We start from the raw sequence: 144179 nt of genomic DNA on the forward strand, positions 1-144179 counted from the left end.
CGACCCAGGTCGTGAAAGCCGCGCCCGGGTGCGTGGGGAGAGCCTCTGGGGCTGGCGGAACATGCGTGGGGGAACGCGCGCAACACCTCACCATACTAAGGGTCTTTGCCCCTCAGCCACAATGAGAAGCTCCTCCCCTCTGAGTTTGGTGACGGCTGGGGGAGGGGAGGGGAGGGGAGGGGGAAGTGGGCGTGCGCCTGCGCATGCGTCTTTCCACTTTCCTTTCTGCCCAGTGGTGGAGGAGCGGCGCGGGTGGTTAACGTCTGTCGCGGGAGAATTCGAACTGTGGAGAGAGAGCGTCGAGCGGCCTCGCTCTGATGTGAGTCAGATGTCGCTGCTTGCCAGACGGCGCTGGGAGCCCGGCGAGGAGCGAGGATGCTGCCTGTCAGGGCTGGGTCGAGGCGCGTGTGCTGGGGGCGGCTGGCGGGCGGGAATGGCGGGACTCTTCAGGCTCAGGGCGTGTGGGGTGGCGGGTAGGGGAGCTGTGCCGGGCTGGCTTCCTGCTGTGGAGTAGCCTGCTCACAGCGGCTGTGCGAGCCCAGTGGGGTGCCCGTATTCTCAGGCTTCCCCCGCCCCGCCGCTGGGGTAGCGCTTCCTTAGTCCTTTGGCGCAGGCCAGGTTGGGGGCAGCGACGTTGTGTGGGTCCGGTGTGTTGCTCTGTCCCGCTAGAAATGGCTTGGCTCCTTCCCGAAGGGACCTGCTTGCTGCCTCTCAACTTCCGGGCACAATGGCTGTCAAATCTCACTGGGGTGGCAGTTGTGGGAGAAAGGGTCGTTAACAAAGCAGTCGAGATGACTCATAGTGTTGAAATATACCAAACTATGAAATAGTCACTGACAGGACTTTAACGTGATCCAAACCCTTATATGTACTGCAAGTACCAATGGTACAGTAGAACCCAGAGACACGCACTCGAGTGGCATATATCTCAGGTTAACGTGGCTCTTGAACGGTGAGGAGGTGGTGCCTGATTCTGTAAAGCACACACACAAGCAGTTGAGTATATGCGCACATGAAAGAAATGCAAACTGTGATGGCTGTATAGTAACAGAGAATAAGCCATGCTAGTCTATACACTATCAAAACAAAAAGCAGTCAAGTAGCACTTTAAAGACTAGCGAAATAGTTTATTAGGTGAGCTTTCGTGGGACAGACCCACTTCTTCAGACCATATCCAGTCCAGAACAGACTCAATATTTAAGACACAGAGAACCAAAAACAGTAAGCAAGGAGGACAAATCAGAGAAAGATAATCAAGGTGAGCAAATCAGAGAGTGGAGGGGTGGGAGGGAAGATCAAGAATTAGATTGAGTTAAGTATGCAGATGAGCCCCTATAGTGACTCAGAAAGTTCACATCCCGATTTAAACCATGTGTTAATGTTCTGAATTTGAATATAAATGTCAATTCGTCCGCTTCTCTTTCTAGAAAGGAGTGATAGTTTCTTTTCAGTAACACACATACCTTGAGGTCATTGACAGAATGGCCCATTCCATTAAAATGTTGACTAACTGGTTTGTGGATCTGGAGTGTTTTAATGTCTGTTTTGTGCCCTTTGACCCTTTGTCTAAGGGAGTTAGAAGTCTGTCCAATATACAAAGCATCTGGGCATTGTTGACACATGATGGCATATATGATGTTAGTAGAGGAGCATGAGAAAGTGCCCGTGATTCTGTGAGTAACCTGGTGATAGCTGTATGTCCACATAGCTTGTGTCAACCAACATTTATAGTAAAGACATGTTCCTAGAATTTCATGAATTCTGTCTTTGGAATGAATACTATAATACTTCCACAGTCTAGCTAATTCAGTTTGCAATTTAAAATATATGTGAAGAATTTTGTCAATATTCTCAGGTATCTGTTCTCTTACCCAGTTTGCTCTCACATTTTTGTGGAGATCTGCATTTTTCTCCCTTGCAGGATCAAATGCTTTAGCTTATATAAGTGAACTGTTTCACTGCTGGAGTAGGTGTTATAGAAAATCTCCCAAACTTCTAAGATATATTCCTCGAGAAGATATGTTTGAATTGGTGACATTAGACATATCAGTGGTAAACTTCTACCTTGTTCTGAAGGTTGGAAGCAAATGTCCAAATTCAACAGATGGAAGGTTTATTTTCAATTCCTGAAAAATTTGAGACTTCAATAGCTTGAAGAGTAATCAGATGTAGATCTGAAAGATGAATGGGGAGCATCAGCAAGGAGGTCCTGGGGTAACACCCTAGTGAGAAGTGTAGTCAAGAATGCGGCTTAATATATTTGTAGAAAACACTTATGTAATCATAATAATCACAAATAATAGAAAATGGGCTTTCCAACCAAAGGCGGTCAGCTAGACTAGTGATATTTCTTGTAGTATAAACTGTAGGTTAATTGGATGCTGTTTAGCTCTTGCTGCTCTAGGTCTTGCTGCTTAGGTCAAGGTTGAAACAATTTGGAAAGGTACCATCAAGAAAAGCTTTAAATGCCACTGTTTGTGGTTTTGTGTAAGTAAATACTGACTGAGATGTCAGGTATTAGATGAAAGGAGGAGTTTGGAAAAAATTAGGGCTGTCAAGCAATTAAAAATCTTGATTAATCTCACAATTAAAAATTAGTCGTACTGTCAAACAGTAATAAGAATACAGTCTGCAACAATAACACACAGAACAGTGTGTAGCAACACAAACAGGCGGACGCACAGTGTATAGAAGCACAAACACAAAATACACGCACACAGTGTGTAACCAATGCAGATACTCATACACCCCTAGACTATGTCTACACAACAGCGATTCTTCAAAAGAAGTTCTTCTGGAAGATCTCTTCTGAAAAAACTTCTTTCAAAAGAGTGCATCCACACAAAAAAGCAGGTCAAAAAATTGATCCCAAAAATCTATCTGCTCTTTCAACAAAGAGCTTCCATGTAGTCCCTGCTCTTTTGAAAGAATGGGACAGGGATCAAAAAATCTGGCACCATGAGGACTGCTCTTTCAAAGAAAACACTTTTATATAGTCATAATAATCATGCTCTACGCTCATTTTTTTTCTGAAAGAATCTTTTGGAAAAAGGCACTCTTCCTGGTGTGGGAGAGTAAGAGAGTCGATAGAAAATTTCAGATCAAAAGAGTACATTTTGTGTGTAGATGCTTTGTGGGTTCTTTCGAAAAAGGCCCGGTTTTTTTCAAAAGAACATGATAGTGTAGGTGTAACCATAGTGTATCGTAACACAAACTCACGCAGGCACAAACACACAATGATAGCAGCGTGCACACACACACACACACACACGAACAAAAGAGCTGGGGCAGGAGGGCCATCAGCTGGCAGCCCCACAGAGGGGTGGCCAGGCCAGGCTGGAAGTGGCACCCTCTGAAGCCCCCTGCAGGTCACCTGTAATTCTAAACCAGAAAACTGGCTAGTGAAGCCAGGCTTTTTGAAGTAAGAATGTCATTGACTGCTTCTTATAGAGAATGATTTGGATGAGAAATATATTAATCTTACTTGTGTTCCCATAATGCCTTTTTATTTACAAAATTGCCCTATATACTGACTGAAAAAATGTTTTATTTTTACTTGACATATTTGTTGATAATTTTAACCTTTTTTTTTTCCCCTCCTAGTTTCAAAATTAAGCACTTTAGGAAAAAGAAATCATGACACGACGTGAAGCATTTCTACAAGTTGTATCTATAGATACTGTTGAGGAGTTTGTGAATTATATGCAGACTCATGTAAGTAAATCAGGATCAATATGGATAATAGTAGTGATATCCTTCCGAGTCTATCAATACTTAGATTTTTTTAAATCTTCTTTGAATCCTGTTAGGGTTGAAGGCTATGAAGAGGCAAGGGTTTTTGTCAACAGATTGCTCAGTTCGTATTTGTTAGAATGTCATAATGAGACGTTGTCCTCAAACATTGATACAGATTTCAAATGGGTTCTGCTATTTATTAAGGTTTACTTTTTATATAATTCCAGCATTGAGGAAAGGAACTTACCATTGAGTTACACGTAACATTTATATACACTTTCACCTTTAGCTTTAGATAAAAACTGTTATGAATTTCTTATTTTCCTATGCAGTGGTGTTATCGCCATGACAGTCCCAGAATAAAGTCTGGACTCAGTGTAGAATCAAGCAGGGGGGTTTATTATGCATTTTGCTGGCAGAGTACCACTTTGCCTGTCAGGGTAGGCTCAGTGACGCGTTGTGAAGCAATAGGTTACAAGTGATTATATAGGATATTAAGTGAGTGAAAAGCGACAGTGAGAGGTCCCAAGCCCCTGGATAGGTGCTAGCAGCAAGACATGATGAGCACAAAAAGTCAATAGTCTAAGAGGTTACACAATGACTCTGCCCGTAATTTTCATGCAACATTTTATACAGTACACAGGTGGTTTTCTTCAATCATCTGTTTAAACAACATATACATTGATTCTAGTCCTGCTTATGTATCCATGGGAGTAATGATGCCTTTGTTCGATTGGGCATGATCCACAGGTTCATATCAGAAGGAGTTAATAAAATAATGAGAGTACGTAACAAACATCACTTATTTGTAACACATTGTTCTTGTATTCAGGGCTCTGGGCTAGTGAACTGGGGAAATATAGAGCATACTGAAAGGGAGGAGAATATCTCAAGCCTGAGCTGCCAGGGATGTCTCAAAGCCTCTGGACTTGGCCTTCAAGCACAGTTGCTGTGGTTATTATCTTTCTCCACACTATGAGAAAGCTATGGCCTTGCTTGTAAGTTCCGTCTCACACTAGCTGTATTTGTGAACCATGGTAGATGTTATGAGATAGTTAGGTCTTATACCAGACTATGAAATTTGGGCATAAAATTCAGGGGGTCGTAACAGCAACCATAATATGCGTTAGGAATTTGGGATTTTAACCCTACAGTCACCTTAGGTGAGATAATGTCATGTTTCTCTGACCTACAGAAGTTGGTCCAATGAAAGATGTTATCTTTTTACTTTGTCTATTTTTCTAAGATTCTTAAACCTGTTGGAAGGGAGTCTTTGTTCTATAAAGCCTAACAGCTCCTTAAGAAGGACACTGGAAACAGAAAGAATGTTGTTGTACTTGGTCTGGTGGCCACTGAGTCCACTGCTAACTGGAGTTCCAATCAGCTCTCTTGCGGAGGGGATCATTGATCCTTCAAACTCCTCAAAGTCCTTAGAGCTTAGGAAATTTAGTATGGGTGGACTTCTATAGCTTTCAAGTCGCTCTGGAGCTGGTGGAGTTTGGGTAGCAGTACTTAGAAGTAGTGCGCTGTACCATGGAACATTCTTTCTGTACTTCCTGCAGGCTCACCTCTCCTAAGTTCTTCAGGAGTGAGAGATCCTATTTCTGTAGACCTTCACACTTTTTTCATCTTCTTTCTTCCAAACTTGTTGCAGACCTTTATCTAAAAATAACATCAGTGCAGGATTCTTACATCTGGGTTCTAATTCTGTAAGGTGGGAATGGTAACATTTGCTCTGCCTGTAAGTCAAGAAGGACCTGAAAGGAACATTTGGAGCATCTATACTCAGTAGGTGGCAATGTTTAATCATCAGTGGGGAGCCTGGTTCATGAGTGATCCCGCATACTATTGCGCTCAAAGATTAAGATTTCGAGAAGAAAATTGTCTTTTTTTTTGTTTTAAATAAGGAGTGAAAACTAAGAAGCAGTAATCCTTCAAGATGCTACTGTCATATAAGCAGAATTTCAAGCAAATAATTTTCCTTTTATAACTAGGTGTATAATATGAAGAGTTCACAGGAGTCTGACTGTATTAGTGTAAATCATTATACTTACACAGAAAAAAATAGTTAGTTTGTGTGATTTAATGTTTTCTAAACACTTTACAGAAGGATTTGAATGAACTGATTCAGGAATTACCAAGAAAACAGAAGGAAGCATTGTGGGAGAGGCTGGCACACCTATTAACACAAATTTTGGTGGAGAATCCAGTGGAGGGATGGCAGAGGATTGAAGATGAAAGTGATGATGATATGGAAGTAGAGGAAAGTCCAAAAATGGTAAAATAAAATATTGAGTTAGGATCTTTTACAAGTAGATTTATCTACTTAGAGATGACACAGAATTGGTGTGCTGTGTGTATAAGTTTCAAAATCAACTTGATGTTTTTCAGAGTAAATGCTCTATAGTCCTTTTGTGCTGTCTTTATAACAGGGTGGAGAACCTTTCTTGAGTTGGAGGCCTTTGACCCACACAAAAATCAATTTGGGCCACTAAAGTGAGAAACAAAAAAACAAAACAAAACAAAAACCAAGCCCCTCGCTGATATGGCCCCTGACTGAGACAACTCACTCCCCTCATGCTCCAGAACCATGGACAGGGCTGTTGGAGAAAGTGGAACTGAGGTTCAGCGCTTTCCACAGACCAGATTAACACTTCTGGCAGCCCAGGGTGGGACCAAAAAGTGGGGTATGTGGTGCAGGTGTAGAGTCACTTCCCACCCCCACTAGCAGAGCACATATACCACATCTGGCCCTGGGTTGCCTGATTCTGGCCGGCAAGGCTCATGGCTCTATGGCCTCATAGCCAGCATGGGCCAGATGCCTGGAGGAGAGCCTCACGGCCAGATCCAGGAAAGCCACTGTCCAGGGCCAGACGAGGGGCCAGGGATTCCCCACTAGTAGTACTTAGAAATAGTGCACTGTACCAAGGAACATTCTTTCTGTCAATAGTTTTGAAAGTTTCTGTAATATACTTAAATGATGATGGCCTTGTATTAATTGATCAAACGTTATTACAATTTCAGTCTTCTACAAATTCATGGTTCACAGCAGGAAGCCTACCAGCCTTTTTTGCCAATTTCATGGTTCCATTAGGTTGAACCTCTCTTGCCTGCCATTCTCGGGACCTAACCAGTGCTGAACGAGAGAGTTTCCTGGACCAAGTGGAGGGGTCATATTTTCCAGCACATTACCAACACTTTCACTGCTTACTATGTTCTTAGAAGACGTTTAAGGGTAAATTGTAGCTAGATAGCACAGAATTTGAGAACCAGGACTGATAGCTGTAAACAAATGGTATAGGACCTTGGGAAACTTGGCCACGCCTACGATAAGTGATCATCTGGCTAACTAAAATCATGCTGATTATAGGTGTTGCTGGATGAAAGTGTTCTGGATTAGAGAAGTTCAACCTGTAGTAATTAAATTAGTAATTAGGAATTAAATAGAAAAAGCTTTTCAATTTCAATTTTGTAAAAACTTCTTTTTCATATGTGAATTTTGTCACAATTGACTTGATAGTTTCTATTTACTATTGAACAAAGTAAGTGGATGTGTGTTCAGAACATTGTATTTGAGCCATGAGTACTCTCTTTTTTGTGGCTAATGCTCATTTGCTGAGGCAGTTTCTATCAGAATTATAGCATTTTTTGAAGACTCCCGAGTTATAAAGACCATTTTTTCGGTTTACATAACACAAATTGCTTTTAACTTTCAGAAACAAATAACAGCTGTAGTTCAAGGGGTGACAACTATAGTTACTGCTTCTATACCTACAGTGGAAGAAAATATAAACTACAAAGCTCTTCTAGAATGTGCTCTAATATTAAATGGTAAGCATTCCTCTCAATATGGTCTGTTATGCCCTTGGCTGATATTAGGCACTTTGGTCTGTGGCTAATGGTTGGGTAGTCTTGGTTTTGTCATATAGTGAATTCTTTCATATCCAGCATTCTATCATCTGAAACTCTGAAATAGATGGTATTTTAACCATAAGTAAATTTTAGTTACATTTTCCATAAGTGCAGTATAGTAAAAATAAATGCAAATATAATATTAGTTTACAGTACACAATACTACTGTTGTTGGTAAATAAAGTACTCTGCATGCATTTTTGTTTGTTTTTAATAGCTAATCTTGCTTTTCTTTAGTGTTATGCATTCCTAGGTATATCTCTCTATTATCATGAATATCTGAATATCTGCAACCTGCCAGTCCCCAGGCTGCCAGATATGAAAGAGTTTACTGTAGTTTGAATAATGGGGTGAACTTTGGTACGGCTGACACTAATATTTTAGCCTGCAAGCCTTATTTACTATGAAAGCATGTTATGAACGATAGATGGTGTGGGTTGCATATCCTAATTAGGATTCTTTATTTCCTTCAAGCAATAAGTTTACAATCCATCCCACAAAAAAACCCACTGTATTATGTAATATTTTTACATCTTGATGGAAGATTGACCTGTCCATTCCTTTTTTTTTTTTTTTTTTTTTAAAAAAAGGGGGGGGGGGGGACTATGGGTTTAAATACATTGTTTCCAGTCCTTGGCTGTATCTATGCTAGCCCCCTCCTTTTGGAGGGGGCATGTTAATGAGGCAGTTTGGAAAATTCTAATGAGGCACTGACATGAATATGCAGTGCCTCATTAGCATAAGGGCAGCTGCACACTATTCAAAAGTTCCATTTTTGGAACGCACACCGCCCATGTAGATGGGGACCTTTCAAAAGGACACCCTTGACTTCGAAAGCCCCTTCTTCCCATTTGGTTTTGGGAAGAAGGGGCTTTTGAAATCAGGGGGTCCTTTAGAAAGGCCCCCATCTACACAGGCGGCGTAGATTCCGAAGATGGCACTTTTGAATCACACATGGCTGCCATTATGCTAATGAGGTGCTGCCTCATTAACATGCTACTTATGAGAAACAACAATGTTGGGGGAAATGGAACCACCGCAGGAGGACAGCATTCATGCTAAGTGCTTCACTTTTGTGTGAAGGTGATTATTGGCTGAAGTTTTTAACTTGTCATATTGTCAGTATAGTACCATAACAGTTTTTGCTCCTATAGAGTTAAGGAAAGTCTACCTAAGAGTCAGTAACATTATATGGCCAACATAGTCTTATGCAAAGTGGAACTTGTTAGAATTATTCAGTTCAATTTTTTCCTTGAAGCCCTCCCCTTAGCAATCTGAGCATCAAAGTGAAATTAAAAAGAATTAGTTTACACTGTGTTCATTTATGGATCTCACCACCAATGGAGGAAAGCAAGTTTCAGTATGTCATAATCTGACATTGTCTCTCTTAATCTGAGTTTTAATCATCAACATCAGAATTTTTTTAAAATGTAATCTGTTCTTCACATAATATAACGCTTCTGGAATTATATTTATCACCAGCTTTTAATTACATGTTTGTCTGCTGATGATTTGTGGCTTTCTAATGCATTTGTGTAAGCTAAGATAGTTCTAAGCATTCTGAGTGAATTTTAAATTGTCTATTAGGCCATTTCTACAAATGCCACTTTCTTCGAAGTGAACTGAAAAGTTTTGGGAAGAAGGGGCCTCCAGAAGAAGGAATTCTTTCTGGAAGACCCTCCCTGGGGGGTTGTGCTTCTAAACGGTGTTTTGGAGTCTGGAAGAACGTACTCGTGACTCTAAATCACGTGACCTTATGCTAATGAGGTGCGGGGAATTTGCATCCTCACCTCATTAGCATATTTCGGGCTGTTCATTATAGAAATGGCCTTAGATTGGTAATTTTTAAAGTATAGAACATCTGATATTCTAGCCATGTGCTGAAAAAGGGAAGGGATGGAGGTTATAATTAGAGATATGACCAAAGCTAAACTGTGCATTTTTACACCTACAATCCTTACAAATATTAACTAATTAACTGTGCCACGTAAGGTAGGTAAGTATCTTTTATCTTTCTGTCACTAATAAAAGGAGTGAATTTTATAAAATTGTTGCTGAGCCAGTATATGCTGGCAAATAACTTGGAGTTTAATAGACCATTTAGGTAGCCTAAACAATTTATTTTTCTGTTTGGCTGCATCTACGCTGCCCTTCCCTTTTGGAAGGGGCTATAAATGCAGCAGATCGAAAATGGTAATGAGGCGCTGGTGTGAAGAAATGTAAACTAGCTGTGTAAACAGGGTTCCTTTGAAAGGAAGCCCCACTTTTTAAAGAACCCTTCTTCCTAATTTTTGTCAGGAAGAAAGGTGCTTTTGAAAGCAAGGCTTCCTTTCAAAGGAACACTGTCTACACAACTAGTTTGCATTTCAAGAGCTGTGCTTTCCACTCAGTGAGTGGCTGCCTTTATGCAAATGCGGCTCTGAATAGTCATAGCATTTTCAATCCACTTTATTTACATTGCCCCTCTGAAGGGGAGGGGCAGTGTAGACAGTTTTTGTGATTAATATTGTGGTCCTCAGTGTAGAACTTTGAGGTAGGCATCATGAGATGAGATTCAACTTGCTATAATAGGCTGTTGTGCCACAGAAGTTTGATTAGACTTACAGCAAATAATTGTTTTTCACTTGTTGTAGGTATTCTTTATGCATTATCTGAATCTGAAAAAGTCCTACAGGGTGGTATCCAGCGCTTATGTGCAATGTGGTGGGAGAAAGGACTGGAAGGAAGAGAGCAACTGGGGAAAACAGCTTTTACTATGCTTCTAAGAAAAAGTCTGAAGAGCAAAACTGTTACGGTATATTGAAGATATGTGGATGTCATAATTATTGAATATCTAGAGTTTGTACATCTCTAAACTATCCTTCATTTTGTTTGAGCTATTTGGTCTTTTATATCAAAAGGCTTCCTAGTACAATTGATCCAACATACATTTCAAGCTTTATTGGGTCTAAGTGGTCTCCAGTGGACAACTGTCATGCAATTTGTGTTTTTTAAATTGTTATAGTCTTGTGTAGAATGATCTTAAAACTTGAATCCTTTTGAAAATGAAATCATGTTATTAAGTTAGCCAATTTTTCTGTGACTTTGTCACTTGCCTCCCCTTTCCTCTAAAAGTTAATGGTCAATATATGTAGAATATTATTTCAGTTTGGGGTTGTCATTCCTGAAAAACTTCTAAGGGTCTTTATTTTTCAGAATACATGTGCTCAGTACTTTCCAAAAATTATCCTTTTTTAATTCATTCTCATGCTAGATTAGCCTTTATTGTGATGTCACAGGGACTGGCCCTTTGAGGGGTTTGCAACTCAGGCTGTGCTAAGCAGTTTGAGGCAATGTAGAGCCACCTCTGAATAGATAATGGCATAAGTAGTTGACAGTTAATTAGTGAAGGAGCACCTGGGCCTTATGATGGCTCAGACGAGTCAGAATACAGTGCTTCTGGGAAGAGAGTTCTTCATGGAACTAGCTAGCAAGCTACTTCCAGTGGTGTCTCCTTGGAGAGCAGAGACTCATGAAGAGAGGAACTGCCCCATCATACAGCTGTCCAGAGGAGAGATTAGAAAGCTTTCTGAACAGGAAAGCTTGGGAGATGTCCAGAATTAGCAGAAAAGAGACTACAATGTTCTCTGGACAGGAAGGCCTAGGGGAGAGAGAAGGCAGTGCAGAAGCCTGGGAAGACAGAACTGAGGAACAAGGCTTGTTTATATGCCACATTTGGCAGTTGATTAAATAAGTTAGATCCCTAACATGGCATTATTCACTGTGTACAGGTCACACTGAAGTTATTGAGAGGCCACTGGGGTAAAGATAAGGTAATGATGTAACTGCAGTTTCACACCCAGCGTGTCCAAGGAACACGTCCACTCCCTTTGCTTAATTTTCCATTGGTGGTGAACTATAATTTTTAAATGCAGCCTCACATCTCATTTTTAATTACTTGTTTCATTTCAGTTTGATTTTGATTAATTTTCTCAAGTATGAGAAAATTTTCTTAACTGTTTTTTTAAAGAACTATGCATATCCGTGGCAGTACCCCAGAAATCCTTTTCTCTATAGTCATCCTAATTTTTGTCATCTCTTCATCATTCTGATTTTTTCTGTAATGAATCATCCCACTTCTGCACATTTTTTTTTTTTCTTCCTTTCTTCCTACTGATCTTTGTTTTTTCCTCTTGGCTTCAGCTTGGACACTTGGATTCCCTGCAAGTCTTTTTCTGTGATTTTATGTTTTAATTATGCCATTTCCACTATTTTGTATGTAGTTCATTGTGTCCAGTGATGGCGTCAATTTTTCATTTTCTTCTTAAAAAAAAAAAAAAACAACCTTCTAGCTGTGGTATGCTGGCCATTTTGGTTGGGACAAGCAATTTTTGGGACACCTTTTCTAGTTCCCTCCCTCATTTTGAGGGTCAGCAGTGCTGTTCCTAAAAAGGCCTGCTCAGTTGCCTGGGATGCTGCCGAACTCCTCTGTCGTCCCGGGATCAGAGTCGAGTGACCAAAGTCCACAGCCCGCCTACGTGCAGGTTTGGAGCTATGACTCCCAGTGGTCACCTCCACCTGTCGCTTTGCCCCTCTGCCATTGCTGTAGGACTTTCCACTATATAAAGGAAGTTAATGTTTATGTAGTCTGAAGAAGTACTGCTTACTTTATGGGACAGGACTGGTTCAGGTCCTGAAACTAAAATATGGTTGGCAGGAGAGTTCTTAGAGAGTAATGTCTAAAAGTGTTATCAGGTTAACTTTAAGTATATCATAGCCATTTTTCTTTCTTTCTTTCTTTCTTTTTTAGGGGGCAGATATAGTTCGTCTATGGCATCTACATGAGACATTACTATGTTTTGATTATGACCTGGAGGAGAGTAATGAAGTAAAAGATTTGTTGCTTCAGTGCTTTATGAGTGTTAACCATATAAGGAAAGAAGAGGTAACCAGACATTTTTCCCAGTATGCTCTTTTATATATTTTCAAATATTTTAATTGTTGACTACTTTTAGATTTGTCTTTTTGTAACATAGTATTTGTAGAAGTTCCTGTTCTTAACCAGTTATTTAATGAGCTTTAGGCAGACAGTTCACTACATATATCATGTTTTGCAGCTAAGAACCACGGTGTAAGGTTTTTTTCCCAAGTGAATTTGGCCCTGTGTGTTACTGCAAGTGCTCCTAAGCTGGCATGATTTTACTTTGTGGAGCACAAGGGATAAATTCAAGGAGCTTTGGCCACACGAGTTCAGGGGCAAGTTCTTGGCCATAGTCGAAGATGGGAAATTGGTGACAGGGGCTTTTCTTTAAGCAGCTTTGGACTATGGTTTAGGTTTTGTTATAAGAAAGTGCACATGACTTCAGTACTCAGATTTGTCCAATGAAGTTCAGCTGCCTATGCAAGATATTCTGTTTGAAAGCAAGTTGCTCTTTTTGGAGTAGACTCCAAACTTCATAGACTGAAGGCTTCTAGAGCTGCCCTAAAATACTTAGGTTTGCATATACTGGCTTTTGCCAGGAAGAACTACAAATCCCAACCAATGGCACACATATTCCTGCCACAACAGAGGCAGGAGAACAGCAGGAGAAAGGGAGTATACACTATAAGAGGAGGTCTCCATCCCAGATCACATCTGCTGCAGCACTGAGTCCCCATAAGACAATCAGCAGGTTCTAAGTAGGCCTTTTGAAGGGATGGTTGGGGATAACTTAACAGGACAATTTGTGGATCCAAATTCCCTATATTTGTGGACTGGTTTTTGAACCTCAACCAGGTGTGGGTCTGCATTACCTCAGATTGCTGGGTACTACACACACTAGAACGGGGATACGCTCTTCAGTTCATTTGTTCCCATTCTTTCCATGCTCCCTCCCCATTCATCTGCAGGGACCCTTCTCATAAGCAAATTCTGGCTTAGGGAGATGCAGTCATTCCTAAGTGTGGGAGCAGTAGAACAGGTTCCACCAGATTTAGAGCCCCCAGCTGCTTTTCTCTCTACTTCCTAATCCCAAAAGCCGAGTGACAGTCTCAGACTGATCTTGGACCTGTGAAATCTCAACAGATTCTTGAAGAAACTGAAGTTCCTCATGGTCTTCTTGGCCACCATTAGTCCTTCAACCGATCAAGGGGACTGGTATGTCACTCTGAACTTGAAGGACACATATATTCATTTTGCAGTCTTTCTGGGACACAAAAGTTTCACTACCAACCAACTGCATGCATTACCAACTTAAAGTGTTCAGCCTTTTCAACCTGTCAGTGACTCATAGGCTACGTCTACACGTGCACCCAACTTCGAAATAGCTTATTTCGATGTTGTGACATCGAAATAGGCTATTTCGATGAATAACGTCTACACGTCCTCCAGGGCTGGCAACGTCGATGTTCAACTTCGACGTTGCTCAGCCCAACATCGAAATAGGCACAGCGAGGGAACGTCTACACGCCAAAGTAGCACACATCGAAATAAGGGAGCCAGGCACAGCTGCAGACAGGGTCACGGGGCGGACTCAACAGCAAGTCGCTCCCTTAAAGGGCCCCTCCCAGACACACTTTCATTAAACAGTGCAAGATACACAGAGCCAACAACTAGTTGCAGACCCTGTATATGCAGCACGGACCCCCAGCTGCAGCAGCAGCAGCCAGAAGCCCTGGGCTAAGGGCTGCTGCCCACGGTGACCACAGAGCCCCGCAAGGGCTGGAGAGAGAGTATCTCTCAACCCCCCAGCTGATGGCCGCCATGGAGGACCCCGCTATTTCGATGTTGCGGGACGCGGATCGTCTACACGTCCCTACTTCGATGTTGAACGTCGAAGTAGGGCACTATTCCCATCCCCTCATGGGGTTAGCGACTTCGACGTCTCGCCGCCTAACGTCGATTTCAACTTCGAAATAGCGCCCAACACGTGTAGACGTGACGGGCGCTATTTCGAAGTTACTGCCGCTACTTCGAAGTAGCGTGCACGTGTAGACGCAGCTATAGGGTGCTCATGAAGCACATGGCAATTGTTGTAGTCTTCCTGAGGAGACAAGGTATTCAGGTCTATCATATCTCAATGACTGACTTGATTACAGGTCAGTCCAAGGGCCAGGTGGAGTCTGACATTGGGTCTGTTCACCTGAATGTTTGTGAGTACCATTTTCCAGAGGTAGGCAGTGTTATATAAAGCCTCCATTCAGTCCAGTACAATGCAGTTGTAAGTTCTGTAAGTTTCAGTCATTGCTGGTTTTAAGTCCTGTAACTTTCTGTAAACTTTGTAGATGTAGCTTTGTTCTATAGGGTTGTGTTTTGTTTTATGAGCTTTGTTTTGTGGCAGCTTCTGGGTGTATATTGAGTGTTATAAGTTGGTAAGAAATTATTTATAGATGCCATGAATCTGCGGGAAATCCTGGCTGTTCCTTTGTAGGAGAGGTTTCTTTCGCTGAAGTGAGCTTTCCTTTGTGTGAGTGATGAAAGCATGAATGTGTGTGCGTGTGCAATGGAATCAGTCCTTGAAGCCAGCCTGTCTGGATGATCAGCTGCCAGCAGCACCTGGATGGCCAGAAGATAAAAGGAGATGAGCACTGCAAAAGAATCCACCTGAGAAAGAGGCACCATCAAGAGAAAATCAAAGTCTTGACTGCTGTTAGCTGATGGCTTATAGTCCTGGGACACTGATGAGCCTCATGGTCATACAGCATCCTGGGGTAGTGGGACTGGACAAGAGGGCTGAAACATATAAAAGATGAGTGCAAAGCTATAGGAGTTCTTGCCATTACCTTTCTGCAGGAGTTAGTCTGGGGAGGCAGGAGGAGGGCCCGAGGTGTCTCCCCTCTCTCCAGGATGGATGATACTGACTACTCCTGAATACTACACTGACAGAAGAACAAGCTGTCTAGGAGTTCATGCAGTCAGCTTGCCACCCTCAATTCATAATCGCAGCCGGACACCCTTGACCTGCTATGTGTTGGCTTCCTCCACTGTCTCCGTGCAACTCCTCACTTGTGTGAGTTCACCTGTGTAAATGTGTTAGTGCAGAAGGGTATGAGTGTGTGTGCTTGAAAGATAGTTCCCTTTTCCTTTTAAGCCAATAGGGGCATTTAGTAAGATACATATGAGTGTAATGCTGGGGTGGTCTCTAGTGTAAATTAAGGTAATAGAGAACATCCAGGTAGGTCTGTTCATGCTAAAGCACAGGAGGAAGTGCCTTCAGTTCTTCTCCTTCCTAGGCTACATCATGAGTTCACTCACATGTTTTACTCCTCCCTTGGCTAGACCATCTTTTCTACATGTTCGCTCCCATTGCTTTCACACATAGGTCTAATGAATGTCAGAAAGGACAGGACATGTCTTATCCTCATGTTTCCAGCTTGGATGTGTGAACACTGCTTCTCTGCTCTCTTGGATCTCTCAGGGGACATACCAATCAGCTTGCCCCCATTTCTGGGGCCGATTCTCAAGTCCACAGCAAACTGTCATCCAAGTTCAAGTCTCTTCATGTCATGGCATGAAAGGTGCATGCCTCGACCTTACAGAAGTGGCATACTCTGAGCCTTTTGGAGAGATCCATTCAGTGTAAGAAGGCATCTTGCCTACTGCCCTTTATGCTGGATTACCTTCTCCGCTTGTAACAGCAAGGTCCAATAGTATCATCTATTAGGATCCATCTAGTTGTAGCCTTGGCCTCTCCCCAGTGGGTGAATATCCAGGTGGTCTTCTCAAACTTGATATGTGGTTATTTTCTGCTCTGAAAGATGGCTTTTGTGGTCACTATTACTTCTGCCAGAAGGGTCCCAGAGGTAAGAGGTGTTACAGTAGAACCACCATACACAGTCAATATCAAGGACAAGGATCAGCTACTGCCACACCAACCTTCATGTCAAAGATAGTCTTTCAATTCCTTAGCAAGCAAGATATCTTCCTTCCAGTCTTCTGTCCAAACAACATAACAGTGAGGAACAAAGACTCCGGTCACTGGATGTTAAGTATGCACTAACATTTTACATATAAAGGGCTGAATCATTTTGGCAATCTATAAGAGCCCTGCACAAATACCAGTTTTATATTTGAGGATATGAAGTGGATTTTCAGTTTGTATCTATCTGAACTAATGTAATCTGGGACTGCTGCGGAGCCTGGTACTTGCCCCAGTGGATGGAGGTGGGGCCAATACAGCCATTCCAGAGGGACTGCTTGCATGATGTACTGACTGCTATGAGCAGTGGCTAGGTGTGTGGCTGCTTTCACTGTTGCCATTCCCAGTAGAGTCCCAGATATGTGCTTTATTAACTATGGATATCCCCATCCACAAATGATTTTTGTAGGAGTTACAGACAGAATGAAAGACCTTCCAGCAATGTTCCCTCTAATCTTTTCCATCCATGTGCAAGTTTTTTCCATCCCTTTGAGGATTAAATTTTTACGTGTGCACTGCCAATAAAAACACTACATAGTGTGGTTTTCTGCTAATCAGCTGGCTGGCATTTGGATTTCTCTTGAGTGGCTGCACAAATGCACAGCTTCCAGGGAACACTGCCATCTGGTCTTGATCCAGAGAATTTCATCATGGGTCGCTTCATGTGTCTAGACATGCTGTGACCTAGTGAAGGTTCCAGTTCTTCTACCTATACTCCATTTTTCCAAGAGCTCAGTATCAATGGTGGCATTCATTATAGAAATTCTGATTCAGAATGTCTGTAAAGTGGAAAGGTGGTTCTCAGTTCACACATTGCATCCCATTACACCATCAACCAGCAAGCTTGAGATGATGCACGTTTTGGCCAAGCAATGTTAAGTCAGCGTGCCAGTGAACTCTATGCTCTCCACGTGTGCTGGCGCTTGGGACTCATTTACATTGGAATGAACACAAGCATGCATTTGAAGAAGAAACAGTTATTAACTTTCTGTTAACTGTTTTTTTGGTATGTGTTGCTCATGTCCCTTTCAAACCTCCCATCTGCTCCTCCTTTGGAGTTAGCCCTACGTATACCAGAGCACAACTCCAGGGGGCACGAGAGCTGACTTGATAGATGCCACTAAGAGAAACTTTCTGATGGGAGTGCTTGGGGTGAACACATACCTACATTGGAAGGGGCATGAAGAACACATCTTCAGAAATAACAGTTATTGAAGGCTGGTAACCATTTTTACAGTTAACAACTTATTGTGAATCTTAAATTGATTGCTGGTTTGAGCTTACTTCTATTTTTATCTTAACAGGGAAGAAGATTCCTGAGCTTTCTGTTGAGCTGGAATGTAAACTTCATTAAAATGATCCATGGGACTATTAAAAACCAGTTGCAATGTTTTTCAAAGTATGTTTCACTGTTACAGTGATTGCCATTATAAATGCTGGCTAAACTTTGCTTTCAGTTTTCAGAGATCTATCTAACTTATGGATGAAATACACATGAATGAAAAGATCAGTTTCTACAAGTATACTGAATAATTTCTGTGCTGCTTCAACAACTCTATCTTTATCTTGGCTATATAATAGATGCTGCTTAATAACAATTCTGATATTTTGGCTAATAACGTTTTGCCAGGAACCTACCCTATTCCACTGACTTTAGTGTTAATGGGATTCCGGTATTGGGAACAGTCTTGTTATATATTGACAACTTTTTGACATATCTTGCATGACTCTAGCCCTGCCACCTTGCCTGCAGCTGAGAGGGGAAGCTGTGGGCTTGGCAGTGATTACTGCAGCCCAGCTATCAGAACTTTACATGGTGAGCAGGGATACAAGGAATGGAGCCAGACAGCCTGATCTGTGGATGAAGCATGCATTTTTTTCAGTAGTGATATTTTTTTCTTTTGTGGCTCTCTAAAAGTACAAGGAGACTCATACATTTTACAAACTATTCAACTCTACCTCTTCCCCCCGCCTCCAAGCAAGATGAACTGTTCTGGGGGCCGGGGGCTAGTAAATTTTGTGGGAACCCTACCCAGCTTCTAGTGTGGAGCCAAAAATGAGGGTCTCAGGGAGCAGTGGAGAGGTCAGGTGTGGGCTCTGGTGTCTGGATAGGAGATAGGGTGCAGGAGCAGGGAGGGCGTCTGGAATCTGGCAGGAGGCAATATACAGGAGGGGATAGGAGATTGGGGCACTTAGTTGGGGCAGCTGCTGTTTGGCAGGGGGGTACTTGTGGCTCCGTGCTGCCCTGCACTTGCAAGCACTGCCTTTTGCCACTCCCATTGGGTGTGATTCCTGGCCAATGGGAGTGATGGGGGCGGAGTCTGCAGGTGAGCACAAGGGCAGAGCTGCACTGTTGTTCCCACAGCCAGCAGAAGAGGGGGAATGGCAGCTCACAAAGCCTGTTCCTCCACCCCATGCACCTCCCTCCTCTTCTCCTTGCGCCCCTCTCCTTCCCCCCCAAAGTAGAGCCGGCACTTGTACTCCAGCTGCAGAAGTTTGAATACTTGTTGTTGACCTGGAGTGCCATTGCTGGATTGCCTCCACTCCAGGGGAGAAGCCCCAAGCTTTGCTACAGGCTGGATCAAGGCAAGCCGGGGGCCAGATCTGGCCTGCAATTCGTAGGTTTCCCATCCCTTTTTTAAATTTTGGAACCTAACAATATGAATTAGTAGCAACAGGTGTTTTAACTATGTACAGTTTTCAAAGTGAATGGGAGGTGAATGGCCAAAAAGTCAAAGAATCTCAAATTATATAGATGCTTACATCAGCCAAACAGCTAAATATTTTGAACCAGATAATTTCATGTTGTATCTTCATATTTTTACACAAATTTCAAAGCCACACAGGCCTATCTACCTGTTTTGGTTTTAAATTTTAGCTTTTCATTCATAAATAACTTTAGTTTACATCCATAGAAAGGTTGACTGTGGCTTGTAGTTATGTCTAGCTGGTGCATGGCAAGCAGTAGCGAGAATGTACAGAAGTGCATTTTTGGTGCAGGGTAGTAATTTCCATAGCCAATTTAGTGTACTGCAGGCTAACCAGCTGTACAGTTACACTGTTTTGCTGCATCAACTAGGTGTGAAAACAAACGCATGAGGTGTTAGTCCGAACAACAATTAACTATATTGCAAAATATCAAAAATGAGCAAAAGTCTTCTAGATAGGGACAGAATTGCATTTGCCTATGTGAAAGAGTTCATCTGTTTTGATGATAAGTTATCGATTACATAGCATTTTACTGTTATGCTATCAGTTTAAAGACATTTCCAGAGTCTAATTGTCACTTGATTCAGTAAAAAATACCAAGTTATTCTTCCTATGTTAAAAGTAAAAATCTTTTTCAGATTTACTTTTTTTTTTTTAAATAAAGCATTTAAAATTTAGTTCAATTGTTTTATTCTATATGAATGTCACTTGTCTCACTGTCTGAAATGTGCTAGGACTGTTCTTTTGGTTGTAGCACAATACTGTGTAACATCACTAGAATATAAACATTAAAAACTGCATTGCTTTGAAAACAAACCCTTAATCTTTTGAAGATAAGGTAATATATAATCGCTGTAGTAATATTCAGTGGGTGTTTGTTTTTTTTTCTTTAAATATATGTAAAATTCTAACAGAGGTTTCCTTTGAAATCTCTGAGTAAACTTCATATTCTTATGTTGGTGTACTTACGTTAGTTACTAAAATAGCTTTCAGGTTGTTGCTGGTTTTTAAAAACAATTTTGAAGGAAAGAATATGTAAAACATTCAATACCCCTTGCCACTCAACACCAAGAAACATTAACTTTTTTATACAATATTTAGTGTGAAGATGGCATAAAAGTTTGATATTTGTTTTCTCTCACTCCATTAATACAGATCTCTGATGGAATATGTTGCAGAAATTTATTTCAGGGCTTGGAGAAAGGCTTCAGGAGAGATCTTAGAGGTACTTTCTGTGGTTTGAATTTGTTATTAAGATTGGTTCACCTAAGGATTCTTTGAAATTGATTGCTCATATGCATCTTTATCCAAAGTCACTCCCTTTAGCTTTGGACTCTAGATCTGATGCCTTATTTGAGAGAACTGTCAGTTTTCAAAAAATACTTCTCTGACTCATCGCCTTGGCATAACTGCTGCTTAATTTCCTATCTTTAGACGTTATACTGGAAGGAGAAAGGGTGATGAATTCAGTCGCAGTAGTTCTTTGCCCATTTAGATTCATATTGCATGTCTGTCTTCATTTTTTCAATCTTTTGCGTGAAATTCCTAATTTAGTGGAAAGAATTGAAGGCCATGCCCCCTTTTATGCTGGAGAGTTATAGCTGCAAGTAGTGGCTGAGTATGCACGTTTGCCCTCAAGGATACGTCTTACTAGAAGCTTTAGAGTTTACATGCCTTGGGCACGTTTCTTATATGCAATCTTTTCTTTTCCCCCCCTTTGGGACATTATGGTAGAACCAAATTTAAGATATTTTAATATTAAAACCTTTCTGAAATAAAGCTTAACTTTCAATGTAGATAATTCTGACAAGCTTTGTAATATTTTTTTACAACATTTGGGTCGAGTCTGCACTAGCCCAAAACTTTGAAATGGCCGTGCAAATGGCCATTTTGAAGTTTACAAATGAAGTGCTGAAATACATATTCAGCACCTCATTAGAATACCGGCAGCCGTGGCACTTCAAAATTGACATTGCTCTCTGCCGTGCGGTTTGTCCAGACAGGGCTCCTTTTCGAAAGGACCTCGGCAACTTCGAAATCCCCTTATTCCTGTCTGCTGTTAGGAATAAGGGGATTTCGAAGTTACCAGGGTCCTTTCAAAAAGGAGCCCCATCTGGACGAACCGCGTAGCAGCAAGCCATGTCAATTTCAAAGTGCCGCGGCTGCCGGCATTCTAATGAGGCGCTGAATATCTATTTCAGCGTTTCATTAGTATATTTTCAAAATGGCCGTTTGCATGGCCATTTCAAAATTTTGGGCTAGTGTGGATGTAGCCTTGGAGTTTTTCTACTTTCTATAAGTAAATGTAACATAAATAACAGATGTCAGGGAATTAGTAATTTTAAACTAAACATGGTTTTGATAAGAAGTTTATCAAATAAGGAAATAATTTAGGGTGGCGTGAATAATCTTAATTTCAGAAGAACAAAAAAGCAGTCCATTAGCAATTTAAAGACTAATAGAATATGTTATCAGGTGATTAGCTTTCGTGGGACAGACCCACTTCTTCAGACCATAGCCATACCAGAACAGACTCAATATGTAAGGCACAGAGAACCAAAAATAGTAATCAAGGTTGACAAATCAGAAAAACATTATCAAGGTGAGCAAATCAGAGAGTAGAGGGGCAGAAGGTGGGGGGCAGGGGGTGGAGTCAAGAATCAGATTAAGCCAAGTATGCAACAGAGCCCCTATAATGACCTAAAAATTCCCATCCTGGTTCAAACCACATGTTAATATGTCAAATATGAATATAAAAGAGAGTTCAGCAGCCTCTCTTTCCAAAGTAGTGAGGAATTTTCACACTACTTTCGAAAAAGAGGCTGCTGAACTCTTTTATATTCAAATTCAACACATTTACACGTGGTTTGAACCGGGATGGGAATTTTTTAGGTCATTATAGGGGCTCTTTTGTATACTTGGCTTAATCTCATTCTTGACTCCCCCCATCCCCCGCCCCTGTGCTCTCCGGTTTGCTCACCTTGATAATATTTTTCTGATTTGTCAACCTTGATTACCATTTTTGGTTCTCTGTGCCTTAAATATTGAGTCTGTTCTGGTATGGCTATGATCTGAGGAAGTGGGTCTGTCCCACGAAAACTCATCACCTAATAAATTATTCTGTTAGTCTTTAAAGTGCTACTGGAGTGCTTTTCTGTTTTGATAGTATATAGACTAGTACAGCTTTCTCTCTGTTACTTAATTTCAGCATTAGCCTAATTTTTGTGTGCTGTACTTTGCAAACTTAGCATTCCCTTGATTGCAGTTTTGTGGGTTTTTGTTTTTTTTTTTTTAAAGCAGACAAATTTCATCAAGGGCAACCATCTTGCCGTTCGCTTAGTTCTTAAACAAGGGTAGGATACACAGCATAAACCTCTGCCACTTGAGCTAATAGCTAATATAATACTAGATATGATTAGATTTTTGTTTTCTTTTCATTTTAGCATCAGATCTTTCAACTGGTAACTGCTAACAGCTTGAAATAGATTTCGGGTTCATCAATATGTTCAGATGCTCATGCACGTCAGAGCTTGCATGTGTGTCAGTGTGTGTCTTCTAGTCTAATACATACATACTGTTCCATCAACAAGCGGCTTTTCATATGCATACAGATTAATGTATTATTGTAATACACATATCTCAGGCAATGAATTGTATTTGCCTAATAAAGCAAGTATTTTAATCTATATGAATTATGCAAAAGGAAGATGAAAATTGAAGAAAAAATCAAAATACTTTTGTGAAATCTGGAATTTTTTCAGTAAAAATCTATTTAAACTGAAAATGAAGGGGCTTAACTATAAGCAACTGAAAACAGAGTATTAAAATGTACAGTATCAAACAACATTAAGTAAATCACTTTCTATACTGCCTATAATCTTGTATGTAAACTGAAGCTGGTAATGTTTTTTTTTTTTAGGTTCTTGAGATTAATTGCATTCAGGATTTCATGCATCATGGAATTCATCTTCCTAGGAGTTCTCCCGTACATCCTAAAGTGAGAGAGGTATGTTACTGTAAAACACAACATAAAGTATTAATGCAATGTATTTTGTAAATTCCTTTTCAAAATGAGATTATTTTAGTATGAGAATGCTCCATCTTGAGTGTATCTATATTAAGAATAGTGTTAATCTAAACAAGTTATAGGGTGCTCAAATAGTTTAGGTACAAATTTCAATTTGGGTTCAGGGTCAAAAAAGAGAAGGCCTTTGCATAAGTTAATATAAATTTGGTTCAATATCATAATAAAATAAAATCTGTTTTACAAGTATTTGTTTGTACTTACATACTTCCCTGCACTATTTTGCAACACGTGTTGCATCTTATGTAAAAGCACAGTGAACTTCACTAGAAATTGTTGCACTGCTATTTTATTTTAAAATTAATTAAATGAGAAGTTCAATAATAAAGGCAGTGAAAATTAGATTTTGACATGCATTCTCCAGTGTTTAATGTTGCATTAGTATCATAGATAAGAGTTCCCCTCCCCTCCACCATGACTTTAGTGTCCTGTTTTTAAAATTATATTGCCAGGTGTGTCCATTGCATCTAAACTGTTTTCAAGGTAATCTTTAATAACAATTTAGTTCCCAACTGAATGCTAATATAATTTCTTAAATGCTTTTTTCCACCATTAGTTTAGAAGTACAGCTGTGTGCTATTGGTCTTATGGGAATTTTCTATCCGCTGGTCTTTAGAGGCAGATTATTTTATTGCTTAGGTTCCAATAGTATCTGGTAGCCCATGTGTCTTATTTCTGTTTTGTAATGCTAGTAGAAGCTGCTTCTTGAAAAGGGTTCATGTTTTCTAAATTAATTCTTGCTTCTTATCCATATCTGAGTTTATCTTGTGGGATAGTGTTGTGGTCAAGAAAACAGCTCCTTCTTTGAATTAGGCAATGAGACCATTCCCTTCTTTTAGCAGCTGCTGATTTGAAGTTGAATGGGATGTGGAATTCTGTAGGGCAATACTTTGGAAAATCATGAATGCCAGACTATTTTTAACCACCTTCCTCTAATACCGGATTGTAAACTCTGCATATACCTCAATGGATAGATTATAAACCCCACCAGTAACATGGATCCATTTCACTGAGTAATTCTTAATACAAGACTTAAAAAAGACATTCAAGCAAGACATTAAAAAAGACTGTCAGGCACAATTTTAATATTGAGGAAAATATATACATATCTCATAGAACTGCAAGCGACCTTGAGAGGTCATTGAGTCCAGTCCCCTGCCAAATACCATCCACAACAGATTTAAAAAAAAACAAAACTCTATTTGCCCCGACCCCTAAATCCTTCTCAAGGATTGAACTCATAATCTTGGGTTTACAAGGCCAGTGCTCAAACCACTGAGCTCCAAAGTAAGAGAGCTAAAATCAAAATATTAGGACATGAAATCAAGCTTAATTCTAAATTGAGGTTCGTTTTCAGAGACATTTATGGTTTCAAATTATGTAAATTCATGTTTAAGGTATTTTTAAGAATAACTTTAGATGGATAAACTGTCATACAAAGAATAAATTTAGTCAAAGTACAAAGGTTAATCGGATATAGTTATGGACCATGTTGGCTGACATATGATCTGGCACATAAATATTGTTGAAATCAAGTGGTAATGAAGGAACCCACTCCAAAATAAGGTCCCATTTTCAGAAGTGCTGTGCTTATGTATCTTAGTTGGATGTCAGTGGGAGTGTTAGACTATCTGAAAATAATGCCAAAACCTTATTTTCAGGAAGTGACTCTTCTGGAATAATACCAGTGATGTATGTAGGGTTCTCTGCCATACTTTGGCTATTGTTTTCAACATTTTTAATGTTAAATATGTTAGAAGAACTCAGTTCCTAATGTCTTAATTCTTTTACTGTTGTATGTTTTAGAACTTGATTTTCAGAATAGGTTTTAAATCTTGAAATACCAAGATAAGGAGTTTGAATTTACAGTCTGTTAGAATCTGTGCTTTAATTCTTTGGATCTGTCTCATGGCAGAGTCTTTGAAGAATCATTTAATGCCTTAATATGCAATCTGAATTATTTAGCCTACAATAAAATTTAAGTGGGCATTTCATAATCAACTCTGTTATCTGGGAAGTAGAGTTTTGTTCCTTAAGTTGTCTGCGCATTTTAAAAAATAACAATAATTACAGGCACTTCCTCTCATATTTTGTAGACAGTTTGTCTACAGCAGGAATTTCTAAAACACACATTTAAGTTGGAGTCACGCTTTCCAAAATTGCAATTTTAGCTTGCAGAATTTGTAGTGAACTAAATTATAAATATCAAAACAAAAAAGCAGTCAAGTAGCACTTTAAAGATGAACAAAATAATTTATTAGGTGAGCTTTCGTGGGACAGACCCACTTCTTCAGACGGGTCTGTCCCATGAAAGCTCACCTAAAAAATTATTTTGTTCGTCTTTAAAGTGCTACTTGACTGCTTTTTTGTTTTGATAGTTTATAGACTAGCATGGCTCCCTCTGTTACTAAATTATAAATGCTGTATTTAAAGTACTATTTGTTGAAATGTCCTATCAATATTACAAAATCACCACAGCAAAAACCAAAATATTTACAATTACGGAACTCACATGAGTATTGAGCATGTGCATAAATGTCTGTGGCACAAGTCTAAAATTGTTTTTATTAAAATATATTCCTTTTAATGACAAATGACAACAAAAAGGGTAGACTTTCAATATATTTAACAAAGTTATTGTATTCTTATGTACACACACACTCAAGTTTTCAACAGCTTTTATTTATAACCGAGGAGCAAAAGATCCATCAGAATATAAGGCTGATGAAGTAAGTAGTCTGGTCAACGCATTTCAGCATTGAGGATTTGAGACAGTTATAAGTGAATAGCACATGCTTTACTGTCTGGCCACGTCCAAAGAAAAACAAGACACATGATGGGCTTAATCAGGCCACAACTTTAATGTTAGATATCTGGGACTTCCCAACAGATAAGCACATACAGTGCTGGTAACCACATGTTTATTTCATAATTACTCATGAGGCTTTTAATAGCTCCCCTTCTTCTCTGTCCCTTTCTTGTCAGCGACTTCATTACCAGGGCCTTATTGTCCACCCCCATCTTGTGGGCAGGGTTATCTCCGTGCTGTACGAATTGAATTGCCCCTCTCCCCATTGGTTCCTTTACTAAGAACCCTTTTTGGGGTCATTCTTAAAGCCATTTATTTGGTCACTGTTTACCTTTTCTGTGGAATACCTGCACTAGACATCTACCTGACACTTAAATAATGAGCTGTGACATATGCTATCTGCTATAGACTGCCAGATCAGGGAGATGAGATAGATGAGGCTTTCTTCAGGCAGCCAAGTCAAGCTTCCAGATCACAGGCTCTGGTTCTCATGAGAGACTTTAATCATCCGGGCATTTGTTGGAAGACAAATACATCAGCACACACACAATTCAGAAAGTTTTTGGAGAATGTTGGGGATAACTTCTTGGTACAAGTGCTGAAGGAACTGATCAGAGGGTGTGCACAACTTGACCTGCGGCTCACAAACAGGGAAGAACTAGTAGGAGAGAGAGAAGTGGGAGGAAACCTGGGCTGCAGTGACCATGAGATGATAGATTTCAGGATATGGACAAAAGGAAGAAAGGTGAGCAGTAACATACAGACCCTTGATTTCAGAAGAGCAGACTTTGACTCCTTGAGAGAACAGATGAGCAGGATCCCTTGAGAAACGAAGATGAAGAGGAAAAGAGTTCAAGAGAACTGGCAGTATTTTAAAGAAGTCTTACTGAAGGCCCAGGAACAAACAATCCCGCTGCACAGTAAGAAATGCAAACATGGTAGGCAACCAGCTTGGCTTAACAGGGAAATCCTTAGTCAGCATAAACTCAAAAAGGAGGCATACAAGAAATGGAAACGTGGACAGTTGACTAAGGAGGCGTATAAACATACGGCTGGAGAATGCCGGGCAGTAGTCAGGAAAGCAAATCACAATTGGAACTGCAGCTGGCAAGGGATGTAAAGAGTAACAAGAAGGGTTTCTACTGGCATGTTAACAATAAATGGGATATCAGAGAGGGTGTGGGGCCCCTACTGGATGAGGGAAATAACCTAGTGACAGGTGATGTAGGAAAAGCTGAAGTACTCAATGCTTTTTTGCCTCAGTCTTCACGGACAAAGTCAACTTCCACATGAAGGTCTGAGACAATGCAGTATGGGAAGCTAGAGGGCAGCCATCTGTGGTGGAGGAACAAGTTCTGAGCTCTCTAGAAAAACTAGTGCACAAGTCTATTGGTCTGGATTTAAAGCACCCGAGGATACTGAGAGAATTGGCCGAGGTCATTGCTGAACCATTGTGCATTATCCTTGAAGACTCTTGGAGATCAGGGGAGATACCAGATGACTGGAAGAAGGCAAACGTAATGCCCATCTTTAAAAAAGGAAACAACAATCCAGAGAACTATAGACTGGTCAGCCTAACCTCAATCAATGGGAAAATAATGGAGGGAATCTTCAAGGAATCCATTTTGGAGCACTTGGAAGAGGGGAAAGTGATCAAAAGTAGCCAACAGGGATTTACCAGGGGCAAGTCCTGCCTGACTAATCTGATTAGCTTCTATGACAGGCGTGTCCAACTGGCGGCCCGTGGGCCGCATGCGGCCCTGGACAGCTAGTAATGCGGCCCCACAAGATTGTAAACTTTTAACATTATTATGTGATTTATATACATTAATTATATATATTTTATATGCGGCCCAAGACAATTCCTCTTCACTCAACGCAGCCCAGGCAAGCCAAAAGGTTGGACACCCATGTTCTATGACGAGGTAACAGGCTCTGTGGACATGGGGAAATCAGTGGATGTGATATACCTTGACTTCAGCAAGGCTTTTGATACGGTCTCCCACAACATTCTTGTCCATAAGTTAAGGAAATATGGATTGGATCCTTGGACTATAAGATGGATAGAAATCTGACTTGATGGTCGGGCCCAACAGGTAGTGGTCAACGGCTCAATATCTGGATGGTGGTCGGTTTTAAGAGGAGTACCGCAAGGCTTAGTTCTGGGGCCAGTGTTATTCAACATCTTTATTAATGACATGGATGAGGGACTGGATTGCACCCTCAGCAAGTTTGTGGATGACACAAAACTAGGGGGAGAGGTAGATGTGTTGGCGGGTAGAGAGAGAATCCAGAGTGACCTGGATAAATTGGAGGACTGGGCCAAAAGAAATCTGATGCGGCTCAGCAAGGAGAAGTGTACAGTCCTGCACCGGGGCGGAAGAATCCCAAGCATTGTTCTAGGCTGGGGACCAACTGGCTCAGCAGCAGTACGATGGAAAGGGACCTAGAGGTTATGGTGGGTGAAAGGCTGGATATGAGTAAACAGTGTGCCCTGGTAGCCAAGAAGGCTAACATCATATTAGGGTGCATTAGGAGGAGCATTTTGGGCAGATCTAGAGAAGTAGTTATTCCTCTCAATTTGGCACTGGTGAGGCCACATCTGGAATATTGTGTTTAGTTTTGAACCCCCCAGTATAAAATGGATGTGAATTTGCTGGACAATGTTCAGTGGAGGGCAACAAAAATGATTAAGGGGCTGAAGCAGAAGACCTGTGAGGATAGGCTGAGAGATTTTGGGCTTGTTTAGTTTACAAAAGAGAAGACTTGGGGGTGATTTAATAGCAGCCTTCAACTTCCTGAAGGGGAGTTCTAAAGAGGAGGGTGAGAAACTGTTCTCAGTGGTGTCAGATGGCAGAGCAAGGACTAATGGTCTGAAGTTGAAGAGGGAGAGGTGTAGGTTGGATATTAGGAAAAACTACTTCACCAGAAGGGTGCTGGAGCATTGGAATGCGTTCCCTAGAGAGGTGGTGGATTCTCCATCCCTTGAGGTTTTTAAGTCCCAGCTTGACAAGGTTCTGGCTGGGATGACTTAGTTGGGGTTGATCCTGCTTGAAGCAGGGGTCTGGGCTAGATGACCTCCTGATGACCTCCAGCCCTATGATTCTGTGATATGGCCTACCGTTCATCATGCCATGCCTGTCCAAAGCCCTTCCTGAAACCAGCTATTGGGAAGGCAATAAACTTCAACTGCACCCAAACTAATATGGTAGTAAGGAAAAAAAATTCCATCCCAGCCTCCTAACAATGGACAGCTAGCAGAGTGCCCACAGCAAGTGTTGACCCAGACTGGCATTTCACCACCTAAAATGGGGAAGAAAGGTAGGTCCTGCCTCAGCCTTGATATGTTTAAAATGGAAGCTCCCCTGCTCTGAGCTGTTCTTTTTAAACCCTGCATTCCCAGGTATGATTTAGAGACTCAGTGCCCCTTTTCGAGCAGTTTTCATCTTCACCAGCCTCCTCAGCCATAAAACACTGCTTTCTTGGTCTCCATTCCTCTAACAATAATAATAATCTTCAGTGATAATATACTTGGAGGTCACCAGTTACTTAGTAACCTTCCTTTTTTAAAAAAAATTGAAGTTCTGTTTGTGCTTCTCATTTGTGCATTCTTATCACTAAGTTGCTGTCTTTCTTTCTCTCTTGAAAAATTGTTGATAATAAATATCTAAGGATGAAAGGGTGATGAGAAAAAGGCACTTTTGCTAAAATTTTGTCCTTTCTAATTGCAAATTTGTATAGATTTGAGCTGGTGAGAGACCATACCTTTTCTGCTCTTGTTTTGAAATGAGAATACTTTCATACATAAACTAGCTTGATTTAAAGTAATTTTGTGCTGTGTCTGTGTAATCTTATTCCATTTATACAGGTTAAAAAACAATGTTCTAAAGTAAAAGACATAGTAGAATAAAACAAACTACTTTTGTCAGGTGTATTGAACCTAGGATATGAAATGCATTTCATGCGTTAACTTTGGTTGTGCTTTGACAGTTGCTGAGTTATTTTCACAAACAAAGTAAAGTTCGTCAGGGAGTTGAGGAAATGCTGTACAGATTGTATCAACCTATCCTTTGGAGAGCATTAAAGGTAATTCTCCTTTAAAGAATATTCTCCAATTGCAGTTGATGTAACATTTACACTGACTTTTTTCTTTCAAGAGTTACGGTTTTTATCAGTTTATCTTAAAACAAAATATCTATAAAAATAGGTTCCGTATAAGTAGGATCTTAATTGTATCCAAAGTGGCTTTAAAGCAGTGTTCCTTAAACTTTTTGAAATCACAGAACATCAAACAATATTTTTTATGCCGAACGCCTATGAAAATTTTCTTAAAAAAATTGTTGTCAGACCAAAAAAACCAATGCAGCAAAAAATAAAATAAAGTAATTCAATCCGGTATCATAGCAGTGAAGGCGTAACATTATATCCAGATTTAATAACAAAACAATACCATCAGTGTAGGATATCAATGTGTCAGAAACGCATGGCACACCAGCGAGTTGTTAGCAGAACACCAGTATTTCGGAGAACATAGCTAAAGAAACACTGCTTTGAAGGATGGAGACCTAAGAGGGATGGGACCTCACGTAATTGTGTTGTGTATAGATCTTTTACTGTGCTCATCGCTGGCAATTGCTGTACCTCATACTAGTGTATTAAACAATGTGACTAAAATCTTTCATGTTTGTTCTTTCATCCTCTTCCAAGAGTGTGGATTGTGTTATTTTTAGAATTTTTAAACTCTGTGTGTGTGTGTGTGTGTGTGTGTGTGTGTGTGTTTCACAGATTGATGAAGAAGGGGAATTTACTTAATGTTTGAAATAGAGCATAACTCTTAAGGTACAAATACAGTAAATTCTTTTATATCCGGGATTCTATTATCTGGAACTCTCTCAGGTAACTAGCATTTTAACCATAAGTAAATTTTACTTACATTTCCTGTAAGTACAATATAGTGAAAGTAAATACAAATAAACACAGTAGATACAGTAAGTTTACAGTGTACAGTACAACCATTGGTAAATAAGGTACTCTGCATACATTTTTGTTTGTTTCTTAATATCTAATCTTGTTTTTCTTTAGTGTTATGCATTGCTAGGAATATCTCTCTAGTATCCAGAATATTTGAATATCTAGCAACCTTCAGTCCTGGGGCTGTCATATTTGAAAGTGTTTAGTGTATACTACTGTATACTTATGGAGCACAAAGAATAACTGTCCTAAGAGGTGTATAAATGCTAGTGTATATAGTGGAGGATCATGTGCTAGTCACAGTACCATGTTACCTCCTGTGGCAGACGAACCACCCATTCTGCAGAAGAGTTCCCATTCAGCTCTTTTCTCGTCAAAAACTGTCATTACCAGTGTGTCCCTGCTTGGCCAGAAAGCTCACATGGACCACTGCATAATACAAGGAACATGGCCTTCTTGGGAATCCACAATGAACTTTGAGCAAAAAGGAAAGTGCACTAGTGTTTCTTCCATTCATTTGTTCTCATGGGCCGTGTCTACACTAGCCCCAAACTTCAAAATGGCCACGCCAATGGCCATTTCGAAGTTTACTAATGAAGCGCTGAAATGCATATTCAGCACTTCATTAGCATGCGGGCAGCCGCGGCACTTCGAAATTGACGCGGCTTGCCGCCGCGCGGCTCGTCCCAACGGGGCTCCTTTTTGAAAGGACCCCGCCTACTTCGAAGTCCCCTTATTCCCATGAGCAGATGGGAATAAGGGGACTTTGAAGTAGGCGGGGTCCTTTCGAAAAGGAGCCCCGTCGGGGCGAGCCGCATCAATTTCGAAGTGCCGCGGCCGCCCGCATGCTAATGAAGCGCTGAATATGCATTTCAGCGCTTCATTAGTAAACTTCGAAATGGCCATTGGCGTGGCCATTTCGAAGTATGGGGCTAGTATAGACACGGCCCATGAGAACAAATGAATGGAAGAAACACTAGTGCACTTTCCTTTTTTCCATTTCGAAGTTTGGGGCTAGTGTAGACGTAGCCATTTTGTCCCAATCACCACCACTGTTTTCTACATTAATAAAGAAGGGGGAAAGAAATCTTCCAATCTATGCACAGAAGTGGCCCATCTCTGAAACTGTGATGTCATCAATCAGATCACATTATTTTCTTGAGGCGCAAAATGTGCTCATGGACTCACTTGGCATACACTTTGAGATCTACCATGAATGGGAACTCCCTGAAAAAAGGGTCTTTCAGGATGGAGATTTTCTTCTGAAGGACCCCCGTTTCCTTCTGAAGGAGCCCCATCTTCACAGCACCTTTTGCTTCCAGAAGAGGATCTTCTGGAAGCGAGATCTCATGGGAATATGCTAATGAGGTGCAAGATATTTTAATCTGCACCTCATCTGCATCTTCCACTTCTCTCATTACCATACCACTTCTGGAAGGAGCTGGGAACAAGTGTAGATGCTGCCTAGGATTTTATTCCTGCATCTGCCACTGATTTTTAGTGTGATCTTTATGGAGGTGACTTAATTGCTTCTTCTGTTTCATTAACTAATATATTTGCCTAATAGATTCTTAGGCGTTTCTTTGAGGATCTGTTTGATATGTGTTAAGTGCTTTAAGATATTTGGGATCTCAAGCAGCACCACCTACAAATCCTTCCAGTGTATTTGCTTGAATTCAGTTACTGTATTCTGGGCACTAATGTAAAGGTGGAGGCTAAAGTACAGTATCAACTTTTACAGCTGCAGCATCTTTACCAGAGAGCCTATTGCAGTGTGAGGGCCTACTGCAGTACTAACTGACTTTATTTACTATAGAGCTATACAAAATGGCACTCCTCCAAGTTTGACTTCAGTGTCTTTGAATCCATGATGTGCTGAGGATTCAGTTTACAGCTAATCTAGAATTTATTGGTTAGGCAGAGCATCGAAATGAGATGTAGACGTTATTAATTGCTACGTGTAATAAATAAGTCTTAATAAAAAATACCAATTTTATTAACAGTTCCTTTCCTTCTCCATTGTAACAGGCCAGAAACTCAGAAGTTCGATCAAATGCAGCATTATTATTTGTTGAAGCATTTCCTATTCGTGATCCCCATTTTAACAATGAGGATATGGATAATGAAATTCAGAAACAGTTTGAAGAACTTTTTGTAAGTTTTCATGAAGACAAAATGTGCAAACCAAATGTTAAGTTAAACATTTGGCAATATTTCCATGGAATTAAGGCCATGTGACATGCATATATTGGAATTAATGGAGTACGGGGTCCTTATTATAAGTCGCTTAGCTGTAAGCCGTTTTGCATATAAGTCTTTAAGTAATTCTGGAAAGCAAAATCACTGATCCGCACTTACATTTTTTAGGGGCTGTGGGATCAAAAGCCAGGAACATAGCAGAAATTTGTGGTGGCCGGGCAGCAGGCGCTCTAGTGCAGGGGCCCTGGCAGTGAGCCCTGAAGTCACAGGGGACTGGTGGGGAGCCAGTGGGAAGCCAGTGGGGACTGGCGAAGAGGTGGTGAGGAGCCGGTGGGGAATGGTGGGGAGCTGGCTTATCTTTTTCTATTTATTTATCTATCTTACTGTTAGTTATTATTTATCTATTTATTTATATTTTTATGGGTTATAGGTACATTATATCTAACATAACAGTGTGCCCTGTATGCGTTGGGTACAATCTCAAGATAATTACATTATTCCTCATGGATATTAATTCCCCTTTACAAGTTGTTTCACTATAAGTTGCATTATTTAGGAAAGTAACCTAGACTTATATCAGGGACCTCCTGTAAGGGGATTGAGAATGTTACCCACAGGGAAGAGTGCATAAATATTCTATTAGAGTTCATTCATCTTTTGTATGCTATGATAGCTAGCAGTGTTTTGGAAAAGGACCGAAGTACTAATGAAGTGGGGATCTGGGTTGACATTAATTGAGCTATAAGTGTGATGTAAAAATCTGAGCGAGAACTTAGAAAAGCTTGTTGACACTGCTTGCAGACATTTGTGGCATATTTTCTCAGGATACAATGTGTGAGGAGGACTCTACACATGATTCGTGGTGCAGTGGCTGAAAATGTGCAATGAATGCCTAATCTTAAATTTCTGCAGCTCTTGTGATGGGGTATCTAAACTGAAGAGTAATGGAGATAAGAATTAATATGATGAATTAGAAAAGTGAGGATTGTCAAGTTAATTCCTAAAGCAGAGTTTTATTCTGCTAGGATAAAATGTTTTCTTGAATGCACAAGATGAAATAGTTGATCCCTGAAGATTCCTGGGGAAATTCTAGATTTTAAGGTACTTAAGGTACTTAATTCACAAACAGTGGACAGGGAAACTTGACAATTGTGTGCATAGAGATGAACCTTAGGGGAGAGATGCATAAATTGTGTGCATAAAGATGAACCTTAGGGGAGAGATTTTTTTCAAGCATCTAAGGCTGCATCTACACTACAAAATAACTTCAGAGTAAGGGGCTACTTTGAAGAGTGTCTACACACACTTTTCCTTACTTTGAAGTTAACTTTGAGGTAAGGGAGGCTAACTTTGACGTCACCACTCCAGTCTCAGGAATGGAGTAGTTCCTTACTTTGAAGTTGAATGTCGAAGTAAAGTGTGTGTAGGCGTTCTGCGCTCCCTACTTCAAAGTAAGGGGTCCGTCAAGGAGGCTGCCCCCTCCCGGAGTACAGAGACATTCTGGCCAGCCCAGGCAGGGCTCTATGGTCCCTGCTGGCCGTCTTAAAGGAAGCAGCTCCCCAGCAACCCCAGGCAGGAACTTGACACTGTGCCACAAGTAGGGGCAGCACGAGCTCTCCCTTGGACTGCCCCTGCTTGAAGCACTAGCCAGTCTCCGCACCCCCTGGCCACCATGACAGCACACCAGGACCTGGGCCCCGGACGCGGAGTCTGAGGGCTCATGGCGCCTGGGCAAGGACCATGCCAGGAGGGGACCCTCATGGTCTGAGGCCAAGCTAAAGGACCTTCTCACTCTGGGGGGAGGAGGAGGAGGTCCTTCATCAAACTGGCGCCCGGCAGCACAATGCTGAGGCCTTCAACCAGCTGGCCAGTGGGCTCGCTCCCAAAGCCACCGCAACTGCACTGGCAGCAGCATCAGGATAAAAGTGAAAACTGAGGCAGGCCTATGTCAAAGCCCGTGATACTGCCAGCCAGTTGGGGATACAGGCCATGCACTGCCCCCATATAGGGAGCTGCATGATGTTGGCCATGGTGCCGGGGGGGGGAGCATTTTGATGCCCCCGAGTGGGAGCTCCCATGGGGGGACATTTGTGCCCTCCTGCATCTGGCGTCACATCCACTAATTCCAGAACACACAGGCATCGTGGGCACTGCCTGGCCACCCCACGCACACATCCAGGAAACAGCCCCTCGGGTCCAGCAGGGCCTGGAGTAACACCAACTGGTACCCCTTCCTGTTAATGTAGGTGCCCCTGCTGTGGTCTGGAGCCCAGATTGCCATGTGCTTCCCATCCAGGGCTCCGAAACAATTGGGGAAGCCCAGGTCCACAAACTCAGTGAGGGCAGTGTCCAGGTTCCCCAGGGTCACAACGCATCACAGGATCACTGTGTTGATAGCTCAGATGACCTGTGGAGGGGGAGTAGGAAGACACATCCATGCATGCCTGGCCTTGTCGATGCTGAATTGGTGTCCAACAGACCAGTGGCTGTCGGGGTGGCCAGTCTCCACAGTGTGATGGCCACTCCCTTCCACAGCAGGAGTGGTGGCCACATCTGGGTGTCCCAGTGCTGGACACGTGGAGTGAGCCAGTGGCAGAGGTCCTCAAATGTCTGGCAGGTCATCCGAAGTTCCTCAGACACTGCTCATTGTCCCAGTCCTCCAGCACCAGCCAGTCCTACCAGTTGGTGCAGGTGTTGAAGGCCCACTGGTGCTGGGTTGGGGGGGGTCTGGGGGAGGGGCAGCAGTGCCGTGGCCAGGGCCTGCAGGCTGGGTCCCATGTGGGCAACCCTGTTGAGCCGCTGGAACAGCAGGGTGACCAGCATGGCCAGCAGCTGGCCAGGGTGGAGTGGATATCATCCTTGGGGAGAGTGGGCATGGTGTGCAGCTCTTCTTCCCAGCAGGTGCTCTCCTGCTGTCCGCAGCGTGGCAGCCTTGGGTACATGCAGGGCGTGGGTGTTGGGAGGGGCTGTTTAAGGGGTCTGCTGGCTGTGAGCCTGGAAGGACTTGTCGGCCATGCAACCCCATGCCTGCATCGTTTTCTGGCCCCTTATTTCAAAGTAGGGGTAATTGTGTGTAGATGTTTTACTTCAAAGTAGGGGGGAGCCCACTTTGAAGTAAGGAAGGGTGCTTTTTTGTGTGTCAACACTCTGCTTTGAATTTGCTTACTTTGAAGTTATACTTGAAGCTATAATTTATAAGTGAGTCGAAGCTTACTTGAAGTTATAAACAACTTTGACGTTATTCTGTAGTGTAGACGCAGCCTAAGTGACTTTCATACACAAGTCTTATTAACGTTCAATAACTCTGAATTTTGAAAATCCTACTCTAAGGAGACTAAGTTTAAGGTCTGTGTTTTGAAACTCATTGCCAATATTTTTATTTTAGTTTTGTTTTCTAACTAAAAAGTTGTTTGTTGATAACAATAAAAGAATATTCCAAATATGGCCATACTTCATACTGTCCCATCTTGTACGGTTTAGTTGAATACTAACAACAATGATTTTTGTTTCTTATTTAAAATATCAAAAGAAAGCATATCCCTGTATACATTACATTAAATTTGTTTCCTTGTCTTATTTGTTTATAGAATCTTTTAGAAGATCCTCAACCATTGGTCCGATCTACAGGGATACTTGGGGTTAGTAAAATAACATCCAAATACTGGGAGATGATTCCAGCAACCATCCTTGCTGAACTTTTGAAAAAACTGATTGGCGATCTGGCTGTTGACGTAACCTCAGCTGATGTTCGCTGTTCTGTTTTTAAGGTAAGTTTTAATATGCAGACTTTAAAAACTTGTATTCATAACAAATTGTTAGGTTTTTCTTGAAGAGTATATGAAGGGTTTAATAGGGACCAACTTCAGTCTGCTTTTTGTAAAACCTTCTGATTCTTCCAGTTGACCTTTGCATATTTTTCTTCAAAATGTGATTCCTGGTATTTGTTTTGCAGGCCAGAAAACCTAGCTTATAAGAGTGAATGAGCACACCCTTTGGTACCAGCCATTCAGAGCTGAGAGTCAGTAGTTATGCAATCCCTGACCATCTCAATTCCTCTTTGGCTAGATGAAGGTGGAAAGACCTCCTTTCCATGGTCTGGTTTAATATTTTGACCAGACTTACTTCTTTGAATAACATTCGATAACTAAGTATTTATACTTAATCATACAACTGTGTGGGAAATGTTTCCAGCTTGGTTCTAAAGAATAATGTCAGACCCAGAGAGAGTAAGAGACGCTCATCTGTGGGGGAAAAAATGCGGTGTTTTAGTGTTGTGTTCTGTACCCCGTTGTCAGTCTCCCGTGGCAGGGTGCCTATGTTCCTTTCTGTATTTTGAGCAAGGCTGTTCCCCAAATGATAGTTTGGTATACCAGTATTGGTCAAATGCATATAACAAGTGTCAGAAATACTGACTACCTGGGCATAAACATGTATTCCTCATGTACCAGAAACGAATAAAAACACTGCCTCAGATCAGAAGATCTTACAACCTAAAACTACTTCATCTGAAATGAAAGGCATCAATATAAAATTGAATTGCTCTTTAATACCTTCTTTGAAAAGATAAAGAAAAAAATATGTAAATGAAACATCTGTCACTGCATGTAGCCTTAACTTTAGTAACTGAAATAATTTTAGTAGTTTTTATACGTCTGCTGCCTTGTTTTTTTATTCAGTGTGATATTTCTGTTGCAGTGTCTGCCTATAATTTTGGACAACAAACTAAGCCATCCATTACTGGAACAGCTCCTGCCAACAGTAAAATACAGTCTCCATGACAATTCTGAAAAAGTGCGAGTGGCTTTTGTTGATATGCTGCTGAAAATTAAAGCGCTCAGGGCTGCCAAGGTAGGATAAATAGGACTTGCTAGGTAGCACACAGGAGATGTAAACAGAAAAAGGCAATTTATTCTCAAAGGTTTATCATTACCTCAGTCAATCCATTGGTTAAGTATTGCTGCAATAATGTGCAGAGATTTACAAGAAATTGGTTTATTGGTTGTGTATGTCCCTTTAAAGATTTGAGATATAAAATCTTGGGTAATGATATTTAAGAATTTCTGCAATATATTTGAAAATTATGGTAATGTTTTGGCTGTCTACATTCTTGTTAAGTACTATGAGACTAAATACAATGTCCTGTGATCTTTCTGCCTTTCTATGATTGTCAATAGAAATGTATCAAGAGAAAATACTGCCACACCAGGGAGTTACTGCAAGAGAACTTTTCTTGCATCAAGTGAGAATCAGACTTTCCATATGACAAGTTAATCTTTTCGTCTCTGAATCCTTATTTTTCATTGGTATCTCTGATTTCAGCTGGTGGACTATCATAGCAGATAATTTTCAAGTCGTCATGAATGGTTTCTAATCTCAACTGCAGTCAGACAGTTTTCCCAGTTTTTCGTATAGACCTATTTGCAAACAAGGCCAGTAGGAAATTCAGAGTTTGCTCCCCACCAGGCCACAGTCCTGGTTCCATCACACATGGTTTCCTGCTAGCACAGACAAACTCACTCTGCTATGATTTCCCCCAGTCTCAAGCAGGACCCACCCCAACTTATATTAATAGCCCCAGCACAGTATCAGTTTGGGGTCCAGTTTTAATCAATATCTTCCGTGATTTAGATAATGGCATAGAAAATACACTTATAAAATTTTCAGGTGATACCAAAATGGGGTATTACATATGCTTTGGAGGATATGATTATAATTCAAAATGATTTGGACAAACTGGAGAAATGGTCTGAGCTAAACAGGAAGACATTTTATAAGGAGAAATGCAGAGTAGTCCACTTAGGAAGGAACAATCAGTTGCACACATACAAAATGAGAAGTGAACAGCCCAGGTAGGAGTAATGCAAAAGGAGATCTAGGGGTTGTGATGGACCACAAGGTAAATATGAGTCAAGAGAGTGACATTTGCAAAAAAAAAAAAAAAAAAAAAAGTAAACATAATTAAATTGCAGCAAAGGAAGTTTAGTTTGGACATAGGGAAAAACTTAACTGTCAGGATGGTTGAACACTGGAATAATTTGTGTAGGGAAGTTATGGAATCTCCATCACTTGAGATTTTTAAAAGCAGCTTAGACACCTGTCAGGGATGGTCTAGACAGTGCTTGGTCCTGCCATGAGTACAGCAGACTGAAGTTGATGACCTCTCAAGGTTCTTTCCAGTACTGTGATTCTATGGCCTTGGCATACTGTTTATCAACTTTACTGGATCTGTCATTTGCAGCTCCAATTTCACTTCTGTTGCACCCCACCCATAGTTGCAGCCCTGCTTTTAACAGCATTCGGGCTCTTCGACTAAATCCAGGGGTGGGGTACAGGAGGGATGTTGCTTGCAGGAAGTTCACCATGTCTTGTTGGACACAGGTAGTACCCAGAGCTTCTTATGTTTCAAAATGGAGGCTTTTTTCTATCTGGTCTTGTCAGTTTGGTGTTTCATCGATGCAGTCTTCTCTCTAGCATATTCTTAGCTATCTGTTGCACCTAAACCAGCAGGGGTTAATGATTCTTCCATTAAGTCCTCCCAGCAGGTGCAGTATATAGATATACACATATGCATTCATGTTTGTTATGATCTGGCAATTGTATATATCAGATATGTGGAGGGACTGGAAAAGTTATACCCTCAAATAAGGGAACCTACTCCCACCAGCACTTGAACTTTAGATTTTTTCAAGCTCATAGGATCACTGTTTGAGCCTCTGACAATGTACTACTTACAACACCTACCTCTAAGTGGAGCTTTCGTGCATGGGATAACTGCATGCTCTGACTTCCAATCCATCTTATAGGATAAGGTGTATTTTTTTAATGGATAAATTTTACTTGTGCTGTCATCTAAAATTTCTCTCAGAAGTGGCATCTGATTTTCATATTAACCAATTTCTTTCTTTCTTATATTTAACTGAAACCACTTGCCAATAAAGAGGGGCAACTGCATTCATTTAATCAAAACAAAAAAACAGTCATATAGCCCTTTAAAGACTAACAAAATAATTTATTAGGTGATGAGCTTTCATGGGACAGACCCACTTCTTCAGATCATAGCCCTACCAGAACAGACTCGATACGTAAAGCACAGCGGTCACGGCTATCTCTGTCACTGCATTCATTTAAGTATCAGAGTGTTGGCATCCTACATAGTCAGGACTAACGTGTGTTGCTTGCAAGCCTAGCTATTAGCAGCAGATGGATCTGGCAGTCTGGTGCTGTGGATTTTAATATTTCATTTTAAGGAATGTATTTTAGTTTTGTTCAGAATCAATATTTTGTGTAGAAAGTACTGTTAAAAACATTCTCTTTCCCTTCTTCTGCTGTTCTCTCTCACTCTTTAAAAAAATGAAAAAGTTCTGGAAAATTTGTCCCATGGAGCATCTTCTGACTCGCCTTGAAGTTGATTCACGTCCCGTGTCACGACGCTTAGTAAATCTCCTATTCAACTCTTTCTTGCCTGTTAATCAACCTGAGGAGGTATGGTGTGAACGCTGTGTTACACTAATCCAGATGAATCCAGCAGCAGCCAGAAAGTTCTATCGGTATGCTTATGAGTACACTGCTCCCACCAACATAGGTAAAGTACACTACAGAAGTCCTGGAAATGTCAATTTCGTATTACTTGTCTAGCATTAAGTTGTTACAAATTGTTTTAACAGTAATAGGTCACTTGTATCTTTGCTTCTAACATAAAATTACTAGAGAACTCTTAAAGGTTTGGACTCTAGTAAACGCACATTCTAGCACCAGTTATAAAACTCTAGTGCAATTAACAATTTCTTTGTACTAATGGTGATGAAGATCTGAAACATTATATGTTACCACCTATCAACTTGTCTGCTCAGTATCATTTTGTGTGTGGGTAAAGAGGTAGCAGTAACTTATATATCAAAGTCTATGTCTACACTAGAGGGTTTTGTTGACAAAACCCAGGGACTGTCCAGATTCCTAAGGCATTCTGTCAACGATAAATTGACAGAACACAGCACTTTTGTCGATAGTCTTATCCTGCTGCCCGTGAGGCATAACGTCTCTGACAACACAACTGTCCACAGTTAGCGGGTTTGGACATTCCTGGGGGCCCTCTGTTGACAGATGGGGCTTCCGGGACACCAGGTAGCCCTGTCTGCTGTGCTTCCAGTTGGCTATTTTGTAGAGAGAGCAGCCGGGCAGTCCAGCCGCTTTCTGTAGACAGAGTGGATCAAAAGAGCAATCAACTTTGCAGTGTAGACGCGATCTGTTGACAGAAGTTTTGTTGGAGTACATCTTCCAACAGAAACTTCTGTTGACAAATCGCTGTAATCTGGACACAAGCATAGGCTTACAGGAGATGTATGCATAGTTTGATACGGTAAGTGCCTTAGCCATGAGGTGGGCAAATTACGGGAGACACTTTGCCTCCATGTCACAGAGAGCCATCATGTTTGGAGAATAGTCCATTCAAGTTATAGCTATTCAAAATTAATTCGTTAGCTTCCTGTGATCTTTCCTCTGAAGAGAAATAACACACAAGGAGTGTGTGGTTTTTTTTGTGGGGGGGGAGGCACATGGTTTCAGTGATTGGCTCATAAAGGGTAATGATTATTTAAACCACCAGTGTTTCATATTTCAATTTTAAATTTGCTTTAAATGAAATTAGTATCATATATAGTAGCTATGTCTGCTACTTCTCTCCCAAATAATTTTTATAGTTACTTGAAATATCTTTGCTGATAAAGGGTTTTTAAATAGAATGTTGTCTAAATTATCTATTTTTAAAATTTAGCTAAATTGATGCTCACTGTTCGGCGCTGCTTGAATGCGTGCATCCAGAGAGAAATAAAAGAAACTCAAGATGGTGAAGAAAGTGAAAAGGAGAATATAAGTGTAAGAGAGTAAAATAAGGTTTTCACTTTATTCTGGGTACTAATTGTTTAAAATAGTACTTGTGGTGTGACAGACAGGAGAGTGAATATGGAAGAGGGGAGACCAGGGAGACAATAAAAAGTGGCTATCAGGCCACTTCTGTGATGTGAGAGATTGAGTAGCAGGAATAAGCTGTGAAGACTTCGAAGCATAGTTAAAATGGGTGCTTGTCTCTTGCTGATAGCTGTTCTAACTATACAGGAGTAGAACTGATTTTGCAATTTTGTTTAAATATGTATCAAAATGATTCTTTATACAGCTTAAGTCTGACTTTTGTCATTCACATTTCCCTTCAGTAAACATAACTCGTTTGTTAAAGGAAGAGTTCAGAAAAGGGTTTTCAGTTTTTGAAACACTATGGCTGCGTCTACACGTGCACGCTACTTCGAAGTAGCGGCAGTAACTTCGAAATAGCGCCCGTCACGTCTACACGTGTTGGGCGCTATTTCGAAGTTGAAATCGACGTTAGGCGGCGAGACGTCGAAGTCGCTAACCCCATGAGCGGATGGGAATAGTGCCCTACTTCGACGTTCAACATCGAAGTAGGGACGTGTAGACGATCCGCGTCCCGCAACATCGAAATAGCGGGGTCCTCCATGGCGGCCATCAGCTGGGGGGTTGAGAGATACTCTCTCTCCAGCCCTTGCAGGGCTCTGTGGTCACCGTGGGCAGCAGCCCTTAGCCCAGGGCTTCTGGCTGCTGCTGCTGCAGCTGGGGGTCCGTGCTGCATATACAGGGTCTGCAACTAGTTGTTGGCTCTGTGTATCTTGCACTGTTTAATGAAAGTGTGTCTGGGAGGGGCCCTTTAAGGGAGCGGCTTGCTGTTGAGTCCGCCCCGTGACCCTGTCTGCAGCTGTGCCTGGCTCCCTTATTTCGATGTGTGCTACTTTGCCGTGTAGACGTTCCCTCGTTGTGCCTATTTCGATGTTGGGCTGAGCAACGTCGAAGTTGAACATCGACGTTGCCAGCCCTGGAGGACGTGTAGACGTTATTCATCGAAATAGCCTATTTCGATGTCGCAACATCGAAATAAGCTATTTCGAAGTTGGGTGCACGTGTAGACGTAGCCTATGTGAACCTTTATTTGTATTTACACAGTGGTAGCTATTTTCAGCCCCAAATGTTTGCATTTCAGATCTTGAATAATGTGTTGTCAATAAATGATGTGGCTTCCATGGCAAGTTTACTGGAGATTACTGTAATTCTCTGGAGAAGTATTCACAAAGCACTGGATCACAATAAAGAAGCCAAAGATTACACAGTCAGAAAGTTTGCCTCCGTACTTCCAGACTATTTTAAAATATTTAAGGTAAATTTCAATATCCTAGCTTAAAACTGTAACAAATTTAAAATACAGGTGAATGACTGTCTAGAAAGCTGTGGGGTTTTTATTTTAAATTATTTTTAACTCTTTTGCTTTTATGACATATGTGCTTATGTCCCTTGTCTGTCTTTGTGCAGTTGTGTTTTCATTTGGTATTTGGATGATGCCATGAACTACAAGTGGCAGGAATGAGTTCCTCAGAATTTCCCAAACAAGAGAGAGTGCCCTATAACTTTGTCTGGCAGATTAGCCCTTATTTTAAGTATTGAACAGAAACAAATATTTAACTATTTGTTTTCCTTTGATCATCGTCCTAGATCATTCTTGCTGGCAGTGTGTGTGCTCTTGATCCCTTGGCACCAATGTGGGAAATCCTTGAAAGACAGTGGCACATGATGCTTCACTGTAGCCCAAAATGTTCAGTGTGAAGTCACATGAGGAGTCTCTCTCCTTCCTCCCTCTTATTCATTATAATCACTACCCCAGTTCTGGTTTCACTAGTTGAGCAGAAAACTTAGAAACACCAGACTCTCTCCACTTTCTTGCACTTGTTTTTGCTATGTTAATTCTGCCTTCTGATGAGCATTTTCTTGATGCACTTGTTCATTGTTGTCAAGTATCGGAGGGGTAGCTGTGTTAGTCTGGATCTGTAACAGCAGCAAAGGGTCCTGTGGCACCTTATAGACGAATGGACAAGTTTTGAGCATGAGCTTTCGTGAACACAGACTCACTTCATCAGATGCTGGTCTTGGAAATCCTGATGAAGTGAGTCTGTGCTCACGAAAGCTCATGCTCAAAACTTGTCTGTTAGTCTATAAGGTGCCACAGGACCCTTTGTTGCTTGTTCATTGTTGGGTTTTAGCTTGTTTGGCTCAGTTGGTTCCATTAAACTTCATAGTGTTTAGTCGATCTGTTCACCTAGTCCCATGGTGTTCATCACAATAGATGCCAACCTCTGTTACTAATAGTATGTATGCTTCCAGGGATGCCTTTGGAAGCATCATCCAAAGAAGAGTCCTAGTTTCTTTGGGTTTTTTTCTGAGCGCACTCAAGGACTGCAAAAGCCATCTGAAAGCTGTCTTAGTGGAAGAATCATCCTTTTTTCTTCAAATAGTGTCCATAAGGGTTCTCCCTTCTGGAAATATTTTTGCTCCCTGCAACTTCGATCAGAGATTTTAAGTAGCAGTGTCTGTTTGACCTTCACTAGCGCTCTTCTCATCTTGTGCCTTGCATCAGTGCTATATGGTTTCATGCAGATGAACTTGCTCTCTGTTTTCTTGTCAGCTGGGCTGGCCCAAGATAGAGCCTGGGCAGCATCTGAATTAAGAATACCTCCCTTATATTTTTTTTCTCTTGTTCAAGATAATTTATAGAGTTTGTTAGTTCTTATGGTCCTTTTTTAATTCTAAATAGAATGGTAAACAGTTACTTTTTTCTTGTTTCTTTCCTCTGAGAAAGTAAAATCTGGAAAGCATATGCTCAGCTACCCCGAGCATTGTCAGAACATTACTTTTTCTGACAAGAGGCTATCCCAGTCAGTGACAGATATTCCTGAGTCACATATCCCTCAGAAGTATAATTTCTCTCTGAAATTAATGTCATGGGACAGAAAACTCTGAACTAAAACTGAGTATGATGGAGAGTCACTTCAACCAGTTTCTGACCCCTGTCTAGGGGGCCCTACTGTCCAGTGGTCCCTGACATGGCTTTCTCCATCTGATTCCTTGGCACAGCACTCCCTCACAGCTTGAGAGAGGAAATTCCTGGATTCCTCCCAAAAGACCTCCCATAAGCAGGCTTCAAGTCCCTTAGGTAGAGAATCTACCTTAAAGAAACCATCCCCAACCACATCAACCACCTCAGTATCCATTGATATCTGGCACAGTACTCACAAGACGGAAGGCTCCTGAAATACCACTATTGCCGGCAAGCCTAGAGAGTCTAAGGCTACATCTACACTACTGCAGGGATAATCGTGCTGAGATTGATCAACCACTGGTTGATTTAGTGGTTCAATTGAAGACCTGACAAATTAACTGCAGATCGCTCTCAAGTTGATCCTGTTAATCTACCCCCAACAAAAAGAGTTGACTGGAGAGTTTCTCCCTTGATTCCCCCTCTGTGCAGACCCGGTGATAACAGGACTTAATGTAGGTTGACTCCAGCTATGTTGTTCTCGTACCTGGGGTTGCATATCTTAAATTACCTATCTGTGGTGTTGTAGATGTAGCCTAAGAATTCTGTCTCCAGAAGATTGGTACCATTAGGTGAACAGAGCGGTAGAAGGAAAACAAGCTCCTTTAAATCAATATTGACTGAGTCTTTTAAGGCCTCCGTACTTGTACATAGTTTACCCGGAAGACCAGACAGACATATAAGCCAGGTCTACACTAGACCTTAAAGTCAGTTGTAAATACACAATTGCAGCTGCAGCAATTGCATAGCTGGAATAGATTTATTTACAGTCAAGTTACCTGGCCATCCTCACTGAGAGAGTTTGATGAGAGAAACTCTCCAGTCGATCTCCCTTACTCCTTGTGAGATTGAGGAGTTCGGAGGTCAACTGTCAACCCTGATAGATTGATTTTTGAACGTCCCTGCTAGGCATGTGAAATCAAACCTTAGAAGATCGGCCCTGACCAGGTCAATGCTCCGTGTCGAGAAGACATACCCTTAATGTCATTCATCAGAGACCTCTAGTACTGTCACCAACTCCCCAAACAAGTGCTTCTGCTCCTTTTGTCTCAGCTGTACTACCAACCATCCTAGAACTACAAGAATTTCACAGAAACTCACTGGAAAAGCAAAGGAACAAATCTATGCACACACAACCCTAGAGCCCCAACCAGGTTTATTCTAGCTACTTCCCAAGGTCCATAAACCTGGAAATCCTGGACGCTCCATCTCATCCATTGGCACTCTCACTACAGGATTGTATGGATATGTGGACTCTCTACTCAGCCCCTACTCTACCAGCCTTCCCAGCCATCTTTGAGACACCACTGACTTCCTGAGGAAACTACAATACATTGGTGAGCTTCCTGAAAACACCATCCTGGCCACCATGGATGTGGAGGCCCTTTACACCAGTATCGCACTTGAAGATAGACTTCAAGCTGTTTGGAACAGTATACCCGATTGTTGCCAAAGCACAGCTGGTGGCAGAGCTTTGTGACTTTGTCCTCACCCATAACTATTTCAGGCCCGACAAGGAAAATAACAGAACATCACTGGCCATCACCTACAGCCCCAAGCTAAAACCTCTCCAGAGCATCATCAGTGATCTACAACTCATCCTGGACAATGATCCCTCATGCTCACAGACCTTGGGAGGCAGGTTAGTCCTCCCCTACAAACAGCCTGGCAACCTGAAAAATTCTCAGCAGCAACTATAAACCACACCACTGTAACTCTAACTCAGGAACCAATCCCTGCAACAAACCTCAATGCCATCTCTGCCCACATATCTACACCAGCACAGGTCATAACCACATCAACCACGCCATCAAGGGGTCATTCACCTGCACATCTACGAATGTAATATATGCTATCATGTGCCAGCAATGCCCCTTTGCCGTTTACATTGGCCAAACTGGACAGTCTCTATGTAAAAGAATAAATGGACACGACTCATATATCAGGAACAGTAATATACAGAAGACTGTAGGAGAACACTTCAGTCTCCCTGGATGCTCAGTAACAGATTTAAAAGTAGCCATCCTGCAACAAAAAATTTGCAAAACAGACTCCAAAATAAAACTGCAGATTCATTTGCAAATTTGACACTATCAATCAAGGTTTGCACAAAGACTGGGAATGGCTGGACAGCTACAAAAGCAGTTTCTCCTCTCCTGGTGTTCACATCTCCTCATCAGGTGCTTGCAGAGGGCCATATTCTCCCTGAATGAATTGACCTCATCAGCTCTGGCCTTCCTCTTGATTGGTACTCCATTCTTTTCATGAGCTTATATAGTTAAGACTCTGAAATCTCTACTACATGCATCTGATGAAACGGGTCTTTGCCCGCAAAAGCTTATGCTCTAAAAAATGTCAGTCTGTAGGGTTCTTTTTGCAGATGAAAACTAGCACAGTTACCTCACTGATACAGGATTTTAAAGTTTATTTTTGCAAAAGTCAAGTTCGTCAGCAACCCTGCAATTCAGAATAGCAGATTACCAAACTCTCATTTAAAAGTATACCCATATTAATGACTCTAAACTAGGGCTATTAAGCAGGTAAAAACAATTAATTGCCATTAATTGCTCTTCTCATCAGAATACCAATATTATAATAGAATACCATTTGTTTAGATATTTTGAATGTTTTCTTCATTTTCAAATACATTGATTTAAATTACAACACAATGCAAAGTACACAGTTCTCACTTATTTTTATTTTAAATATTTACATTGTAAAAACCATAAATAGTATTTTTTTTCAGTTCACATAACAGTTACTGTAATGCAATCTCTATATCATGAAAACTGAACTTACAAATATAGAATTATGTACAAAAATAACTGCATTCAAAAATAAAGCAATGTGAAGCTTTAGAACTTACATGTCCTCTCAGTCTTACTACTTGTTCACCAACATTTGCAAGAGGTAATGGTGCCTGCTTCTTTTTTAAAATGTCACTTGACAATGAAAACGGGCATCCACATGACACTGTTGGTGGTGTCTCAAGTTATTTACATGCCAAATGTGCTGGACAGTCATGTGTCCCCTTATGTTTCAACCACTGTTCCAGAGGAGATGTGTCCATATTCTATAATAATCCAAAGCAGTGTGTAACCAGCACATCTTCATTTTCATCATCTGTCTGAGAGGCCACCAACCAAAGGTAAATGTTCTTTTTTGGTGGTTCGGGTTCTGTAATTTCTACATCGGAGTGCTCTTTTAGGACTTTTGAAAGCATGCTCCACACCTTGTCTTTCTCAGATTTTGGAAGGCACTTCAGATTCTTAAACATTGGGTTGCGTACTATAAATACCTTCAGAAATCTCACAGTTACCTTTTTTGCATTTTGTCAAACGTGCAATCAGAAACTTAAAACTAACAGTGTGTTCTGGGTCATCATCTGAGACTGCTCTATCATGAAATATACTGGCAGAATGAGAGGAAAACAGAGCGGGAGACATACAATTTTTACCAAGTAGTTCAGTCACAATTTTTAATTAACACATTAATTTTCTGAATGAGCATCAGTGTGGAAGCGTATCCTCTGAAATGGTGGCTGAAGCAGGAAAGAGCGTACAAATATTTAGTAGATTTGGCATGTAAATATCCTGTAATACAGGTTACAACAGTGCCATGTGAATGTTTTCTCACTTTTTAAAATAACATTGTAAATATGTCTCATAGTGTAAACAAACTTGTTTGTCTAAGCAATTGGCTGAACAAGTAGGACGGAATGGACTTGTAGGCTCTAAAGTTTTACAATGTTTTGTCTTTAGTGCAATTATGTAACAAATCTATATTTTGTAAATTGCACCTTACTATAAAGATTGCAGTACAGTACTTACATAAGGTAAATAGAAAAATACTATTTTATCCTTTTTAGTGTAAATATTTATAGTAAAAATAATATAAAGTGAGCATAATATAAAGCTTTGTATTCTGTGTTGTAATAGAAATCAATATATTTGAAAATGTAGGAAAACCTCCAAAATCATTTAATATACTTGATTTGGTATTGCTTAATTGTGGTAATTAACTGCAATTAATCTGTATTTGTTTTAGTTAATAGCATGAGTTAACTGTGATTGATTGACAGCCTACTTCAAACTGAATTCCTTTATTGAACATCTTCCAACAAACTGGGTGGAGCATTTTCAGGTTATCATTGCCAAAGACCAACTCCTTGTAAGGATAGTCTTCTTTAGACACTGCTGATACAGCTACTCATTCTAACTCCATGGCAGTGGTCGTGAAGGAGGTCTTCCTGTCTTCAGGTATCTTAGCTTTCCAAAGGAAGTGCAATCTGCTGTTGAGAACCTTCCATATGAAGGACCAAAGTTGCATTCTGAAAAAATGAAGGAATCCCTCAGTATGTTAAAAACTTTAGAAGCACCTTATGCTCTCTGAGAATTTATATACTTTCACAAAAAAAATTAAGGAGATCCCAACATACTCAATCCATTCCCTCTTCACCCACCCACCAGCAGACAAGAAAAGCAATTTCAGAAAAGGACACAAGCTGCCCCCCAAGCATGTGCTTCACAGCCTCTACATCTAAACATCAGTTTTAAGGGGTTGTCCAAGGACTCAAGTTACCACCTCCATCCTTACCTGCTGCAGCAATCTGCACATATCCCTCTCTATGGCTTTTCATCAAGACTGGGAATGCATAACTATGGACTCATTAGTGTTGGAGATCATTTTTCCAGGATATTCTGTTGTTTATTCCTCCCTTCTCCTTTATTACATCCCCCTCTTCAGGGACCTTCTCACAAGCACCTTTTCTGACAGGAAACCTACTCTCTCTAAGTTGGGTATTATATAACCAGTTCCCACATAGTATAGAAGGAGGGGACTCTACTCTAAATTCTTTGTGGTACCAAGAAATGACAGTGGTGGAGACGTGTTCTAGAACTAAGATCGCTGAACAGATTTGTAAAGGTTCAGCAGTTCAAAATAACAATTCATACAATAATTCAATATCTGGACCAAGTAGACTGGTTCTCAGCCCTCAGACTACAGGGTGCTTGTTTGCATATTGCAATACTTCAATCTCACAGAAAGTTCTATAGTTTGCTGTAGGTCAGAATCGCTTTTAATACGAGATAACTACTGTTAGTTTTGTCATCTACACCTGGAATGTTTACATAGGTCCTTTCTGTGGTATTGGTTATAAGCCCCCAGCCCAGGGTTGAAGCCTTTGAGCCTCAGCTTTGTCCCTCCGCCCCACTGGAGCAGTGGGGCTCAGGCTTTGCCACTGTCTCCTGGTGTTGTGAATTTTTTTTATCAGAAAGGGTTGCGGTGTAATGAAGTTTGAGACTTTGTCCTACCTTTTAAGAGTGGGTCACAACTGGCTATTTACCAAGCAAACACAGCTTTAAAAAAAACTTCTCTTTGCTCTCATTAGTCAAAAAATCCCTTGACTGGTGGAAGGTCCCTTGGAATTACTGCTCTGGGGCTTATTTCACTCAACAAGCCCCAACATTGGACTTCACAATGGATACATCCCTGTTGGGATGGAGAGCCCATGTGGGTTCTGATACTGTGCAAGGCAGATTGTCTCAATATCACCTATCAACTTCCTGGAACTCACAGTAGGTAGAAATTCCTGTAGGTATTTCCTCCCGCTGGTCAAGGACATGACAGAAAAAAATGTTTTATAGATACTGTCAGGGAGGAGTGAAATCACCTTCCATCTGTGCCAAAGCTGTGAAATTCTGGAATGGTACATGTCACCACAGCCTGAGTCCTCCTGCCCAGGACTGAAGCCAAACACCAAGGGCATCCCAAAGACTTATTTGCCACAGTCAAAAACACAATAAATGCTCCCAGTTCAGCCTCAGGGCTGGCCTTTGTGTTCCAGTGGAACAGAACTCTCCTCCATTTATTTTCACTGATTTCTCCAATATCCAAGGCTATGTCTACACTAGAGAGTTTTGTAGACAGAACGGGGGTTTTGTAGACAAAACTTGCGGAGCGGCTACACACAAAATGTGTTTTGTTGACAGAAACTGTTGACAAAAAAGCTGTAGAGACACTGAAGGGGGCCCTTTTGTTGACAGAGTGGATCAAAGGAGAGATCTGCTTTTATGTGTAGATATGATCTGTCAACCAAAGTTTTGTCAGAACATTTCTTCTGACAGTAACTTCTGTTGGCAGATGCTTCTAGTGTAGACCTATCCCAAGATCCTACTCAAAATAGAGAGGAAAGAAACAGGGTTTTCCTTCGAGTAGTCTCTGCAGGTGCTCCACTCAGGTCTCTGTGCGTCCCAGCGCTGCAGATCGGAAAGCTTTTCAGAGCAGTGCGTGTGCGCGCGCACACACACCCACTCACTCTGTGCTGGCACACTGAGCATCTCAAGCCGCTGCCACTCTGCTGGAGTACACGTGCGAGTTAGCCCTCGTCAGTTCCCTTTCTACTGTCCTCAGCTGAAGACAGATGTCAGAGCAGCTCCTCTCTTTACCTGAGAAACAGTTAGAAACCCATATTAGCCTCCCACTTTACCTCAACCATTTTCATAGCTAGATCTACTTCTTTTTTTTTTTTTAAAGGCAGAGGTTGCTGTGGCATCGCAGCAGTGTTTTGTTTTTTCTTTTCTTTTCCTCCACACAGCATGCTGGATTCTTCCAGAATGACAAAGTGCAGAAAAACCCATTCTGCAAGCAAGTGACCTCATTGCCAGAGTATGCCGGCAAGGGCAAGGAAAATCAGAAAGCTCAACTAGAGGAGTTATGCTGGGAAAAGTCACTATCATTCAGGGACAAGCTCGAGGACACACAGATGCAGCAAAAGCCCTCAGATAGGGTAGCTATCATTGCACTGAAAAGGCTCCCAAGTTATAAGAGCTTTACCAGCACGCTCTCTGTCGGCATTCCCTGGTGCCACCTTGTATGGGTGCCATGGAGAAACACAGGTCCTCCTCAGCGAGAAGATCTGAGGCAGAGACCAGGTGAGCCACATCAGTTGATGCCATTGAGGCATCAGCTTCTGAAAAGCAACATGTGCCTCCACCAGGACAAACCAGAGGAGATGCAAGTGCAGCAAAAGCCCTCTCATAGGGCAGCTTTATCACCCCGCTAAGGTTCTCTTACCACAAGCGCTTCACCAGCACGCTCTCCATCAGTGCTACCTAGAGCCTCGCATTCCCCAGTGCCATCGCTATATGGTGCCGTGAGGAAATGCAGGTCCACCTCAACCAGAAGAACTAGGGTAGAGACCAAGTGAGCCACATCAGTTGGCACTGTTGAGGCATCAGCTTTGGAAAAGCTACATATGCCTCCACCAGCAGCTCCTACCAGTTCTGCCTCTGTGCCAGAATTGGCACTGTTTTCTCTCTCTTTACCTCAGAGGACCACTTTACACTAGTCCTCTCAACCCCTTCCCTTCCCTCGCTCTTTCTGCTGTATCTCAGGCTTATTGCAGCTCCTGCTGCACGTATTTTACAGCTCTTGCCTGCTTATGTTACTAGGTTAGAGCCTTTTTATTTGCCAGAAGGGGGGTGTCACAGAGGACAAGGGGTGTTTTTAAGTGAACCCTATTTTGTCTGTGTTTTACACCATACCACAGAGTGAGTGAGTGAGTTTGTTTGTTGCTTTTGTTTTGTTTTTTCCCTCTCAATTGCTGTTTTCTTCAAGACTGCCACCTGTGCCTCAGACTATCATTCTCTTTCTGCTTGTATTGCGTGGCAGGAGCAGCGCAGTTTACTGTCACTTGGTGACTGACAGTTGGGACTAGGAGAGCCTGCTTTTTTTCCTTCTTCACGAAACTTTTTCCTCAAGTGCTCCCTTACACTCGCGTCACATCCTGGTCACCCTGCATCCCCACTGCCACTGTCACCAATGGTGATATAGGGCAGAGCAGTGGCCACTGCCTCAGCTGCCTGCTCTGTCTCTTCCAAACAGATGAGCACGTTCAGCAGGTAACAGTGAATCCCTTTGGAATAAATGAAGGGTGATCCATGAAGTCTAAGTCAGCTCCGATCCCCTCGGGACTCTGGACAAGCACTCACCGGGGCAGAGTTTGCCTCCTCCCCAAGGGTCTAAGGACCTGGCCAGCAAGCCTAAGCATTCTGGAAAGCCCAAGCCTGTAATGGCTGACCACAAGGCTGTTGCACCACTGCCTGCTACTCCAATGCCCAACTGTGCTGTGCACAAGTATATATTCATTTCAGTTTTCATTGTCTTTCTTTTACCTGAAGAGACTGCCTCAGACCAGTTCCCTCAATCCACATCCCCCTGTTAACTTCACTTATTGCTGCTGCTGCATATACTTCACTGCTCTCGCTTGCCAGTCTTCACCTTGCTTGAGTCTTTTATTTGCCTGAAGGGGTCGGGGGTTGCTGACTATGTGGGGTGTTCTCGAGTGAGCCCTGTTTTGTTTCAGCATTTATATAGCACAGCAGTTGTTTGGGTCAGTGTATTGCTGCTTCTGTGTTTCTCTGCACCCCGTTTACATTATTCATGCAGTGATGTCAGATAAGCAGCTGCTGCTACTCCAGCTGTGACCTCTACAGCCTCTAAACCACCAAAGAGAGCGAATGCAGATGCTAACAGGGAATCCCCCTCACCCAAGAAAGGGCAATCCGTTGATACTAAGCTGGCTCTATTCTCCTGTGGGGCTCCGGACAAGAGCTTGCTGGGGCTGCTGTTGCCTACTGCACCTGGAGAGTCGCAAGACCTGGCTATAAGACCCAAACAAGCAGCCAAGCCTAAGCCAAATGTGGCTCAAAAATCTAAAGCCATGGCTTCACTGGCACAAACTATTGCGCTCTGCCACTAGCAAAAATTGCAGGTTGAACAGAGACTCATGCTTGACCCCATCAGTATGTGCACTTATCCCAATGCATGACAAGGTAAGTGTCTGCAGCCACAGTACTGCCTGCCGCCTGTGCCTCCCTTGTACCCTTTTGCCTTCTGGGATCAGCTAAGGGCAACCACAGTACCTTCCACTTTGTTTTGGTACTGATGTCTCTCCATCACTGGACAGGCTGTATCAGTCAAACATGACAGCTCCTGCATCCTCCCTATACGGTGAGGAAGAAACAGTGTCTCATTCAAACATTGTCTCTTCTAGGCACCCCTTCCCTAGCAAAGGGGTAAGTCAGACATGATCAGTGATGTCTCAGTGGCTCCCTAATGGCGAACCTTCTTTCAGAGAATTGTAGAAGAGTAGGACTGGAAGGGACCTCGAGAAGCCATCAAGTCCAGCCCCCTGCCCTCATGGCAGGACCAAGCACTTTCTAGACCATCCCTGACAGCCATCTACCTAACCTCTTCTTAAATATCTCCAGTGATGGAGATTCTACCACCTCCCTTGGCAATTCGTTCCAGTGTTTGATCACCCTGACAGTTTGGAACTTTTTCCTAATGTCCAACCTGAACCTCCCCTGCTGCAATTTCAGTCCGTTGCCTCTTGTTCTATCCTCAGAGGCAAGGAAGAACAAGTTGCCTCCCTCTGCCTTATGACACCCTTTTAGATACCTGAAAACTGCTATCATGTCCCCCCTCAGTCTTCTCTTTTCCAAACTAAACAAGCCCAATTCTTTCAGCCTTTCTTCATAGGTCATGTTCTCTAGACCTTTGATCATTCTCGTTGCTCTCCTCTGGACCCTCTCCAGTTTCTCCACATCCTTCCTGAACTGCGGTGCCCAGGACTGGACACAATACTCCAGCTGAGGCCTAACCAGCGCAGAGTAGAGCGGGAGAAGGACTTCTCGTGTCTTGTTCACAACACCTGTTAATGCATCCTAGAATCATGTTTGCCTTTTTCGCAACAGCATCACGCTGTTGACTCATATTTAGCTTGTGGTCCACTATAACCCCCAGATCCCTTTCCGCTGTACTCATTCCTAGGCAGTCCTTTCCCATTCTGTATGTGTGACACTGATTGTTCCTTCCTAAGTGGAGCACTTTGCATTTGTCCTTATTAAACTTCATCCTGTTTACCTCAGCCCATTTCTCCAGTTTATCCAGATCCTTTTGAATTATGACCATATCCTCCAAAGCAGTTGCAACCCCTCCCAGCTTGGTATCATCTGCAAGCTTAAGTGTACTTTCTATGTCAATATCTAAATCGTTAATGAAAATATTGAACAGAACCGGTCCTAAAACAGACCCCTGCGGAACCCCGCTTTTTATACTTTTCCAGCAGGATTGAAAACCATTAATAACTACTCTCTGGGTACGGTTATCCAGCCAGTTGTTCACCCACCTTATAGTAGCCCCATCTAAGTTGTATTTGCGTAGTTTATTGATAAGTATATTATGTGAGACCGTGTCAAATGCTTTACTGAAGTCTAGGTATACCACATCCACCACTTCTCCCTTATCCACAAGACTCGTTATTCTATCAAAGAAAGCTATAAGATTGGTTTGACATGATCTGTTTTTAACAAAACCATTCTGGCTGTTCCCTAGCACCTTACCACCTTCCAATTGCTTGCAGATGATTTCTTTAATTACCTGCTCCATTATCTTTCCTGGCACAGAAGTTAAGCTGACTGGCCTGTAGTTTCCCAGGTTATTCTCGTTCCCCTTTTTATAAATGGGTACTATATTTGCCCTTTTCCAGTCTTCTGGAATCTCTCCCGTCTCCCACGATTTATCAAAAATGATTGCTAAAGGCTCAGATACCTCTTTTATCAGCTCCTTGAGGATTCTAGGATGCATTTCATCAGGCCCTGGTGATTTGCAGACATCTAATTTTTCTAAGTATATTTTAATTTGTTCTTTTCCTATTTCAACTTCTAAACCTACCTCTTTTTCACTAGCATTCTCTATGTCAGGCATTCCTTCAGATTTCTCAGTGAAGACCGAAACAAAGAAATCATTAAACATCTCTGCCATTTCCAAATTCCCTGTTACTGTTCCTCCCTCCTCACTGACCAATGGCCCTACCCTCTTCTTAGTCTTCCTCTTGTTACCAATGTATTTGTAAAAAGCCTTCTTGTTTCCCTTTATGCCTGTAGCTAGTTTGAGCTCATTTTGTGCCTTAGCCTTTCTAATCTTGCTCCTGCACACTCGTGTTGTTTCCCTATACTCATCCTTTGTAATTTGTCCTAGCTTCCATTTCTTATATGATTCCTTTTTTGTTTGAGACCATGCAAGATCTCCTGGTTAAGCCAAGGCGGTCTTTTGCCATGTTTTCTATCTTTCCTACCCAGCGGGATAGCTTGCTTTTGGGCCCTTAATAATGTCCCTTTGAAAAACTGCCAACTCTCCTCAGCCGTTTTTCCCCTCAGTTTAGCTTCCCATGGGACCTTACCTACCAGCTGTCTGAGTTTACGAAAATCTGCCTTCCTGAAATCCATTCTCTATTGTACTGTTTTTTCTTCTACCCTTCCTTAGAATTGTGAACTCTATGATTTCATGATCACTTTCACCCAAGCATCCTTCCACTTTCAAATTCTCAATAATTTCCTCCCTATTTGTTAAAATTAAATCTAGAACAGCTTCCCCTCTGGTAGCTTTTTCAACCTTTTGGAATAAAAAGTTGTCTGCAATGCAATCCAAGAATTTATTGGACAGTGTGTCCCCTGTTGTATTAGTTTCCCAACATATACCTGGATAGTTGAAGTCCCGCATCACCACCAAATTCTGGGCCCTGGATGATTTTGTTAGCTGTTTAAAGAGAGCCTCATCCACCTCTTCCACCTGGCTAGGGGGCCTGTAGTAGACTCCTAGTAGGACCTCATCCTTGTTTTTTACTCCTCTGAGTCTAACCCAGAGACTTTCAACCCGTCCATCTCCTACGTCCATCTCCACCTCTGTCCAAGTGTGTACATTTTTAATATACAAGGCAACACCTCCTCCCTTCTTTCCCTGTCTGTCCTTCCTAAGCAGTCTGTACCCTTCAATACCAACATTCCAGTCATGAGTATTATCCCACCAAATTTCTGTGATGCCAACGATATCATAGTTGTATTTGTTTATTAGTACTTCCAATTCTTCTTGTTTATTTCCCATACTTCTTGCATTTGTATATAGGCATCTCAGACATTTGATTTGGTCTTGCCTCCCAGTTTTGCCCTGGCCCTCTTTTTACTCTCCCAGTGTAGCCCATACTCCCTCCCATTTCAAATTCATCTCCCATGTATTCATGCTGTCCACTTACCTGCGGGCTTTGCTCCCCTGCCCCCGTCGAACCTAGTTTAAGGCCCTCCTCACTAGGTTAGCCAGCCTGTGTCCGAAAATGGTCTTCCTCCTCCTCAAAAGGTGAACGCCATCTCTGCCTAGCAGTCCTTCCCGGAAAAGGATCCCATGGTCAAGGAAACCAAAGCCTTCCTGGTGACACCATCTACGCAACCAAGCATTCACCTCTAGGATACACCTGTCTCTGCCTGGGCCCCTACCTCTGACAGGCAGGATTGAAGAGAATACCACCTGCACCCCAAACCCCCTGACCCGTGCCCCCAGAGCCCTGAAGTCACTCTTGACCTGCTCAGCATCACACCTTGCAGTATCATTAGTGCCCACATTTATGAGAAGCGTGGGATAGTAGTCAGAGGGCCGGATAATCCTCGACAATGCCTGTGTAACGTCTTGGATATGGGCCCCAGGCAGGCAGCACACCTCCCGAGATGAAATGTCAGGGCAACAGATGGGCACCTCCATCGCCCTCAGAAGAGAGTCTCCAACCACCACTACTCTATGTTTCCTTCTTGCAGGGGTGGCAGTAGACTTCCCAGCCTTGGGGGTACAAGGCTTCTCCTCTTCTGTACGGGGTAATTCTTGGTCTCCTGTATCGAGTGCAGCATAACGGTTTTCCAGTACCACAGTGGGAGGGTTCTGAGCGGGGGTGGGACACTGCCTGCTGCGAGAAGTAACCAGCTGCCAGTGTCCACCCTGGTCCACCTCCTCCAGTGGTTTATCAGCCGTCCTGTGCACTGGGACAGTTACCTCCGCAGTCTCCACCTGAATACTATCCAGGAACTGCTCATGGACTCGGATACTTCTCAACCTGGCCACCTCCTCCTGTAGCTCCCCCACCTGCCGCCTGAGAGATTCCACCAGCAGGCACCTTCCACACTGAATATTCCCCTCAGCCTGGGTATCAGTAAGTGGGAACGGCAAGCCACAGTCCTTGCAGAGCCACACCAAAATCTGGGTAGAAACATCCATGGTCAGGCAGTCTGTCTGGCTACAGGCACAAGTGGAGGAGACGGCAGTAGTGCTGGCACAGGTGTTGCGGGTCTTCCTAACCATTATAGTCCTCTCTGTCACACTCCCTCCCAAACTCCCTCTTAAACTCCCCTGTCTGCAGCTCCCTGTCCGCTTCGCTCCCTGTCTCACCAGAGACAAAGTGATATTCAGGCCCCATCCAAAGTTTTTCCTGAAAGTTATAACAGATTTTCACATAAATGAACCCACCTGCTTATTTTCCCTAAACCTCATGCCTTCTCCAAGGAGGCTGTACTATTCACCCCTAATGCATGAGGGCGAGTAACTTCCTTTTATACTTCTAGATCCTATTTGCCCAAGGCAAAGAGAGTTCCTCTACTGTACTCATCTCTGCTTGTCAACCAATCATTCTCCAATCTGTTCCTCATTTCCTTTCTTAGAATGCCAGCCAGTCTTCAGGTTCTTCATCTTAAGACACAGGCGGTCAGTGATTCAAGAGTAGAAATGATTTGCTTTGAGGAAGTAAAGGTGGTGCTCTTTCATAGCAGGAACCAAACTACTTATGGCATATCTATCCAAAAGTGGAAGAGATTCAAACCCTGGTGTGACTTGAGGCACATTGCCCCAACCTTCTTTTCACAATCATCTGTGCCAGATAAAAGTGCACCTCACAGCTGTTACAGCCTTCTATCATAAGGTAGAGGGTTATTCTGTTATGCACCCCATCCCTTTGCAGTCTTTTTTTTTTTAAAGAAATCACACAACAACTGTATCCCAGATTCCTATCAAAAATATCTTCATACGGCCATATAAACCAACTTATCCACATCCCACTCAATGTCAGGAGAGCACTAGCTTCCCATCTAAATAGAACTAAATCCTTCAGGAAACTTCCCATACCTTTCTCTACATTGTGGACAGAGCTAAGATATCCTCAGTCCCCAAGAAAGAAACTCTAGATGGATATAAAGGTGCATTACCTACAGCTATCATGATCTTCAGCCTCCTTCTAGAGTATGAACTCACTGTATGAAATCACTCTCCACTCCATAGCTTTTCTCAATGTTCCGGTTGCAGAAATATGTAGCTATGACATTAACATGTGCTCATGTTTTTGTTGAACATTCTGCAGTGTCTCAATCCAGCATTCAATGCCACGTGTGGCTTCACTGTCTTATTCATAATTCCATACTTGCCTCTGAAGTCTCAGCCCTCCTACTGAGGGGTGATCCTGCAGTCACCCAATGGCACACTACCTGAAGAAGAGAATGTTGCCCTGTGCAGTCATTGTGGTTCTTCCAAATGTTTCCCTATGGGTGTTCCACTGCCTACCTTGATGCTCTGCTTCAGAGTTCTTTCAGCTCAGCTGTGCAGTAGAGGAAAAGAAAACAAGGATTGTTTGCCCATACAGCACCACCTAGCCCTCATTCAGGGCAAGAGATGGGGAGAGCACATGTGTAGGTTGAAGAGAGAGTGCTACATAAAAGCTACAATCTGAAGCACAGGAGGCACAAGTGGACCTAGAAAGGGACATCAATAAGGGCACACATCTTGAAGAACCATAATTACGGCACATGATTAGTATGCTCCTCTCAAAGCTGGCTTTCAGCACAACTCAGACAAGTTTTTCAGTTTTGGCAGTCTCTCTGACATAGATGTAGCCATACTTTCTCACATGGATGAAGCAGCATGAATCTGAAAAAAATCTTACCAGATGCTTATTTGCAAGAAAAAAGGGGACTTGAGCAAGAGGTTCTCTTCTGCTAGGAAAGCAAAACTTCTTTTTTTTTTCTTCTGTAAATGTTACCTTTTTAAAAAAAAAAAACAACCTCTCACTTGTTAACCAGATGGAACGACACCTAAACATAGATCTTCTATATTGTATTTCATGGAGCTAAGTCAAGTGGAGACATGACATCTTCAGGCATTATTTGAATGGATAAGATTTTTGACATACGACTAGTGAGATCTTGAAGGCATCTGTGCCTGCTTTTAAGCTATCTAGATACAAAATATCCTCAATCATTTATTTTTATATTTTAGTGACACCTAGGGATTCTGATCAAGGCCCTGTTGTACTAGGTGCTGCATGTATATTTCTAAATGAGGATATTGCGGGCAGAGCCATCATGTCTATTGGACAGTTTAAGGCGATCACCCAAGGTCCAGTGCTTTGGGGAGCACTGCACTTTAGTGGGGATATAGAGCCTCAGAGGCACAGGGACTGTGACTAGCTCCACTCCACCTCGTCAGCTCCCAACATTGCTCATGAGAGGAAGGGTGGGGGGCCTTGGGGAAAGGGCTGAATGGGAGCTGGGGCAGGATCGGGGCAGGATAGAGTGGGAGTCTGGGTGTAGAAGGGATTGTCCTAGGTCCCACATAGCACAAGGACAACTCTGATTGCATACTGCTTCTTGATGTATAAGTCTTATGTTTAGGAAGCATTAACTCTGGTTCTGAATCCAAGTTGTATGTCCAAGTTTGGGAAAGTAATCCTAGGGTCATCTGGTTCTCAGATCTGCCTCTTTGACAGATGACTGATAGTTAATTTTCCAAAATTGGGGATCTGCAGTGAAAATGGTTAGAAAACAAAGGTTATCTAGTATGAGTAAATTCTCACTATAGAGCCGTACAAGTATGTGTAATGATTTCTTTGGCTTCTATTTCTAACATGCTGTGTAAGTGAAAAGGAATTGGATGGAGTCATGGCCATGCCTCAACTTAAAATGAATGTTTGCTTGTGCTAGGAGAGCTTGTATGTGACCACTAAGAACTCCCCATTATATATGAAGCTGATAGTCCACTCTAAGTACTTCTTTTCAATGCTATTTCTGGTGGTTCTTTAATGGATATGAAGATTCTGCAGTGATGGAATTGATTTCTCCAAAAAGGTGCTTAAATTTTTTAATGACTTCAATCCTGTTGTAATTTTTTTTTCTTAAATCCTAGGATGATCGTTGTATGATTCCATTAGTTATTTTGGCATCTTTCATGCCAGCTTCTGCTATTCCTACATTCAGGTAATATTTTCTTTATACCTAAATCGAACCAATGTGGGATGTGTATGTGTGTGGAGGGTTCTGTTCAACTTAAATTTTATTTTTCTCCTTAGTATTATAACATATTAAAATACTTTCAGTGAATAACATATCAATTCAGGCAAACTTATTCAGTCAGAAAAATTGGACATTTAATAAAATGTATAGGGGCCAATAGATCTATTTTGTTAATATTTCTGATATCGTATCGATTCATTTTATGTTAAGTTATTTCTTCACTAAGGAATAAAAACAGCTACTATATCTAAATTTTTTAGCTGTGGTGTGATCTCTAAATTGAGGAATCTTGAGAAGGGAGCTGATGAAAATAAATACTCCACCTTGATAGACTGCTTGTGTCGCTGGGGACAAGTTGGACACGTTATTGAATTAATCTGTGATTGGATGTCTGATGAGATGACGCCTAGAAAGGTTTGCAAAGAAAACACTGAATTCTACTGCTTCGTTGCATTATACAATCTGATTCTATTTGTCTGCTATAGTACTTACTTCTCCTCTGACTTATGTTCATTTTAGTGTTCTTTAGGGCTGCGTCTACACGTGCACGCTACTTCAAAGTAGCGGCACCAAATTCGAAATAGCGCCCGTCACGTCTACACGCGTCGGGCGCTATTTCGAAGTTAACTTCGACGTTAGGCGGCGAGATGTCGAAGTCGCTAACCTCATGAGGAGATAGGAATAGCGCCCTACTTCGACGTTCAACGTCGAAGTAGGGACAGTGTAGACGATCCGCGTCCCGCAACGTCGAAATTGCTGGGTCCTCCATGGCGGCCATCAGCTGGGGGGGTTGAGAGATGCTCTCTCTCCAGCCCCTGCGGGGCTCTATGGTCACCGTGGGCAGCAGCCCTTAGCCCAGGGCTTCTGGCTGCTTCTGCGGCAGCTGGGGATCTATGCTGCAGGCACAGGGTCTGCAACCACTTGTCAGCTCTGTGTATCTTGTGTTGTTTAGTGCGACTGTGTCTGGGAGGGGGCCTTTAAGGGAGCGGCTTGCTGTTGAGTCCGCCCTGTGACCCTGTCTGCAGCTGTGCCTGGCACCATTATTTCGATGTGTGCTACTTTGGCGTGTAGACGTACCCTCGCAGCGCCTATTTCGATGTGGTGCCGCGCAACGTCGAAGTTGAACATCGACGTTGCCAGCCCTGTAGGACGTGTAGACGTTATTCATCGAAATAGCCTATTTCGATGTTGGCTTCACGTGTAGACGTAGCCTAGATCTCATTATTAATGGTCTTCTTCTCCCCTCTCACTTAGAGTAATACAGCATCTGAGCGGCGAGTCCGTATCCAAGTAACATCTGAGTCAAAGCCAGAATTAGCACTTGATTATATAGAATATTTATTGACTCATTCCATGAATCGGGATTGCCTGTTATCTGTCCCCAAAAAGAAATTGAACCAGCTTTTGAAAGTACTTGGAGCAGCAAAGGTAACATTTGCAGAATGTTGAATGTAAAGCACTATTTAACATGTTTAGCATGACTAGTGAAATTTTGATTTGGCATTTTTCATCAAAAGTCTTTGTAAGAGCCAGCATTCCTCCTTCCTTTAGCTCATCTGTCAGTACACTTAGAATGATCTTATGAGCTGATGAAATAATGTAATGCATTGTGATAAAAAAGCTAGACATTGTGTTTAATGATCCATTCTTTTCTAAAAGTGTGCTCCCTGAACTTGGCAAAACTGTCTTCTGCATATTTGGTGCTTTAACAGTTGTGACTAGCAGTCTCATTCAGGAATAACAAGAAGTTGCAATCTGGTGAAGCGGGTCTTTGCCCAAGAAAGCTTATGTTCCAAATTATCTGTTAGTCTATAAGGTGCCACAAGACTTCTTGTTATTCTCGAAGCTACAGACTAACACGGCTACCTCTCTGATACTTAATCTCATTCAACATGTTGTGCAACAGCATGAGTGTAATACTATTGAAGATCCATTACAAAGGGTAACAATAGAAGAAATAGAAGATAATACTACCAGAAAACGAAAATACAATTACTTTAAAATGTAAAAAGTAACAGTTAAAAAGAAATTGCCTTCCTTCCAGTCTTGCAAAAGGAACCGTTGGTCATCAGAATGTAATGATTGTGTGGGCTATTTGTGGTCTGAATTAACTGTACCTCTTTATCTGTATCAAAAGTAACTACTGTTATTTAAAACTCATGCATCTGAACTTTGTGAATAACAAGCAGTTCAGTTCATGAATAGAAATAAACTATAGGCCTACAAGACTTAGTTCAAGATTTTCAAGAAGTCTAGTGATTTTTTTAGATGCCTCAAATTTGTCCAATACGAGACATCTTAAAGGAGCCTGACTTCTAGAGGATAGATGCAGAGAATTTTTGGAAGATCAAGCACCTTAGCATAAAGTTGGGCACTCAAAAAATGAAGTGATTGAAAGTACCTCAGTCGCTTTCTGAAAATCTTGGCTTTATTGAAAATATGTTTGAATTTCAGTTTCAGTCTTTGACAAAAGCACAGTGCAGAACTGGGATTCCTGAAAATATATTTTGTTTTTAAATACAACTGTAAGTTATGATATTGCAGGAGATTCTTGGCTCAATTATGAGAGGAACTCATGCAGGATCTCGTAGCATCGATCGAGCAACTGCCATAAGAGCCTTCACTCTCTACTGCAGATTAAGTATTCATCTTCAATACAAGGTATTATTATTTAAGGAGGTATTTATGGGGGAAGAAGACAATTATCAAGCTCTGTTATTGTTAATAGTTTTCTTGCACAGTTTTCTTCTGAAGGAAAAGTTTACCTGTCACATTTGAAGGAGACAGGTACTTGGATAGACAGTGATGTTCTACCTTCTGTTCTAATGTGTGAGCAAGATGATGATGTTCCAGAGCAACACAATGAAGTTTCTCAGCTAATTATCCAGGTTAGAAATTTTAAATTTTATGAAAAATGTATCCTTTTTAAAAAATAATGCTTTTAAATGCTTAATGCATATGATTTTTATGGTTTACACACAGTAACTACATCCCACTAGCATGGTGTCTGCCAAACTTCACTGGGTTCCAGGCAAGGTGTGTGGGGACAACAGAAGGAGTGGGGCTCTAGAAGTGGTTTAATGGGCCCATTGCTGATGTAGAGGCAGCAGTGGCTGGGAGCCTTGGCCCTTTTTAAATAGGTGAGCCCTGGGCAGTTGTCACCTCTCTTTCCCTGTCCTCCTCCTCTCCCTGCCCTCCATCAGTGGGCCTTTCCTTTAGTCAGTGCCATAGGCCCACATGCCTTAAACTGTCTTCCCGTATCACCTGTTTCGTGACTTGGCCTCATCAGCAGGGCACTTCCTTCTCTTCCCTATCAACCAGCTTATCTAGACAGTCAAGAAATACAAAGCAGTCAATTTGACATGCTCACTGAGGACAGCTTACTAGTTTTTGATTTGCCAGCTTCCCCTGTCATGATGTTTTCCCACTGGCTATCCCACTGTTAAAGTACTTGTACCCACATAATTTCAGATGAGTGGGTCTTAAGTATGGTAGAATTGGGTTATGAACTTCATTTTTTTTGCTAACTTCCATTTCCCTCCCCTCTTTCATATCCCCTTTCAGGAACCTCTGTCACTAGAAAGTTCTCTCTTCTATTGGCAGCCAAAGAGGAAATTTCTCCATTATACGCAGGGGAAGGGTTTTAGAAACTGGGGCAGCTCTGCAGCAGAGAGAAAAATCTCTGTGAACAGTGCATTGGGTCATGGGTGTATACACCCTCTGAAGTAGAATGGGCATCTACAACACAACTTTAAGAACAACAGCAGTTACAAAATGGATTAGTAACCATTTTATTTCTTAATGGGGGTTTTAAAAAGTGAAATAACTAATGGATCCGTTGGTCATGACTTCAGGTATCCCAAATTTATCAATTCCACAATGCAAAATTGTACCTTCACCTTAAGAGAGCATCAAGATATACCTAAGCAAAGTCAGGAAGTAGATGGAGGCTTTGTTGCAGTTTTAGTGATTCTTCTCAGATTCTTGGGGATATTCTCCTGGGCCATTTCTACACATGCCACTTTTGCTAATAAATGGCCCGAAATATGCTAGTGAGGTGTGGATGCAAATTCCCCACCCCTCATTAGCATAAGGTCACATGATTTGGAGTCTAGAAGACATTCTTCCAGACTCCAAAACGCCGTTTAGAAGTGCGGCCACTTGCGGGGGAGGGGGGGGTGGTCTTCCAGAAGGAAGTCCTTCTTCCCAAAAATTTTCAGGAAGAAGGGGCCTCCAGAAGAAGGACTTCCTTCCGGAAGATCCCCCAGGGGCCGCGCTTCTAAACGGCATTTTGGACTCCAGAAGAATGTCTTCCAGACTCCAAATCACATGACCTTATGCTAATGAGGGGTGGGGAATTTGCATCCATGCCTCATTAGCATATTTTGGGCCGTTTATTAGCATGCCACTTCGAAAGTGGCATGTATAGAAACGGCCTAGTGAAAAACCTGACAAATTGAGGAATAGTGGGGTTTTTTAACATAAATCTGATTATAGTTTCTTGACTGGGAGAGATGAAATAAACTTGGGAAATGAATACTCCTTTTTTTTTGTGCTGTTAATCTTTTGCAGTCTTTTGGCTTGTATTTTAGCATCACCTCTCTCTCTCTCTCTGTGTCTAATTATTAGATAGTAAGCTTTGGATTCCATGTCAGTCATCACACCAAAAAGTTAGAAGGCAGTAATGTGACATTTCAGATTGCATTTTTTCTTTTTATTTACTCATGGTAGGTCTACACTTAAAATCCTGCTTCCTTCAGCATAGTTAATCTGATATCAGAGCCAATAGCTATGTTAACAGTGCCCTCCCACTGACAGCACTCTCAGTACAGAGAGTTTGGTTGACATAACTACATTGCTCAGCAATGTGGATTTTTCACACCCTTGAGTAATATTAACTTACATCAATATAGCAAGACATGGCCTCAGTCAGAAAAATATAAAATACATTTAAAAATACTTAGATTCAGTTGTGGTTTTTATTTTTAGATAATACTGAAACACATTATAAGCTGTGTTGTCTGGTATTCATGTGGAATGAGGGTTGCCAGTTAAACAGATATGCCAGTTACTCAAGCTTTTTCACTGAACACAAGAACAGCCTTCAATGGTGCAAGTTTACAAACGTGACTTCCTCAAGTGCTAGAAAACTATGCCTGACAGCTATCAGAATTTTTCTGATTATCTAAAGGGGGAATTATATTGCCATCTATGGCAGCTGTCACGTAGTTTTCGGATAATAAGGCTTGTATTGTATTGCTCATAAGTAATCTGGGTTGATGGATTTTTACTTTTCTTGACTAGGAATATCTGACAGTGTGTAAAGATGCTATAATGGTTGGCCTTGGAGATTCAGAATTTCAAGCACACCTTTTAGATGTTACTCTTGCAATTACACAAACAGGTACACTCTGACAGTGTTTTGTGGTGTTCTGTTCTTCCGTGTGCTGCTGTAAGGGGAGGATTTCTTTCTTACGCTCTTTCCCTCTGCCAGAGCCTCCTTGTTGCTCTACGGAGAAGAGTTTGAAAAACATTTCTGCTACATTTATCATAGTTTCTGTCTCTGCTTTGGATCTTTTTTCCCCATGAATAAAAGCTAGTATGTGCTTCTGATACTGTCCGTATCTTCTGCTAGCAAAAATAGTGTGACTCTTTTTCTGATGGGATTCTTGAGTTTCTCTGCTGTTCAAAGGTTTCTGAATAGCAGGAGTGATTTTGACTAGTTATAGTGCCGCTACAGCTGGCTCAAATGGTCACTGTAATTGCCTATCTCTAGGAAACAAATCTGTCATATGTAGCATTCCATTTGTATTTGGAGTTATCTCCGCAATAAGGACTAAATGAAAGCTTGATTTTTGGGGGGGAAAAAAAACATAGGTCCCAATACTTAAGATGGAACTGGATTTTTCAGGCTGTGTGTATTGTTTCCAGCCCCTCTCATATATTATTTAGCAATAAATATTACTTTGCTGTGTTGGAAATGCAGCAGAGTGGTGCTTGGTATATCACAAAAGGAGAAAAATGAAATGAAGTGACCAGGCTAATATTGCTAACACAACTCAGTTAACAAATTACAGGTTGAACCACTCTAGTCCGGCACCCTCAGAACCTGACTGGTACTGAACTAGGCAATTTGCCAGACCATGAGAAGTCAGTATTGTCTAGCAGCATTACCAACACTTCCCCTGCTACTGGGTTCTTAGAAGACATTTAGGGGTAAATTACAGTTTAATAGCAGCACAGAGCACTGAGAGCCAGGACAAATTTCATGGGATCACAGAAAACTTCGTCACACCCATGATAAGTGGTCATCCAGCTAACTAAAATCATGCCGGATTACAGATGTTGATGTATGAGAGAGTGCTGGACTAGATAGGTTCAACCTGTAGTCTCTGTCTATACAGCTTAGTTATCATGAAATAACAGCAGTTATTTTGAAATGTCTATATGATGCACACGCTAAATAATGGCTGCATTATTTTGATTGCACTAAACCCTGTTCCCTGAGGAATAATGCTTATTTTGAAGTAAGCCATAGTGGGCTCCAATGGCACTATTTCAAAATAGTTTTGTGGACCAGAATTGCTATTTCAGAACAGTTAAGTTCTTATTTCAAAATGTGTTTTGTGTTTGGATGTGTTTTTTTGAAATAGGGCTGTCATGTATACATAGCCTTACAGTTCTTCAATCATGCAGGACTTTTTGTGAAGTCTCATTAAAATAGGGGAAGGATGCAAGTTAATTTGCTGTCTCTGGAGTGGTCTTTCCTTTTGATGTTTTGAAACAGTGCAACATTTTGTAATATGTAGAGTGAAGTTTACAAATTCTTTTATAAAGCAAAAACAGAGTCCCTAAAGTCCCAAGAGCAACTCTAAAACCCACTTTATTTCCTTCTTCTCCAATTTTTTTATTATTTTTATTCAATTTTATTGCTTCATGGAAGTAAAGTAGTAGCTCTTAATGTACAAAAGAACTATTTTAGAGGACAGGAGAAGGAACAAGTCCATAGGTACAAATAAACTTTTTTCAAATCTGGACGCCATGTTCCTTCATTACTTTACAATTTAGCTTTTCCCTTAAAGTTAGTGTAGAAAAGTCACCTGACACCATATACAAAACTTGGTGGTGTTTTGTTTTACATCTCAAAAATTAAATTTTGTCAAACATGTAAGCTGTTTTCTAGAAGTATTGATACAGTAATTAAAACACTCACTGAATCAGTAAGAAATCTAAAAATAGATGTTAATCAGTTAAATATAAAATAAATATACACGAGTAAATTACAGCTATTTATATGGTGTAAATGAATTTCATTCTAAGCTTGTAGCTAAAGCAGGACTTAAATTCAGCCATAGCTGTCCAGAGTTGAGCGCTATAAATATTTTCTAGCCCCCTGGAGTTTTTATAGCATGTTGGAAGGGGAAGGGGGGGAGGTACCAGGAAATACTCTGAACATTTCAGCCTTGAGCTAAAGGATATAAATCTAGTTTAAAATGTTTTACAATATCTAACAGGGTGTTTGTTTCTCTAGAAAGAGGCTGCTTTTGTATTCCTACATTACTATGTGTTCTGAAAGAGATTATTGAAGCTTCTTTGACTCAAAAGATTGATACAGATGAAGAAGGGGCAACATTTCTCCACGCTGTTCAGGCTCTTTTCCAGAAAATTTTGGAATGTGTGGCACGCACACTGAGAAAGCACCAGGAAGAAGGGCTTCAGGTATTTGTCGTCCTAGTATATGAATACACAAAACTATGAGGTGGTAAAGTTAACTCTGAGCACTGATTTGCTTTCACTCAATGTGAGTTGGACACTTTGGATATTTTGGCATAAAAGTACTTATCATCCTCTGTTTAAGAATTGATTTGACATTTGTAGCCATTCTGTACCCAGAATTATAATAGAGCAAATAATTAAGCAGTCAATCTCTAAACATATAGAAGGCAGTAAGGACGTAAATAACATTCATCATGGACTTGTCAAGAACAACTCATTTCAAAGCAACCTGGTATCTTTCTTTGACAGAGTAACAAGCCTTTCGAGTGGAAGGAAGTGATAGATGTTGTATATCTTGACTTTTGTAAGGCTTTTGCATGATCACCTCATAAACAAACTGGGGAAATACAACCTAGGAAGCTACTGCAATGTGGATGTGTAACTGGTTGAAAAAAAATGTTCCAAGAGACTAGTTATGGGTTATAGTCATTCTGGAAAGATCTAATGAGAGGGGTCTCATGGGATCAGTTTTGGGTCCTGTTCTGTTCAGTTTGGAGATGATACCAATCTGGCAGAGGCTGCAAGAGCTTTGGACAAACTAGAGAAATGATCTGAGGTAAATAAGATAAAATCCAATATGGCCAAATGCAAAGTACAGATTGGAATGCCAAACTGGAAGAGAGATTTATCTGCTAGTTCCTCCTTCAGTATACTGTTCATCTCTTTTTCATAGCTAAGCTCTAAAGCTTGAGAAATAATAATTTAAAAAAAAAAACCGTAGTCTTCCCTAGCCTCTCAAACTAATCCTCTCTGCTTGAAAAAAAAAATTTCTATGTCCTTGAGTGAATGTATACACTGGTGTTGTCCCATTACAAAGGGTAAATGAACAAATTAAGAAATGTTCTTCAAGGAGTGGCCCTGCAAGTACTCCACTTTAGGTGTCTGTGCACCCCGTGCCTCAAGTCAGAGAACTTTGGTAGCAGTGCCCTTGGTTGCTTGTACATACGGGGCGGTTGGCACATACTTTTTGAAGTTGATATGCCACACGTACAGCCCAGCCAACCAAATCTTCAGTTCCTTCTCTACTGTGTTTGGCTTCCTTTGGAACGTAGCAGCACCCTTGTAATCCTTTCTAAAACTGTTAATTTACCTTTACCCCTTTATTTTCCTCTTTTTTTTTTTTATAAATTTGTTGCATTTGCTTTTGGTTTTTTCTTTAAAAATTATTTTTGTGGCCACTTTCACGGCCAGTCTGTCCTCTTGGACATACTTGGTTCTCCAGGCTTTAAACTTCCGACTTGCAGGCTCTCAGTCCCCATCTGTGACAGAGACTTGGTATGTCCATTGTTTAGGCAAGACACACATTCTCCAGAAGTGCTCCCATTGCAAAAAACTCATAGCAGGGACTAGAAAGGTCACAGGAAGAGCAGAGAGCATCAACTCCAGTTGTTACTCATGGAGAAGTCACTGTCCTACCTCCAAATGGGAACATATAACACTGCTGAGACAGCAGTCTCAAGCAGCGGTGTTAGCAAAGGCAGCTCCTTCAAGGTCAAGGTCCAGAGACTCCACTACAGCTGTGGTGTCCAGAAAGCACTCCCATTCTTGTCATGGGGTGATTTTTTTTCCCCTCCCTCAAAAAAGCGCTCATAAAAAAAATCAGTGTCTGCAGCACCTGAAGCACCCAATCATGAGGCACTAGGTATGCCTGACACCAAGATTTCCTGAGGAGCTAAAGACTGTGCACAGGTCAACACTAAGGCAGCTTCCCACTCAAACAGTAATTGGCTCTGTCAGTACTGACAAAGCCACATGCTGCCTCAGCACCTAGCATCTCAGTACCACTTCCTGCTGCACCCTCACATCATAGCAATCAGCTGGCAATATTGGTGCAGACACATCTTTCAGTCATTCCTCTGCTGCCTATGCTGGTATTAACCTTCCCAGTATCTCAAGACTTCACCAGTCATGAAGACTTACTAGTTACCTCAACACCAGGAACACCTCTGTTTGGTACCAATGGCTTCCCAATTCAGCCTCTCCACTCCTCTTGCTGGATCAGCCCCTCCAATGGCTAGTGATGAAGAGGAAGCAACCTCTCAAGGCTTACATATTTCACAACACTCATCACCTAGACCAGTGCAGCAACTACCACTGTGGCAGCCCCCTCAGTGGGTGACCTTGCTGATGCCAGAGCTATTGAACTGCATGATGGGATCTCTGGGCTATGTATAGAGCTCAGCACCCTCAACTTCTTGAAGTATCAGCTCCAACTTGTAGATTAGAGGCATCTTTACTCCATCAGCCTCTCCATCTGTAGTAGATCCCAAAGAGGACACAGAAGCCTTGGAATGAACAGAATGACATTAACTCCCCAGCTCCAGCACATACAGCCTCTTCCTTACCTGATACAAAATGCCACCTGTGTCACCCCATATGATAGAGACTGGCAACAGCTTGACTTGCCAGGAAAACCTGTTCATCCATCCCTCTGCAACTCAGGAATGCAAATTATGCAGCATCACCAGCAAAGTACATGCACAACAGCAACAGTATAAGGCCAATATAAATTAGGGTTTCCTCATTGTCCAGACTTTGCCCCAAGCTGCACTGGAGTCAGTAGACTGCTGTGTGTTTCATCTCCACAGAAGTGGTTATACAGTGCACAGCCTGGCTACACTTTTTGGGTTCCCCAAAAGAAGTCCAGTCTGCAGTTGAGTATCTTCCTTTTGAGAGCTCCAGGCTCTTTGCAGAATCCACCAACACAACTCTCCACACTTTTAAAGAATCAAGGTCCACCTTAATCTCTGAATGCATCCAGCTCTGTTATCATATCACTAACCAAGTGCTTCCAGCAGCCCTGTTCACACACTCCACGAGAGCAATGGCTACATCAACAGCCTTCCTGAAAACTGTTCCCTAAACATCTGCAGGGCAGCTTCCTGGGCTTCCGCCCACACCTTCAGCAAACACTATGCATCAGAGAAACATTCAGCCTCTGAGATGTTTCAGATATACTGGTGTCTGTTTTTTTTAACTGCAGACTCCGAAAGTCCCTTCTGTAATCACGAATAATGCAATATAGTCACCTAAAGTGGAGTGCTCACAGGATGTTCCTCAAAGAAGAGGTTATCCATGTGTGTTGTAATTAACATTCTTCCAGATGATTCTCCTTGTGGGTGCTCCCCTCTGTTTTGGAGTGTCTTTGATCCTCTGTGGTAGAGAAGGAATCAAAGGGTTGGTCAGCCAAATAGTGCCTCCTGACTGTTCCACATGCACAGTCTACTGGGGACACTGCTACCACAGTTCTCCCATTTGAGGTACAGGGCACGTGCACAGACACCGAAGACGGAGCACCCAATGGGACAACCATCTCAAAGAACCTCAGTTACTGCACAGGTGAGTAACCATCTCTTCTTCTTCGAGTGGTCCCCGTGGGTGCTCCACAGTAGGTGTCGGGCTTGCTCCGGCGCCGCAGCTCGGAAAATGTTCAGCAGTCTCCGTCGGGTCGCGCATGCGCTGATGTGCGTCGGCTCTTCGCACGCTTACGGTCATGTGCGCAATCTGGTCCCCGCCAGTTCCTTCTCAACCGCCAACGGCTGCAGACAGAATCCTCTCCGGCTCCAATGCCTGAGACAGATAAGTCTTATTTTTTCTCATGTTAATAGTTTTTAACAGTTCATAGTTAGCAGTCCTATAGTTATTATAGTTAGTTACTCTGTTAAAAGTTGTTAAAAGTTAAAGACTATCTTAAAACCGCAGCGGCCGCCTCCAGGCGGGCCCGCTGCTTTTGTTTGTCGGCCTTCAAAGGCCAACGGTTATTAACATCACCTAACATACTGTTAAGTGTGCTATTATCACCTAAGGACTCAGAATTAAGTTTTAACAATGCCATCCCCCGGCTTTAAGAAGTGTGAATCTTGCTGGAGGCCATGCCTGCTTCGGATGGCCATAGCAGATGCATACGGTGCCTTGGGGAGACGCACGTTCCCCAGAAGTGCTCCCATTGTTCCAAGTTGACTAATGGAGCTACAAAAGATAGAGAAATTAGGCTGAAGATGCTGTTAGTTGACAAAGCACTTCAGCCTGCCTCATCGAAGGCAACGCATGCGGAGGGCTCTTCAGGACCGCACAAGAGGAGGGCTGCCTCTTTGACCTTCTCTGCGCAGAAGAAAAGAAGAGCCTCGCCTACTCGATCCCTGCCCCTTACTGTTGGGAGCGGGATGAGTGTAACAAAGGGCCCGCGAAGAGCCTCGCCTACTCGATCCCTGCCCCTTACTGTTGGGAGCAGGACGAGTGTAACAAAGGGCCCGTGAAGAGCCTCGCCAACTCGATCCCTGCCTCTTACTGTTGGGAGCGGGACGAGTGTAGCAAAGGGCCCGCGCACGCTGGCTTCCTCCACTGGTAAAGCCGCGGCGCATGCAACCACTCAAGGCCCTGCAGTTACCGGGGAGACGGCGCCGAGAGCCGTGCGGGCACTAATCAGTTCGGCACCGGCTACTGCGGCACTGATCGAGACTTCCCCAGAGGAACTGGAGACGACGGCACCGGGATCCACGGCACCGAGGACGACGGCACCGGGATCCACGGCACCAGGAGCAGTGGAAATCAGCATGACACCTGCTCCGGTACCAAGTTCACCGATAGGACCACCCGAGAGGGGAAAGGCTAAAACAAAGACCAGGCACCGCAGCCCCTCTCCTGAGGTAATTGCGCTGCCTCTGTCACCACGATCACCACCGGAGATTCGATGGGCAGCAACACCTTCAGCCTGCCACAGACGTCCTTCTCCTTTCCTTCGGAGCCCATCACAGGGATCTGCACGCTTTTCTCCAGCATCTAGCAGGGATCCCTACGAGCCTTCTCACAGAGGCTCTCCTCGTACGTCGGTATCATCTCAGAGGCCTCGACATTCCAGGCACCACCCTTACATCCTTGGGTCATGGTCCAGGTCTCCATCGCCGGGCCCCTGTCCCCGTTGCTACGACCGCCATCGTTATGCGGGGCGTCATCATAGGAGGTTGACGTCTCACTATGGATCCCCGTCAACCACTCCTCAACGCCACAGTGTTCTGCTTCCACCTGGGGGAACACCATGGGTTCCCCAATCAGAGGCTGGGTCTAAAGACATTGAACCCCACCTCGAAATTCCACAAAGGCAATCACATCAATACGGCCAGGATCCAGAGGAATTGGAGGAGAGATACCGTAGTGATGCCTCCTCATCCTTGCCAGACGAGGCCATGGTCCCTGGAGACATTTCTCCCCCAGATGACCTGAAACAGTTCCAGGAGCTGTTCAAACGGGTAGCTCAATCCCAAGATATTCAAGTGGCGGAGGTGCAGGAGAAACACCACAGACTCCTTAAAAACCTCAGGCCTCCATCTTCTTCTAAAATTGCTATTCCTCTGGACGATGCAATCATGGAGGCAGCCACTAATATATGGCAGACCCCAGCATCCGCTCCTCCTACCAACAAAAGAGCGGACAAAAAGTACTTCGTCCCTGCGAAAGGTATGGAATTTCTATTTAGTCATCCACAGCCAAACTCGCTAGTGGTTGAATCGTCCCAACACAGGTCCAAATCGTCCCAGTACAAATCTGGGGGATTGGACAAGGATATAAAGAAGCTGGATCTTCTGGGTAGAAAAGCTTACTCCTCCTCTACTCTGTTGCTCCGCATGGCCAACTATGCCGCTCATTTGTTGAATTACAATTTCGACAATTATTCCAAGCTTACTGCCCTCATGGACTTCCTTCCAGGGGAAAAAAGGCCAACTCTTAAAGCAATTGTGCAAGAGGGCTACGCGGCTTCTCGAGCAGGCGTGCAGATTGCACTGGATGTGGTGGACACAGCGGCCCGCGCCGTGGCCACTGCAGTGGTAATGCGGAGAGAGTCATGGCTTCACGCATCCAGCATTCCAAAGGAGTTACAGGTCAAAATTGCAGACCTCCCCTTCGACAAAATAAAATTGTTTGCTGAATCGTCCGACTCAGTCCTACACTCCAGCAAAGATTCCAGAGCGACACTTCGGACTTTGGGGATATATACCCCACTGTTCAGAAGGAAGAAATTTTATCCTCAGCAACGCTGTTATGGTTACCAACAGCAACATACCCAATTTCAATGGGGGTATGATCAGGGACGTCATCAACAAACACATTATAAGGGCCCTAGGCGCCGGCCTCAGCAGGGCAGCGCCTCCGCAGGGCAAAGTGCAAGACAGCAAGTTTGACGGATATGTCGAGGGCCGCGAAGCCAAGACCGTACCTCAGTGCCAATCTCAGTACATGTTCCATCACCGACTCAAGCCATTTTACCCACAATGGAAAAGCATCACGTCGGACAAGTGGGTATTGGAGATCGTAAACACGGGATACACGATCCCCTTCCAGTCTTTACCTCCACCAAATCCTCCCACCGCACCCATGCTCAGAGACCCCTCTCACCTACCGGAATTAAGGCGGGAGGTGGACCACCTCCTATTCATAGCGGCGGTGGAGAGAGTACTGGAACAATTTCAAGGCAAAGGGTTCTACTCCAGGTATTTCCTGACGGAGCAGAAGACAGGAGGGTGGAGACCCATTTTGCATCTACGCGCACTGAACCAGTACCTACGCAAACAGCGCTTCAAAATGACTACGATGGCTTCAATAATCACGGCACTTGACCATGGCGATTGGTTTGCAGCCCTCGACTTACAGGATGCGTATTTTCATATCACAATTCATCCAGCCCACAGGCATTTTCCTCCGGTTCCTTGTGGGTACGGATCATTTCCAGTACAGAGTCCTCCCATTCAGACTCTCTTCAGCACCCAGAGTCTTCACCAAGACCTTAGCGGTGGTGTCAGCATACCTACACAGACAGGGAGTTTTCATTTTCCCGTACCTGGACGATTGCCTGCTAAAGGGAACTTCCCGGGAGGAGGTATTATGGATGATACACATCACCACAAACACATTTACCTCACTGGGCCTCATCATCAATTTCTCAAAATCAAAGACCGACCCCACGCAAAATATAGAGTTTATAGGGGCTCCGATAGACTCAGTCACATCAAGGGTGTATTTACCCGAGGCTCGTTTTCGTGCCATCGAATCTCTCGTACAACTACTAACGTACAGCCCCACTGTTCCAGTTCTCACGTGCTTACAACTGTTGGGGCATATGGCAACCACCACGTTTGTGGTGCAAAATGCCAGGCTGCATATGCGAGGATTGCAGCATTGGTTGGCAACCGTATACAAACCCTCAATCCACACCGTCCACAAGAGGGTGTCACTTACAACAGAGGCATGAAGCTTGCTAACATGGTGGGGAAACCCCAAGAATCTCCTAACAGGGGTGCCCTTCCGCCAACCGCAAATTACGGTGTTCATTACAACAGATGCCTCCCATATGGGATGTGGGGAGCTCACATGGACAACAAAACCACTCAAGGATTATGGTCCCCCGCGGAGAAGACACTGCACATAAACATATTAGAGCTCAGGGCAGTGTTCAATGTGTGCAGGCATTTTCATAATTATCTGCGTGGAAAAATAGTCAGCATGAATACCGACACCACCACCACCATGTTTTATATAAACCGACGGGGGAGCCAGGTCTCGTACGCTTTGCGCGGAGGCGGTCCGGCTCTGGAACTGGTGCATCGCCAACAATATAACCCTAAAGGCTTCTTACCTACCGGGGGTCCACAACGTCAAGGCGGACCAACTCAGCAGACACTTTGCGCCCACTCACGAGTGGCAGATCCATCCAGACCTACTCCACCAAGTGTTCCGCAGATGGGGTTTTCCCCAAATCAACTTGTTCACCACCCGAGAAAACAAGAAACGTCCCCAATACTGCTCCAGAGCGGGCATGGGACACGGGTCTTTGGGGGACGCCTTCATGATCCCGTGGAAGGGCCCTCTACTTTATGCGTTCCCTCCCACGACACTTATACACAAGGTCTTGGAGAAGACCAGAAGAGAGAGAGCACGCATGATACTCATAGTCCCAACCTGGGACCGACAACAGTGGTTCCCATTGCTCTTGCGCATGGCTCAACATCAGCCATTTCCCCTATCAACAGTACCAGACATTCTCTCTCAGGCTTGGGGATCAATACTGCACCCGCACCCGAAGAGACTTCGGCTACAAGCATGGCTAATCCATGGCTAAGCGCCTTAGAGACTACATGCTCAGAGGGAGTACAACAAGTCCTTGAATATAGTCGGAGAACTTAAACCAGAAAGACTTATCAGCACAAATGGTCGCGTTTTTCCGAATGGTGTTCCTCCAGGCAACTAATACCCCAGGACACCACCATACCTACGATTCTGGATTATTTGCTACAACTCAAACAAAACGGACTTTCGCTATCCTCTATAAAGATGCATCTGGCGGCTATATCAGCGTTTCAGCATGAAGAGGATGCATCAACCACATTTGCCCATCCTGTTGTCTTGCGTTTCCTAAAGGGGTTGGTGAACCTGTACCCCCCTCGGAAACCAATACCGCCGTCATGCAGTTTAGACCTAGTTCTCCATACCCTCTCGGGACCGCCCTTTGAACCATTGGCTACGGTCCACCTCCGACTACTTACCATTAAAACGGCTTTCCTCCTGGCAATCACGTCAGCTCGCAGAGTGAGTGACCTCGCGGCCATAATGTCCACACCACCCTGCACGATCTTCTCAAAAGAAGCGGTGGTCTTACGATTACACCCAGCCTTTGTTCTTCTTCGAGTGTCCCCGTGGGTGCTCCACAATAGGTGTCGGGCTTGCCCGGCGCCGCAGATTGGATCTTCCAAGCAGTTTCTGCCGGACCGCGCATGCGCCGGCGCGCGCCGCTCCCTTGCGCGCTCCTCGCCACGTGCGCGATCCGGTCCCCGCCAGTTCCTCTTAACCGCTGTCGGCTGCAGACGGAATCCGAACTATGCTAAGGCCAAGTAGCGTATTCAATGACTTTAACTGTTTTTCTTTAAAGTTTTTTTCAAGTACTTAGGCTACTGCAAGTTAGCCGGTTGTTATTTTTCAAAAAAAAACAACAAACAAACTACAAGCGGGACAGCTTCAATCCAGTCCCAGTAACAAGCGCCGGAGGCCAGGAGCATAGGGCCATCAGCCCTCCTGCTGCGGCAGGCCATCAGAAGGGGAAAACAGCACAGAGAAGGTGCTAAGTACCCATTTAACAACTGAAAGACTCACCAACAATGTCCTCTTCAGGATTTAAAAAATGTGAGTCCTGCCGAGAGGCAATGCCAGCGTCTGATGGGCACAGTCTATGCATAAGGTGCCTTGGGGAGTCCCATGTTGCACAGAAATGCTCCTTCTGTGCTAAATTAACAGCCAGAGCAAGGAGAGACAGGGAGATGCGGCTTAAAATGCTGCTTTTCGACAAGGCCCTCCAGCCAGACGTGCCGGAGCGGCCGCAGCAGGAGGGACCCTCCGGGGCCCATAAAAGGAAAGCTGCCTCCCTCACCCCATCAGCGCAAAAACGGAGGAAAGTCTCCCCGGCCCGATCCCTGCCGGCAGCAACAGCGAGCGGGACGGGAGGAGCGAGCAGCCCCCAGCCGCAGCAACAGCTGATCGGCGGCGGCACGGAGAGCCACGTGGAAGCGGCTCAGCCTCCGATAATCAGCCAGCCGCCCCGCACCGCAGGCAGGGCGGCGGCTAAACAAGCGCCGGTACCGGCGGCACCGCAGGCAGCGGCACCAACCCCCGGGGAACCGGCGGTGCAGAGAGCGCAGGCACGCAGCCTGCAGGCACCGGAGGACACCGCACGTGCGGCACCGCCCTCGAGCGTGCCGAGCACGGTGCGGACGGGGCCGGGATCCCCTGTATGTCAGGGGGCAGAGTTACGCCCTCAAGGGAGGGGGAAGGCTGCAGACAAGAGGAGGCATTGCAGCCCCTCTCCGCACAGGGCTGTGGAGTTGCTTTCTCACAGCCCTCCGCTTATGTTGCAGACTCCAACCAGAAGGCAGGGGTCCCCCCTAGCCTACCCGGAGCCCCCTTCTCCATTTTTGCAACCAGCCTCACCCTGGCTGGGACCACCTTCAGCCTTCCTGGGGTTTGAACCGCTGGACTATTATGCAAAATCGCTCTCTCCAGTGTCTCGACGATCTCCCTCCCCCAGACGCAGAGGGTATACACCAAGGGAGTGGTCTAGGTCACCTTCCCAAGAACAGTGCCTATACTGCCATGGTCGCCCCTACCATGCGGGGCATAGACACCATCGGCAATCTACTAGGGAAAGATCCCCACAGACGATCTCGTACCCCCAAGGGCAATCGCGACCGGGGACAGAGACTCAAGCATCTCAGGGGGGACTGGTCATGGAACCCCGAGATTTTCCCTCGCAAACCTCTAGTGAGAGGGTGTACCATCACCAACAGGAACCGGAAGGGGCCAGAGAGACGTACCCCAGCGGTTCCTCGCTCTCCTCCCCGGACGAGGCTACGGCCCCGGGGGACGTCCATCCTCCGGACGATCTCAAACAGTTTCAAGAGCTGTTTAAGAGGGTGGCCTTCACGCAAGGCATCCAGACAGCAGAGGTGCAAGAGAAACACCATAAGCTCCTCAAAAATTTGAGACCTCCGGCCTCCTCCAGGGTAGCAATACCGCTTGATGAAGCGATCTTAGAGTCCGCCACTACGATATGGCAGACCCCTGCGACTATTCCTACTGTCCAAAAGAGAGCGGATAAGAAATACTTCGTGCCGGCGAAGGGCATGGAGTTCCTGTTCAGCCACCCACAGCCAAATTCCTTGGTGGTGGAGTCGTCGCAACAAAGATCAAAGACATCTCAATTCAGGACAGGGGGAACAGACAAAGATGCCAAGAAGCTAGAGCTGTTCGGCAGAAAGGTCTACTCCTCCTCCACCTTAACGTTGCGAATGGCAAATTACGCAGCGCACTTAGCGAACCATAATTTCGACAACTATTCCAGGTTAGTCTCCCTCATGGACTCGCTTCCAGAGGACAAAAAGCCGGTGCTCAAGGCCATAGTGCAAGAAGGCTACACGGCCTCGAGGACGGGAGTTCAGATCACCCTGGACATTGCGGACACAGCAGCACGTTCCACAGCAACGGCAGTGGTGATGTGAAGGGAGTCCTGGCTCCAGATTTCGGGTATACCGAGGGATCTGCAGGCGAAGATAGTTGACCTTCCCTTCGACTCTCAGAAGCTGTTTGCTGAATCAACTGACTCGGTCCTTCATTCCAGTAAAGATTCAAGAGCCACACTCAGGACCCTGGGGATTTACACCCCTCCATACACAAAGAAAAGGTACTACCCTCAACAAAGACGGTACCAGTACCAGCAACAGTGCCCCCAGTACCACAGGGGTTACGAGCAAGGGCGACATCAACAGCACCAGCAGTACAGAACTCCCAGGCAACGTTCACAACAGAGCCGTGCGTCCTCGGGGCGGGGCCAAAGGCCACAAGTTTGACATACAGATCCAGGGCTGCGCCATCACTACCATCGCACAAGGTCATCCGAAGCGACTATTCCACCATCGCCTCCGACCATTCTACGACCAGTGGCAAAGGATCACCACAGACAAATGGGTGCTGGAGATCATAGCCATGGGGTACGCCATCCCCTTCCAGTTGCTCCCACCCTCACGACCTCCACCCAAGCCCCACCTCCAGGAGGCCTCCCATGTAGCGAGGATCAGGCAGGAGGTGGACCATCTCATGCTCATAGGGGCAGTGGAAAGAGTGCCGGAGCAACTGCAAGGGAAAGGGTTCTACTCCAGATACTTCCTCACGGAGAAAAAGACAGGAGGCTGGAGGCCCATCTTAGACCTTCGCGGCCTCAACCGGTACCTGCGCAAGCAACGTTTTCGGATGATCACAATCGCCTCCATCCTTACAGCACTGGATGATGGAGACTGGTTCGCAGCCCTCGATTTACAAGACGCGTACTTCCACATAACTATCCACCCGGCTCACCGGCGATTCCTCCGGTTCATGGTAGGCAATGAACACTTCCAATACAAGGTCCTACCGTTTGGCCTCTCCTCGGCCCCCAGAGTCTTCACCAAGACCTTGGCAGTGGTGTCAGCCTACCTGCACAGACAGGGGGTATTTATTTTCCCGTATCTGGACGACTGCCTGCTCAAAGGGGCCTCGAAGGGGGAGGTTCTGCGCATGATGCGCGTCACAGCAAACACGTTCTCTTCACTCGGCCTGGTTATCAATCTGGCAAAATCAAAAATAGACCCCACACAGGACATAGAGTTCATAGGGGCTCGCATAAACTCGGTTACAACGAGAGTATATCTACCAGAGGCTCGCTTTCGGGCCATCGGCTCCCTCGTGCAGGTCATCACCTTCAGCCCTACGGTGCCGGTCTTGACGTGCTTACAGCTGCTGGGCCACATGGCAGCGGCGACGTTCGTAGTACAGAACGCCAGGTTACACATGCGCAGCATGCAGCACTGGCTGGCGAGTGTATACAAACCAGCAGTACACACTGTTCACAGGGTGGTGTCGCCCACAGCGGGGGTGCGCAAATCCCTGCAATGGTGGGTAAACCCCAGGAACCTGCTAACAGGGGTACCCTTCCACCAGCCGCAAATATCGGTTTTTCTCACTACAGATGCCTCCCTCATAGGGTGGGGAGCACACATGGGCGAAGAGGTGACTCAAGGACTGTGGTAACCCACGGAACAGTCACTACACATAAATATACTGGAGCTCAGAGCAGTGTTCAACGCCTGCAGACACTTTCGAGACCATATACAAGGCTAAGTCGTCAGGATCAGTACAGACAATACCTCCACCATGTTTTATATAAACAGGCAAGGAGGAGCTCGATCCCGTGCCTTATGCGCGGAAGCAATCCGCTTATGGAACTGGTGCATCGCCAACAATATACTCTTGAAAGCCTCATACTTGTCAGGTGCGCACAATGTGAAGGCAGACCAGCTGAGCAGGCGTTTTGCACTCACACACGAGTGGCAGATCCGTCCCGATCTGCTACGGCCGATCTTCCACGCATGGGGTTTTCCCCAGATAGACCTGTTTGCCACTCAGCACAACAAGAAGTGCCCACGATTCTGCTCCAGGGCAGGACTGGGATGGGGGTCCCTGGGGGACGCGTTCGCGATCCCGTGGAGGGGCCCCCTGCTTTATGCGTTTCCTCCCACAGTGCTGATCCACAAAGTCTTGCAGAAAGCCAGGAGGGAAAGGGCCCGGATGATCCTGATAGCCCCAACGTGGGATCGACAACAATGGTTCCCCCTACTCCTGCGCGTGTCGGACCGTCCACCGATGCCTCTTCCGGTGGCGCCGGATCTGCTCACGCAAGCCCAGGGGTCCATAGTGCACCCGCACCCCCAAAGCCTGCGACTGAAAGCATGGTTAATCCATGGCTCAGCTCCCTAGAGAGCACATGCACAGTGGAAGTACAGCAAGTCCTAGAAGGTAGCAGGAGGACTTCCACCAGGAAGACCTACAAGCAGAAATGGACTCGCTTCACGGCGTGGTGTTCTACCAAACAGCTGGCCCCCCTTTTGGTGCCTATACCTACAATACTAGAGTATTTACTGGACCTCAAGAGAGGAGGACTCTCGCTATCCTCGTTGAAGGTCCACCTTGCCGCCATCTCGGCGTTCAGACACGAGGAGGAAGGGCACACGGTGTTCGCCCACCCTATGGTTACCAGGTTCCTCAAAGGGTTGGTAAACCTATACCCCCCTCGGAAACCGATTCCACCTTCGTGGAACTTGGACCTGGTGCTTACCACGCTAATGGGACCACCGTTCGAGCCCTTGGCTACGGTCCCCCTCCGCCTCCTTACAATAAAGACGACCTTTCTTCTTGCAATTACGTCAGCTCGTAGGGTGAGCGAGCTCGCGGCAGTCATGGCAACGCCACCCTGCACTGTTTTTTCCAACGAGGCGGTAACCATACGGCTGCATCCAGCCTTTGTTCCCAAAGTTTCTTCCGAGTTTCACATTAACGAACCTATTGTTCTACCCTCGTTTTATCCAAAGCCTCATAACTCCAACGAAGAGGCGCGCCTACACCTCCTGGACGTGAGGAGGGCGCTAGCCTTCTACGTAGACAGGACCAAGTCCTTCCGGAAAACGGATAGACTCCTAGTCTCCCTCGCTCCCAAATCGAAAGGAGAAGGTCTCTCCTCACAGAGAATCTCAAAGCACATTGTATCCTGCATAAAAATGTGCTACGAGCTCAAAAAGACTCCTTTATCGGCCACTCCCAGGGCTCATTCCACTAGGGCGGTGGCGGCATCAACAGCCTTTTTCAAGGGCGTTGCGTTAAAAGACATTTGCAGAGCGGCGACCTGGTCATCCTATGACACCTTCGCCAAACATTACGCCCTTCACAGGGTATTCCAAGAGGATACCCGTCTCTCTACAGCGGTCCTCTCGGGGACAAGCTGCACATAATCCGATTACCCACCTCCTGTCTTGGGTTACTGCTGGGTAGTCACCTATTGTGGAGCACCCACGGGGACACTCAAAGAAGAAAGAGAAGTTACTCACCGTAGTAACGGTGGTTCTTCGAGATGTGTCCCCATGGGTGCTCCATTACCCGCCCATCCTCCCCGCTTCGGATGTCTGTTAGTGTTTTGCAGGGGCACCCGAGGCGGTTGGTCGAGGAACTGGCGGGGACCGGATCTCGCACATGGCCAGGAGCGCGCAAGGGAGCGGCGCGCGCCGGCGCATGCGCGGTCCAGCAGAAACTGCTTGGAAGATCCGATCTGCGGCGCCGGGCAAGCCCGACACCTATTGTGGAGCACCCACGGGGACACATCTCGAAGAACCATTGTTACTACGGTGAGTAACTTCTCTTTCCGAAGGTCTCTTCAGATTTTCATATCAACGAACCAATAGTGCTGCCCTCGTTCTATCCTAAGCCTCACAACTCAAATGAAGAGGCACGGTTGCACTTACTTGACGTAAGAAAGGCACTGGCCTTCTACATCGATAGAACTAAACCTTTCCGGAAAACGGACAGACTCCTGGTGTCCATTGCATCCAGGTCAAAAGGAGAAGCGCTATCTTTGCAGAGGATTTCAAATCACATTGTGTCTTGCATAAGACTGTGTTACGAGAGTCGCAAGACTCCTCTGCCAGTTCCGCCAAGAGCCCACTCTACTAGGGCAATGGCGGCGTCAACAGCCTTCTTCAAAGGCATCGTGCTGAGAGATATCTGCAGAGCGGCGACATGGTCTTCCTATGACACCTTCGCCAAGCACTACGCCATGCACAGGATGCTTGATGAGGATACACGCCTGTCGACAGCAGTCTTTTCACGGGCAAGCTGCGCATAAACCGGGTACCCACCTCCTTTTTCAGGGGGGGTTACTGCTGGGTAGTCACCTACTGTGGAGCACCCACGGGGACCACTCGAAGAAGAAAGAGAAGTTACTCACCTGTAGTAACGATGGTTCTTCGAGATGTGTCCCCGTGGGTGCTCCACTACCCACCCGTTCCTCCCCACTTCGGAGCTCTGCTTGTGTGTTTTTTAGGGGCATCCGCATCGGTTGATCAGGAACTGGTGGGGACCGGATCGCACACGTGACTGTAAGCGCGCGAAGAGCCGACGCGCATCGGTGCATGCGCGACCCGACGGAGACTGCTGAACATTTTCCGAGCTGCGGCGCCGGGGCGAGCCCGACACCTACTGTGGAGCACCCACGGGGACACATCTCGAACAACCATCGTTACTACAGGTGAATAACTTCTCTTTTTCCCCATGATGTGGCTGCCAGCAATGTGTATACTGAATCAGACTGATAGTGCAGTAGGTTTGGTATGAGATGAGAGAATGGGCTGAGTGCTGGATGAGAGGAAAGAACCATCAAGATTCAGATTAGTGGCTGCTTCCTCCCTCTATACCTTCTCTGGTTCTGGTAGGCCTGGTTTATGAACATTCTTTCAATGTCACAAGTAACCTCCTGCTGAGGACAGACAGCTGTTATCTCAGGTTCAATCCTTCGTTCCATCTCTAACTCCCTGGGCCTCGATGTGCGGTTTACAACTGTTCTTTTTTGCCCAAAAGAGTGGTATCAAAGTCTTCCAAAACCTACTTTCTTTCCAGAAACAGAATTTTCTGGAAGTTTCCCAGGATATTCCCTTCCTGGTGTTGAAATCATTGGTCAGAGCCAGGAAATCTTGGATGCCTTCAATCAATCTTGGAGAAAATTCTGAATGGAAAGAATATTTTGTCTATCTCCCTTAAACTAAGTCTGCATTTGAGCTGGGAGCTGTGATTCCCAGCTCACAGGCACACTGGCACTAGCTGTGCTCAAGTCTACTTGCTAAAAATAGCAGCATGGAAAGTAGTATGGTCAGAAGCTTTGGGCTAGCCATCCAAATACATATTTGAGTAGTCTGAATGGATGATCACTTTAGGCATCTAGCCTAAGGTACTATCCATGTCACCTTAGCTAGAATGCTGGTTTTAGCCTGCTATCTTGAGCAGAGCTAATGTATGTGTGTCTACATTGGCAGGGGATAATAGTATCACTTCTCAAAGGTACCCATAGCCTTAGGGTCCAAGCTTTTACCTCTAGTGCTGTTGGGGATTTTCTTTCAAATTTTTAAGCATTTGAGTACATTCTAAAGGAGATAAATTCATGGAGACCTAACTGCTCGCATAAACCTAGATCTCTTCCTTATTCTGGGTTGGTAAATTGCTCCATAAACAGCCAAAATACATTAAATATTTTCCTAACATTCGTTTTTGAGGTAAGTAGTTGCTATACAAGTGTTCTGTGATAGCAAATGGGAGAGAGACAGTTCCTGAGAGTCTGTATTAAGATGTAATCAACTCTATGGAAGTTTGAGAACTCCTGACTGCTGGCTTTTTAACTACACTAAAATGCTCCCAAAGTGGAAATGATGTAACTGATCTATATTTTATTTATTTTAGTTGATTTATTCTATTCAAATGCCTCTTGGAGAATTCATACACACAGTCCAGTGCTGGCATTCATCTTGTCCAGCAGTTCACCGAGGTGTACTGTCTACTCTCCTAGCTGCAGTAGTGGTTGAGATAAGTCACAAACTGCGAAAGGTAAAAAGTTGAAACAATCTTTTGTAGTTTATTTTATTATACTAAATGTTCAACCTTTAAATCAAATCAATCAAAGAAGGCTAGGAGCCTGGAGGGGTTCACGGATGGTTGTCTAGCATCACACACACTTGTCCATACTACTCTCACTTCTCCTGGACAGCAGAATAGTAAGAATGGGAGAATGGAGGGCCAAGAAGCGGGGGAGAGAGAGGGTAGCACAGGGCTGAGACACAAAAGGGGCTGGACTAAGAGTATGATAGTGAGTTCCCAAAAGAGGGAGAATGCAACAGGTGGGTCACCTTAATAAAAGATTTGAGAACTACTGATCTAATACATATACTTATAGACAGAATGGTAATTTTTATGTAACATCTTCCATGTGTATGAGCTGCCACCTTTATAAATGCTAATTAGCTTCATCAATTTTCAAAAGGCATTTGACAGTAGAGATAAGAAAGTGACCTGAGCAGTGTTGGAGTCATACAGAGTGTTGTATAGCAGATTGATACGGTTGTTGAAGGATATCAATGACAGTGTGGAGGCAGTGGTGAGAATATGCGGGGAGTTGGGAAGCTGATTTAAAACAAGTAGAGGTATGAGACAAGGAGATCCAATCTCGCCGAATACTTTCATCGCACATCGGGGAGAGCGATGGACAAGATCAAGGAAGAGAGAGAAGGGATATCTGTGCACGGAAAAAGAATTAACAACTTGAGGTTCGTGGATGATATAGTTGTCATTGAGGAAGATGAGGAGAAGCTAGCAAAAATGATGCAGATGCTAAACGGAGAAGGGAAGCGGTATAGACTGATTATGAACATCAATAAAACAAAAACAATGGTATTTGGAGATAAGGAAATAGGAAGGAAGATCAGAATCAATTGTATTGAACTAGAAAATGTAGAGAAGCTCACATAACTGGGAGTACCATAACGTATGATCTATACTGTAAGAAGGAAATAGCGACTAGAATAGCGAAAGCAAGAGCAAATTTGAAGGCAATGGGTAAGATCTGGAAAAGCAAAGCAATTTGCTTAGGAACGAAGCTGTGTGTCCTGAAAACGTGTGAATTCAGCAACATGTTATACAGATGTGAGACATGGGTGATAACGAAAGATGTGAAAAGAAGAATATTGGCGTTCAAAAGGAGCTGTTATAGAAAGATTCTGAGAATAGGGTGGGTGGAGAAGGTCACCAATGAGAAATTATGTGGAAAGATACAGGTGAAAGAGCTGCTGCAGAAGGTTATAAAATGGAAGCTACAACTATTTGGGCATATTTACAAAATGAACAACGAATGAAAAATCAAGACCCTCGTATTTGGCATAATAGACGGTTCAGATAGGAGAGGCAGACCCCACGTAGAATGGGTAATAGTATAGTAGATTGGTGCAGGGCTAGTCTATAGAAACTAAGCCACTCCACACTAGACAGGGAAAGATGGATGAGAGAGGCATCAGACACCAATGGGCGCTAGTCCACGGTTATTGATGATGATGATGATGATGATGAATATAGCTTAAAGGGCGTTTTTGCTAAAGATCAACTGTGTAAAATTAGTTACTTCCTTTCATGTAAATGCCATATATTTGGTTAAAAGTTTTAATCTTTTCAATCAAACCTTGTTTTTGTTTATTTTGACACTACTGAGTTAAATTATGAGGTGCTTTTCTGAGGTGATCTAAGAAAATACATTTCAATGTTTCTTTCAATAACCTAAACATGTATTCAGTTTATGTCGTTGCTAAAATTCTGGTTTTTGTTTTTGTTTTTGTTTTTTCCTTGAAAAAATATTATATGCTTCTGTATTTATTTTGAATTTGAGCTGTCTTCCTTTTAGGCTTCAAATGCAGAAGAACTTGCACCACTGGAGTCCATTGCAGACCTTCCTCCGCTTTCAGGCAGTTTAATGAAAATGATAACTAAGTCCATAAATGTGATCAGGTAAACTCCGTTAGTTTCCACAAGGTGTATTAATGTGAAACCAGTATGTTACCAAACAAGCTTTTTATACTGAAATTCAAGTTTGTAGAATTAGTCAGTAAATACCTAGATCAACTACAACATTTGTGTTTGTTCCATAATCCTTTAATTTTTTGGTACACTGATTACGTTCTTTTTGCTTTTTCTGCTGTCTTTGTGACAGAACAACATAATTATTCATTCTAATAATTCCTTTTTCATAGTCAGTCTTCAAATCACACTTACCTCAAAAGGTATGTATAAATCCTAGTCCTTTCTTGATGGAAGCATTTAGATGAAGCCCAAGTCTTTACTAGAAGTAGCATTGTATGACCTAAAACTAACAACATGCATGCTAAAATTCATCTGTAACCTACACACTGATGCCACTATACAAATGGCAAAAAAAAATTCAGTTGTTAATATAGAAAGTGTAAAGTATATCCTGAAGGAAAGCTTGGTGTGCTTTCTGCAGCTTTCCCAAATGACACTGTTTTCGTGGTGATTAGTTGAACCCCTGGCAGTTACAGCTGAATTTCAACTTTTCATTCTACCAATCCTTTGAAAATTGTTTATAACTTATTTTTTCTTCAAGTGATTATCCGCACATATTCCAATTCTGCTGTGCATGCACCCAAGTCAGAATTGTTTGAATAGCAGTGTCAGGGTCATGCCATGCTTTGTATACCTTGCTCTGAAGACCAAAGGTCCAAAAGGCAGGGCAATCACAATCACCCTTCTGTCTTGCAACCACAGATGTCAGAGGAAACTGAATACTAGGACACTTCGACGAGAGGGCATTTTCATTTTTTGACAGGAACAATCCCCATGGTATTCTGCATGGCCTGTACAACTATTCCATTATCCCTTATGGCCATGCTGGGACACTTAAGGGGTGCATCCCAAGAGAAAGGCTCTGTCCTCTGATTTTACAGAATGATAGGGCTGGAAGGGACCTCAGGAGGTCATCTAGTCCAACCCCCTGCTTCAAGCAGGATCAACCCGCACTAAGTCATCCCAGCCAGGACCTTGTCAAGCCAGGACTTAAGAACCTCGAGGGATAGAGAATCCACCACCTCCCTAGGCAATGCATTCCAATGCTTCACCACCCTTCTGGTGAAGTAATTTTTTCTAATATCCAACCTACAACTCTCCCTCTTTAACTTCAGACCATTACTCCTTGTTCTACCCTCTGACACCACTGAAAACAGTTTCTCACCCTCCTCTTTAGAGCTCCCCTTCAGGAAGTTGAAGGCTGCTATTAAATCACCCCAAAGTCTTCTCTTCTGTAAACTAAACAAGCCCAAATCCCTCAGACTGTCCTCATAGGACTTGTGCTACAGCCCCTTAATCATATTTGTTGCCCTCTGCTGAACCTACTCCAGCAAATCCACATCCTTTTTATACTGGGGGGACCAAAACTAGACACAATATTCCAGATGTAGCCTCACCAGTGCCAAATAGAGGGGAATAACTACTTCTCTAGATCTGTTCAAAATGCTCCTCCTAATGCACCCTAATATGATGTTAGCCTTCTTGGCTAGAAGGGCACACTGTTTACTCATATCCAGCCTTTCATCCACCATAACCTCTAAGTCCCTTTCCATCGTACTGCTGCTGAGCCAGTTGGTCCCCAGCCTATAACAGTGCTTGGGATTCTTCTGCCCCAGGTGCAGGACTCTGCACTTCTTGTTGAACTGCATCAGATTTCTTTTGGCCCAGTCCTCCAATTTATCCAGATCACTCTGGATTCTTTCTCTGCCTGCCAACATATCTACCTCTACCCCCTAGTTTTGTGTCATCTGCAAACTTGCTGAGGGTGCAATCCAGTCTCTCATCCAGGTCATTAATAAAGATGTTGAACAAAACCGGCCCCAGAACCAAACGTTGCAGCACTTCGCTTGAAACCAACCGCCATCCAAATACTGAGCCATTGACCACTACCCGTTGGGCCTGACCATCAAGCCAGCTTTCTATCCATTTTATAGTCCCAAGGATCCAATCCATGTTTCCTTAACTTATGGACAAGAACGTTGTGGGAGACCATATCAAAAGGTTTGCTGCAGTCAAGGTCTATCACATCCACTGACTTCCCTATGTCCACAGAGCCTGTTACCTTGTCATAGAAACTAATCAGATTGGTCAGGCAGGATTTGCCCCTGGTGAATCCATGTTGGCTACTTTTGATCATTTTCCCCTCTTCCAAGTGCTCCAAAATGGATTCCTTGAGGATTCCCTCCATTTTTTTCCTGACTGAGGTAATACTGACCGGTCTATAGTTCTCTGGATTGTCTTTCTTTCCTTTTTAAAGTTGGGCACTAAATTTGCCTTTTTCCAGTCACCCAGGATCTCCCCCCGATCTTCAAGAGTCTTCAAAGATAATGGCCAAAGGTTCAGCAATGACCTGTGCCAATTCCCTCAGTACCCTGGGGTGCATTAAATCCAGACCCACGGACATGTGCACCTCTAATTTTTCTAGATAGCTCAGAACTTGTTCCTTCCCCATAGATGGCTGCCCTCCACCTTCCCATACTGCATTGTCTAGGACTGTCATGTGGAAGTTGACATTGTCCATGAAGACTGAGGCAAAAAAAGCATTGAGTACTTCAGCTTTTCCTACATCATCTGTCACTAGGTTACCTCCCTCATCCAGTTATGGCCCCACACCTTCTCTGATAACCCATTTATTGTTAACATGCCTGTAGAAACCCTTCCTGTTCTTCACATCCCTTGCCAGCTGCAATTCCGGTTGTGCTTTCACTTTCCTGATTACTCGTGGGCATTCTTGAGCTGTATGTTTATACTACTCCTTAGTCAACTGTCCACATTTCCATTTCTTGTATGTCTCCTTTTTAAGTTTAAGCTGACTAAGGATTTCCCTGTTAAGCCAAGCTGGTTGCCTACTATGTTTGCATTTCTTACTATGCAGCAGGATAGTTTTGTTCCTATGCCTTCATCTTTGTTTCCCAAGGGATCCTGCTCATCTGTTCTCTTAGGGAGTCAAAATCTGCTCTTCTGAAATCAAGGGTCTATATATTACTGCTCACCTTACTTTCTTTTGTCTGGATCCTGAAATCTACAATCTCATGGTTGCTGCATCCCAGGTTTCCACCCACTTCTATTTCTCCTACTAGTTCTTCCCTGTTTGTGAGCAGCAGGTCTAGTTGCTCACAGCCCCTAGACCCCAGCTGTCTTCCTCTGTAGACCACCAGGAAGCCCAGCTGATCCAGCATACAATCATGTCTTCAGGTCCAGGAAATTAAACAGGAAAATGTGATTTTTCTGCTTTTCTCTTGATGAGGCGGTTCTGGTCCAGCCAGAAAACTAGGAGCTCCTCCAGTGGATGCCTAATACAGTAAACCCTCGAGATATGCGCTATCAAGTTGTGCATGTCTTGGGTTAACACGACTGTCAAGAGATTACTGTGCCTTGGAATGCCAATGGAGAATAGTGCATGAGAAGTCTTGCAAATCCCTAGACATATGTGCATTGGTCCCTGCTTGATTGGCATCATCAAAGGCTTGTAGGAGCCATTCAGTTCTTCTACGAGTGTCCCCGTGGTGCTCCACAATAGGTGTCGGGCTCGCCCGGCGCCACAGATCGGAAACTTTCCAGCAGTTTCTCCTGGATCGCGCATGTGCCGGCGCGTGCCGCTCCCTTGCACCACGTCCCCAGCCACGTGCACGATCCAGTCCCCGCCAGTTCCTTCTCAACTGCCATCGGCTGCAGACGGAATCCGCTCAGGCTACGGCCAGAGTCAGACTAGCTAGAGTTTTTTTCATGTAAATTGTTGTTTTTTCTTTCCAAAAAAAAGGACAAGAGAGACAAGAGAGAAAGCAAGAGAGTAAAAAAAAAAAAAAATAATAATAATAAAAAGAGAGAGAGGAGCGGAGAAGACGCGTGGACGTGAAGGCCAGTAGGCCTCCTACCGCTGCAGGCTGGTGCCTGCAAAGGGTAAACAGGCACAAATTCAGTGCTAAGTGCCCTATTAACAGCATAAAGACTCACCACAATGTCCTCTTCAGGCTTTAAAAAGTGTGAGTCCTGCCGCGAAGCTATGCCGGCCTCCGATGGGCATAGTGAATGCATTCAGTGCCTGGGGGAATCACACATTACCCAGAAGTGTTCCCATTGTGCTAAGCTCACAGCCAGGGCCAGGAAAGACAGAGAAATGCGGCTGAAAATGCTCCTGTTTGATAAGGCTCTCCAGCCTGAAGTGCCGGAGAGGCCTCAACCAGAGGGACCCCCTGGGCTCCATAAAAGGAAGGCGGTTTCCCTCACCCCCTCGGTGCAGAAACGGAGGAAGCTCTCTCCAGCCTGATCCCTGCCGGCGGTCTCAGCGAGCGGGACGGGCGCAGCACACAGCCCCCAGCCACATACCCAAACAAGTGACAGCGCAGCAGCACACGTGGCAGAGGCTGAGCCTCCGATTACCAAACAGCCGGCATGCGCAGCACTCAGAGCGGCGGCCAGGCAAGCACCGGAAACGGCGGCACCGCCACAGGCGGCACTGATCCCTGCGGCACCAGCGGTGCAGGGCCAACAGGCAAGGAGCCTGCAGGCACCGGAGGACGTTATCTGCGCGGTACCGCAGCTGAGCGGGCCGAGTGCGGCGCCGACAGTGGGGCTGAGATCCCCGGCACAGGAGGGGGCAGTGCCAGCCCCGCAGGGGAGGGGAAAGGCGAGAGCAAAAACCCGGCACCGCAGCCCTTCTCCGGACAGGGCTGCAATGCTCCTATCAACAAGCCCTCCCCTTATGCTGCACACGCCACTCAGAAGATCTGGGTCTCTACTAGCCTATCCACAGCCTCCTTCTCCGTTCCTCTAACCAGCGTCACCATGGCTTGGGCCACCTTCGCCCTTTCTGGGATTGGATCCCTTGGAGTACTATCACAAACCAGTTTCACCATTGTCTGAATCGTCACGGAGATCTCGCTTTCCCAGACATCGGGGGTACGCACCCCGAGAGTGGTCCAGGTCTCCATCCCCGGACCCGTGCCCGTGCTGCCATGGTCCTTCTTACCATGCTGGACACAGACACCCCAGGCATACACCTAGGGGCAGGTCCCCCCCCCGGCCGTCCAATACCCCCGCGGACCCTCCCGACCGGGGATGGAAACACAGCTGTCTCAAGGGGAGTTAATTTTGGAACCCCAAGACTTTCCTTCGCAAGCCCCCAGTGAGCGGGTGTACCATCAGCCGCAAGAACCTGAGAGTTCGAGGGAGGTTTACCCTAGTGGTTCCTCCCCGTCCTCCCCTGACGAGGCCACGGCCCCCGGGGACGTTGCTCCCCCAGACGACCTCAAACAGTTTCAGGAGCTGTTTAAAAGGGTGGCTTTCATGCAAGGCATCCAAACGGCAGAGGTACAGGAGAAACATCACAAACTCCTGAAAAATTTGAGACCCCCGGCTTCATCCAAAATCGCTATCCTGCTTGACGAAGCCATCATGGAGTCAGCCACTACCATATGGCAGACCCCGGCCTCCGCTCCACCTATAAACAAGAGAGCGGATAAGAAATACTTCGTCCCGGCGAAGGGCATGGAGTTCCTCTTTAGTCACCCACAACCAAACTCACTGGTGGTAGAATCGTCTCAGCAGAGATCAAAGACTTCCCAGTACAAATCGGGGGTTCAGACAAAGATGCCAAGAAGCTAGAGCTGTTTGGCAGAAAGGTATATTCCTCCTCCACCCTGTTATTGAGAATGGCAAATTATGCAGCACATCTAGCGAACCATAATTTTGACAATTACTCCAGGCTTACTTCTCTCACGGATTCGCTTCCGGAAGATAAGAAGCCGGTGCTAAAGGCGATTGTACAAGAGGGCTACGCGGCTTCAAGGACGGGAGTCCAGATCGCCCTGGACGTGGCGGACACGGGGGCACGCTCAACAGCTGCAGCAGTGGTCATGCGTAGAGAATCCTGGCTCCAGACGTCGGGTATCCCGAGGGATCTGCAGGCGAAGATTGTTGATCTTCCCTTTGACACGCAGAAGCTGTTTGCAGACTCAACCGACTCGGTCCTCCACTCCAGTAAGGACTCCAGAGCTACACTTAGAACCCTGGGTATTTATACCCCTCTATATAGGAAGAAAAAGTATTACCCTCAGCAAAGATGATACCCGTACCAACCACAGCATGCTCAGTACCAACGGGGCTACGACCAAGGGTGACAGCAGCAGCAGCAACAGTATAGAACTCCCAGGCGACGTTCTCAACAAAGCCGCGCATCCTCGGGGCAGGCCCAAAGGCAACAAGTTTGATGGGCAGGTCGAGGGCTGCACTATCACTACCATTGCACAATGCCTTTCCCAGCTAATGTTCCATCATCGCCTCCGACCGTTCCACCCCCAATGGCAAAAGATCACTGCAGACGAATGGGTACTGGAGATCATAGCCACGGGTTACGCAATCCCCTTCCAGTCGCTCCCACCGCCACGACCTCCACCCAGGCCCCACCTCAGGGATGCTTCCCACGAGGCGAGACTCAAACAGGAGGTGGACCATCTTATGTTCATAGGGGCGGTGGAAAGAGTGCCGGAGCAATTCCAGGGGAAAGGTTTTTATTCACGCTACTTCCTTACAGAGAAGAAAACAGGAGGCTGGAGTCCCATCTTAGATCTTCGGGGCCTCAACCGGTACTTGTGCAAACAACGTTTTCGGATGATCACAGTCGCCTCCATACTCACGGCACTGGACGATGGAGATTGGTTTGCAGCCCTCGACTTACAAGATGCGTATTTTCATATAACAATCCACCCGGCACACAGGCGCTTCCTCCGTTTTATGGTCAGCAAGGAGCATTTCCAGTACAAGGTTCTGCTGTTTGGCCTCTCCTCGGCCCCCAGAGTCTTTACCAAAACCCTGGCAGTGGTGTCAGCCTACCTGCACAGACAGGGGGTATTTATATTCCCACACCTGGACGACTGCCTATTGAAAGGGGCCTCGAAGGCAGAGGTCCTACGCATGATACGCGTAACAGCAGACACATTTTCTTCGCAGGGCCTGGTCATCAACCTCGTGAAGTCAAAGACCGACCCCACACAAGACAGAGTTTATAGGGGCACGTATAAACTCTATTACAGCAAGGGTCTATCTACCCAACGCCCGCTTTCGCGCCATCAGTTCGCTGGTGCAAGTCATCACATACAGCCCCACGGTGCCGGTCTTAATGTGCTTGCAGCTGCTAGGCCACATGGCGGCGGCGACGTTTGTGGTGCAGAATGCCGGACTCCATATGCGCAGCCTACAACGTTGGCTTGCAAGCGTCTGCAAGCCGGCATCCCACACTGTCCGCAGGGTGGTGTCGCCCACGACAGAGGTGCGCAGATCCCTGCAATGGGTAAACCCCGAGAACCTGCTAACAGGGGTACCCTTTCACCAACCACAAATCTCTATCTTTCTTACTACCGACACTTCCCACATAGGATGGGGAGCACACATTGGCGACAAGGTGACGCAAGGACTATGGTCCCCTGCGGAGCAGTCACTGCACATAAATATACTGGAGCTCAGAGCAGTGTTCAACGCCTGCAAACACTTTCGAGACCACATACAGGGCAAAGTAGTTGGGATCAATACAGACAATACCTCCACCATGTTTTATATAAATCGACAAGGAGGAGCCCGATCCCATGCCCTATGTGCGGAAGCAGTCCGGCTGTGGAACTCGTGCATCGCCAACAACATAACGTTGAAAGCCTCGTATTTGCCGGGCACTCACAACGTGAAAGCAGACCATCTGAGCAGGCGCTTCGCACTCACGCACAAATGGCAGATCCGCTCCGATCTGCTACGACCGATCTTTCACACATGGGGGTTTCCCCAGATTGACCTGTTTACCACTCAGCACAACAAGAAGTGCCCCCAGTACTGCTCCAGGGCAGGATTGGGGCGGGAGTCCCTGGGGGACACATTCGCGATCTCATGGAAGGCCCCCCTACTTTACGCGTTTTCCCCCACAGTGCTCATCCACAAGGTCTTGCAGAAAGCCAGAAGGGAGAAAGCCCGCATGATTCTAGTAGTCCCAACGTGGGATCGACAGCAATGGTTCCCCTTGCTTCCGCGCATGTCGGACTGCCCACCGCTCCCTCTTCCGGTGGTGCCGGACCTACTCACGCAGGCCCAGGGGTCCATAGTGCACCCACACACCCAAGGTCTGCGCCTACAAGCATGGCTAATCCATGGCTCAGCTCCCTAGAAAGTACGTGTACGGAGGGAGTACAACAAGTCCTGCAAAGTAGCCGAAGGACCTCCACCAGAAAGACCTACAAACAGAAATGGACTCGATTCACTGCATGGTGTTCCGCCAAGCAGTTAGCTCCTCTTGACGTTCCTATACCTGTAATGCTAGAATACTTATTGGACCTCAAGAGGGGCGGGCTTTCCCTATCCTCGCTAAAAGTTCACCTCGCCGCTATATCTGCTTTTCGGCATGCAGGGGAAGGGCCCACGGTATTTGCCCATCCTATTGTTACCAGGTTCCTGAAGGGGCTGGTAAACCTGTACCCCCCTTGGAAACCACTTCCACCATCGTGGGGCTTGGACTTGGTGCTCAGCATGCTAACGGGTCCACCTTTTGAACCATTAGCCTCAGTTCCCCTACGTCTCCTTACGATAAAAACAACCTTCCTCCTTGCAATTACGTCATCTCGCAGGGTGAGTGAGCTCGCAGCAGTTATGGCAACGCCACCCTGCCCAGTATTCTCAAAGGAGATAGTAACTTTATGGCTGCACCCAGCCTTTGTTCCGAAGGTTTCTTCAGAGTTCCACCTTAACGAACCCATAGTTTTACCCAAAGCCTCACAGCTCCAGCAAGGAGGCACGCCTACATCTCCTGGATGTGAGGAGGGCGTTGGCCTTTTACATAGACAGAACTAAGTCCTTCCGGAAAACGGACAGACTTCTAGTCTCTCTCGCTCCCAGGTCAAAAGGAGAGGGTCTCTCTTCACAGAGAATCTCGAAGCACATTGTGTCCTGTATAAAAATGTGCTACGAACTTCGAAAGACTCTTTTGCTGGCCCCGCCTAGGGCTCACTCCACCAGGGCGGTGGCGGCGTCAACAGCCTTTTTCAAGGGCATCGCGTTAAAAGACATCTGTAGAGCGGCGACCTGGTCATCCTATGACACCTTCGCCAAACACTATGCACTACATCAGGTATACCAAGAGGACACCTGTCTGTCGACAGCAGTCCTTTCGGGGGCAGCTGCACATAAACCGATTACCCACCTCCTTACTTGGGTTACTGCTGGGTAGTCACCTATTGTGGAGCACCCACAGGGACACTTGTAGAAGAAAGAGAAGTTACTCACCGTAGTAACGATGGTTCTTCGAGATGTGTCCCCGTGGGTGCTCCACCACCTGCCCATCCTCCCCGCTTTGGATGTCTGTTTAGTGTTTTTCAGGAGCATCCGAGGCGGTTGGTCAAGGAACTGGTGGGGACCGGATTGCACACGTGGCTGGGGACGTGCAAGGGAGCGGCGCGCGCCGGCGCATGCGCAATCCAGGAGAAACTGGAAAGTTTCCGATCTGCGGCACCGGGCGAGCCCGACTCCTATTGTGGAGCACCCACGGGGACACATCTCGAAGAACCATTGTTACTACGGTGAGTAACTTCTCTTTACATCTGGCAAAGCTCAGGTTCAGGGGAGCCTGCCTCAAGTTAAGCATCAGTAGTGTCCACCTCCACAGTCTGGACGGGGGTACTTTCTCAACACTGAGTGCTGTAGCTTCAGTCATACACACCTCAGAGCAATTCTTCACTACAGATATAGATGCTGTCAGTTATATTTAAGAAGGCTTAATACTTTTACAACTATCCAGTGCCTGTCCATGAGATGTATAAGCATCAGAGACTACCCAAGAGAACACTCCTGGACAAGACTGCAAAAAGGTTGACTTCTGAATGAAAGACATACTCCTCAGACAGTTCTGAGATATGCAAATACTAAATTACCAACTACATCTAAGGCCTTGTCTACAGTTATCTTTACTGTCAGGCTCCTTCAGCTACACACATTGGCTAGTGCTACACTCACCTCTAGTGCCAGCAGCTTGATGCAAATGAGCAGTCTGTAGAATGCAATATGGCTTGTAATTTGCATATTTGAGTGGGTCATTTGTATATTCACGGCAGAAAACAAGCAGTGAAGACATGGTTCTACTGGCAAAAAACCCTTCAGTTGCCAGCCCCTTATCCCTGGAAAAAATCAGGAATAAGGGGCTGCTGACAAAGGGTGTGTTTGCTGGCAGAACCATGTCTTCACTCCTTGTGAATATGCAAATGATCTATTAGAATATGTAAATGAGCAGTCGCTTTGCATTTTCAAGACTGCTCATTTGCATCAAGCTGCTGGCAGTAGGGGTGCGTGTAACACTAGCCACTGAGTAGCTGAAGTTTGACATACCTAACACTGTCTTCCATATGGTAAAGTCAATGGGGCTCCTCTCCTGTGAAATCTGGTTTATTATGTGTTTTTACAGTCCACAGACTTCACGCTGGTGGGGACAACAGAGTTTCTCAAATTGGGAGTCTTTATCGAAAAGGGTGTTGCAGAGGGTTCACAAATTTATTTTAGGGGGTTCAGGTATTGCTACTCTTTCTTTGCTGTCTTGAGAGGTGGGTAGTCAGACAGCACCGGTTGGCCAGGTGTCTAGCTCTGAAGGCAGTGCTCCATCAGCAGCAATGCAGAACTAAGGGTGACAATACCACGCAATACTAGTTCTGAAGGTAGAGTTAGCACCCACTTTGTCAGAACCCACCACTTTGTAACACAGAAGTAAGGATGGCATGATAGGGTATTACTGCCCTTGCTTCTGTGCTGCTGCCATTAGAGATGGGTAGCCAGAGAGTGGTGGGTGCTAACTAAGTGCCCAGATGTGCAGATCGCAGCCTAGATGTAAGGGTGGCAATACCAAACTATACCACCCATTCTTCAGAGCTGGGTTCTCATCCACTCTCCAGCCACCCAGGTCTGAAGTCAGCACTGCTGCCAGTAGCTGCACAAAAATAAGGGTAGCAGTACTGCAATCACCCTCCCTGCAGGCCTACTCCAGTAATCTTACAACCAACACCATGAAACTTCAGATTTAAGTGTCTGAAATAATGAAATTTACAATTTTTTAAACCCATTGTCCATGTAATTGACCAAAATGGAATGTGAATTTGATAGGATTCTAATAATAATGAAACCCTGCAAATGTTAAAGGACTTGAGCCATGTCAGGCTCTGGAAGCCTATATTCTGTCATCTATGAGGAAACAATACAGGCCTCAGAATTATTAGAGACTTAGGCAATTCTTCTAACCCTATTATGGCCAGCAGAGATCCTCCAAAGAAGAGGGAGAGGTTCCAGAGGTGCAGACCCTCACATCGTACATGTTATCTTTAATTTAGTTCCTGCCCCTAAAGAGTTTTAAGATCTCTTTTTGTGCAGTTCCTATGGCACATAAAATAATGCAGTGGTGCTTCAGGGTGCTGTAATACAAATACCTAGAGTTTTGGACTGTATTAGAAGTTGCTATCTGATCCAGGATACACTGATCAGCTCCCATTCCACCATAACTCAAGCAACCTCTGCTGTTTCTCTGAGGTACTCCAGTACCTGAGGCTTATAGGGTACTGTGTGGAGCTTGGTCCACACCATCATCAGTTTATTTGACTTCCACAGCAAATGGCAGAATATTAAATGAGTTATAATTTCGGTTTATTTTACAATTCTGGTAGTTTTAACATTTATTAACTTTAGTTTTTCTTATCTAAATATACCCAAAAATCTTTATTTTGGAGGTTACTGCTCTCCTTCTCATACAAATTTTTTGCCTAAATTCCCTTGTTTTGTTTTTAAGTGGCCACCACTCTACAAAATACATTATTTTCTCTGAAACTATTAGCAGTGAAGATGCTCCTGAGATGGAGCCTATTAACAAATTTCTGTAGGAATTACATTTGAGATTCCCTCACTTAGTCCTTGTTCACACTTAAAAGGGATTGAGGCTACTCTGACTAATGGAGCAGGGGTCAATTTAGCAGGTCATCTGAAGACTTGCTAAATAGACCAGAGTGCTCTGTGGTTGAATCTAGTAGTCTACCGGAATGAGAAGAGTAAGGTAAATCAACATGAGTACACCTCCTGTTGTTGACGCAGCAAGGTGTAGACACTTCAGGAAGTAGCCCTAAGCTATGTTGGCTCTAGCTATTTTATTCACATAGCCGGAGTGGTGTAACTTAGGTCAACTTATCCAGCTATGTACACAGTCTTATGTGTTTTGGAGTCTCATGGTTGGTCCTAGATCATGGTTTCCCATATAATGGTTTAGAGAATTACTGTTGTTGGGGGGCATAGGACCAACTAACACTTCTGTTTGTATTTAAAGGAACATGTTTCCCTATGTACTTTTTGATTTTCTTCTAGGTCATTTTTAAATGAATTAATGGAATGCATTGTCTGTGAAGAAATTGAAGGAATCACTAGTCTTACAGCTGCTGTTTACATAGTTGTTATAATCAAAGGTCAGTCAAACTAATTTTTGTCTCCAATGAAGGCTTTTGTCAGTAGTAGATTTTATTCCAAAATGTTAACATTTTATACTATTTTTCCTGTTAGCTGTGAAAATACAGAAGTAGTAATTTTTGTACGAATACAGAATTAATATACGCGTAATTGTAAGGAATGTTGCTAGATACTTGATGTAGTCTTTTAACAAATTTTTATCAGTTAGGCTAACATAGTCCACTTCCATACCCTGTTTTATAGGAGTGCAGAATCATTGTACAGTAAACCCCCTTGATTTAGTGGACTACTGGAGCGGGGGAGGTGTCCATTAAACCAGAATGACTGTTAAATAGGAGAGTTTGCTACGCACCCACCACTGCCAGGCTCCTCCAGCCCCAGTTCCGCTCCCCATCCAAAAAACAACAACAACAACAAATGGGGACTCACTAGACTGCAGCCGTTGGAGCCAGAAGCTCCAGAGCTTGCCACACAGCTGGAGCTGCCAGACTGTGGCTGAGACCCTGCCGCACGTGGCTGGTGATACCCCGCTGCACTGCCTGGAGGACCTGCCAGAGCCGCCACATGCGCCTCCCATGCTCCCCTGGTGAGGGGAGCTCATTGTGGCTCCAGTGGAGGAGGTGGCAGCTCCTCCAGGCTGCAGCAGAGGTAAGTCCCTTAATGTTTTTTGTTTTTATTTTTGTAGGGGCGGGGAGGGGCGTGTGGGAAGATTTAGGATTTTACAGATCCTAGCGGACTTCAGGAACAACAGGGTTGTCCATTGTTCCTGAAGTCTGCTAAATTGGGTTCTGTAAAATCAAGGGTTTACTGTACTGGAAGAGACCTCAAGAGGGCATCAGGTCCAGTCCCCTGTATGCCTGCATGGAGCAAGTACCATCTAGACCTTCCCTGAAAGGTGTTTATTTCACCTGCTCTTAAAATCTCCTAAAATGGAGATTCCACAACCTGACTGTGCAATTTATTCCCATGCTACACTTTCTGGCTACAATTACACTGACCCAAACTGCTGGCAACAGTATGCAAAAGGGTGGTTTTGAAAATACAAATGACCACTCATTTGCATACTTGCTTGCTGGCAGAAGCTGCTCCCAATAGAAAAAAAGCAGTATAAATGTGGTTCTGCGAGCAAACCTCCCCTACTTTGTCAGCAGCCTCTTATGCCAAGAAAAAAATCAGGCATAAGAGGCTGCTGACAAAGTGTGGTGGGGTATTGCTGGCAGAACCATGTTTATGCTGCTTTTTGCAGGCAAATATGCAAATAACTGGCCATTTGCATTTTTTAAAACCTCCCATTTGCATATTGCTGCCTGCAGTCTGGGTCAATGTAACCATAGCCTCTGTCAAGGTGGTTATTCCTAATATGCAAACAAAACCTTTGCTGCAATTTAAACCCATTGCTTCTTGCAATATCAGAGGTTAAGGAGAATAATTTTTCTCCCTTTTCCTTGAAACAACCTTTTATGTACCGTAAGCCCTCACTTTAAGTGTCTTCAGGTTGCACAAAATTCATTTTAACACGAGTTTCACTCAACTTGAAGACGTGGTGGTCAACCTGCCTAGCTTCCTGCAGCTGCAGGCTGCTAGACAGCCTAAGAGCCCCTTCCCCTGCTTTCCCAGAGCAGCACTAGGTACTGCTCTGGGAAGGTAAAGGGAAGGCTTTTACTCTGCCTAGCTGCTTGCCACTGTGGGCAGCCAGGCAGGCTAATACCCCTTCCCAGAGCAGCGCTGCTGTCAAGCTGACTGCAGCCCTGATCTGGGAAGGTGGGGAGATGACTTTTAGCACCCCTCCCAATGCCCAATGCTGCAGGCACCTATGGGGGCTAAAACCCCCTTGCCCCCCCCCCCATCCCACTCACGGGGCTCCTAGCCTCCAGCACACTACAGCCGCCCACGGGGCTTGGGCTCTAGCTCCCTGCACACCACCCCCATGGACCCTGCTCCAACCTCCACAGACCTGGCTCAACTCCACCCTCCCGCCCCCTCGCCCCCGCAGCCCTAACTCACCCCAGGCTTAACCCCTTGGCCCCCAAACCACTGCCCCAGCCCCCAACTTACCCAAAAATTCATGGAACGCAACCTTTGCATATCTCGGAGGACTACCGTATTTTTATGTCCCCTCTGTCTCTTCTTTCCTAGCCTAAACAAACCCAATTATTTCAATCTTCCCTCATAGGTCATGTTTTCTGGACAGTTAATCATTTTTGTTGCTCTTATCTGGCCTTTTTCCAATTTGCCATCATCTTCCTGAACTGTGTCCAATTCAGGATGTCACATAACTTCACTTTAGGCTTAATCAGAGAAAAGCAGAAGAATTATTTCTCATTTCTTTCTACCAAAACTTCTGTTAGTACACCCAGAATGATGTTTGCTTATTTTGCAACGGTCTTACACGATTGACTCAATCATGTTGTTCCTTCCTAAGTGGAGTACTTTGCATTTGTCCTTAATGAATTTCAGCCTATTTACCTCAGACCATTTTTACAGTTGGTCCAGATCATTTTGAATCATAATTGTATCTTCCAAAGCACTTGTCACTCCTCCCATCTTGGTATCATCCACAAACTTTATGGGTGCATCTACAGTAGGAACTAACTTCCAATTTAACTTCGAAGTTAGGTGCTACATCGAAGTAGCCAGCAGAGAATCTACACACGTTTTCCCTCACTTCAAAGTAGGAAGCCCGACTTCGAAGTCCTTACTCCATTCCCAGAAAGTGTAGATGCTCAGCTTCAAAGTTGCTTACCTTTTGTAGTGTAGACACAGCCTGTAAGTCTACCATTTATGACATTCTATCATTGATGAAAACATTCAATAGAATGGGACCCAGAACTGATCCCTGGGAAGCACACCTCTTTATGCCTTTTATGCGTGACTGTGAACCATTGATAACTATTCTGTAGGAACAGTTATCCAAGCAGTTATGCACCCACCTTATAAATAGTGTTCTCTAATTTGCATTTCCCTACTTTGTCAATGAGATTGTCAGGCAATACTGTATCAAAAATATTACTAAAGTGTAGACATATCACATCCGCTGCCTACCCCCCCACCCACCCACAAGGCTTGTTACCTTGTTGAAGAAACCTATCAAGTTGCTTTGACACAATTTGTCCTTGGCACATCCATGCTGAGTATTACTTATCACCTTATTATCTTCTAGATGTTTGGAAATGAATCCCTCAATTATTTGCTGAATTCTCTTTCCTCATATAGAAGTTAAGCTGTTTTTCTCTTGTTGCTTTTCCCTCTTCTTCTACCCTGTCCATCCTTCATCTTTCTCCTGCATCTAATGTGTTTGAGGAATGTTTTCTTGATACTCTTTATGTCTCTAGCTAGTTTGTCTTCAGTTGTTTTTCCTCTTAGACATTTTCCCATGGGATCTTGCCTACCAACTCACTGAGTTGGCTAAAGCCTGTGTTCTTGAAATTTATTTTGCTGTTTTTCCTCCTGCCATGCCTTAGAATCATGAACTCTGTCAGTTCACCTAAGCTGCCTTCCACTTCCAGATTTTCAACTAGTTCGTATATATTTGTCAAAATCAAATCTAGAACATCCTAGTAGCGTTCTCCACTTTCTGAAATAAAATTAGCATTCACATAACAGGAATTTGTACGCTTAGCTTGAAAATGAAATTTTAAGCAAATGTCAGCAGTTTTTAACAAATGGTTTGTTTGTTATATAGATGCAACATAGAAATATGCAGACTTGTTTATTTTTAACATTATTTTAAATAGGTAAGCACAAAGCTTCACTTGTTAAGGATATTGCACATGCCCTTCAAAAGAAGTTGATGATGTGCAGAGAAGTTGCCATGGAAGAATCTAGCAACATTGAAAGGTAATCTGCTGTAAGGGGTTCAAACAAAACACTGAGAAAAGGATGCAAGACTCTTTACTTTTTGGTGAAGGAGTTTACTGAAATCCATATGATAGAGGATTTAAAATAGTGCCAACATTTGCAGGCTATTAAGTCCAGTTAAGAAACTAAATTTCCCCTTTCAAATAGTAATTTCTTTACATGTTTCTTTCTTGAAAATTACATTTTACATCTGGTTTTATATCCTGTAGAATCCACAATATTTTCATCTATTTCCTAAAGTCCAATCTCACCAAGAACTGCAGAGAAAGGAGCAACCATTCCTTTTAACTTTTCTGTTTCACAGAACTAGAAATAAAAGGTTTTCTCTGCGTTTTGTTTATTAACTAATGTGGCTCTCACTACCTAAAAATTAATCCACGGTCATAGCACATTATTTTAGCACCTTACCACAGTCATTAGATTCTGAGTTTGGTGCAACTTAAACTTTATAGGAAGTTGAATTCCTTGGGTCAAATTTCTCAAATGCACATGCTAAGTTGTACCTTGTAATCGTGGTTTGAAATCTGCAGAATATAAAGAAACGTTTAAAAAAAAACCTCTCCTGTTTCATCAGAGTGGGCTCTGCTCTTTCATCAAATATACAGAGATCAATGTTTTGCAAGAAGCCAGGTGTCCTGACTATTATCTTCTGAAGAGAGTTTATGGCAGGGTGAATATGAGATGTTTTCTGGGAGAGTACAGCTGCAGACACAGAGTTGGGTGAGGAATGCAGGAAACTGGAGAGCAGTAAATTAAAAACTTGGGTATAACAGAGATGGTTTTTGAGATAAAGGTCTGAAGGGACAAATGGGTGACTATTAGTACCAAGGATAATGACCCCGGAAGATCAGCAATAGGAGGGAAAACAAATATCAGGTGAAGTGGCAGAGGAGAAAGCAGAAATTATGTGGATAATCAGGAAACTGGAAAAATGAGTGGGGAGGAAAGCACAAAAAGGGAGTGGACAGCTGAGAAGAGAAAGGGAAATGAAGGGGCAAGATAACACTTGAGATGGACTTACTACTGTGTATGTGATAGATGGCAGAGGAAGAAAAAGGAAGCAAATCAAATATTTGGAGAAGTGAATGAACAGTGTTTTAAGTATATAGAATGTCAAATATTAAGAAATATTAACAATACAGTATTTTTAAAACATTTAGATGAACACTCGAATTATTCTTATACAGTAAGCCCTTGCGTTACATGGGGGTTGCATTCCTGTTACCCCCATGTAACTTGAGGGCTTACTGTATAAAAATAATTCTAGTGTTCATCTAAATATTTTAAAAATACTGTATTGTTAATATTTCTTAATATTTGACATTCTGTATACTTAAATCACTGTTCATTCACTCCTCCAAATATTTGATTTGCTTCCTTTTTTTACCTCTGCAAACCGCCACATAACTCAAATTTTTATGCAAGTCTGGGAGGCTCCTACCTCCCCTGGGCTTTCAGGAGCTGGGAAACTGACCAGCCAAGTAGGGCTGGTCAGTTTCCTGGCTCCCAGAGTGGAGGGGAGCCAGGAACCAGGGTGCAGTCTGGTTGTGGTCTCCCCACTGCTTGGGGAACCTGGGAGACTGACCAACCAGGAGCTGGTCAGTTTCCCGGGTCCCCCACACCCAAGTAACCAGGAGCTGGGAAGCCCAGGTGGCAGCCTGGCTCCCAGCTCCCCTCCCCTTGCAGAGCCAGGAAACTGACCAGTGTAGAAGCTGACCTGGTCAGTTTCCTGACTCTGCAAGGGGAGGAGAGCTGGGAGCCAGGCTGTCACCTGGTTCCCAGCTTCCTGCTACTCCTGGGACCCAGGAAACTGATCAGCCCACCAGGACTGTCAGTTTCCTGGCTGCTTCTCCCTTCCTTCCCCCAGCTGGGTGACTGTCAGCCGGACAGCAGTGATGCTGGGGGAAGGCGGGAAAAAAAGGGGCTCTTAGCCTGCCTAACTGACAACTGCAGAGCAGGTTCACGTTGCGCTTAACTCATGTTAAAGCACGTTATGTGCAACTTGAAGCTGCATATTTCGAAGGTTTACTATACCTTTTTTGAAAGTAGAGATATTAGATCATATTTAAATCTGATCAAAAAGGGAAAAAATCAGTCTTTTATTCAAATATAAAATACTTCTGTTAATTTTAAAGTAAATACTCTGCCTCCCACACTGTACTGTAATCTGTAAGTATCCAAAGAGGTGCATAGAAATGCTGAGCAAGACGGTTTCTCTTTAATGTAATACAGTAAAGCAACTGCTTTAATTCCATAAGCTAGTGATGTGTAACTTCTCAAAGAAATAAAGGAGTAGCTGTGTATTGAAAAGTAAATAGGAAAAGGGTTTTCTTGTGCACATCTTATTCAGCTGCTCACTGATTTCTATGGTTTCAGGATCCTTTATGAATCCTCTGTGAAAATTTTGGATGACATCTTGAACCCTTGACTCTGAAACTGTCTTCAAGTCATGAAAAGTTGAAAGAAGAAAAAATGTATTTTATAAAGCCAAGCAATAGGTTACCTTGAAGAGCATATTTTATATAATAGTGAAGTACACCTTATTGGATGCTAATGTTATGCTAGCATTTGCTTTGTGTTAGCAAGCAAATGAAAAAACTTTTTAAAACATGAGTTTTATATTCCTTTTGTATTTAAAACTATTGTGCAGAAACACCTTTTTAAGTGTGTGGACATTTTTGTATATATACATAGATAATGTATTATTAAAAAATTTGGAATGGCTATCAGGAGAGGCTTGTTTGATATATTCCAAACATTTCATATTAAATAAAATCAATACTTTTAATATTTTTGTAAATAATAAAATGACTGAACAGCATGTGAATGGCATTTTCTTGAATCTTTTGACAACAAATGTGATGGGTTTCTCTAAAAGGTAAGCCATGAGCACTTAGGGCAAACAGCAGCTGCTTCTGAGTAGAAGAAAGCATTCTATATAGAAACAAAAAAGCAGTCAAGTAGCACTTTAAAGACTAGCAAAATAATTTATCAGGTGAGCTTTTGTGGGATGCTGTCCCACGAAAGCTCACCTAATAAATTATTTTGCTGGTCTTTAAAGTGCTACTTGACTGCTTTTTTGTTTTGATAGTATATAGACTAGCACGGCTCCCTCTCTGTTACCATTCTGTATAACATAATTACTTGGCCAAATGGAAATATTTTGCTATCTGGTCTCAGCAAAGAATTGTCTCTCTCATGTGGGCTTTCATCCATGTTTTAGATCATATTTAGTGCCTAAAACATCGAGGCCTGACAGAAATTCTTTTAAAATGCTTGTGTCATTTAGTTGTGTTCCCACCTCGAGTAGGTAATTGTCTATATCAGTTGAATTTCCAGTAGAGAAGGGCAGACCAATTTCCACTCGATCTGCTTCTCACCTTCAGCTCTCCCCCTCCTTTGGGGACTTCTGCTGTCTCCCTCATGGCCTCTTGTGACTCACTTGACCTGTGCTGCCAGTCCCCTTGCCCTGAAGGTATCCATCATCCCCTAGGAGCACTAGCATCATTTCCAGTCCCCCAACCACATCATCTGCACCTCCCAGCAAGAGAAAGCTGGGAATCATGTTTGGCAGAAGCGTCTGAGTGATGGTAAATTTTTTCAAGTGTACAAATATATTTATTCCATACTCTACAAGACAGGTCAGTTTTGCTGCTCATGCTTTGGACTCTTCCCTCATGGGAGTGCTGACCAGGCCAGGAAGCTTGTTCCTCCATCCCTTCAAGGGGAACTATTAGTCACAATCTGCCTCCAACCTTAGCAGCCACTACTCTGCTTCTAAACAGTTTTGTCTGGTGAAAAGCCCTGGGTCCATGCAGCCTGTTCCCCTCACTGAGACATAGCAAGTAGCTGAAGGACCAACTCACTTCATGTTTCTGGGGCAAGTGAACATTACTGGGGCAGTATAGTCCCAGCCAGCCAGAAGCTCCACTGCAGGTCTGCCACATTGCCTTCACAGGGAGACAGGAAGGGTGGCCACCTCCTCCAAATACTCGTCCTATGCTTCCTGGTACTCTCCATGTGGCTTGATCACTATCATACAACTTGGGCACTTTGAGCCTTGAGCTACCCCCAGATCTGATTTCGCGAGGATGTAAGCATAGGGGAGCCTCCTATCTTCATACAATTGGAATGTGGCAATAAACTTCAATGGATAGCATGTCTGCAGCAAGGATGATGATCTCTTTCTCACCCTTGCTGATGAATTTCTGAACTTCCATCACCCCCCTGCTGGATCCGCTTGTTTCACAGATTTCTTGATGCTCTTGTAGAGCTTGTGGGTGAGCTTGCAGGAGGCCAACACTGTGTGATCAGGTTGAGGTTGTTCACCAGCTCCTGGTATGAGCACTCCAACATTAATTCAGGCTCTAGAACCTCCTCTGTGTCCAGCACCTTCTCCCACGCCATGACTAACCATCTGTCCTGCTTTTACCCAGACAGTCCTTTAGTTCAGGAGAGTGTCCTGACTTTTTTTTTTTTCTTGAAAGGGCAAATTGTTGGTATGTTCATCTGCTGTTTACAGGGCTGCGGTGGAGGGCTGGAGAATGGGTGGGGCAGGCTCTTGAAACAGCATAAAGCTGCCATTTAAAGAGATGCTTGGGAGGGCTGAGGTGAGGAAGGTGGTAGGGCAGGCTCTTCAAACAGCAGGGACCTACTGTTTAGCCTTTAAACTGTAAAGCTCTGAATCCTTAGTAATGAAGCTGTTGTAAGTAGAATTATTAGTGACTTTAAAAAGTTTCACTGGCACTTGGACCACCCAGAGTGGTCAAAAGGTCAAATTTTGGCATTCTGCCTAGAAAATTTACTGAGCTCCAATTTAGGCAGGGGTGTGGGAGCACACAGCAACCAAGACAGCCATGCACACAGTCATAAGGAAGAAAGCACAAGAACTACTCGCTTCCCCTCCTTGGGCTGCTGGGCAAAGGGAAACTTCTATTGTCCTGGTAGAGCGGGGAGTTGAAGCAGGCAGTGACTGTGAAAGAGACAAATCTCTAGTAGCACAAGATGCTGCTGCCTCCCCCGTCCCCTCCCGCCCCATCTTCCTTCTTCTGGGCTTCTGGGGGAAAGAAAAGGAAAGGAAAGGCTCAGCAAAGTAAGGAGAAAAACCATGTGGTACCACCACCATCACAGCCCCCAGGCCTTCCCACAGCTGCTTGCAGCATCCACAGTTACAGAAACTGCTTTTGCAATCACAGAATTGAAAGTATGCCCCAATATGTGCCTTACCATGACTAGAAGCAAACCAAGTAAAGCAGGTCCATTAAGAACCCGGTGTAGTACCTGCTGCACAGAGGGTGCTTAAAACCCAAAATATGTCCTTGCATGGAATACATCCCTGTTGTATTCCACAGCCATTCCTTCATGAAATTCTTGTCACATTTACTGTAGATAAAAAACTTATCTTTTTAATGTCTGGCCTTCACTTATGTTTTGTTTCAGCATGCTCAACAGTGGGCTTTTTGACTGCCTCTCACCCCCTGTCGAGCTGTTAAACTGACACAGATCCAAACGAGAAAACAAATGCGGGAAGATATAGTCCTAGAGCACACTGAAGCCACCTGCACAGAAAGGGCACAGTTTAATGCATGGAAGAAAACCACTCTGGGGAAGAGGTGAGCTGATCAGGAACAAAGGAGAGTGGATCATGAGCAGAGAAGCCTTGAGTCACTGTGGTGTTATGGCCAACAATAGCTCCCTGGTAGGTGCTGGCAACTGCTAGCAGCAGCAGACAGCCCAGCATCCGGGTGGATCCATTCTGCTGATACTGAATGGGGGGCTGATTTGTCCTGCACCCCTCCAGGTGGGCCCTGCTCCTGAGCGTAATGATGTGTAAGAAACAATCATCTGTCATCTTGTAACAGGAGTGGGCAAACTTTTAGACCTAAGGACCACTTCTGAGTAGGTAAATCATGTGGCAAGCCATAAATCCTCATTGGCTTGACTGTTTTCTAATGGTTGAATACCCTGGGGTAAAGGGGCATGCCCAAAGGTCTCAGCTGATTGTGGAGTCCTGGAAAGCTGGGCAGCTCTGCACTGAAACCAGCTCCAACCCTCTGCCAAGTATTCCACATGGGACGAGGGCAAGCCCACAACCCCACTCCACGGCTGAAATAGCAGGAAGAGTGAGGCAAGTCCCTGACAACACTCCACAACTGGAATGGCAAGCAGAGTGGGGCAAGCTCCCAACTGTACTCTACAGCTGGAATAGTGGGTGGAGTGGACTTTCAGAGTGGGCTTTGCTGACCTTCTCCAGGGACCACTCTCTCTGCTAGTTCCAGAGGTCAACAAGCTCTTGTACTTGTGGACTGTGTGTTCCTTGCGAAATGGAAGTAAGAGGATTCTGTTCCTGATGATTCCTGATCTCAAAGGCCCAGTGGAGACTCAGATGAGTAACATTAAGTGCTGTTTTATCTAAAGAAAGATAAAGAATTGTCTTTTAATTGAAAGTAATGTGAATGAAATGAAAATGGAAAGATAGTTTGGAAATTAAAAGGGTTCTGACTACCATAGAGAGAAAGTCCTGTATAATGTTGTTTCACTCATTATCTATTGTATTACAATAAGACATACTGCTATAATGCTTTTATAGTTTTCAGAACTATTAATTCCTAGACCCTTGTGAGACAAAAATCGTTGAATAAACTGAAGAACTATTCTTTCAAGATCACAAAGTATTATCATTCACTCTTCAATTCAGTTTCAAGAGGAGTGGGTTGTCTCCAAGAATTGGTAATGGGATATAAACACCTTTCAGACAGGCCCAAATTTTAGATATTTTGGTTTCTAACTTTGAAAGTCAGTGCTTAATGGGATTTTGGAAAGTAACTAGATCTCACCTATTGTGTTTCCATGGGCCTTTTTCATTAGGGGTATGGAAAGAGAAAACACTTCAAAAAATCTCCTATGTGACTCAATTTTCCTCTTTTCCTGTCTCTCTTTCGTTTTCTCTCCTTTAATCTTTTAGAAAATGAAAATAATTTAAAAGTGCTGTGTCTCCTTTTTAATGCTCACCACCTTCATTCTCTCACTGACACACACTAGTTTGGCTTCAGGCTTCATCCCATTTTCACATGAGATTGATATGTAGTGAATGCATCAATATGAGTATATGTCAGTAGATCTAGTGGGATACTGCGATTAGTTTGAAATTCTTCACTCTTAGGTTGATGCATCATCTGGCTTTCTCATTTCTTGACCATATTTCCATTGGAAGTCTAAGGCTGTGACTACACTTGCATTCCTCTTTTGAAAGAGGCAGGCAAATGAGGGAAATTGAAAATGCAAATGAGGTACAGATTTACATATCTGGCACTTCATTGCATATTTTTCTTTCTAAGAAGAAAAGCAGTGTAGACGCAGCTCTTTCGAAAGTAAGCCCCATCTTCGAAAGTCCTCTTCTCATAAAAAAAGGGAAGAGGGGTTCTTTCAAAGATGGGATTTACTTTTGAAAGAGCCACATCTACACTGCTTTTCTTCTTTCAAAAGAAGCTCTTTTGAAAGAATATGCAAATGAGGCACCAGCTACGTAAATCTGTACCTTATTTGCATTTTCAGTTTCCCTTATTTGCATGCCACTTTTGAAACAGAAATGAGAATGTAAACAGCCTTAGGGCTTGTCTACGCTTGCTCCTCCTTCGAAGGAGGCATGTAAATGAGCCAGATCAGGGAATAGCAATGAGGTGCTGCGCTGCATATGCAGCACCTCATTAGCTTAATTCTCGCCATGCGAACTTTGAAGTTGCAAACTTTGAAGTGCCAGGAAGCCGTGTAGCCATGGATACTTGGAAGTGTCTGCGGTTACATGGCTTGCTGGCACATTGAAGTTGCTAACTTCGAAGTTCCCACAGCAGGAATTAGGCTAATGAGGTGCTGCATGTGCAGTGCAGCACCTCATTGCTGTTCCTAGATCTGGATCGTTTACACACCCTCCTTTGAAGGAGGGGTCTAGTGTAGACAAGCCCTAAGGATCCTATTCTGCCTAAAATGAGCCAACAGCTCAACCCAGCAGGAAATGGTTTAATTGGAATCTCTGGTATACTGATCATTATGCATCTAAACTTTAACATGTTCAATTCGGACTAATGATGGGTCAAGAAACAAAGAAGAGCAGTTTTTTTGCCAGATACTCTTATACCATTGTTCTTTTAGTCAGATGACCTTGTAATCCTTATTTTTAAAAAAATTATTTATTCAGGATCTTGGATAGGACATTAAGCATTCAATTGAAAGAACGGCTCAGATTCATACACAGTGATAAAGAAGTATATTCCCTTTCAGTTTTGTTGGTTTGGATTACAACACAAAGAAAGCTAAACTATACTAGATTGTTTCTGCCATGAGGCTTTGCTGCTCACAGGATTGATTACATGTTTTTATTCTACTCTTGCTTTCCTTAGTCCCACTGAAACTCCCAAATCACACACTACTCATTTTGTATGAGACTAACCCTGATTTTTTTACTTCAGAGGCTACCTAAGCTTTTTTTCTGATTGCTTTTCCCTAGAAAGGATTTTTATTTTCTCCAATCCCACTGAAGATGTCCATTGGCCTTAGACACTGCTCAGACGTCTCAAAGTCCTTTGGTGGTGGTTGTTGCTGTAAAGGGAGCTGCTATAAGGGAACATAAATAGTTTGACCCTGTTCTCATTGGAATCCTTCTGCACTGAGCTCAACAGACCTCTTTGTCCAAAGTTCTTGAAGGGGGCTGCTGAGTTGGATGTCTCTGTTGTTGGGTCCCGAATAGGATACCTTGGGTCTGACCTCCTGAGAATCCTCAGATACTTACTGTGATCATAGTGGGAAAGCTTCTATGTCTGCCTGATGCCCAGCCCACTACAACAACCCCTTTCACTCAGAAGCAACCTTTGTAAGATTTAGCAACTTCAAGATCTAGCGCTGGGGTGTGTTAGCCAGTGGCTGGGTAATGTGCGGTGAGGTACCAACTATGCCCTTGTTACCATCCCAGTCTTTACCTGCTAGAGCGCTGGGCTCCTAGCACTGTCACCTAAGGCCAGGCTGTGGTAACCAAACGGTTAAAGTTCTTTGATTGTGCTGGCTGTGCTGCAGTGACAGAGAGTAACAGCAGTCAGTCTTAGATCTTAACTAGTTACAAGTTTATTAAGCTACAGTTATAAGTGTGCGGTTACAAAAGGCTATTGTCTCCTTCTTATATGCTAGCAGAGTACAGGTGTTAACAGGTTACGTTACAATCCAATACAACGACATCTATCTATAGAGCTCCAATTCTTTAACTGTGTACACCAAAAGGAGACCTTAACGTGGGTACATCTTACCCTCCTTGCATCTCTCGATACCAGCGTAGCCAAGCCAAGATCGGTCACTCAATTCCATGGAAAGACGAATACGAGGTTGGGCGTCCCCAGTTGCGGACCTTGGGAGGCAATCACCTGACCCAACCAGCAGGTAGTTGGTGAAGATGCACTCAGAGTCAGAGTGCTGCTGGGCCCATCTTTATACCCCTTGGGTCACGTATTCTCTTTCTTATCTATGGTGTCAGATCATACTGGTCTGTCTTTTGTGACGCCAGTTTTTACAAGGACAATTCTTACTTAATTTGCACTTGTAAGACAGGAGACAAGCAATTTTGGGAGTACAGGACATTCTTTTCCAAGGGCGGAGATTTCTCTTCTGGGATGGCTGTGTGGGCACATCACTCCATCAATGCCAGCTGGGGTAATTTCCTGAGGCCCTCCTATTGACAGTTGGCCTGCTAGCCCTCTATCTGTACTTTCTCTTTCTCAGGGTCACGATGAGCTAGCACATCTGGGCCTCTGTGGGAGACATCAAAGACTGTGCTGTTTAACTGATGTTCAGTGCCCTGTGTGCTCTGAGGCACCTTAGAGGGGAGGCAAAAGCTGGTCTGTAGTGGGGAGATTTTGTCTGCCTACAGGGTGAGAGGATTGTGCCTCCCATCAGCAGGATCAGAAACCCCACCACCACCTTTGCCCTCATACTAATGAGATTTATATGAAGTGAAGCTCCATTAGTCCTGTTAATCTCTGCCAGCATCTCCACAAGGACAATGTGAATAATTCAAATATATGCCACAGTTCCCCCAAATTGCAATCCGGGGAGTAAGATGCAGAGACCCCAAGGAGCAGAAGGTCAGGCCACCCCACTACTGCTGCCAACAGTGGAAAATTAACCCCAGCATGTGCACACATGGAGCACATTGCCACACATACCCCAAGTGTTCCATCTCCTGGAGCCCGGAGGGCACACCTCTCTCTCCCGGCAGGGGCTCATGAGCATGCCAATGAGAAATGGCTCAACGGGTCTTCGGAGCAGCACAAAGCTACGTTTTACCTATTTGCTAAACCAGGGCTGTCAATGTGCCTGTAGTTAACTCACATTAAGCTTTTTAATGCATTAATTCTGCCTTCTTTTAATCAAGAGCCCTAAAGCCCACATTTCCTTAATACTCTACATGTGATAATACAGAAGGTCACCATAATGGTCTCTAGCACAGACTGCATGAGCAGTCTTCCCTGTAAGCTGTGCATGTGTGCAGCCGAGAAGGAGAGATTCAAACACCGCCCAGCTGATTAGCAGAGCTTTTGCAAACATATTTGTTTCTACTGGTCATACACATACACACGTGCCTTGGTGCACATTAAAAATTATTCTGCACATGGACAGGAAAGAGTAGAATGAACATTGGCATGAGTTCTGTGCAAGGGCTTCCCACAGTACATCCCATGAAGCCATCGAATACACAGTGTTTCTGCAGACTTTGTGCTTTTCATAGATGCAAACACCAGTTCAGAACATGACCCTACCATGTAACTGTTCATTTTCTATGCATCTGATCCTGAATACCCAGAACTACCACAACAAGTGTGTTGTAGGGGCTCAATATCATTGACAAAATGTACAGCAGCTTGTTTTACTTGCAGGATCTTCAGTTTCTTGTAAAAAATCAAAGCTATTAGTTTTATGGAAATATCATATGGAATTTAATGGCTATGAAACCACGACTATGCCCATGACATTTTACATAAACACATATGCTCTAGTTTAAAAAAATCTATTAACAATCTTATTGCAGATATTATTAATTGTACAGGCTCGTTAAAATCTATAGAAGATTTGTAATTTTCTAATCTATAGGATTTCATTACGGGGTGAATGTGAAAAGCAGTTGCCTTAGCTTTTATCCTGTATAGCTCTCACCAGAGGGCAAGAATCCTATCAAAGGTATGTCAGTTTGGAGAAAGCAAATATGCCTGAGCAGAGGATCCTCTCGTTTCACTTAGTGCTCCTTGGAATAAAAGCAAATCTGACTATCTTGTGACTTGTGATGGGTGTTGAGATATATGTCAGCATGCATGTATGTGATGCCTTTTAGTAAACTTCATCTGTGGCCTCTGCAGCTCCAGCTGGTCTAGTCTATGAGATACCAGACAGAAAGGATGATTTTAGTGTCATTGCTAAGCTGGAATGGGGGCTGTAATACAAAAACATGAAAAGGGGTACCATTTACTTTTCCCTCCCCAACAAGCACATTCATCACAGATGCATCAGCCACCAGCTGGGGAGCCCACGTGGACCATCTACAAAACCAAGAATGCTCTCCAGAATTTACATGAAATTCCTGCAACTCAGAGCCACCAGGCTGGCTTGTATGCCATTATTACCTGTCTTACAAATTTCAACAGTACAGACCTTGATGGTCAATGCATCCACAATGAACTACCTAAACAAGCGAGGAGTTATTCACTGATCTCTGGAAGCCATCAAACTCCGGACAAGGTGCCAACAAGTTCTTTATTGTGAGTCTTTATACATTCTGCACTTGGGCCTCAGAAGATGCAAAGGTATGTTGAACAGCCTATATTTTGTCTCAAATGAACAGGGATATGCAAAAAATACCTCATGCATTCTCCCGCACAAAAATCTTAAAGCCATGTCAAGATACATAGGTTACTTAACCGTACAATTTATAAATTGATTGGCAGATATCTGCAATTTTTGGATTTAATAACAGAACAGATAATGTGCATTGTACCTGTTCAGAAGACTTTATTAGCTGGTAAAGAATGCAAATTTGATGCTATTTGTTAAAGAGAGTATTCGTTTATGTTAACCACTGCATTCAGTAACTGAAACTGACCTTTTGTGTATACTCTGCTTTGTTGTACCTATATTAACTGACAATTGAATGTGTTCTCCAATATTAGACTGAAGTACTCCACCCTATACAAACATATGAACACCCCCCAGTATGATTCTTGCATATGCGTGTGTACAGTTCTGACATTCTGATTGCCCTAATCTCTAATAAGGAAACTATACTGCAGAGTTTTTCAAACATTACCGCACTAATCCAATACATAGTGAAAGAATAGTTACACCTGATTCTAGTTCTATTTACATATTTCTAGAATATTTGCACTAACAAACTCTCTCAGAACTCTCTCAGACTCTTCAGAAGATTTATACTAATCTCCTTCATAGCATTTGCCCCTCCCCAGAAAACTATTAGTAGTACTTGATTGTTGAGAATATTTTCCTTTTTCATCTTTTTTTTAAATTCCCAAATCAGTTACCCTGAAAATTGTCTGTGTTGCTTTGACTAAACTACTTTTCTTTTGGGTTTTTCTCAAATCACCACTCTTCACTCTTGCATCTTTTTCAAATTCTATCAATAAATTTTCCCCCATCTTATACATTCCTCTTCCTACTTCATTACCTTTCATACAAAATAAATCAAATCAATCCAAATGCTGATCCTTGGAGCATTCTGCAGTCATTTCACAATATCTCAAACTCCTTTATTAAAATTCCTTGCTTAATGTCTGAGCTAAATTTTTTTATCCTTTTAGGTAACACACATTCTCTGTAAATTATCCTTACTGGCCTGTAAATTATACTTTTATATGTTCCTTGGATAAAGTATTTGGTAAGTCCAAACAAAATACAGTTGGTGCTTCCCCCATCAATACTTCTTACGATCAAAAAATATTCAGGTTTGTTAGACATGATCCCACCCTACATTATCATATACAGGGATGTGTTGTAAATCTCTCTCTCTCTCTCACACACACACACACACAAATTGTAGTTAAAGTTCTAGCTATTTTGTTTTGTCTGATACTTGTTTTCAGTATTTTGTCCATAACAAACCTTTATAAAACAATGTATGTGCACCAAATCACTCACTGTTTCATAATTGCCAGTCACAGAGCATGAAATCCTTCAGTGGAAAGAACATGTGGGTTAACTTCTAGGTACATCCATTATATCAGATTTTTGTCTGTTGATTTGGCTTTTTTTTTGTTATTGTTATTGGTTTTGCCTGGATATTTTCACAAAGATGCAATGCAGAACAAATGAAAAATATGTGAGAGAAAGAAATATAGCAAAAAATAAGTATCTGCTGAAAAAAATCAGAAGAGCCAGATAATAAGGGCTAGTCCTAAGGCAAAATAGGACCTTGTTGGTAATATGTTAGGTTACCAACTTTGACAAAGTCTGTGGTTGAGTGGAATAGGCCCAGAGACCCCCTGCAGGAGGCCACATTCATCCCAGATAAGGAGCAGTGGAGAGGTCCCCCGAGCAGGCAGCTGTGGGGGGTAGGGCCCAAAGGCGGTGCTGCAACTAGTTAAAAGACTATGGACGTACTCAACCTGAGTGGGCGCTCGTGAGAGGTTTGTGCCAACTCTGTTACATCTGGGATCAGAAGTGCGGATCCTTCTAACTGACTTCTCATTAATAAGCGTCATGACTCTGGTAGAGGTGATTGACCTGTAGGTGGCAGGCCAGCAGCAGCGGACCCACACCCTGCTGATACAAATAACTAAGAAACTGCAGGAGCAACAGGATACTGAGTCTGCAATATAGCAATGGTGACAGGAGATTCACTGTAAGCAGCAGAAGTGAACACAGAGGTGGTTGGCGTGGAACCCAGCTGTGATGGGTGGCCAGTTGGCTCCGGGTCTGGTGAAGCTTGGCTCATATGATGACCCTCAGGCCATTCCCAGAACCTTTGAGTGGGTAGCCAAGAAAGCAGACTGGAAAGAGTCAACTTGGGAAGTCTCTATAGGACTATTCCTGATAGGTGAACCACAGGTTGCTTACTGGGCAGTTAGCAACAAGCTATTGCATTCTGACCCTGTGGTGAAGGCCGCTATTTTGGATCAGCTAGGGCTGACTTCAGAGGGGTGCAGGAACAAGTTCCAGATGGAATCATTCTCACAAAGGGCAGGACAGTGAGTAATGGCCCAGAAGTTACAAGACCTAGTGACATGCCCAGAGACTATCTCAAAGGAGATAATAGAGAAGTTTCTGAATCAGGGCCTAGAGCTATTCCTGAAGATCCTACCAGCAAAGGCACAGAGCTGGACAAGGTGTTTCCAGTTGACCTCAGTGGGAGAAGCAGTCGAGCAGCTGAGTCCTATTTTGAGGCTAAAGGAGAAAAACAGCCTAAGCTGTACAGTAAACTGAGAGGGGTTCATTTGGGATGTCCCTAAGAGGCTTGCAAAGAGGAAAGACCCCAAGGATTTCAGATTCAGAAGACACACCACAACAGCATGGGATCCAGGGACCCCAGCAGCCTATAGGAGGTACTAGTAGGAAGGAGCTAGGAGACTCCATAGTTTGTTATATATGTGGCTGCACAAGTGTATTAAAAGGCACTCCCCAGTACTTTAATGTCACTCCCTGAACTGTTATTACAGTGGAATTAATTGGTGGGTGTCTTTAAAGGTCATGGTGCTCCCATCATGGTTACTGACAATCAGAGTGGGAGAAAATGTAGTTAAGGGTCTGGTAAACTCAGGGAGTGGGTACACCTTGGTTTGAAAAGCACAGTTGAGGGTAACTGGCCCATAGAGACACCTCCCAATATACATCTTCTGGGTGTATGGGAAGACTTAAGTCTATCCCATGGCATACATTGGTCTGGAGGTATAGGACTAGAGAGATCAGTTTCATGTCAGCTGGTTGAATGGTCAAGGAGCTTGCCATGACCTGTAATCTTGTGGAATAACTCAACCCTCATGTGAGAAGGACTAGGATAGTGACCAAGACCAGCATATTCCAGACATGAGGAACCTGCTGAGGAAGTGCCAACAGGAACTGAACAAGACTAACTTCTTCAGAGAGAATGTTGTTGGCCACCTGCTCTGGTTAGAGCAGCAATTAAGGCACAAGGCAAGGGGCAGAAGGAAGAATGCCTGGCTTTGCTGGCAGCTTTGGCCCATGCCCAGTGGGAGAAGGATCAGAGGGCACAGCCAGATAAAATAGAGAGGCAGACAGAGAGCTGGGCCCAGCAGAGTATAACAGGGACCCAAACAGCATTTGGGATCCAGCAAAATACCATGGGAACTCTGGCTAACATGCCCAGCATACTAACTAGCACAGTGTCAAGTATCGGAGGGGTAGCTGTGTTAGTCTGGATCTGTAACAGCAACAAAGGGTCCTGTGGCACCTTATAGACTAACAGAAAAGTTTTGAGCATGAGCTTTCGTGAGCACAGACTCACTTGAGCATCTGATGGGTCCTGCTACATTTGTTCCACATAAGGAGCAGGGGAAGAGGTCCTCTAAGCAGGGCTTTGACTGGTTTAAAGACTATGGAGACACCCAGCTGGAAGCGTGCTCGTGAGAAGAGGGTGCTGATCCTTTTACAGTGGCTCTTTGAAAAGTTTTGGAATGGCTGCCTCTCTTGTCAATTAGCTATCTTTAGCCTCTTTTTGAGGCCCTGCTTCTGAATTCACAGCCTCGTATACTTACAAGATTTCCTATTATTTCTCTTCTCTTTGATGAATTGCACTCTGTGTCTCTGGAACTCACATTTTAAATTGTGTAATCTTGCCAGTCACCAGCACACTAAGCATACAATTTATTGAATTTTGGTGACATTCATCATTGCTTCCATTGATAAATGTTTAGTAGCTATGAAGGTAGTTCACAGCAAACAATAGGAATTACAATAAGCCACACTAAGGTTACTGTTATCTTGTGATATAGTAAATAACTTGTTACATCATTCTGCCTGGCATTTGCCCCTGCCTAACAGTCATTTTTGGCATGTCCCTGTACATTCATATGGCATTTTTCATTGTTTCCTCTATTGTGTCTGTTAAATGGTTTGCATGACCCAGAAGAAGAGCCTAATTTCGCTTGTAGCATTTCCATCTCTGAGTGTCATTTGCTATGTTTACACTACATGATAAAGTTGAATTTAAGGCAGTTAGCTTGATTTTTACAATGTTATTGTCTTCACTGTAAATACCATTAGGTTGATTTTTAGGGAGTGCTAAGGTCGGTATTATAGCATTGTCGAAAGTGACTAGGTGTAGCATCAAGTTTGAATTTAAAAGTTGGAATGAAGGCTCATGTGGAAATGCCATCCATGTCTTTAAACTGACTTTATTAGCTTCCAGAGGTGTCCCATATGTATCCCACAATTTCCCATGGTTGTCTGCTCTGGCTGCTTCCATCTCCAGTGCTCTCCAGGTGTGCAGGAATTAGGTAACAGGAAGCCTATGAATTTGAATTTAGCACCAGGAAGTCCGTGGCAGCTAGCCTCTGGGGCCATGCTTGCATGAGAGGCTGAGAAACTACATTTTATATTAACAGCACAGTGAGTGCATCTGCCCATTAAAAACAGCCCCAACACAGAGTTCATGGTTCTGTCTCTTTCTGTAAGCTGAACACTTGGATTTTTTTTTCAGCACTGGGGTCAGCTCCTGCCCCACTGTACCACATGGTCGCTAGGCTGTGGGCATTGTGCTTGTATGAGAGGCTGAGAAACATTTTCTGTGGTTTACATTTGTACAGGGGCAGCCCCCCTTTCCCACAGGTACCCTGCAGTCAGAGTCTTTCCCAACCACATCACGTGGCTACCCTCCAACCCAAGAAAAGGATGTGCCTGCCAGGCAGCAACATGTTCTGGCTTGCACACAGTGAGGGCTCCAAAGGCAGGAAAGATGTTCAGGGGCTGAAGTGTACCCCACAGCAAAGATTTTTGAGGGCTTGCTGTCACCAGGGGGGGGAAGTGTCCCCCCATGGCAAAGATTTTCAGGAGTTGGCTGTGTGATGCAGTGGGGGATACCTGTGTGTGTGTGTGTGGCTCACAGAGGGTGTGGAGCTCCTGCTGAGGGTAACCCTGACGACCAGGTAACACCTTTGTACTGGAGACAAAAGGAGGAGGTGGAGCCTGAGGGGTTTGAACTGGAACTGGGAGTGGGAAGCAGGGAGTCTGGGCTGAGGGAGAGAGAGACAAAGGAGGGGGCAAGTCCCCAGCTCTGGGGGCCCCTCGGGGCCTCCTCTCCTAAACATGGATTGGACTGGCTGTCTCTGCCTGCTGTACTGACTCCTCTGTACAATGCTGTGTCCTGTCGGCTAATTAAACCCGCTGTTTTCCTGCTGAGTGAGAGACTCTCCTGCCTGTGGACGGGGTGCAGAGCTTGGGGGACCCCAGAACCCCATCACAGGCTGACACCAGGAGAAAGTCTTCCCCCCCGTGGCAAAGATTTTTTTGGGGGGGGCTTGCTGTTGCCAGGGAGAATGGACCTTTTCAACTGGCCCTCCAGCTGAAAACACCCCTCACCCCACAACTTTCCCCTCATGGGATGTGGGGCAGCCAACCCCCACACAGTCAATCAGGGCTGACTCCCCAGCCTGAGCAACACACTGAAGGGACCATTTTTAACTGTCACTTCAACAGACAACCCCACACCCTACAACACTCTAACAATGTGGGAGACCAGATATTGCAATCCCATACCTGGAGAACTAGTTGGCTTATCAGGTAGAAGCCATACCTTTCTGCCCAGGTAGGGTACTTTCAAGGGGTGGGCCAGTTGAGATGGCACGTACATCTGAGAGATCCCAGGGCACAGAGTTATTCATGCATGTGCAAATTTTGTGCAGTGCCATCCCCCACATTGGACATGTCTGTGTAATGAAGTGGGAAGCCAAAAATCCTGTGTCACAAATTGTCTTTTTTCCTCAACTTTACTGTCCCTTTCTTTCTTCAAGATGAGCTCTATTCCTGCAATATTTTCAGGGATGATGTTTCTGGATTCAAGGGGGGGCAAGAAGTGGCTGGAGGGCCAGTTGAGACGACACAGACACCTGGGTGATCCCAGGTCAGTATAACAAACCCCAGGCCTGGGGCAAGTACACCTTCTGAAGCCAGCCCATTTGGTTTTCCTTCACCTAGGATTCCCCATGTTTACTTTTCTCACTCTGAAAAAAGACCATTTGCTTTCCATGGGAGGGAATGAGGGCAATGTAATGTGGGAAGATGACATCACATATCCAAAGCCACTTTTGCGCAATTTTCCTACACTGCACCAGAAAAAATATCCAGAATGCAACAGGGCTCAGGGAATTGTGGGATACATTCCCACAATGCACTGCTGCAACAGTCAATGTTTGCTGATTGAGGGTGGCGACAATAAGTTGACTTTGTGGGGTGGGGAGGGGAGGGGAGGATACTCAAATTTGAATTTATAAAACCCAGCGTTGTAAAATCAATTTTAATAAAACTGAAATTACACCATAGTGTAGACACAGCCATTGTCTATTTTCTCTATTGCTTTCTCCCCCTCGGGCTCCTTTTGGTTTCCGTTGCCAAAACGCCTTGATTTTTGGTGAAATAAAATTTTGTGATGTACTTCACTCCTGTTTGCCTACTTCTCTCCAAACTTGGTTTTTTTTTCCCCAAAAAAGTCATCATGAATTGTCCTTTTCTTTGCATGTCCACTGTCATGATTAAGTACAGAAGCAACCCAGTACAAAGTCTACAAATATCACTCACTCCTACCCCCTAAGGGAGGAGTTCACAAACTATCTATAAGGGCAAAATGTCTGAACGCTGGAGTCAGCACTAAATTTGTATAATAAAGAGGAGCTTACCGCTCCTTTAAACTTTAATAAGAGCAACCCAGAGAAACTACGACTCCCAGAATGCCATGCTTTATCTCGATGGGTACTGCAGCTACAAATCTAGGATAAGTGATTGCTAACCCTTTATTCTACTTGTATAAAATACTTGACCGAAAGCTATAATGATTCAAGCCTAGTAAAAAAGGAGGAAGAGAGACCATTAAGTATTAACGAAAGGTCATTTGCCTATATGCTGAAGCGAGAAAAAAACTTACATAAAGGCCCCGGACCAATATATGAATTAAATCATTAACGGGGCGTGGTACCCAGCTCTGGGTATGCAGCACAGCTGTAAAAGGGCTCCTAGCAAGACCACTCCCACCACCAGCTGGACGAGTTGCAGAACGCCAGAGTCTGGAGCGAAGCGGCGCACGCTAAGGGACCCACCACGGGAAACTAACGCTTTTTTTTTCCTCCCTGTGGCGTTGGCTCTTGCGAGATCCCGCTGGTCCCAACTCCGACCGGCCCTGCCGTTAAATGGGAGGCTAAGTAGGTCTCTCCTTCCTCCTCATACTTCTACCCCAGCCCTGCTGGGCGTGCTTCAGCCGGGGGCTCCGCAAAGGCGCCGGGAGGACACCTGGCGTCTCCGCCGAGAGCCTGCCAGTATTTTGAGGGGAAAAAAAGAAAGATCTGTCTGAGGCGGGCCCGCAGCACCCGCCCCCCTCCCCCTATAGGCTGGACGGTGCTGCCGCCTTACTGCCCTTGCTACCCAGCTTTCCCGCCAGGCGCGTCCTGCTGCCTCCCTTCCCCCTTCCTCGACCCTGATGAGCTGGGAAACAGCTGGATGGGCTCAAGTCCTTCACCTCCCCCGCCGGCGGGAAGGGGGAACCTGGCCAAGACGCTGCCAGTTGCCCTCCTCCCCAGCCCTGTCAGCCCCAGTGCGGCAGGAAGGGGAGCGGAGAGCCCTTGACCTGGGGGGGGGAGGGCCAAGTGCCGGGTGTGTTCTGGGCTAGCAATGGGGCAGGAGGGGTGTTTGCGGGCAGGGGGAGAAGCTGAGGTTTGAGGCCCCCTCACCCCGAGGCCTGCTCTTCCCTGCCGCTCAAGGTACCCGTGTCAGCTGACAGGGAACCTCGCTGGGGGGCAGAGGCAGCTGGAGAAACCCCTCGGGAGCAAAGGCGGGCGGGGGGAGCCCCCTGAGCCCCGGTGCGGAGACGGGAGGAGGGGGGGAGGCAGGAGGGGAGCCTCGTGAGCTCCAATGGCGGGTGGTGGGGAGGCAGGCGGGGAGTCCCCTCAGCCTCAGTGCAGGGTGACGGGAGGGGAGCCCCACCAGCCCCCATGAAGGCTGGGGCAGGGCAGCCGGGGAGCCCCATCAGCCCCCGGGCAGGGGGAGGACAGGCGGCGGGGAGCCCCGGCCCAGGGCTGTATACGAAGCAGCACCAAAGCGGAGCTCGTTCAGGTGCAGGGAGGAGGCGCCTGTGCGCCGCCTCCCCCTCCCGCCGCCTGCCTGGCAGGAGTGCGGGGAGGGGCCGGCTGGGGCGGGCGCGCGGGCGGCGCTGGTAGCTGTCCTGGGTGTTGAAGCTGCCGCTGCCGGATTTGGGAGCTGCGGGGAAGCGAAGCCAGCCCGGAATGGGCAGCATGGACTGAGCGCCGTAGGGAGCGGGCCGGGCAGCCGCCTGCGATGGGCCAGACATGATGGGGGCGCTCGGCTCCATGCTCCCGCTGCTGCTGCTGCCGGTCCTCGCCGCCGCCCCGCACAGCCAGTTCGCCAACGCCGGAGCCGCCGCCGAGGCCAGATTCGGTAGGTGCCGCGGCGGGGCAGGGCTGAGCGCCGGGCGGGGTCCCGCAGGTGAGCGGGCCGCCCCCCGAGCGCAAATGGGGAGCCCCGGACACAGCGGTGCGCCTCGCGTGGGAGCCCCCCCAGCTTCTGCGCCGCACGCCCCCCGCGTGAGACCCCACCAAGTCCCCGTCACCGGGCGTCTCGTGTGAGACCCCCCGCAGCCGCCCCCCCATCTGAACGCTTCGTGTGACCTCTTCGGTCCGAGCACCTCCCCCATCGCGTCCCCGCCGCTGCCCTGGTCAGGGCCCCGTGTGAGCCCCGCCCCGGTCAGAGGCCGCCCTGCTGAACGCCCCGCCACCTCCCGCGGCGCTCCGAGCCCTCCCTGCGGAGCCCTGGGGTCAACCCTGCTGTTCTGGCGGGCGCCGCCTGGGCGCCCCCTGGCAGGAGCCCCCAGCCCTCCCCCATCCAGCATGTGACACACCCCGGCCCAACCTGCTGGGAGCTTCGTTTGTGATTTCCGGTGTCTCCCCGCTGGCCATGCTCGGAGCCTTGTGAAAGTCACCTCCACAAACTCATCATTATGTGAGTCCCCCATCCCCAGAGCAGAGGCCGCTGTCGCGTTCATCCTGGCAAGGGATCTCCAGCGACCTTCTCCAGACCCAGAGACTCTCCTGTCAAACCCATCCCCCTGAGTCCCTTGCCTCAGATCTGCCCCAACGCAGAGACTCCCTGTCAAACTGAAACCATCGCGTTCAACCTCCTCATTGATGGCTTTCACGTGAAATCCATCTGAACAGAGATTGCACTACCAAGAGCATTTGTGGGAGCTCCTCCATGTGCTTTTCTCTCTGCCTGTGTCTGCACTAGAGGGTTTTGTCTACAACCCAGGGAGCATCCGGTTTCCTAATGCAGTTTGTTGACAGTAAATCGACAGAGTACAGCACTTCTGTCAACATTCTTCTCTCACTCCCCATTAGGCACAAAGTCTCTGTCAGCATAGATCTATTGACAGAAAAGCTGGTCTGGACATTTGAGGTGCGGGGAAGGCTCTGTTTGCTGTGCTGCCAGTTGGTTGTTTTCTCAAGAGAGCAGCTGGGCAGTCTGTCTGCTCTCTGTCAACAAAGCAGATTGCTCTTGCGATCTGCTTGGCAGATTGGCTGCAGTCTGTCAACAGAACTTGTTATCGTAATAAGTGTTCCGACAAAACTTGTGTGGATGAATCACTGAAATCTAGACATAGCCTCTGCGAGCATTCATGTGAGACCTGCTGCAGTTCTTGCCCCACTGAGAGCATTCATGTGAAGGTTCACACAGAGAACGCCAGTCCAGTCAAATTCAGCCAATGAGAGCAATTACATGGGCCCCTGCAAACTAACTTCATGGTGCTGAGACTCCCCCACCATTCACACCCCACTGAGACCATCAGTGTGAGATACTGCATACCCCCGCCCCCCGCAACAGAGGCTTCTCCAGTTAAATTCATTTCCCTGAGTCCCCTTCTCAAACTTAAAACTTCCACTGAAACATTGCAATCGCTGAGACCCCCAAAATTAAAAGTACCCCACTGCCAGTCATCCCTAACTAAATGCACCAAGGTCTGTACATTTTTAACCTACCAATATTTAAACTTGTTCCACTGGACTCCTCACCTGCCTTAACTCACACTGAAGTTCCAATACACAGAAATTTCCAAACAACCCCTCTCTGAGGTACCCCCAAATTAACCCACGCACTAAGATAGATTAAGTTTAACTCGGAGAGAGCCCCCAAACTACTGATCCAGTATTTCATGAAGACATCATGAAGTCTTATTTTGCTAAGATCTAAGTCCTCTTACTAAGATTCCATTTAAACAAACCTCCCACAGTTTTCTGGTTTCCAGACACTAAACTGTGCACTTGGTTCCTCAAATTCTTCTCTCCCAAATCAAGAGATTCCCTAAACTAAACCTAATATACTGAGAGATTAACCTCCTGCTCTGACACTTAAACATTAAATCTTCTTATCCAACCCTCCACCCTACAACAAACTGTCTCCTTTCACTGAAACTGATGACTAAGTCCCTACAAAAGATACCCTCAGTAACATCTACTTGAACAGCCACCCTGACTTACAACTTTTTACAGTGATTTACCTTGCAAGAAGAAGGTGTTGACTTGGAGAGGTTGGCATTTGGCATCATTTTAGTGGCTTCCTGGACTGGTTAGTGGGATCAGAATGTCTAGCTAAATTAGCTTCCTCTGAGGAAATCCCCCTTTCTATAATAAAATGAAGGAACCCGCCCATGGCATAGTTTTCATAATGTAAACATCGTTAAAAATTATTAAAAATGAAGCTGATGATATATGTAGTAGTCTTCAAGCCAGAGAGAATAAGGCATTAAGTGCTTGCTGTCAGGGAGGTAGGTGAGACATGTTTTTAGGGAGAAGGAGCTTGGACTGAAGATGATAGTAACATCCTCAGTTTCTATAGCCATGGAGCTGGTTCTTCGTGGCCTCAGAGGGAGAATGCCTGAGCCCAAAATGATCAGATACTGTCTTCATCTTTTTTCTTCTGTGTTAAGGATGCTGCTGTTTACTTTTTTCTCCTTGACACAATTTTTTGTTTTCTGAACATTGAAATCTTTTTGGGAATTACAAGAAGTTTGAAACAATAGATCTATTTGAAAAGGAGGAAAGGCTTTACTGCCTTTTAGAAAAGCCAGGAAAATAAACATCATTAACATGGCTGGGAATTAAATCAGTTTTTTAAAATCTGCCCTCCTTTAGAGTTTTATTAATCCATCTGTGGAATATTGATTCAGTATTTCATTCATTGTGAGTTCAAAATTTTAATTTTTACTATTTTGTGAAGGATTTGTACAAATTCAGGCAAAATTACTGTAAGAAAACCATTGAGTTTTTTGCTGTGGAGGTTATATGTTTGTTTTCCTCTTTTTCAATACAATTCCACTTTGTTCACAAACAGTTGTGCAAATATACAAAGATATATTAAATGCAGGAGTCCATCAAAACAATATATGCATGGAAAAATCATATATAGTTTGTCTTAGTAGATGATCCAGTAAGTCTCACTATAGATTAATTCCTTCTAAGTATAAATATACACCTTCGCAGAACCTCACACGACTTTTTGTGTACAAAATTGTTGTACGAATTATTAATTACAATACACTGATCCTCTTCAAATGATGACCTGTCTATTTTATAATAAATACCTACATGATTGTTTCAGAAAGTTGGGGATTGAGAAGTTATAAGGCAAGATAAAATATTAGATTTGTAGATCTTCCTTCTGCTCCTTCCTCTGCCTCTGCATTGCATATTACAAGTTTATCCTTTAACAATGTGTTTTTATAAGATAACATTATCAGGAAGGAAGCATATTGTCTGTTACTGCTTCTTGACTTTTAAAATGCTTTTTTTACTGGTAGCATTTTTCATGCAACTAAATGTGAAAACATATGGCCAGCCCCCACCCCCAAACCCCCTCTGTTTAAGCAAGAAGAGACAATCTTATCTTTTCCAACAAGGTGTTCAGTTTCTCAGAGAAAGAGAACAGCTGAGTACATTGTATCCACTATATACACTGTTTTCAGAAAATTGATAAAAACCAGTGCTGATAATTTAATATTCTAAATTAATCCTTTTATGTTAAATGGGCATTGTCAGCTTCAATTTTTGTAGGTAAACTGTTTTAAAAAATAAGAACACAACAGGTTCTGGCAGAGTAGTTTACAGAGTATCCTTATTATGTTTCCTAAATTCCCTTTTAATTGTTTTAATTTTTTTTCTGTTCCCCTACTGGTGGTAATATGAATCTTTTCAGCTAATGAATTTCTCCCTTCTTAAATAATTGCACATAAGAAACAGTGAAATTGGCTGTGCACAACTTGTTTTTAAGTACATAAATCAAGAAGATTTCCTATTCTTAGGTTTTGTTTATAACTGTAATGGGTGCCACATTTTCATACAGAATTGCTGTTTTCAATATGATGGAATTCTTTTTTAAAAAGGTACTGTTGGATCTGACAGATGCTTTGGGAAACTTGGGACCAACAGAAGTTGCAGTATTGTTTATTACTGTATTATACCAAATAAATGTTTCATTTGTACTAAAACACAAAGCTTAGTTCAGTACTATAAGGTGGGTGCAATAACCTTAATATTGGTATTGAGTAAGTTATTATATTTTTCTGCTTAATCTTACTTTAGATATGGTGACAAACTATACTTTTGTAATGCAGAAAGTGATGCTTGTAAATGGCAGTGAAATGGAGGTTATGTGTGCAAAAAAAGTTATAGTTTATTATGTATTTTGAATATAGTCATGCAGTTCTACTGTGTCTTATAAACATGAATTCTGCTTTTGTATTTTTAGACTTCTAATGTGATTTCAGTAAATCAATTTTTTTAAAGAAAATAAATTATTGCAAACAATTGTTTCCAAGCCCCATAATAAAAGTAGCTTTCAGAGGGCTATGCAAGTTATTTTACTACAGTTTGCTGTAAATGCAAACCAAGATCAAATGGGCTATAATTTATGTTGCAGCATTTTGGTTTAGAAGAAGTAGGGAATATACTTTCCTTAATAAACCAGTAACTGTAGGTTCCATTCACGCTCATCACACACAGTGAATGAATAAAGTAAATTACATTACATTTCAGTTGCAGGTCAATTTAAAAATGGTAGGTGGGCAGAAACGGATCACATTAACTCACAGACTTTTAGATAGTGCTGCATATTATTTTATATGAGTTTCACACAAAATGCTGTGCTAAACAAAATTGACTTACATTTCAGTCCTGGGAGCATTTACATGAAAAAGCTGAGCACATACTGAATAAATTGCGAGATCCGGGGCTTGGGTTCTTTCTCCCCTGCAACAAAAAGAGATGAAGAGTTGTGAGAGGAGGGTTGAAGGGGAGTAGAGGGAGAGAGGAGGGTCTGTATAGAACCGGAGTTAGTTCTACATCCAAATGTTGATTCTTGTTTTACAAGAATATGGAATGGTTGCAAAACTGAACAAAGGATATAAAAAGGGTACAGTGTCTTTTTTGGTCAATGGTTTGAATTCAGCCGAGGATTATTAGCATCTGAAAGTTGCAGGCAACTGATGGTTAGTTACTGGAGAATGGCACTGATCTCACTTTAGTACTTAGTGGACATGTGTTAACATTACCAAACCCACCTGTGTTGTGGACTAGGCTTACCAGTGGTGCTTCCTAGTGATCAGGTCGTTATGTCCCATCTCTCTACTGTTGAGTATCCCTCTCCAGCAATCACTCCAGTGCTGTAGTGATCCATCTTTCAGTAGATAGCAACTTTGCACTCCAGTTGGGTTTGTCCTTTTTGGGGTAACAGCAGAGGTGAAAGTAAGCTGGTGAATCCTGGTGTGCTGCTCTGGTAAGGAGGAGTCAGCAGGCTGGGGTTCTCAGCTTCAGAAAGAGGCATTATGTGCTCCCATATGGACTCCTAGGGCTCTGCTGAAGGCTGCTACACTAAGCAGCCCTCAGCCAGGCAAGTTAAAGAGTCTGGCTGGCATTGTGGCCCCCAATCACAAGTCCAGGATTGCCCCATCCCTGAGTGTCCCACCTCCAGGGTGCAATTTAGGGAGAGTGGGTGGGGGCGGACCTACATTGAAGCTCCCTCCCAATATTTGTACCAGGATACTGCTTAGAGTTCCCCTTCCTATCACTATCAGGGAGTGAGGGGAAAGTAAACAGTTTGATGCATTCAGATTTCTTTGGCTGGAGGGGGCAGGGGGCAGATGAGCTATGCAGTTTCCTTTCGCTCCCTGACAGTGAGAGACAGGGGAAGAGCAAGCATTATCCTGATACAAATCTCAGGGTGGGGGTCTTCAGTACCCCTGCCTTTCCCTCACACACACATACCAACTCCATGCCCTAGCTTCCCCACGCCTGCAGCCCTCTTGCCCTGACTCCTGCACCCCCTACAAGCTCCAACTCCCTTTCCTGAGTTTCCCTTATGCCCCCAACCCTGACTCCTGCAACTCTAACACCCAGAACTTCCTCCCCGAGCCCTTCCTTACTCCAAGTCTCTGCCTTGACTCCTGCACCCCGCACATCCCCACCCGCTGTCATGAGCCCCCCCCATCTCAAAACTCCATAATGCCTTGCACTCCACTCAACACTTACATTTCTTACAGATACTGTCGTATCACCCGCAACCTCCTGTTTCTCAGGGAGGTGGCAGGTTCTTCTGATATGACCATACCTGTAAGAGATTTAAGTTAGTTTCACCCCTGGCAGAGTTATACAAAATGTATATAGTCCAACATCCACGCAAAAGAAAGTGTCTTTAGTCCAACCCTGGGGCTCTGTAGCTGGCACACCATTGGCTCTGTAATAGTACCTCTTTCTTCTTCAAGGTGGGAAGGGACAGGGAAAGGATTTTAATGTCCCTTTGACACTGAGCACTCCTGCATTCATACCGTATGTGCTATTGTAATAATATTTGTACAAAATATGCCTTGATGTAACATTTGAAAACTAATAATTCACTGATCATTAATACTTTTGTGTGATTTATGTACATAGTGGGCATTAAGAAATATGGGTAGACATTAGAATTTAAATACTTGAAGGGTTACCCTCAGAAAAGCCCATTTCACAGATTTACTGGTCTAGTAAGAGGGCAAGGGGTCTACAGCAGTGATGGGCAATGTATGCTAGTAAGTAGACCACATGAGTAGCCCTCCTTTATCTTAGTAGGCTGCACGATAATAATTATATGGAGAGACACATCTCACAGAACTGGAAGGGACCTCAGGCGGTCATTGAGTCCAGTCCCCAAGCACCATCCCTCCCCCCTTTTTAAAGTCTATTTACCTCAGATTCCTAAATGATGCCCCCCTCAAGATTGAACTTACAACTCTGGGTTTAGCAGGCCAATACTCAAACCACTGAGTCCCAGGATACGGTAGTTTTGTTAACTGTGCTTGTGTACCTAGAATTTGCAGGGTGTGCCAGTTGAACCATAGCAGCGCTTTGCTTGGATGCAAAGGAAGTGCATGTATCTCACAGTCAATGTTGTGTGCAATCAGCATGCCCATTGCTTCATGTGCCCTTGTTTCCATGTTTGTCATTTTAGCAATACTGGTGGAGGGGAAAAAAGACATCTGTGGAAACCAGCAGAAACTGGCTATCCTGTGCATGGGCAATGGTAAACAAAATCTCTTGCAGCCCACATGCAATACTCTGAGGCATCCCGTGCAGCCTGCAGGCAGCTTACCAATAGTCTAAAGTATTAAACAATTGAATGAACTGATTGTATACAATATTACTTAATTATACAGGTGCATAAAGAGAGGTCTTTCCTGAAAGCTAATGACACTCTGGTGATTAATATCACTGTGAAATATATGTAATAACACTATAGCTATGTCTACACTTACAAAAAACTTCAAAATGGCCATGCACATCACCAGATTGACGAATACTAATGAGGTGCTGAAATGAATATTCAGTGCCTCATTAGCATGCTGCTGACCACGGCACCTTGAAAGTGCATGCTAATTAGGTGCTGAATATTCATTTCAGTGCCTTATTAGTATTCTTCGATTTGGCCATTAGCTTGGCCATTTCGAAGCTTTTTGTAAGTGTAGACATGGCTGATGTGAGAAAATATGGATAATTAATGATATCATGTTTTAAAGTCCATGGCCAAACAAGGAGAAACAAGTTCCCTCCCAGACAAAAGAGAAGACAGTTTTTTACCTGCTTCCTATATAAAATAAGCATAGTATAATCAAGACAATACAATCCCTATTTATATACAGGGGGATGAGAAGCCTTAGAGGATGGGAAGAACAATATGGCCATAGTGCTGCTTGAACTGAGGTAATTAAACTTTGGAAGATAAAAGCAAAAGAAATGCCGTATCTGGGATCCATCACTGGACAGACCTAAGGGAACAGAACTCTTTCAATCTTATAAGGATGGGCTATTCAACCAAGGGGAAAAGAGGGCTGAAATCTCTGGGAACTGAATGTACTTGAACCTTCCCCCCTGAACAAAGCCTGTATCTTAATGGATTAAATTTTAGGTGATGGTTATTCATTTTTATATGCTTTTAATGGTTTCTAACATTATTGCTTTTACTTGGCATCCCTTAATCTATGTCCTAATCACTAGTGTTAATACATTTGTTTTATGTTTACAATACACCAACTTAGTGCTGTGTTTAAATGGAATGATGTATTTAACTCAGTTAAGTTAATAAGCTGTAGTGTGCTTTAGTCTATTTATTTGAACTGGCCAGGAGAAGGCTGGTCATTACACAGTGTATATAGACTTGGGAGAATTTGGGCCTGGAGTATGTTGGAGTCACATTGCTATTTGCAGTCAAGGTTGATGGATACCAGACTGGGCTGCTGGGATCAGAGTTGGTGGACCAGGGGTGGTTGCACAGAACATGGGCATTCAGATGTTACCTGCATGCCTATAGGCTGTCTGTAAGTGTCCCAGGCTAAGAGCAAAGGACTGTAAGGCCAAGGTTGTGGGGAAAGTGGTAATACAAACCTTCACTGGTCTGGATTTCACACATTATCAAATTCCATCACAGTTTACAAAAAGGGAGGTTAATAGGGGAGCCAAGGCCCTCCCTCTCTACCAGTCTCGGACACAGGGCTGTATAAGAGGCAGTAATAGCAAATACCCCAGAGTGATTTGAGGGTGCTTCCCTGGGGTCATCTTTGTACCATTCTCTTCCCCAAGGACCTTAAAGTCTTTCACTTGCAGTCCAGCAGAAATTAGCACAAACGACTGCATCTTCTGCCCAATTGGGTTCAGCTGGTAACCTTCTTTGCAGGCTGTCTGCAGCTTCAAACTGGTCCAAATTCATGATTTTCATTCCAACTACCAAATATCATTACATTTTGCTTCTGCCTAGGGTTTTAGACAGGCTGCAGTACCTGATCAGTCCCTGCCTCCAGTCAGACATCCAGCTCAGGGCTCAGTCACTAAGGCTTTCCTCAGGCCAAACTGCCCAGCTACCTCTCATGTGGATCTCCTCCCTCATCCCTCCGTTAGGGCATTAGGTACTTGTTTCATTACCAGGATGGGTGGGCCTAGGGTGACCCAAAACAAAAGATCTGCACCCCAGCTGAGGGGGGGACCCATTGGACTCAGGCCACAAATGAATTCTTTGAACAGCAAATGAAAAAACAGATGAGTGGAAGCCAGATATGTAAAATCTGGGCATTGCCTATAGGAATTCTGCTTGGAGGCATGATCTTAGGAAGTAGATCTCACAGTCACAGAACAACTGTCCATTAGCTTCCTCCCACTAGTTTGTGGATTGCCACCTTGGCCAACTCTGGCAGGAGGCCTGAAAACTACAGAAATAGCAAGTTAGGGGAAAATCTCTTGCATTCCTTTATGATTTTACATTGCCTCTGCAACTGCTGATAATGGATCCCAGCATGTCAAAAGATATCCACTGCATTTCCAAAGATTCCAAAAGCAATATATATATCCCAGCTTCATCAAATTTTCACTCACAGCACAAAACCAGATAAGTGGCTTTAGATATTCTTGTGTCAACATATTGTCACGTCTGACTGTCACATATTGCATGCATTTGAATAGTTATTCTGCCTGAATATTGGTGAGGCTACTATTAAGGTTTAGAGGCAGATTTAGGAAGGTTTAGTTGGTGGAACTGGGTGAAAATGGGAGAAGGGGTTAGATTGTTGTAGAATAAAGCTTGGAGAGGAGGAGAACGGTCGGAGAGAGGGTACTGAGAGGTTGTCTGATCTCTGCTGTCTCACACAGCATAGTTGGTACAATGTTTGACCACTGTGAGTGCTTAACATGAGTGTAAGTCCACTGAAGATGGAGCTGATAGGAAAGATTGTATGGATAGTTGAGTAAGGTTTATAATTCTGTTTTACTTTGCTGAGATCTGAATAAAAATATGCATTCAAATGGTGACAAGCAGTGATTAATCCAACTAAATTGCTACTAGGAAATTTGAGGTTGTTTTCTAAGTCTTAAAAATATCTAATTACACTTTATTTGCCTTTGTAAAAGTGGGCCTGCAGACTTCTAATCTGGATTGTGTAGTATATTATCTATATTTGTATAGCTCAGGGCTTGCTTTGGTATTGCAAAACCTTAACTGAAATAACATGTCATATTCCATCTAGTCCTTGCTAAACGTGACTAGGTTCCCTTCCACCCCTCCCCATATATGTATTCACAAGAATCACTGTTTGTCTCTTGGTTTATTATAATCATCTTCAGGCAATAGGGACCACTTTCCACCTTTTTGAGAAGCACTGTATTCACTGGTGAACATTCTCACACCAGTATGTGTTGTAGGAATTCAAGATGTAGAGACAATAAATTTTCCACTTTAAAAACAAAATAAAAAGACCAACCAACCAATCAAAAAAGCAAATAAACAAACAAACAAACAAAAAAAACCCCCAAAACCAAACCCAAGATAGTGAAGTTAGGGATCTATGATTTTTTGGGGTGCTGGTGGCAATAGAATTAGTTGTGGATAGAGATAAGAAATCAAAGGCATATGGTGCAATACTGCCAAGTTCAAGTATTCGAAAACCATGAGTTATGCTGCCAAAATCATGAGACTGGTATGAGATTTGTTTTAAAAATAGTTAATTTTACATCCTTTTTTATGTGCTTTCTAGTATGAGCATTTAGGATGTTCTGGCTTCAAGTCTTCAAGCTTTGCTCCATAACCATGAGTGCTAGAAATTTATTTTCATTTTAAATTGAAAGTTTATATTACTGCTTTATCCAGGAGCTAGGGCTTCAGGAAATACATGAAGAATTGGCAGATTTGTGATAAAATTGGAAGAGTTGGCAATATTGATGATAGTTCAGCTCTTGTGGATTGGATGTAAGATGCATGACACTTCGAAGAGCAAGGTCCATTGTGGCTGTAGTGGTTACAAAGATATAAGGTGGCCTTGTATAGTAACTTAAACATGTTGCTGTAAATAAAATATTGGAATGCGTGTCCCAAAGAGCGTTTATGGGTCTTTGCAGAATGGAAGGCTCTCAGACATAAGTAGTCTAATGAAATGGTGGTAAATGGAGTTTTGTGGGGGGCATTACATTATTGTGTGGATTAAAAATATCAGAATAAAACATTTAAAATATGAACACATTTTTGGTTTGGTAGCACAGTTGATTACTGGCTATAGTTCTAAGCTGCTTCTCTGAACTGGGTTTTCCTGTCAGCATCAAAATTTGGGTTTGATTCCATCTCTAGTTAATTCACTAAGTTTTTACCACATACAGACCTGGAAGCTCATGAATGCAAACAAGAATGAAACTCTCAGAAATGAACAATGATAGCACACATGGCTTGCAAGAAGTATATAGCCTTAATATTCATAATATTGGGATGATGCAAATAAAAAATTAGTTTTGTAGTTCCAATACAGTAGCATTATCATGAAAATCACGAAGGAGGGTCATTGGGTTGGTGGACTGTACAGCTTTTTCACCCCATCTCACTAGTTTACATCTGGCTTCCCTGAGTAGTGATAGAAAATAATTATCTGAACTCTTCATAAGTGTATGTGAAATGAATTGGACTTACTTCAGGTCATATGAACAGGGATCCCACATCACACAAAAAAGCAAAAAACCACCCCCACCAAAGGCGAACTAATTGCCAAACTTATGAGAGAGGCTGTGTTTCACTTTGTAGATTAGGTTACACTCTTGCTCTTGGAGTGGTCTTGATGAGTTTAGTTTGAAACAGAGTGACAGAACATTGTGTTGCCACTGTGGGAAGGCTTGTTTTACCCCACCTCATACTCTATGTCTGCTGTAGACAGCTGAAGTACCCTGCTATCCAGATCTCTCATCCTGGCAGCTTTCGCAAGACTAAATTAATGTACTTTAAAAACTCACACAGCTGAATCCAAATTTGCAGTTTATAGTCTGTACTCTCTTCTCCACAAAGGATCAGGATTGGAATTTCAGGAGTTAGATCGTCTTGCATTGAAATAGTGTAGACTAACTTGCACAATACCAAGATCCTATTATGCCTGACTCTTCTAGCCGATATAGGTATTTTTTTAAGGATACTAAAGTAAATTAAATCAACTACTGTCTTTAAGAAAGCAATTTTGTAAGGTATCATGTCATACACAGCTACAGTCAATTGTATACATGTTCATTTTGCTGAAATTCAAAAACTACACAAAGGAATGTAAAATACTGCAAAAGATTAACTTGTTTATACCAGATTTTAGACCCCAGGACATTTCTGCTGATCGGTTCTGCAAAATATGGAGCACTGGGGGCCCAATCCAGTTATGCTTTTAAATGTGGGTTTAAGTGCAAAGGTCGTCCCGTTGAAGTTGAGACTGCTCCCCTGTTTATAGAGAAGTTTTTATGTATTTGCTTTGCTGGAGTGAGGCCAGAGAACTCACCATCTTGAAGTACTGAACTTTACAAGTACTTCATGAATATTGAAATGTTAAGTATTCTGGTTATACATAAAGCTTAACAGAAAAGTGTTTTTATAAAATGAGGTTTATAACAACGTGGCAGACAGAAGAGAGATTTTTATAAGGCAATGCTGAATAACATTGGTGTTCAATGTTCAACAGTCATTGTATGATTAAAATACTTACGATTTTGAGCCTAATTCCATTCAAGGAGATGGAAAAACAATTATCAGCTTCTATGGAAACAGGATCAGGCCTATTGCCTTTAGTGTGATTTTTTTTTAATGTTATATAAATAATTGGAGTGAGTTGATAAAAGAAAAAGGTATCTGTGAAGAAAATGGTGCTTTTCTCTCCATTTCTAATTAATTGCAGTTTCATGCTTTCGAAAATATCTATCTATAATGTTACTTTTGGCATAACTGCCAGACCCTGTATTATATGCAGATGTTCCTATTGACTAATGACAGTCAAAAAATGGCTTACTCATATTCAAAACAACAATAGCGAAATCAGAGATTTCCAAGGAATAAAACAGTTAGTAAATTTCTGTAGTATTCTGTTACATTTCCATTTTATGAAGTCTGTGTGGATTAGATCACTCAATCATATTCTTGTGTGGCAATCAGAATAAATCTCTCAATCACTTTTACTGAGCCATAGAAATTGCTGCCATCTGTGATGTCGAGTTGCGTTTTGAAGAAGAGCACGGGGCAGATTTCATAGCACCATAGCTGTATTATATCTGGTGTTAAAGTTAGCCAAGGAAAGCAAGGCTCTATACATTTTTCTGTCTGTCCATCTGTCATGCCCACTCTGAAAGGTTTACAATCTGCAGGCAAATAACAAAGAGAGGATGGTGGAAACAGATATAACGCTGCACATACTAAGAAATAAGTAAAATAGGTGTGTGTGTGTGTGTGTGTGTGTGTGTGTGTGTGTGTGTAAAATACAGATAGAAAATCACAAAATAAGCATGTTGGTGCTGCCTGATGAACTAGTGTATTGAATGATTTCTGGACTCCAGTGGATGCAATTCCAATCGTACAATTAAGCACTTTAATTCACTTTTAACATAGTGACCTACACGGAATATTAAACTGTTGTTTAGCTCATAATCTTTGTTTTCCCTCTATTAGAATGACACAAAGCAGTTGTTTTCAGTAAATCATCACACAAGGGCTTTCTATAGGTGGCTCATGTGCATAAAACAAAGACACGATCAGCCCCGTCATCTCTCTTCTTGCTCCTTAGATGTTTTAGAGTATATGAGGATCCACATGCTGTAGAAGGAGGCAAAAAATCCAAAGGCCACTGCCAGTCTGACCTGGAGGAAAATTGCTTCCTGACTGCACATATGGCAGTCTGTTAGACCCTGAGCATGTGAGCAAGGACCACCAGCCAAGCACCTGAGAGGGAGAGAATGCTGGGTGCCATCTCAGAGCCCTGGCCCATAGAGGAGAATCAGGTCATATCGAAAGCAAACTGCACCGTCCATGGTGCACTGCAGGAAGCACAGCTCAGGCAGATGCAGTGCAATGTTGAAAATTGACCTGATATTGTATGGCAAAGTGAACTATTTTGTTTTGATCTCCCCAGTGAAAAACAAAGTGAACAAAAATCAAAAGTTTACCTTGAAAAAATATTGATTCAGGGGAAATTATATTTTTCACTAAAAAAAAGTATTGGCAGTTCCTGACCAGGTCTCGTTTTTTAAGTTAGGAGAAATGAGAGAAGCACAGAAAGATTTATTTTTTAAAAATACCATAATGTTGTTTAACTATAGGAAGGCTGCAAATAAAATCAGTGAAGACATGGTATTACATATCTCACTTACCCATTTCCCTGGCTCTGTGAAAGTCTGCAAAACACAACCTTAGCAAATTTTGTATTTCTTTAGAATTTTATTCTGACCAATGTCTCCAAGTAATCATAAATTTTAACAGTACCATCAATGCTGCATGTCAGGGCAGAACCAGACTGAAAGCAACTTCAAGTCTCTCGCTCCCTGAGCAAAACGTTATTACCTGTGTAGGAGCGCAAGATGTGAGGGTAGCTATATTCACTTTCATTCTTCTACGCAACTATTAAGCACAAAATGTTTTAAATATTATATTTATTTTAGTAGAACTGCCTTACCTTGCACAAGTTAATTTTGGTAGCACTAAAGTAAAATTCAGAGAAGAAAGGCCCTTGCCCTGTTTTAATCTGAACAGTTGGATAATCAAAGATAATGTTACACAAAATGAGGTCTGCATATCTCAGTTTGAGATCTGTCATCTACTTATCACCTGCTTTAAATAAATAAAATCTATATTTCTTAGAGCGACTCTTTTTGCAGTTAGATATTAGCTATTCTCCCCATGGCTATATTTTTTAGTTTCTTTGTATTAACATTGTCATATCTTATCTGCCAGTCTGCAAGCCAAATAATTGTAAGAATTTCAAAATTAACAGAGGCAGTGAGGAAAATGGATTTACCCACTCATTATACTCTCCATAATAGATCTAATAGATCTGAGAGCAGAGCAGGCTAGTTATTAAAATATTCTCCTCATAAACATCATTTGTATTTTATTCAAAAACATAATTTCCAAGGGTACAACAGATCCATGACTACATTGTTAATTTTGTATAGTTTAATCTCCTCTTGTACAGTTTAATCTCCTCACACAAACACAGGCGTTACACAAGTCTACGCTACACTACGCTAGTGTACACTAGTCTATACTCGTGGAGCATCAACATTATAAATGCATTCTATTGGCAGTAAATAAGATGGAATATGGCACTTCTGTTGGCAGCTTTTGGTGTACCCCGAGGAAACAGAACACCTTTCTTGACAGAGTCTGTTGGCAGAAAGCCACTGTGAACACTTGTGGGGTCCTCTGTCGATAGACAGGGCTTCTGGGACACCAGGCAGCCCTATTAGCTGTGCTTGCAGTTGGCTGTTCTAACTCTGTCGACAAAGTGGATTACCAGAATGATCAGCGTTTGAGTGTGGCCGCAATCTGTCAACAGAAGTTTTGTTGGAAAATATCTTCTGACTCTCACATCTGTCAGAAGATTGCTGTAGTGTAGACATAGCCAAGGAGTTGGACTTTTATTATAGTGTATTCATAAAGATGTGAGTCTACATCTTATGAAAAAATGTGCAATAAAAGTAGCAAAACTATAAATGGTAGAAATGTATACACTTTGGGGAAGAAGCCAACTAACAGGGAAAAATTATTCAATTTTTGTCTGTATTGTGTTCATTTACATCTTCTCCTATCCCCTTTCACAGCCCTGGCCATGAATGGGCTCATGAAGTTGCAAACTGAGCAGGGATGGGTCTCATCAGCACTTTAATGTGAGATCTCTAAACTGAACTCAAGCATTCCAAGAGGTGGTGGTTGCCATTCTACAAATGTCTTTCTCATTTCTGAGTCTACATGGACATGTGGACAAGGGTATTGGACAGCAGCAGGTACAGTCTTAGCAACTGTCTTAGAGAAAACTAAAAGTTCCTGACTTCTTCTGGTTTAGGACAGGCTTGCAGGCTTTTTCTAAAACCAAGACAGTTCGGTGTAGTGTACTAGCCAAATTCAATTTGAAGTAATTCTCTTCTGTTATTTCCAAATCCCCCATTGCTTCATATTAACGGAGCTTTCCTCATGTGGGCTATGTTTACACTGCAGCCCTATTTCTAAGTAAGCTAGTCCAGAATAGTTTGTAGTGCCTATTTCAAAATAGGCACTATTTCTCCTGCAAAGAGCTTTACAGATTTAGAAATAAAGCACCCGCTATTTTGAATTTATTTTGAAATAGCGTGTGTAATGTAGACAACAGCAAAATGATTTCAAAATAACAGCTGTTATCTTGAATAACTGGGCTGTGTGGCTGTAGCTATACTGTCCTAAAACTATTTTATAGTGTTGCTGTAAATTTTTAGTTGTTTGCCTCTTGTGCCAGTAATGAGAACATTTCAATGGTGGGAGCAATGATCCCTCTATAAATGCAACTTGTAATAATATTTGCAGTTCTCAGGCCCACATATAGTGCCTTTCCTTCTACCTTTCACCCTGGGTTTACAGTTTGAATCGTAAAATGTAGACTTTTATCTTTCTTACCAACAAGATTGTACTCAGTTTCCACATACATTTTAGACAGGGAGGAGCAGTTTTATAAAACTGGAAACTTGAATTCTATAAGAGTTATGAAAAAAACATGCAATTTGGTAACATGCCCCCTCTATACTGGCAAGGGATCTACTGACTAGTGTATTAACAACTTGCTATTACCAACTTATTTAAAGGTAGTTCTGGCTAATATGGTTTCACCACCAGCATTCCCAGGGCCTAAATGCCAATCATAAATATAATTTCTTCAAGTATAACATTTTAATTTTATTAAAGGAACACTCTCATAGTTTAAATCCAAAATGTCTACTTAATTCAAAATTGTGTATTACTTCATTTTGAGGACTAGCCTCATGACTCAAATGTCCTTCTCATGCCATCAGCCTGTTTCTGTGGAAAAGATGAGGGTTATTTAGGGTTGAGGAAAGTGTAGGAGTTTCCCAAAGAAAAAGCTTTGTTCTCACATTGTTTATCCTAGTTGATAGTAAACTAGCCTCACACCACTACAGACATCTTTGTTGAAACTGCTTATATGATCAGGGCCTAAATTAAATAGACTTTATTATAGTAAGCTCCACATGTGCCTTGGCCCATAGAGGAGAATCAGGTTATGTGGAACTCAAACTGCAACTTCAATGGTAGGCAGATGCAGTACCATGTTGAAAACTGATCTGAAATGAAATGTTTTGGTTAGGTTTGACAAATTGAAGTATTTGTTTTGATCTCCCCAATGAAAAATAAAGTGAACAAAATCAAAAGTTTTCCTTGAAAAAATATTGATTCTGGGGAAACTATATTTTTCACTAAAAAAAACTTATTGGCAGTTCCTAACCAGGTCTAGTTTTTAAGTTACGATAAATGAGAGAAGCACAGAAGGATTTATTTTTTTAAAATACCATAATGTTGTTAAACTGTAGGAAGGCTGCAAATAGAATCAGTGAAGACATGGTATTATATTGGCTTTCCATGATGTCATCTGTAATATTTGTTTTTATAGCATTGTCAGAACTAAAAAGCTTCTTATCTGCTTTTGTTGTCTCCAAAGTGGCAAAAATACACTGGTTGCAACAAAAGATTTTTTTTTTCCACAAAAGGTTTCGTTCTCACATATAGCTATAGGTACCTGCTCTGTAGAGGAAATCAGAACGAAATCAGATTCTGTGATTATTTGACAATTTACAAATCCTGAAGTGATCTTAAGTTGTACATTTCTGTGAATACTATGACACCCACAACACCCATGAGTGCTTCCTTTTCAAGTAGAAGTGTAATATTCCTTAAAGTATTAGCATCAGAGTTTAGTCCAGGGGTCAGCAACCCTTGGCAAGGTTGCCAGGGATGGTACCTGAGCCAATTTTCATTGGCATATGAGATGGGAGCTCAGACCCACCTCCCCTCCCCTGTGTAGCTGGGAGCTTGCTCAAAGCCTGCTGCCTGTGGATAAACAAAAGACCAGCTAATGCTGCCAACCACCAAAGCTTTGCATTTTAATTCATTAATGAAACTGTTGCAAGTAGGACTATCTTTAACTTTTTAAAGTATCACCAGCACTCAAATCATGCATAGAGGTCAAAATGTCAAATTTCAGCACTCTGCCTCAGAAAGGTTGCTGACCCCTGGTTTAGCCTTCAGCTTTTGTGTTTTGTTTTGTGTTTTTTGTATTTTTAAAGTAAAGGATTTTCTGGGAATGTTCTACTTCTAAATTACCAGCAGGGAATGGATAGGCACAGATTTTTTTTAATATATTCCCTATAGTATTAATAGGAATAGGGCTGAGATAAATATCTTAGCACTGAATGCCCCTGAACTTTGGAACAGGTCAGATCCACTGCTGGTACGTTTCTCTAATGGGCTTCTCTAAAGCTCCTCCATCTCAGTGCCTTTTAAATGTTAAAGTGATATGAGATCATTTACTCTAGGGGTGTGTCTACACTTGGGAATAAAGACAAATTTATTAAAGTCGACCTCATAACACTAGATTTTATAAAGTCCAAGTTGAGTGTCTGAAACTGTTCACAAAGTCAACTTAGCGTGTTCCCATAAGATTGCTTAAGTTTGACTATGACTGCAATGCATTGTGGGTGCCTATCCCACAGTTCCTGAAGACCTTATGCATTTTGGTATTCTGTGCCCATGTCTTGTGGGGGAAAAGGTCCCCACAAGTGGTTCTGGCTTTCTGATGTCATCATCCCAGATTTCTCTCACTTTCTGCTTTCCATTGAAAAGAAATGGACCGGGGAATTTTAGTGCTGCTTTTACGCGGACTGTGCCTGCCATTACACACAATAATATGGATCTGGAGATGCTTCTATGTTTGGTGCAGTGCGATGTGGTAATTAAGAACCTGATGCCTATGGAATATAAGTGCATTGATGCATGGTGCACTGATGAATATCAAGATCTGGAGAGTAGGAAGGCAGAGTTGTTGGCAGCACTGGAGTCATGGGCACTGTGGAGCACAGGTTCTGATCCCGAGAAACCA

General features: G+C 43.6%; 2 protein-coding genes across 3 annotated transcripts in view; both read left to right on the forward strand.

Annotated features, from left to right (window-relative positions):
• The first annotated feature begins 247 nt into the window (after positions 1 to 247).
• NCAPG2 (non-SMC condensin II complex subunit G2) lies at positions 248 to 107225 on the forward strand. The gene is made up of 28 exons (XM_074986294.1): positions 248 to 319; positions 3604 to 3714; positions 5843 to 6013; positions 7452 to 7566; positions 10281 to 10441; positions 12437 to 12571; positions 17828 to 17922; positions 20388 to 20457; positions 23152 to 23238; positions 30116 to 30211; positions 33125 to 33250; positions 36883 to 37062; positions 37991 to 38143; positions 40655 to 40877; positions 42066 to 42166; positions 43341 to 43514; positions 61278 to 61348; positions 61645 to 61798; positions 62639 to 62812; positions 63929 to 64045; positions 64126 to 64272; positions 66689 to 66788; positions 68916 to 69103; positions 86006 to 86149; positions 87990 to 88093; positions 100526 to 100623; positions 104359 to 104461; positions 106859 to 107225. Exons 2-28 carry the CDS (start codon positions 3637 to 3639, stop codon positions 106908 to 106910), a joined length of 3417 nt encoding a protein of 1138 aa, XP_074842395.1. The 5' UTR covers positions 248 to 319; positions 3604 to 3636; the 3' UTR covers positions 106911 to 107225.
• Positions 107226 to 124927: 17702 nt separating this feature from the next.
• PTPRN2 (protein tyrosine phosphatase receptor type N2) overlaps positions 124928 to 144179 on the forward strand; it is a 1102513-nt gene continuing 1083261 nt past the window's right edge. The window contains exon 1 of one of the 2 annotated variants that reach the window (XM_074985055.1): positions 124928 to 125140. In XM_074985055.1, the coding sequence (XP_074841156.1) occupies positions 125032 to 125140 (109 nt within the window). In that variant the 5' untranslated portion in view covers positions 124928 to 125031. The remainder of the gene's footprint in view (positions 125141 to 144179) is intronic. The other variant, XM_074985056.1, reaches the window with a different exon arrangement.

The sequence above is a fragment of the Carettochelys insculpta genome, chromosome 2, assembly GCF_033958435.1.
Source record: "Carettochelys insculpta isolate YL-2023 chromosome 2, ASM3395843v1, whole genome shotgun sequence".
Taxonomy (NCBI): Eukaryota; Metazoa; Chordata; order Testudines; family Carettochelyidae; genus Carettochelys; species Carettochelys insculpta.

Coding starts and splice junctions, on each gene's coding strand:
- NCAPG2 (XM_074986294.1), top strand. CDS start 3,637: ATGACACGACGTGAAGCATTTCTACAAGTTGTATCTATAGATACTGTT. Junction 7,567..10,280: donor ATGTGCTCTAATATTAAATG/GTAAGCATTCCT, acceptor CACTTGTTGTAG/GTATTCTTTATGCATTATCT. Junction 88,094..100,525: donor AAGTCCATAAATGTGATCAG/GTAAACTCCGTT, acceptor ATTTTCTTCTAG/GTCATTTTTAAATGAATTAA.